Source organism: Malaya genurostris, chromosome 1 (genome assembly GCF_030247185.1).
Source record: "Malaya genurostris strain Urasoe2022 chromosome 1, Malgen_1.1, whole genome shotgun sequence".
NCBI lineage: Eukaryota > Metazoa > Arthropoda > Insecta > Diptera > Culicidae > Malaya > Malaya genurostris.
The window spans coordinates 159,347,574-159,491,752 of NC_080570.1; the positions used below are offsets into that span (position 1 = coordinate 159,347,574).

The window sequence follows — 144,179 nt, forward strand, 5'->3', positions numbered from 1 at the left end:
GAGGTTACTGGCGGGTGCGTTTGTTTCGCAAAAAGCCGCACAACATTTACCGCTCGTACGTTGCGACGGGGAAGCGTCTGGGTTGGGTGGCAGTGAATGCGAAAACCGGCTGAAATGGGGCGATGTCGAAAGCTTGGCAGGGAGAACTTATCCATTGGAGTCCTGGCACAAAGAATTCTTAATCGGTAGAAATTTGAAAAATCGGTAAAATATTCTACATTTGAGGGAATAATACGCACTAATAAACTACATTAGCTATTGGAAATTATTTAACGGAACATTGAATATAAAAATTTAGAAAAAAAAAAACAGGAAGCTTTTCGTTGCACCGCGGCACGTAGATTGCCAGAACGGTTCCATTGCAGGTATGCGAGCGCAAGACGAACCGGAAGGACGAGCCTAGAAGTATGCGGGTGCGGCAACGGTGGAGCAGACTCTGGAGTAGACAAAACACAGACCATGTACATAGCGCACACAATACACACCCAAAATAGCCGGGAACACCGGACGGTGCGCATGGCAACCCGCATGCGCGCCTACTCTGACAGTAATTGTTATCCTTGTTCCGTTTTGATACGGCCAAGCCGAGAACCGGTGTTTTCATATATTGGTGCCGCCAAAGTGTGCCATGCCATGCTTCGGAATGTGCGGTTCTGATTCTATATGCTGCCAGAGGAAGTGTTGGAGTTTGGTTGGTTTTGGAAATTCTTTGCGGTACTGGTCAAAATCGTAAAATGTAAGGTGTAAATCAAGTTGAAAAGCAGTGCTAATTAACACATAATTTTTGGGTTTATTGCGCAAATAATCGTTTTGTAGAGCTGAGTTTTATTTCGTCTCTTCAGTACAAATTTCTAAGATTTTTTTTCTCTTCGTAAAAATATAAAAGAAGAAACCGAAAAACCCGCAACACTTCTTTCCCCCAAAGTGATAAGAGTATCCAACAACGACATGCACTGCTTCGGGGCGTTCGGATAAACAGTGAAGTGGGTCCTTTTTGCTTCGCATTACTACTGCGGCTTCGGTGGTATTGGTGCGATCGTGATCCCGACTGCTGACGGATTTAGGTTTTGGTGTGTCGGAGTGGCGGTTCCAGTCCACTATCGTAACTTCAGCGACCGAACAAACAGAACAAAAGCACACCGCTCTTTCGCAATAAAACACCAAATTTTTTCCTCTCTGTATATCAACTTTTCAGTTCTTCATATTGTTACAGTGCAGACGAGAAAGAAAGGAAATAGGAAATACACGGTCGATTCCGGTCGTTGTGTCAAGTGTCGAAAGCCGTAGTGAGTGAGTAAAAAAAAACGTACGGAATCCTCTTCCGACTTGGAACGAAGCAATAGGAGCAAATCAAATTTTACCGTTTCGCAAGTAACAACCTTTGTAGTGCTCTGCTTAACCGGAAGTTGAATCAAACCGCTAAATTTTCGATTGCTCGGTGTGTTCTAAGTGCTTTGATATCGGAACTCCTCAGTTTTCGCCCGTTCAACAACAACTTCCGAACCTTGGCTAGACAATCTAACCATTTTGAAAACGAAACAGTGATTCGACAGCTCTGAATTGCTGTGAAAAATAGTCGCAGGCCGAAGAACTTCCAAACCCTGACAAGCCCAACCCTGTTTCGCTGCGTAGCATCGTCATCATCGCAGCAACCCAGGTAAGAGCTTTTCCACCCAGTCGAGAAAATAATAGCCTTGATCGCAGCTTAAAACCTTAAAATAATACATTTGTGGACCACTGTTGGAGTCCCAGGGCGGACCGAAAACCCTACAGTAGGTCAGGTACTGTGCTATGACGTAACAGCGACCGCCGCCATCCACCGACCGATGGAGGAAAAATGTTTATACCGGGGTTTCACCCGGAACTGAAAAGCTCACATTGCTGCGCTCATTTTCTTCCCGTTTTCGTCGGTAGTCGTTCTCGGTGGATGAAATCTACCTCGCTCCACTGTCCCCGTCCGTAATCCACCCTATTCTCCAAACCAGCGTGAAAACTCGAACGTCGCTGTCGTCTCGAAATATCGATTTTCCACCTCTACCACCACAACTGTGACGAGTTCCGCCTAGTACAGAAGTTTTGGTTCTGCTAGCTGGGCTGGGAGTATCCAGCAACGGCAGTGGAAACAACCCTCCGAAAGCGGTACGGTTCTAGTGTTTTGATGGTGGCGCGGCTACTGCTGCTGCTCCCCCGTATATAATTATATACGGCATATATATTCTGTGTTCGTCTGGGCTCGGGATGTTCAAAATGTAGTAGATGGAGTGAAATTTTGTCTAGCATGCCCCCGATTTGGGTTTTGTTAGGTACAAGCTTGATTTTACTGTATGTAATGCGTATAATTTTTCCAAGATATCTCATTTATTTTCGTTTGAAATTATTGAAAACCCCCAGCGCACTTCTTTCTCAGAAGTAATTAGGTTTTTCATAAAATTGACACCCTCACCAAATAAGCTGGATTATTATTGTTTGACACCTGTCAGTGATTTGTTTGAACCAATTTTCATAACATTTTTCAACTCTTCTCGAGGTACTTCCAAAACATGGGTTTTTAACGTTTCAATAGCTCCTTCAGGAGTATTGAATCGCTCTACACGCAGTTTATTCTTTACGGAAGGAAATGAAGAGAAGTCGTTAGGTGCCAAGTCGGGACTATACGGCGGGTGGCCCATCAATTTGACGTTTTGGGTGTTCGCAAATATTCGTTTGTTAGAGCCGATGTGTGATAGCTTGCATTATCGTGAGAAAGAATGATTTGCGTCTTCCGTTTGTTTTCCTTATTTGACGAAAAATTTCTGCCAAACAAATGGTGGTAAACCAATCAGAATTGACGGCGATATGTCCGTTTATACCGAAAAAACAAGCTACTATTTTCTTGGAATTATTGTTGGATTTGGTTCTTCTTAAAATACCTTACAATCGACTGCTGATTAGTTTCGAGCTCATATCAGTAAATCCATGTTTCGTCACCTGTGTAGATGTTATACACCAAATTTGAAGCACCACGATTGATTTTTCCAGCTTTTCTTTGCACCAATCGTCACGAGATGATTTCCTGAGCGATTGACAAAATATGTGGGATCCAACGTGAACAAATTTTTTTCACGACTGAATGTTCATACAAAATAATATATAAGCTTTTCTTACTAATGCCCTATTCCATTATCAGATTTTTCACAGCATCGATGTTTTCTGGCAGAACAGCTGATTTCAAACGACCTTCTTTGAATTCATCGGCAAGCGAACTACGACCACGATTGAATTCGTTATAGCAGTTTTTTTTACAGTCGCACAGGATGCTGCTACACTGCCAAAAGTCGAACTAAGTTGATTGAAGCACTCTTGTCTGGATAGTCTACGACGAAAATCATAATAAATCATTGCACGAAAATGTTCACGATTCAATTCAATTTTTTGCTGAGGTAAAATTTTCAACTCACTGTAAACAAAACAAATAACGCTCAAACGACAGAATGCCCTGAAGATAATCAAACTTTATAACGGAAACGTCAAATCCACCGGCTAAATACATAAATATCAACCTACGTACCAGAGTCTACATTCTGAACCAGAATTGAAAACAAGAACTAAATCTTAGAATTCAGTTGCAAAATTTATGTTCGGAATCCAGATCAAGAACTCAAGACATGAATTTAGTTCTAGACTTATGGAATTGGACTCATTTTTCATGTTCCGGATTCTGGATCTAAATTCGGTTCTGAATTCTGAAAATTAACCCTGAAACTGAAGTTTAGAACTAAATTCTGAAACTGAATTCAGGAATTAAATTCTGGTTCGAAATCAGTTCTTAAATTCAGGCTCGAAGTTCAGATCTAACATTTAGGTTCAGAATCCAGATCTAAAATTCATATTCTGAATTTCGCTCATGAATGCTGAAGTTGAAATCCTAAATCTAGACTCGAAGTAGGATTCATTTCCAAAGTCACACTGCGATGTTTTGATACTTCTTGCGACTCTCAAATTGGGAAAATTACTTTTACCTGACGTCCCAAAACACTCACCCCTATTCTGTGTTTCGTTCGAATCGGATTGTTTCGATCGAATACGAAATTTTGCATTCTGTAACTCGATCGAGTACGAGTTTTCCATACAAAAGCATAACTCGGTCGAAATACAGAATGCAAATTTTTACATTCGTTCGAAAAAATCCGATTCGATCGAAATACAGAACAGGGGTGACTATCTGCTGTATTTTAGGTGAATCGACAAGTTATTATGAGATAATCGACCAAGAAATTTCTAATTTTCGTGCTATAAGGTAAACCATAAAACGATTCTATTACTGATTGTTCATTTACCGTTGCAATCCGCTGATTTTTGAAGTTCCGATTTGAATCTCACGCTTAGAAAAAGTTACTCAAAGTTTGAGTACTAGTTACTCATTTTCAAATGATACATGGAAACGTCAAAAATTGAGTAGTTATCATCAATGATATTGAGTAACTCCTACTCTAAATTTGAGTTTAACGCAATAACTCGTTTTTTTGTTACTATTCGCAAGATCAGTCTAAAAGTTGTAATAACCATTTGTAGCAACAGGTTGTATATTTTGTTAGTGAGATCGCGTATTTCGAGGGTGAGTCACTCAACACAAACGGTGTTGTGTCTGCAAAAACCGGAATGATAAACTCCGTGTTGTGCTTTAGAATGAAACCGAATATGCTCAAATGTCATTTATGAGGAATAAGTGTATGATTGGTGCCTGAGCAAATTTGCTTTCACCACTTGATATAGCATTGAGTTCAATTATCTAATATTTTAATACAATACACTCAGAAAATGAGCAATGTTTTGCAAATTTGGTATATGTGAAATAAAATTTCACTCAAAATTTGAGTGATAGTTACTCTATTTTTGGTACATGTACAAATAAAGTATTACTCAGTAAATGAGTAGATTTTACCCAAATATCGTTTCCAGTGGAGGAACTCAAATTTGAGTAACTTCGGAGTTACTCTAAATTAGAGTTGTTCCACTTTTTCTGTAGATGAGTGAGATCTTACTCATTTTTGAGTAACTATTTTTAAGCGTGCTCTTCTAGATGGTGTCGTGACAGAGGGGTGCTTCCGATAGGGATAGCTGTCATTCTGTTCATTCAACCAGAGATGCCAGGTCTGCAGATTCGTCTGCAAATCTGCAGATTTCTTATGAAGTTTTTTTGTTGCAGACTTTTGAAAATCGCAGTTTCTCGCAGATGTTTGTCAAAATTTACAGACTTTTCATTTTGTTGTGTTGTTTTTTTTTTGCTTGCCAAGTCTGTCTCGTGTGTCATATTTTATAGAGAAATGAAAGTTCGTAGACTTTTTTAGGTATCACAGACTTTTGCAACTCCGTCTGAAGGTATTTGAAATTTTTACCTTGCATATCTGCGTTCAACTGTCAAAGTCACTTCTGAAATTTTTACACCTAAAATAGTGCACTGATTTTCTGGAATTCACGCTGGTTGCATCATCGGTACTTATTTATCTAGAAATCAGGATGGAGCCAACGTCAATGGGTCTCCGTAACTGGGCCATGCTCAACGATAATTTCTTCTAAAACACCGAAGGCATCAATCCTGCATCTCCCATTTTCACCCCGTCAGTTGACCGTCTAGATCGTGTGATCTTACTCTTCCTGATTATTTTGGTGTGGGATTAAGTCAAGTCGCTGGTCTACACAAACAAGCCCCATACTTACCACTGAAAAAGCGATTAAGTCTTGTTGTGCGTTTGTTGAACGACATACTGAACGAAATGCTCGTTCAATTTGTTAGAACGGTTTGTTGTTGTTTTCTTTCCTTCAAAAATAGTGTGACGATCCAAACTAGGTTAAAGCCGGGTATTACCTTTTTTATATGTATGAAAAAAGGTATAGAATTCGCTCAAACTTTAGAAATTTTTTTCGAGGCCGGGCGGCCGAGTGTCACATACCAATCGATTCAGGTCGATGAACTGAGCAAATGTCCGTGTGTCTGTAAGTGTGTTGTCAACGAAGAGGTCAAGATCTCAGAGTTGGCTGGACCGATTTTGATCAAACTGAAAGGTCTTCCCGTCACCCTGAACGTTATTGAGTGGTTTTGAGATCGGATGTTTACTTTTTGAGTTATACGAAAAAAATTTCAGTGTTTTTTAAAAAAATCTGTTACAATTGACATCGAAAATATAATATGTTTTTAGACTCAAATTCCGCACGATAATAGCTGTCCAACAAACCACAGATTGTCAAAATCCGTCCATTTTTAACGGAGATATCGATATTTTTGTTTAAGCGACTTTTCCACTTGTTCCAGTAGTAGGAGTTTTACGTACTTGATGATAAAGCGATGTTTCGGAGCAAAGTGAAACACGATTTTCAATGCTGTTTTTTGCAATTGCTTCTTAGCACCTAAAAGACTTTGCACAGCACCCTTCTTCATGACGTATCGATTTTAGCACGGTTCATTTTTGGCAACATAACATGATACAAGTATTAGAAAGATGGTAGTATTTTCAAATTCAAAACAATTTTATATTTAAATTTATTTATACTGCATACAGCAATAATTGGTGGAAGAACACAACTTATTACCATTCGAAGAAGTTCGTCGAGATAAGCAAATTTATGTGTGAAAAACAATTTCAATATTTTTTCCCGGAGATGGCCTAACTGATATCTACAAACTTAGACTCATATGAACAGTCCAATACTCCCATATAAGGTTTCTGAATTTCATTAGGATCTGACTACTGGCTCCGGAACTACAGGATGATATTTGTAATGGAATTAAAATAACAGTCACTATTTTGCTAGTAGAAGGCTGAACCGGTTTCGTCCATTTAATACTCAAATGAAAGATATTAATATTCAAAAAAAAAACTTCTTGATTTTTAATCAGATCCGACTTCCGGTTCAGGAGATACAGGGTGATTAGTGTAAAAATTTCACTTAAATTTATCGGATTTGACAGGCTCACAAATTTTGAGAGCAGGCGACCAAATAAACTTATTTCAGTTTTACCGGTACTCGGTTTTTGGATCCCGGAAGGTACTCAAAATTTTTATGTGGAACGCATTACGATTTCTCTATGATGGCTACTCTGATTTTCAAAACTTTCGAATGGTTTACAACTTATTAGGCGAGTTTAACTGATACGGCTACACCGATTTTCGAATTCCGTTTCCAAATGTATCGGGAATAGAGAAGTTAAAAGAAGGCCAAAACGAAATTTCAAATTAAAATAGACTTATGGTACCATACAAAATTGGTGAATTTTATCCGATTCCGACTTGCAATTTTGAAATTAAAGGGTGATGAGTTTTTAAAATTCAAACCATAATGGAATATGACATAAGTTGGGCTCAAAACTATTTCATTTTATTCGTTATACTAGTTCATGGACATACGAACTATGTTTTGTTATGCTGGTCCCTGAATACCGTTTCTGGAAGTACCATAAATAAAGACAAAAACTTAACAGAGGAACTCACTTCTACATCTCATGGAATGCTTAAGCGATTGTCACACGTTTAGATTGAAAGGAATAAATTTAAGGTGTCATACAATTTCCATCTTTGATTCGTCTTGCAGTTCCCAAATTTTAACTACAATTCATTTAAAGCGACGGTCATTAGAATAATTTTGTGAAAGCTAAACATAATGAATATTTACGCGAAAAACACATATTGATTGGTAAAAAAAAGGTGGATTAAGCACGTTTTTTTTGAGGATTTGGATGCTATGGAGGACAACAGTGCACACTTAGAAAATTTCACAGAATTCGATAATTTTTTACCGAAATTCGGTAATCAGCTCGGTACTTGAATTGATTACCGAAAGCTCGGTAATAAACATTTTGTTGAATTGTCAAACAACTACCGTACATTGTAAACCATATGGATCTAACGAATGGTTCGGTATTTTGGGTTTGTTTTCTTTAGGTTAAAATTCTGGATTTGAATGGATTTTCGGATTTCAATAAAACAATACAAATTTTCAACTTACTATTAGGTTTTTCGGATTTGGATATTTTTCACAGAAACTAACGAAGAAAATTCAAACCGAAGAAAATTGTACCGAAATATCGGTTATTTCTATTGATTACCGAAAATTTTCGTCAAATGGAATCAAATCCTAGTGTGTAAAACACATCCCGATTTCTGCGAAATTTAATCGACCGTATGGCGTTCGTACAGAAGACCCAAAGTGGTCATATGCTCGAGATCATCATCAAAGGTAATTGTCATTATACGATCTTTCAAATAAAATCCATTTTGGGTCAAAATTTACACATTTGTGCACACTGAGTTCAGTAGTTCTGCTATTCTAAAATGGACAAAAGATGAAAAAATTACCGAATGAAGTTTAGTCTGAATGCATTTCAATTCGATTGTTTTGGGATGGGTCTTTGTTCATTTATTTTATTCCGGAACTGGCTACTCAAATTTAGTACCAATGGAAAAACTATTGAGTCTGGTGGAGAGCAGAATAACCTTGTTAATGATTTTATATAATTGCTAGCAATGTTACAATGATAGTTCCTAAAGTCGTTCACAATTTCGGTTGGTCGAATGCGTCGTTATTAAGTTTGACCCCATCCTTTCAATATTTCATTACGAAAAGTGTGTGAAGGATTGTAGTACTTGACCTAGTAGTAAAAAGAATTCAAAACTTTACTGTATATATATAAAGAACAAATGTCGAGCCTCCTTTCTGAGTCCTAGTTCCGCAGCACGTAGCAAATTATGGATAACAATCAATTTCGGTTTCGGTCTTGGACGATTGTAAAGATACACTCTAAACATCAATCACATCACTTCAATCCAGATAATTGAATCAGGTTCATGTTCATGATGGTCTGGGACACGGATAAATATTGTTTAAATAAAAAAAAAGAGTTTAAAAACAATACACGTAGAAAAACAAATATGAGTGTAGCGTCGGTAGCCCTTTTCCGTTCATATACAGTACTAAGTCTAATCGTATACATAAATATAAATAATTACACAACAAAAGTGCGCACAGCAGCCGAGGGTCACTGGCACTTTGACCGGGCTGCCGAGTGGGGGAAAACGTGTATGCCTATCCGTTCGGCGCACGCTGTAAAGGCTTCTCTGATAAAGGGGGGCATCCTGAGTCCTTTGGCAGCCTGAAGCAGAACGAAACCTGCCCCGGTCGGGGAAGGAGCCTTTCCCGTGCCGCGCTATTTTCTACACACATTTCCGCCGTGACTGGCACAACGGAGCGGGAAAACCAGGCCAAAGTGAAATAGTGATGATCCGTCATTCGTTTGTTTTGTTTGCGGCCGTTTGGGATGATCAAATCGTTAGGAAGGTTGGCTCGAGGAAAATTAGGTTGGCCGGTTCTCGCAGCTCTGATGGTACCTTACATTCTTGAAATGTTTACTCTGAACGATAATTTTTCAATGTTTACCTTTTGGATAAAAACTCAAACGTCACTAATGGAGTCGAAAACGGCCATGGCCTCCTCTGAATAGCACGAAATGATGGAAACATTTGAACAATGTATCGATGCGATTGCACTACTTTAATCGATTTTTCGGTGGGCGCAAAAATCGATTTTCATTATGACCATAAATGAAGAAAATCTAGATACTGTTCATCTTAGACAGTACAGTAGAACTGATAAATTGGCAAGGATTTGCTTTATGGTGAAAGGCAACCGTCTTACCGATCCTACAAAAGTACCATGTTAAGTTTGTTTACTCAAAATAATGTATTCAAACAATATGCAATAATAATACACGATTAAACTATTCTAAAGTCGCATATTTTAGTTTGAATCTATGAGAATGCACGATTCCTAACCCGCACGTTTCAAAGAGCGACCAATTTATCAAGATGCGCATTTGTAATTTATGACACATCATTTATCGTTGAAAGCTTCGGTATTAAACATGGGAAGTTGAATATTTATCCCCCTCAAAGCACTGGACGGTCGTTATTTTCCATTGCTGATTCATTATACCAGGTCAAAGAACTGGTACTAGTGTTATTAGTGGCTCACCCATTCTAGTAGAGAAGTCAAAGATGACAGCTTTTCTATTTTAAGAAAAAAAATCCTGAAAATAATATTATTTTTTAGAACTTGAAATAGAACTGTTTGAATTCCAACAGAGAACTGAGTACAAGAGTCTGAGTGGATTTATTTTGGAAACCCGAAGCAAAAAAAAATTGTTTTCATCTGGTAAGGGGGGCACATCAACTACAAGTCCAAATCACTTTGACCGTAAGATAATGCGCTTTGTTTTGTGGGACCAGTGTGATGTGGTCTGCTAAGTATTGCTGAATCCTGACGAAATGTTCAATGAGGTTCGTTACATGCAACAATCTATCAATTTGATAATGATAATTTGCAACACGACAACGCGTCGTCTCATGATCATATCCACCGTACTTTCGAGATTTCGCCCTATTTGACTATGACCATCTTGCACAGCAGTGCTACGCCAACTATGAAGAAGTTGAAGAATGATTCGTCGAATAGGTTGATTCAAAAAAATGTATTTTTTGGTAATATGAATGATTGGGATACATTGAAACTATCTAAAGATAGTTGAATCTGCTGTTTAGAATGCCTTGTCAGATAGTAGATAGTATTTTAAATGTTCCTAACGAGAGAACAGACTGGAAAGAACTGAAGAACATAATGTAAAAATCATTACAACAAAACATTAAATTCAAATTGTATAGCGATTTGGAAGAATATCAACAAACCGAAAGCCGTCAATTTCGATTTAACAGTGGCGTCTCGTCCTCATGTGCACCTCGTGCACTGCACAACCGGTCGAATGGAAGGAATGAACTGCGTCCTCAACCCCATCCAAATTCAAATATTTTTTTGGAATCTTTATGAAAGCAGGTTGGATCACACCGAAACTGCGTGTATTTACACCCTTCTCATATACATCAGACAAACAATTTCAAGTATCTGTTGTCGCTGTGTTAGTGTCTTTTCCGTGCACATGAGTTACTGCACAGATTCAAGAAGAGAAAGAGTTACTCATCTCAGTTCTGAGATTTGTTTGTTTAATAAAAAATCTCATCCGAAAGTATATCGTTATCTCATTGTATTGAAAAACACAAGCGAATCTTCATTCCTCAATCTTTGGTTTTCACTACAACAACGAACTGTCACATCTGCTATCATACCACATAAGCAGTGCACAACTAGTCAATTTTGTCACGAGACGCCACTGCGATTTAACGAATTTAAAAACTGTAGATTATTGATATTTACTTGCCAAGCGTGGATGAAAAGTATCAAAAATTTCATTTAAAAATTCAGGAGAAATTCTTTTACATTTATATTAGTCAATTAAAAATACTCACAGATTATAACCTTACAGAATTAATGCATGTTTTACTAGCGAAGAAAACGTGTCGTAAACCCACTGCACAGTGGAACGACTCCAGAAAAATGCTGGCGAAGCGAAATTTCTTTTTTAAATTAACTTTAAAACTGAAATACATGAACCTAGAGTAATTTAGCGTTTCTGTGTCCAAATCTTCGATTAGTTTTGCATTGAAATGAGTATTTTTATGTTATGCCTGAGAAAGAACTGAGAAAGTGTGTGTGTGATACAATTCATAACTACTGAACTTCTCAAATGCCACATTATTCCATTCGTACAGAAATTTACTGACTCCGAGTGTAATTTGCACTCGGCTAGCAAGTGAGACTTTAAGAATTTATATGCACGATTTACCAGCCAAGCAGATATGTGCTTCTGTGGCTCAGTCGACTAACTGGTGTGCTTTGTGATCTAATGTTTTTTCGGTTCAAGTCGCGTTGTTGATGTCGATCTTTTGATTTTTATTCCTTCCGTTTTAAAGCAATGTAATTTTCAAATCACACAATTTTACATGTTCTTGAATATAAATTTGTGTGAAATAAGACGCTCCATTTATGTGCATCTGACAAGATGTTAAATCACAGAAATTTTTCGAACTGTACATAGTCTGCAACTGAATTTCATTTGAATCCGACTACCGGTTCTAGAGTTATAGGGAAATATGTGAAAATTAGGGAAAAAATGTGCACTTAATTTTCTCGGGATTGGCTTAACCGATTTTCACAAACATTCATTCACAAACTTCCGGTTTCGGAACTAGAGTGCGATAAGCGGTTAACTTTCAATTTCATGACCATTTTTGCACAAACGATGGCGTAAACGGGTGCAAATCCCATAAAACTGACTGAGCATTTCTTCAGCGATGCTTGAATCGATTTCCACAAATCTTGATTTAAATTAAAGCTTAAATTTGTTTCAAAAGCTGCTGCAAAATTTCATCCGGATCCGACTTCTGGCTCCGCAATTGCAGGGGAATGAGTGTCAAAGCTTCCAAATCGCCATATAAATTGACGACACAAAACCTGTACGCACCGATACGTGATGACACGGTAGAAGAAAACACAACACGCCTTTACAAACGATGCACACAACGTGTTTTGTTCAATTTCGATATATAATTCACGATATAAAGAACACGTATACCAACACAGGAGCTGATTACTAACTCACTTTTCTATGATAACCGATTTTCACAAACTTAGGTTCGAATCTTATGATCCCATACCAGAAAAAAAAATTCAGAATTTCACCCGGATCCGGCCTATCAAATTAATTCCGGCCATCCTGGTTTCCGATTTTCGATTCCGGAAGCACCGAAAATAGTGTTGAAACACTTCAAAATGAAACTCAAATTATTTCCCCAGTGATGGTTTGAACGATTTTCACGAAGTTAGGTTCAAGTAGAAGATCTTATGGTTCCATATGAAATTCCAACATTTCATCTGGATCCGACTTCCGGTACTGGAACTACTGGGTTAAGCGTTCACAAATTGATACCGCCACCTAAGGCGACGAAGTGATTTTCACAAAATTATAGATTTAAAGGAAAAGTCTCACGGTTACATACAGAATCCCTGAAATTTTTTGTGGATGCGGAACTATTGGATGTTTTGATTCGTAGATGTTGCAGGATTAGGTTCTAACAAACTTTCCTATTTTGATTCAAAGATCATTTGTTTTTAGGGATCCACAGTAATATTTTTGATGGCATGAGTAATATAAGAAAGGCATCATTACACCACTAGGTGGATTAACACAGGATTTTTATAATTCACATTTAATATACTTTAACCTAACTTTTGTCACATCCGTGGCGTGCCCTGGCTTTATAGTTTTGAAGCTTCATTTTTTTGGGAAAATCAAAATCTTCAAATCAAACTGAAATCTAAGCCTACTTTGAAAATATTTTACCCATTTCAATGAAATCGATATGTTCCACACTGCATTCAGAATAATTTTTTCTTCGAGTGCCATTAAAATTCAAGTGACTATCTCGGCTCCAGAGAGACGAGTATCGGTGCCGCTTTTGTTCGAAAAAATACAAAAAAGTGTTAAATATGATTAACTTTCAAAAATCCATACAAAACTCAAATTTAGTCGTGTTGAGTCCTAATTTCAAATTAGAACGCGTGAATAGTATAGAATGATACTAAACATAAAAAGGAAGTTTTTAAGCAAACTACCCGGGATGGCGTATGTTCGAGTTGTCGTATGTTCGAGCCTCGACCTAGAAGGATTCTGCACTCAATCAATTCTTTGTGTCGATTTTGCATGATACGCTTTGTTCGATGATTCGCTCAATTCATGTGGGTAAAATTTTACGAGTCCTAAGTCGACACTGAATTTCTCCTTGATGTTCGCTCATACCAAACATTTTAGGAAACTTCAATTTTACATTCCTGCTCGACATTTGCTAGTCACGCTCTTTCGTTTATATCATGCTTGTAAGTCACTTTTCAAGCTCTTGTGCAAAATATTATGACTTTTGCTCGATTCGATTTTAAAAGCCCAGAGTAATGTGAGAACAAGGTTTTATACGAACCCAACTTAACCTCACAAAATGAACGGTATGAATGTCGTATGAAAGCTATCAGTGGTTTTTTAGTTGTTCATTTGAATTTAAATGTGTATAATCGAAAATGTGTAAAGCAACTGATAGCTGTGAAACATAAATTTTAGATTCTTTTTGTGATAAAAACAATTATATCAACTTTTCGTAAATTCATGTCGAGTGTATTGACTATTAATTGTAAATCTAATGTTCGATATTTTCTCTTCTTCTTTCGTCTGGTTGGTATCATCTCACTTGAGATGACACCGATTGATGGCACAGCAACTTAGGCTGTCATGATACACTGTCAGAGTGACAATGTACTTTAACGAGTTTTCTATAAAACTAGCAACACTGAAGGGTAAGAACCAGTTCACCATAGTTACTGTTTATTATAGTGACAAATAAATAAACAAACAGTTTTTATCTGATAATCAAGATTACAAGCGAAATTTAAGTTAAACAATAATTTAGAATGGTTAAGCCACCGTGAATATACTACTAGCGGATTGTATATTCGATTGTATTGATATTTGTAGATTCGTGGGTGTTTGTGTTCATTTTTCATCTTTTGTGCTAGTGCCGGTGATATTTAGACTGATTGTTGCAGTTTAATACAGCAACGATAAACATAAACAAACAAGTTTGTTTTGCACCTTAGCAACTAGCATAAAGTGTTGCCAGAAACGATCTCCTTCCACATTTTCAAACTATCGCAATGAAAGGGAGATATTTGCTAGGCTTACTTGTTCATGCTGTGAACCAAACATTGGCGGTTCGTTTGTTTGGGACTTAGGGGAATTATTATTTGTATTTGTCTCAACATCGATTCGCCAAAGTACGGATAAAAATTTCTACGTTCTAACTTGACACTGACGCTGTACTCGCTCGTTGAGAGTTCCACCACAAACGAATTTCCAGACATGACATCCACGATCTTTTTTGACGCACATCTACGGTCCTCCATGAAACTGGCAACAGTAGTGATAAACTGGTTGCACTGTTGAGTTCCCATAAACACATTTATAACACAAATGTCAAACCGTGAGAACCTTTCGATTCGTTAGCTCATTTGTATATATTGAGATTTTATGGTACACTTAATATTTTGTTTGTTTTGATGCAATCAGCTAACACCATGATCTCTCGTGTATTTAAATTAATAGCGAGAGGGCAGTTTACAGCAGATATGAATTATAGCAGTTAAATGGGAGTTACAATGTATACTTTTCGCGTTGGAAGTAAAGGTAGCTCGGAATTCCAAGTGCTAACACAGTACATTTCCGACGTTCCATTATGTACTATACGAAAAAGTCAGAGTAGATTGAATAAATGTTAAAAAATCAAAATCTACGGTTGACGAGTATATGGAAGAAATGAGCATGATGACCTGGCTTTGGATGCCCATTTTTCGTGCTTTTCCGTTTTTTCGTTTTGCTTATCTTGTTGGTTATTTTTAACAATTGTCTTTTTATATTATGGTATCGAAATGAGTGACAATGTTGACATTTTTTTTTAAATAACTATTTAATGGAATATGAGTTAAAATTAAATTATTAGGATTTAAATTGGGTGTTCAGCCACAAGTAGTGACTTTTCAGCCCTATTATATATATATATATATATATATATATATATATATATATATATATATATATATATATATATATATATATATATATATATATATATATATGTATATATATATATATATATATATATATATATATATATATATATATATATATATATATATATATATATATATATATATATATATATATATATATATATATATATATATATATATATATATATATATATATATATATATATATATATATATATGATTTGGTTATTACCATGAGGACATCATTTGCTTCCGCAATTCTTTGTGTAGGGAAAATTCTAAACCTACTTGTATTGTGTAATGGGGAAAAGGAACTTATATACTAACTTACTAACTAATACAAAGAGCGAATCGATTCAATTGAAGATTGCATCGATTTTTGTCGGAATTTGCTTATAATATTATGTGACATTACATCTAATGGTTCTATATTTGTGAGTCTGTGTAACTCATTTGTACTAAACCAGGGAGGATATGTATGTATGTATGTATGTGTGAAGCCACCATCAGTTCAAGGCATTACCAGTGGATGCAGGTAGACTTACAGTAGATCCGAATTGGATTATCAGATAACTTTCATATTACTGCTGTTAAGAAGGCCAAAATGGGCTTTGAGGACCCGGCGCCTTCCAGCAATAACATCCGGCCATATAATAAAAGAATTCGCTGTACCAGCTTAAACCTGCCTGATGGTTTGTTTGTTAGAAGGGTGCGTCTTACTCATTTCAGACCTTCTGGGGAAAACACACAGCTTTCCCCTGTGAATCGGGTTGACATTTCACTCCTTCATCCAGTCATTCACTTGTAAGATACCCTGATGCACTCCCATCCCTCTTCCCCTACAATGTACTTGAGCATAGTATTATATAATGTAACATAATACACTTTAATATAATTTCCGGCAGTATAATACAATAAAATACAATATAGTATAAAACGGTGCAAAATCGTATGGTACAGTGTATTATAGTCTACTATAATATTTAATGATGAATATAATAGTATCATAATGTTATGTGACATAATATAGTAAAATAAACCATACAATACTATATAAAACAATACCAAACATTGTACCATAATATAGTATAATATAGTACAATGTAATATAATATAATACCACAAAATATGACGTAATATAATATGATACAATTTAATAATATATGTGTAAAGTGAAATGTTTAGTATGGAAATGAAAATTTAGCTGATAATGATAAAGATTATAATAATGGTAACAATAGTAATAATAATAATAATAATCATAAAAATAATACTAATAGAAACAATAGAAATACTAATTAATTAATTTATTATTATTATTAATAATAATAGTAATAAAAATAATAATAATAATAATAATAATAATAATAATAATAATGATAATAATAATAATAATAATAATACTTAAATACTACAAAATAATATAATATAACATAATATAGAATAATATATTTTAATTTAATATAATATAATACAATGTCATACAATATAATATATTATAAATCAATATATGAAATAACAGTTAATGTAGAGTGTCAGTTATGCTCTTCTATCTTCGCAATGCTGCAGGAAGTAGAATATTTCTCTTCTAATAACAATAATAATATCCACAACTATAAAAATAATATATGTTATTATTATTGATGACGAATTAATAATAATAACAATAAATATAATAATGAAAATAATAATAAAAAACAACATAATACAGTACAATGAATTATATAATAAATAATAGAATGAATAAAATGATATGTTGCGATATGCTATGATATCATATGACTTCAATTTATATGTCATTTCTCATCCTCTCATTCTGCCATCAACGCATTCCATCGACCATTTGTCACCACAGACACACGTGTAGGCATGAAACAGGAACCAGTGAGAACCAAGCTCACCTTGTGACGACCTTGATATTTAGTAAAAATTTACTTTAAAAATGATAACTTATAAGGAAAACAAATTTATATTTTGCGCAGAGGTACGTAGTACTACTCATAATAAACCCTATAATATAATATAATATAATATAATATAATACAACATAATGCAATACAATATAACATAATATAATAGAATACAATATAATATAATATAATATAATATAATACCATATAATATGATATAATGCAATGCAGTATAATACCATACAACATAGTATGAAATAACATAAAATAGTGTAAGACGATAATATGTGAAATAATATGCTATGATACAATATAACAGTTAATGTCGCAGTGTAAGTTACGCTCTTCTAATAACAATAATAATAATAATAATAATAATAATAATAATAATAATAATAATAATAATAATAATAATAATAATAATAATAATAATAATAATAATAATAATAATAATAATAATAATAATAATAATAATAATAATAATAATAATAATAATAATAATAATAATAATAATAATAATAATAATAATACATGATGTAATAAACAACAGAATTATATGTTGTAATATACTATGATAAACACTGCACTTTAGGATGGGCTTCAACCTACAAGCCATTTCGCACCCTCTCATTCTGCTACTAACGCAGAAGGCGATAGCACCCAGTCGACGCCGTTCTATTGACCAAATGTCATCATAGACGCTCGGGGAGGCATGAGATAGAGACTTGTGAGGACTTAGTTATCTCACCATTTGACGACCATATTTTACTAAACCAGGGAGGACGCTTCAAAATCATTTTCAGAATTTTATTCTGAATCCTTTGAAGCGTTTTCTTAGCTTAGAATTTATGTTTATAAGAGTATATAAGCATTTAATATATTTATTACACTTTGCCTGGATTCCTTCAATGTGATCCTTGAAAGTGAGTTTTTTGTCATAGGTTAAACCTAAGTATTTAGCTTGATCAGACCATGTCAATTCCAAGTCATTTAATTTGAGAATGTGATTATTGTTCTGTTTAAGAAAAGAAGCTCTTGGCTTTTGTTGACATTTGATTCTGCCCTACGCATGGCGTATAAGTTTTAACCATTTCTTTTGTGGAATGATTGTGTCATATCTTCTGTCAACTGAAGAAGCATTACTTAAATTTCCGAATATTAAAGATGTTCGGTGATTATTTTATTTCTACCTGGAAGCTTTATTCACAAATGAAATTTGACAAAATCCGAATTCAGAAAATTTTTTATTTTCATAAACCGAAAACAGTTCCATCTCCTCTAGTTACTACCGGCTAGTGCAAACCGTAGCCAGCTGCATTAGCGTACTCGTACTCTGCATCGCTCAGACGGTTTACGGGGAGGAAGCTGCAGTTCTTATCACACATCCCGGCTCCATCTGAGCAACAGACAGGAGCTCTCAGGCAAAACTCGTACGGATTTACCAAATAATGAGAAGAGAGAGGACTGACTGAGTTACGAGTATTTGTGAGTTGAGTTCCTATGGGAGCTGTCAGCATACACACATAGCCTACTGCAAGCTGGCTGAGCGTTCATGCAGCATGCGGTAATGTTTTTTTTGTCTTCTGTAGTCCCGGCCGGAGGATGCACACAAAGCGCATGTATTCTTGCTCGCTCGGTATGTAAGTTGTTCGTCTGGATACAGCATGCCGTTTTTTTGTCTCGGTCCCAGAACATTTTCAGTCTGCTCGGTTCTGGAAAGTTCCTTTGGAATATGGGCGGATTTCGAACTGATAACTGAGATTACACGTTTCTACCAATTCCAGACAATTGTAGTCAATTCCAATCTAGCGCTCCGCAATTTTGATCCTTCAACTGGAATGACGGTTGAAAACCGCAACCAAACCCCCTGGACGCCAATTTATACATTTAGAAAGGGTCCTTAGCCCAGCGGGCCAAAACTGCGTTCCATATTGGCCCGGTCGGGTGATCATGGGGAACAGTGGAACGGACACGGTTGCACACTATTGGAACAAATAGGACCAACCCCTCGATTCGATTCAACGGAGTCGTCGGTTAGTTAGTTTTCTTTTCCAAGCATTATTCCGGTCCTTTTTGTCACACGGTGCTCGACGGTCGTAATTATTGTCGCACATTTGAATTTTAACGGAACCTGCCTTATGGCGGGATAATTTTTCCATTTTCAGGGACCTCCAGTTGTAGCCAGAAGAAGTAGGCACTTCTTTCTCTTATCGTTGAATCGGTCCTCCGTCAAAATTTGGCAGCTGAACTTTTTCGGATCGTCTGTCTATACCTACCTACCTACCTACCTAACAGCAGCTATGAAGGTGAAGGAAGCAACAAAAAAAATCCCTCTTTGCGATTGAATGGAAGTTTACCTGAATTTTGATCACCCGTGCACAAGGAAACAAATCGACGAAGGATAAAAAGAATGCATCTCAATTCGCTGCAGACGGTCGTCTGCTGGGCATCTTGTGAATGCAGTTTTTTTCCTGCTTCACTTTTGCATTCATCTCAAAGGCGATGAAGCTCTGGCAAACAGGGGTTTGCGCAAAAAAAGTTGCAAAATTACTACTCTCCTTCGGAACTGACTGACGATAGGCTACAGTTGAGTTAGACCGAGATCGGAACTGCGCAAATGTATAGTTGATCATTTCTAAAGAAATACAGAATAGAGAAAAAAAACTAGTACGGGAGGTTTTATTGGAAAATTCTGAGATTTGTGTAATCAATTGGTCGAATTTTGAAAGTCTATAGCTTTTGGTTAAAAATATTTTGTCTAATGTTTCCAATACTAGTCTATGGTTTTGTTTAAAATTTGTTTTGTGTTAGTAACTGATGCTAACTTCAAAATTCATGATAATTTTGCATTCGAATTTTTACAGTACATTTTGGAAGTATTTTAGTATGTTCTATGTGATATTTAAAACAGCGAAATTTGTTCATCCTTATCAACGATCATTTCAATTATTTTAATTGGCGTTTCTCGAATTGACGTTAATTGCTCAAATTGCGATACCGCCAGAGGTCATTAGCACGAACAAATAAAATGGAACAATATTTCGGTACTAGGATCATTGTACCAGTAGTCATCTCATTAGTAGAGTCGCTACGTTATTTTGCTGATTAATCGACCATAAATCAACGAGAAAACCGAGTGCACTGTCTTCGATTCGGTTCAAAAAAGGAGCATCGCAGGAAAAAATAGTTAGAAAATTGTGCAGTTTACCCTTAGAGTCGATGGATGATCGAGCAGAGACAGCAGATCTCACTCTTACTTATGGTTTGAGCAAATACAAATAATAATACGCCTAAGTCCTATACAAACATATCGCCAATGTTTGGTTCACAAAACATTCTAGTCCATCCTTCTACTAACTCTCGACAAGGCCAAGTCACCATAAATATTCCTTTCTGGTAACTTCAATTAATGTTGCTATTTGCTTATTTATGATTCCATAATAAATAAAAAGATACCACCAAAGTTTCCTCGAATCCGAATTTTAATTCAAATAAATAAATTCTTTTCTGGATTCGGAAAATGGTTAAGTCTGCATTGTATAGGCGCATAATGAAACAAACATTTCTCCTTAAGGCTAGTGCACAATTTTACGATATCATCTAGATCGGTACCACGAATTGTTGGTATGGTTAAGTTGATAACCAAACATGTTTGCGAATTGATAAGTATGATAAGCTTAAAAATGTCCAGATGAGTCACGGTGTTATTTTAGAAATTTTCCTTGGGTGCCTCCACAAAAAAGTTTTGGTTGTATATTTCTTATTGCATACAAATTTTTAGAGAATCATTTGTTGATCACGGCTAGGTATCAAACCAGATTTAAAAAATTTAGGAGCGTCATAAACTGGTGAATATTACGATAATGATAAGACCATCTAGAGATTAGATGATTACCCCTCAGGTCGTGCGAATTATCTTACGATTCCACAATGATCACTTGAGTCCGGATGTTTGATACATGATTATTGGTATCTGTTATCTGTCTCTACGATCGTGATTTAATTGTTTGAAAGTTTTGTTTTGGTGTATACACTTTCATAATTCAATTTTGTAACTTAGCTAGACATGAGTAAAGGCATTTCTCCTTGACCGCAGATGAATTTTTAATTTCCTATATAAAACAGATACAGATTTGTATTTATTCCGCCGTGTCCTGTGAATCCTACAATAAAAAGATTTAAAATTAATATCGCAAACATACAAATATTTTCTTTTAGTCTTCAACCGTGATTCATTTTTTCGTCATAATAAACAGTATCCATGGTGAATCGATTTCCAGCCTTCAGCGTTGCTAGTTATTTAAAAATTTCATTCAAGTAGATTGTCACTCTGACATTGTACCAAATACAAATTATAATACGGAATACTTCGACCAAGGGGCAAATCACTCTAAACTTTGTCTGAACTCAAACAAGTTTTACCAGGAGTAAAAAAGTTAAGCAGGGATCTCGCTGGATTAGAATGGGATTAGAGAAGTTTAGCCGAGATCTGGAAAAGCATTATTTTGACATAAGAAGCTGTAAACGTGGGAGCAGAGATGCCAGATATTTTCATAGAAAATCTGTATTGCTTTGTATAAAAATCTGTATTTATCTCTATTTACTAATGAATGGAAATTTCGGAAATAAAATTATGTTTAAAGATGTTATTCCATTAGATTATTGTTATAGAATGGCAGATGCAAGGAGCATTCCTTTATATCGTAAGTCCTTGCCGCACTGACAAGAACATTCAACGACGAAATTTAATTGTTTTTGTTACTAACCACAATTGAATTGTAAATCCATATACTTTTTTCGTTTGAAAATGATGACTTGGAATTCAAACATGGAATTCAAACGCCCAATACGCAACGTCAAGTCAGGTCATACAACTTTTCAGTCTGACAATAAAGTTTCATGACGCCATGACTTCCTTGAACATCATTCAAATTGGTTTCAAATTATGATATAAATGTATTTCAGCGTTCATCATTAAACAGCTGCACGAAAAAATTTTCATTTTAATATGGGCAATCAAACACGCTCAGATGGAAAAGTTTCATTATTTCTTTCTTACTTTTTGTGGTATCTGTATAAATCTGTATTTAATTTGAAAAATATGTATAAAATCTGTACTCTGTATTAAATCTGTATGCGCATGTAAAAATCTGTATAAATGGCATCTCTGCGTGGGAGTTCGAATGACAGATACACTTCAAACAAGATTAGGCAAAATTAGGTTGGATTAGTTTTAAATTACCCAAACTTATCTAGACTAGTTGGGATTAAATGAAATTAGAGAAAATTATTTTGGAATGACATGAGTTTATTAGTATGAGATTGTCTAGAGTTTAGAGTGATTTGCCCCTTGACTTCGAACAATTTTCGAGGACACATTTTGCGCTATGCGGTGCACTGTCTGAGTGACAATGTACTTTATAAAATTTTCCATACAACTGGCAACGCTGAGGGGTACAATTTAATTCACCATAGTTACTGTTTATTATTCTTATGCCTGAGGTTATATCAAAAAATTTTTGCTATCAGGATTGTTTATTATTGTAAAGTAAGTTGAAAAGCGTATTATATTCTTAGTAATTATTAGTAATTTGGATTTCTCGTTATTGGTTTTGACATACTAAAACAGGAAGCACAAAAAAATTGCAACGGATCTCCAGGGAAATAATTAGACAATTCACAACAATCTCTGCTTATTTCAAATCACAACCCTTAATTGAATGATAACAAAAAATATTATAATGAGTATCGCTAGATAGGTACAATGCAGTTATACACCATGCTTAGAATTGTATCAAAAATGGTAGAATCCGTTTGCTTTTAATTTATGTTACAAAAAGTTGCTTCGGAACAGCAACATTTGAGTTTCTCTCGTGCAAAATTAGAACATTTGATTGGAAAACTGATCATGTGTAGTGTCACAAGGTATAAAAATCGGACATAGAAGTACTTCTCATTGGAGTTATGCCAAAGATGAGGAAACTGTACGATACGAAAATGTGAAGATATATATTAAAATGAATTTCGGTTTAAAAAAACTGTATATTTCTACAAAGCAAAATAAAAGCGTTGAAAAATCAGTGTATCTTTTTCTGATTTCATGCATCAATATTTACTTTAGTTCAAAGACAATCATGCATCACTGTTACATTTTAACTCTGTACAATCAATTTACGCATCGCATGTAAGCTAAATGATCACGAGTTAGCTGTCGCATGATAAAAACAGTTACTATAAATATTCTATTATCATGGACAAATATTTCTGTTGTGTGGACCACATCTTTTCCATAATAACTATTTTCGCTTCGATAAATCCTTTATCCTGTCTCGATGATTAGTCTGAAAACGAAGTGATTCAAAGATAATTTTCTGAACGTGCGTAATTCTCTCACAAAGGCTGCTTGCAATACAAAAACTTCGTTGGTCGATCAGTAGGAACAATGCTGAGCGCCATCTCTTTAACCACTTTGTCCTTAATTTCAAGCATTTGAAATGAAGTTTCCAGCAAGAAATATGTTAAACACGTGCTAGCCAGAAGCCCTATTCAAAATGTTTGAAATTCTGAGCAATGTGTTGAAACAAATGGTACTACGCATTTATTTCGAATATTAGCTGTTAGCTAAATCTGTACAATGACGATAGAGGTGATCTTTTGGCACATTCTTCATCATGTGGGATATTTATTGTCATAGATCATCGATCCGTTTTGGGAATATCGCTGTAAACTTCCTGATCCATCTCTTTTAGATCAATGTGGAACTGGGTCATAGTGGATATGAACAGAGTACAGATTCATGAATTGGTCCTCTATATATTCGTCTTCATCATTATTGTCCTTCCAGATAGCGCAGGAATAGTTTTGTGCCCGAAAAATGAGAGAATACAACATACAACATCATACATTTCTGGAGTTGAATTCGCAGATTGTTTGTATAAAAGTAACAAGACTAATATAACTATAGCAACATTGAATTATGTTGCCAGCTAGAAATATTTTCGGTAACACTTATTGTCAAAGCTGAATAGAATGTTGGGCTAGGCTAACTTGTTCTTTTTGATGAACCAAATAATAGCGACTCGTTTGTATAGGACCTATGGGTATTATTATTTGTATTTGATTGTACCTTTAGAGTGCACAGCGTAGTACAAAACGTGTCCACGAAAATTCATCAGAGCATTCCGTATTATAATTTGTATTGGGTTTGAGTATATGACATATCAGAACAAATTGGTTCAAATGGCACGTCCCCCTTGATATTTGGAGATTGGTACCTTAGGTTTATGTAAAACCGGGTCGCCAATGTTTGGTTCGCGGAATAAACAAGTTAGCTTAGCCTATTCCTACATTAATCCTTGTCAAGTGAAAATTCCCGAAAATGTTCTCAACTGGCAACATTATTGTTACTATGGCTATGCTAGCTTTGTTATTTTCATATAAACAATCGCCCAGATTCAAGCCAACGAAAGATGTCTCGTTTTGAAGGCCTCCAATAAAATGGTTTTTTTTTACTAAAATGTTAAGAAATTGTTAACCTTGTTTTTTTTTCATTTTTAAAACCCAAAAACATTGCTAGGTCGATAATACGCAGTTTGGACGAAATCTTGTTACCTGAAAATTCCACCGAGCTCTCTGTCCGCAGTATTAATAATTTATAAATCCTTCCGTTTTTTCAGACACCAGTTAACAGTTCTAGAAGAATCATAAATTGATGCATTCTATGATTCAATAAGTCAAGCCATTTCCATTTGTGTACAAGGACAATATGGAATCCAAAATGACATAAATTCTTAGAGTCTCTAATGAAATGACAAAATGACTCTGAGAATTGGATAAGAATCCTGATATCGTTTGATAATTTGGCACTCTCAAATGCGTTTCATATTAAATGCATTTGTGCCTGGAATCCAGTTTTGCAAAGTACCTAATACTTCTTTATCCTCTAGCTAACGCAAACGCTGTTTAAACATTTATTTTAATCAAAGTTTATAATTGAATCATAATTTCTACTGTTGAATCAAAAATCCTATGTTTGGAGACGAACCAGTGTATAGCCAATACATATCTATATTAAATACTGATAGATTTGTTTTGAAGTTTACCTCAACCTAAAAAGTCTATGTGATCATATTCAAAAAACTAGTACGAATCATATTTAATTTACTTAAATTACTTCATACAACTAGACTTTATCAAGGATTAATGTTTGTCTGAATCTTTACAATTTTACATCGGTCTTCTTGATGAAATCAAACGTGCATTTATCATGTTGATGTTAAGAATCAGCAAATTTTACTAGTCAATTCGGTATGTTCTGTGTCACTCTGAACGTAAACTGATACACACTGAAACCTAGAAATCATTGTTGGTTGTCAGTCACATGCACACACAAAGGCTGTGTGAGAATTTAACAAAAAAAAAAAAAAAAACAGGAAAGCAGGGACACATCCGTTCCTCCTAGTTTGAGGGTGTCTTTTTTTTTTGCTCCATTTTACCCTGCCATCAGTCTGGCAGTGATAAAGGGCAAGCGACCCTCTAATTAATTGAAACTATAATTTCAATGTCTGGCTGTCGACCGTACTGGAGGTACGTACATGTCTGTGTATGAGCCGGGCACATCACGCTTGCGGTATGAGTTCTTCAGCCACACTCTATCGGGTTGCTTTGTTTCCAATCGACTTAGGTTTTCGTCTAGCGAAGCGATGTCACAAAGCGCAGTGCCTGCTTCGTTTCGTTGGTTGGAAAATTTGACTGATTTGCTATCGACAACAAATAGAAATAAGAAGCTTACTCCTCATAATTCCTGGATTAATGAAGTTTCTTCAATATTCGAAGGCATGGTGAGTGATGAAGCTGAAATCCTACTCCACTGAACCCACTGCGATCGAGAATCGAACGGTGCAAATTCTACCACATTTTGTGCAACTGACTGAAGAGCGGCGGCAGCCTAGCGCTAACCCGCAGTCGACTGCCGTATCGGTGCATTTTCTTTGATGCATATCAACACACAAGTTGAAGGGGGAACAAGAAGAAAATAAAAACGGCACTCGCAAGCCGTAAGAAACCCGACAAAGAAGAAACACGACGAGACGACAACGACGATTTAGCGAACCGGCAGACGGCTTTCGAGTGAGGGTAACAAAAAACGAACTGCAAAACAGAGTAAAAACGAAAAAAATAATGTGGAAATATGTACTCCACGACAGACAGAAGCTGCACATATGCAGCCGGTATCGTCGAAGGCTGAGATGTCGAAGAGAAGGGTCTACCGGTTCCACGCGATGCAGTTTTGCAGTGCCGAACTGATTCCGATTCCGAAACCGAGAGCGAAACTCGCTCCTTGCTCCTGTTACTGCTGCCGGCGGTTGCCGTTGTAGTTGTGTAGTTGTCCCACTGCCGATCCCCTGGCTCCTTCCCCGATTACTCACCACTGAGTTCTGATTAGTTTTGGCCAGTGCAGTTAGAGGATCCTTCCTGTCTTTGTATGACTTTTTCTACGTCGTCGGTTGTCGCATGCCCTGAGCTGGATGGATGGATGCTACTTTTCTTTGTGTAACGTCTGGTTCTCTGGTGATACTGCAGACAAATTCCGTTTGGTATGGGAGCATCAATAAATTGCAAAATGTGATCCTTGATTGAAAGTTTTTTCAAATATAAGAAGCATGTTTGCTCATTTCGAGATTGAACAACATTAATAACCCAAGTTCAATCCGCCTAATGATGATTCGCTGAATTTTTGAGACGTCATATAGGGTAGCCTTTGTCGTAACCGCTATAATCATCAAAACTAATTCCATCCGACTTTCACTTGTTCCGATCGGTTGCTCATGATTTGATCAAACAGCATTTTACTTAATACAAAGAAATCGTAATTCGTTTCTTGCTCTTGACTAACTTTATAAGAAGATCCTATCAGATCGTATCAGTTATAACACATGGATCAATAAATGACCCGAGACTAACAATGGAAACAACATTTTTTTTGCAATTTTTTTTATTCATCAACATAATCACCTTTTAGGGTTCCAACGTTTTTCCAATTTTTCAAAACCATGTTTATAAAAAAATTTATCTTTCGCTTCAAAATAAACTTCAGTTTCAGCGATGACCTCCTCATTTGAGCCAAATCTTTTTCCCTGGAGCATTTTTTTAAGATCAGCAAAGAGCCAGTAGTCACTGGGAGCTAAATCTGGCAAGTATGGGGGGTGGGGAAGCAGATCAAAGCCCAATTCGTTCAATTTCGCAATTGTTTTCATCGACTTGTGGCAGGGTGCATTGCAGCAATCGCGGCACCCACTTGGACAAAACCTTTTTCAGGCTCAATTTTTCATGAAGGATAGTAAATACACTTCCATATGATATCTGTGTCATCTCAGCAATCTCACGGAGCTTCACTTTACGATCTTTCATTATAATTTTTATCACTTCACTTACATTTTCCGGTGTAACGGCTTCCACAGGTCTACCCGAGCGTTCCGCGTCATTTGTGCCGGTACTACCACGTTTAAACTTGGCGAACCACCGACAAAACGTTGCTTTTGATGGACAAGAGTCCGGATAACATTTTTCAATACATTATTTCGCTTGCACGGTGTTTTTACCCATTAAAAAACAATGTTTTATCAAAACACGAAACTCGACTTTTCCCATTTTTTAAACAAACTACAAAACGACTTTACTCCAACCTCGATAACTCAACTGTTTCTGGTCGTATCGACTTAAAATTTTGACCCGTTTCAAGCAAAGGTTAGTACTCCAGAAAGACGTGGTTACTGGTTTACTACTAGCGCCATCTCTGCTTTAGTCTCGGGACTTATTGATCCATGTGTTAGATAGTAATAAATTCAGTAGATTATATATCTTAGGTCAAGTGAGAAAGAATAGTTTCCCACTCTTTTCTCCCAAACTTGAAACACGTACAAAGTCTTCGTATTTCATTTCGTGTAATTATTATTATTATTATTATTAATATTATTATTACTATTATTATTACTATTATTATTATTATTATTATTATTATTATTATTATTATTATTATTATTATTATTATTAATATTATTATTATTATTACTATTATTATTATTATTATTATTATTATTATTATTTATTATTATTTTGCGTACAGTTTTTGAGTTACAACGTTTCGAAGAAACCTGATTTTTCAAAATTCAGACCGTTTTCAAAATTCAGTCGTTCTACATCCATTAACAAAATGGTTTGTCATACTGAAAACGTTTGGAAAATTTCATTTCGATCAGAGTACGTGAATTCCGATGATTTGCTACCCATTGTTGGAGTTGCTCATAATATCCAGACGATCATCTAAATTAAAATTAGGATACTCCACAGAATGATTGTATTCAAAACCCTGTAGTAACAATGAATTCTTTTTCGGATCATTTTCAGATTTGCCCTTTGCGAAGTTTGCCGCCTACTAAAGTTTTCCAAGGGTAAGTCGACAGGCAAATTTTCTCCAAAATAATCAAAAATTGATGTGATAAAACCGTACATTTAGATACGTACCTAATCTTCTGGCAACAGATGTTTCATTGAATGAAGTCTAATCTCTGAAGGTCATGCTTTTTTGTTATCAATAACAACGATTCCCTGGGTTCGATTCCCGGTAGACAGTTTCCTGATGCGAGCAGCGAATAAACACAAGGCTGAAAACAATTTTATAACAACGAAAGCTTCATTTTCTAGTTCGTGGCAGATTGCTATAAAATGCGGAATGATTTTTCATTTTTTTAAAATTGTTTCAAACCCCTTCTTGTTAGAATTATTTAAGAGCAATATAGCCTGTCTTGTTATATCTATTGAACAGATTAAACAATGTGATTAAACAGGATAATTTTTCTAAGTTTCATTGCATGGTGCTCCAAATTTTTAGTCGGATTTATTTTTCGGTTTATACTTGCTCTTGGAATGTTATTCTAGCTGCAATAGCAAATTCAAATTTATAACACTACATTCATACAAAAAAATATACAAAATATAACGTTGATGTTTGCCAAATGAAAGGTTTGGCCGTGCTTAGTCAGTTCATTATCTTTTATGATGGCAATTCTCTGTCAGCCGGTGGATAAAAAACACAATAAGTTTCTAATTATCAAATGACACATTCTGAAAATCAAGTATACATTTTAAGAAGTTGTTTTTCAATGTCGAACTTTTGAGTTTACTCTAGCCATGAGGGTCTGTGGAACCGATTTAGCTGCTTTTATCCAAGATTGTCGAAATTTTTCTATAGTTGTGGCTTGTTTATATTGAGATAGTTCTCTCTTCACGAGAGTTCAATACCGTTCGGTAGATCGCAAATCCGGTCTGTTGTCGTGGATTTGCCTCTGTCGGTTCGACATAGACACCATCCGCTTTATACCATTTCAAAACCTTTTTGGCGTAGTGACAAGATGCCAAATCGTACCAGCGTCATGGCTGCTTATTAACAACCGCTTCTTTAGGCGTGTTTGCTGTTTTGGTAGTGATGAAGCTCGACCACAGCTGCATATTGACTGTCAATTTTTTCTAGCTACAGTACCGAAAGATTTGGTCTCTTCTGCAATATTTTCTCCACCTTCGCGTACTTCCTATGCTTTTTTGCAAATTTTCCTGCGAACAGATCCGGATTTTCAATGCGATCCCATTCAGTTGCTTTTCACACTTGGACTTGGTTTTCGACGCCATCTTTGATCTTAAAGCTTGTAGTATACTAGGACAGGACTAGACAACTTTGTATCCGCCTTTAGAGCCAGTTTTGGACCAGCTCGCGATTGGTTGAAATTGGCACAAGGAAGTAGTCAACTATGAAATTAATATTGCTGCAGGCTGATATAATACTTAAATGAAATAAATATGAACTGCTAAGCATTTCTTTGCAACCGAAACAGCGCGAAAAAATCCAGAACTCAATTTCAACCGATTATAATTTTCATATGAATTATAGTGGAAACTACATTGAATACTTCACCTTTCCTTCTGTTCTGACAACGTTGGCCGAGAGGAACCACGTAAAATTTTAGCTCTAAAGGAGTGTAACAGTTCGGCTGAAAAGTTCGTGTCGTTTAATAGAAACACACATTTTTTTGCCAAAATTCGTTTTTATTATTCAACATAATTGCCATCAGAGACGATACAGCGATTATAGCGATCTTCCAACTTTTCGATACAATTTTTGTAGTACGATTTGTCCTTTGCCTAAAAATAGGCCTCTTTTTTAGCGATTACCTCTTCATTGATTCTAAATTTTTTACCAGCGAGCATTCTCTTGAGGTCTGAGAACAGGAAAAAGTCACTGGGGGCCAAATCTGGAGAATACGGTGGATGAGGGAGCAATTCGAAACCTAATTCGTTCAATTTCAGCATGGTTTTCAATCATCAATTCGTTGTTGTTTTTGATCGATTGTGAACTCACGCGGCACCCATTTTGCACAAAGCTTTCTCATATCCAAATATTCGTGAATAATATGTCCAACACGTTCCTTTGATATCTTTAGGGTGTCAGCTATCTCGATCAACTTCACTTTACGGTCATTGAAAATCATTTTGTGGATTTTTTTCACGTTTTCATCGGTAACAGCCTCTTTTGGACGTCCACTGCGTTCATCGTCTTCGGTGCTCATATGACCAGTACGAAATTTTACAAACCACTTACGAATTGTTGCTTCGCCCGGTGCAGAGTCTGGATAACACTCATCAAGCCATTTTTTGGTATCGGCGGCCCTTTTTTTCATCAAAAAGTAGTGTTTCATCAACACACGAAATTCCTTTTTTTCCATTTTTTCACAATAACAAAAGTAGCTTCACTCAAAACGCAATATCTCACAAACTAATAATCAGACAGCTGTCAAATTTATACACGTATCTTTTGAAGGTTGGTACTAACTGAAAATGGTATGGATTTAATTCTAGTGGCGCCCTCTCATAGAAACGATACAAACTTTTCAGCCGATCTGTTATCGATAAGTAGTTAGCAATATTCAAACAGTTATTACTCTGAAATGGCTTAATTTTTTGCAGCGTGTTTTGCGGTGACATGTTTGTTTACATGTCAATAACAGCTGCGCAATTGATTGGTTTCGGTACGGTTTATCGTTTCAATGATGAGGCGAATTGATCAGGAAACGCGAAAGAAAATTCTGCACACTTGGTGCTCAGAAAGTGGTGTCACGTACAACGAAATTGCAAAACGGGTGAAAGTGCACCACACCAGTGTCAAAAATATTATCGAGAAGCTCGGTAAGACCCTTTCCATGAAGGATTTGCCCCGATCCGATAGGAAAACGGGTCCCAGCCAGCCCGACCGGGACTTAAAAGTGGTAGAGTACATCAGGAAAAACTCATCGGCGTCGACGCGGGATTTGGCCAAGCAGTTCAACACCAGCATCGGGATGATTCAACGGATCAAAGCTCGGAACTCCCTGAAAACGTACAAGAAACAGAAGGTGCCGAAAAAGTCCCTGGTACAGCAAGTTCAGGCCAAAACAAGAGCGCGAAAACTGTATAACCGGATTCTACAGAATAAAGACGGATGCATCCTGACCGACGACGAAACCTACGCCAAGGAAAACTCTCGAGCGCTGCCCGGACCGCAGTATTATACGAAATCGGTGTACCAGGACCTGGACGACGCTGACACCACGGTGGCGATGGGAAAGTTTGGGCAGAAGGTGTTGGTCTGGCAAGCAATTTATACCTGTGGTTTGCGGTCGTCGATTTTCTTCACGAAGGGGACAATTAACGCCAAGGTGTACGAGGAAGAATGTTTGAAGAAGAGAATGCTGCCACTGTAAAGAAAGCATAAGGCTCCTCCTCTCTTCTGGCTGGATTTGGCTTCAGCCCACTACGCCAACTCCGTTCTACAGTGGTTCATAAATAATATACAATTCGTGGAAAAGGACATCAACCCACCGAACTGCCCGGATCTTCGGCCAATTGGCAGGTATTGGGCAATTGTCAAGCGGCACTTTCGGAAGGAAGGTACAGTGTCCCAAAACATGCAGGAGTTAAAAAAACTGGACAGCTGCCACCAGGAAAGTCACAAAAGTAACTGTGCAGAATTTAATGAAGAATGTCAAGTCTAAAGTGCGAGCGTTTCACAGAAACTAGGATTTTCTTCAATATAATCAGTGAAATGCATAAAAATGTAATTTTTCTACAATATATCGAAAACTGATGTCAAAATATGTTTTTTTTTCGCTTTTTTATTCAATAATCAATGTTGCTAGCTACTTTTCGATACACTCCTTAGCATCATCCATATCTTCTAAACTGTATGAGGTAGAGAGTCTTCTGTAAAGCTATTGGTGAATTTGACAATGTTTTAGATGAACTCAAATCTAAAACTGTCAAATTCACCAAAAAACTATTTCTTCAAATTAAAAAGTTAGACTTTTTTGATTCTTTACAGTGAGTTTTGGAACATGGCTTAACACTTTAAAAAATCTTTATACTAAGCTGAGTAACTATTGTGAAGACACCAATGAACTCAGATTAACCATTATAACATATAAATTAAAAAATGAGCCATTTTTCTATAAATGTCGGACTGTTTTGTAGTCTTCGAAAGTTTTCTTGTTCGTTAAATTTCCTACGAAAATAATACGTGCGCTGATTGTTAGAGTCTATAGGTTGATCTCCAACCCATTTTTTTTGTTGAAAAATAAACCATTTTCCCATACTAAATCTCACACAAACTTTAAACATCGGGCCCTATAATATAGATTCACCGATCTAGCTTGAATTTAGTATGGGACCCAGGAGGAGCCCGAAAAGTTTGGTGGAGCTTCAAAATAAACCTTTTCATCTTTTTCCCATACAACCTTGTGCCACCCTACTGATGTCCTTGGTGGTATCATCAAGAATTGATTTTATACAATTAACAGACATACGCTGTCCCGATTTAGTCGCGAACTAACCTTTGAAAAGCCATGTTGGCATGTTAGAATACTCCAAAAGTCACTTAGTTTGTTTTACACTTTTTATGTAGTCGTTCCCTAATAGTCAAATTACCTCGAATACAGTAAAAGTCCCAAATTCGTAATTGAACAACTGGGGATTTTCCATTGAAAATGTAGTTTGTAGTCTTTAGTTACAATTAGAATTGAAAAAAAAGTCAACGCATGCTTGGATTGGATTTTTCCTTCATCATCGTTTTTACCTGACAGGAAACGTCAATTTCGTTCCGGTTTATCACAGCTTTGTTAGAGCATAGTTTTTCCAACGGTTCCAGAAACTACGTTCATCCTGGTTGTATCTTTTATCACAGTTACTGCCACCAACCGTGCAGGACCCGACCGCTTACCACCCTCAAAATGTGACAAAACCCCGGCCAGGCGTACGTTCTCTCGCTCAGTTACTACGCCGTTGCTACCCTGCCCATCAGTTATGCTCCAAGCGAACGAAACATGCTCTCCTCTCGTGTGGTCTACTTCCTTTACCTAAGAGAAGCATACCGGCATTTTTTTTTATACTACAAAGTGCGTACTACACACGTAAACACAAACACACACACACACCGATGAAGTAAACTTTAAACACCTCATAAATCGTCACGGGTTCGTCTATGTATTCACAGCATAACTTCAGTGAGTACTGAGCTGAAACATAGACGACTCACTCTCCCAGAACAAACGAGAGAGTGTCGGTTTATGTGTGGCACTTAATTAGTAAACTGGTGAAGCAGCAGTTGTGACAACAATCCACAATCGTCACCCTTCCTGAACCCACTCTAAACTAGGGATGTACAGGAAGCCTTCGCCGGTAGCCGGTCCTAGAGAGAGAGTCGATAAGATAGCGAACAATGGTGTGTTGAAAGAGAGCGAGAGTTGGAGATTTTTATCACTGCCGTTCTCGCCTGCTACGATGAGTGCCCCAAAGTGGTGTGTTTCTTCGGTGCTTGTCAAAAACGGGGAACCATCGGAATAATGCGCGAATGATGTTGCGAGACAACAAAGAGAGTGAGAGAGTGAATTTAGCTGGTGCAGATTCAATCAGTGGGATCTCAGCGCACCCGGCACCGGCGGCAGTCTGATAGAGTACTGCTCGTATACCAACAGTGCAGCATACACATTACGAGAGTCAGTCAGCCAGCCGGGGGAGAATATAGCATACATAATTGTGCACGAGACATCAAGGCCCGAACCCACACAGCCATCCGCGCACCAACCCCTTCAGCGTCGGTCGGTCGGTCGGAGACGGTGAATCAGAAATACCGGCTCTAGTAGACTAGTCCCCATCTATATCAGCACCACCGGGCAGTTGATCAGTCACTCAAGGACCAACCAACCAACCAGCCAGCCGGCAGGGACTGTGAGTTCAGTTGAATTAGTATCCAGCACGTGTATGGAAGCGGCTTTCGTGACGGACCACTTCCAATACTGTCCTTCTTCTACGGAGCACACTACCGTCTAGCCTAGAAAAAATCGATAATTCTTACCATGGGTGGGTTACTTTCTAGTGAAATTTAAAACATTGACGGCCGTTGGTTGTTCTGACTGAGGAGGCTCCGGCTGAGAAGGTGTCCGAAGGTTCTCGTCGTGCTGCTTTTTTTTATTTGTTGTTTTGTCGTATCAGAAAACGAGAGCAAAAGTTGGTCGGACATGAAAGAAGCTATCGAACAGGGAAAAAAATAAAGAGTCTGGTGTTGTAATCCGGGTGGAAGCGAGGTCGTCGCGGTGGTAAATGTATAGTGCGGTAGTGTGTAGTAGTAGTAACTGGCCAGCCAGACATACCTCAACTACTACTGGTCCGATCCCGTGAAAAGGGGGCTTGTGTTGTTCCGCCGGGGCCAACAACCAAAAAGCAGACGAAGCAGACCGGACAGAAGAGAACAGACTGAGCGAGGTGTGCGTGGAAAACAGACCCGAACTGTGGCACTGGACCCGTGGAGAGAAGGATCGATTGGAGCGAGGTAAGCTTTCATCCGGTCTTTTTGGGGGGCTTCGTATGTTCCTCAATTAGATCGTCAGGGTTCTTTGTGGTGGCCAGCCCCAAGGTCTGACCGATCGGCAATGATGATAGTGATGATGATGATGACGATGATGACGATGATAATTATCGTTTCATACAGACGGCACGGAATTCTCCCTCTCGATGGACAATGCGCAGATATGTACGTGAAAGTTTTTTTTTTCTTTTTCGCTTTAGTGGCATGGCAGTTATGTTGTTGTTTTGGTTGTATCATCCCGTCTCCCTGCTGATTCATTGTTCTTCTTTTGTTCGCCAATTTTGCTTTCCGAACGTTTATTGCGCTCGGTCGTGTTTTCGATTTCGACGCAGATCGCCCCAACTACTCAGAATTGATAGTTTGAGTCCGTCGTTTGGCACGGCTCAGGGTTGAACCGGGCACGAACTGGGAGGGGTTCAATTTTTTTCATGAAGAGTTCCAATCTTATCATTTGAGGTCGACGAATTGCAATCTTGTATAAATTTCTTATAACAAAATCATGACGAAACGGCGTTTTAATAATTCTGTGTCAGAGTTAGACGGAGCAATACTTCAATATATTAACTATATATTAAAAACAAATAATTTTACAACATAAACGGTTTTTATAAAATCGATAAATATGAGATATTGAACTGAAACAAGAATTGATAAGATTCTTAACTTAGCTACAACATTGTCTTCAGCTTTCGGAAGGTGTAGTCACGTTTTCACGACGCAATATCGGATGAAATTTTCCACGTGGCTTACCCGAACCGGAACCCGACGACATTTTTTTCCTTCTAAACCTTTTTTTTATAAATATAAAAAAATGGGTATAGAACACGCTCACACTGTGGAAAATTTTTCCAAGCCTTAAAAGGCCGAGTGTCATATACCAATCGATTCATCGATACTTTTTCGCACCTCTCAGGCAATTTTCGAATTTCATCTCGTATCTTCAGCTGATACTAGTACAAAGAAGTAGACCGATGACCTGCCAGATCGTGCTGCATCCGTCGGAACAGAACAGTAATCAAAAGGAGCCATGTCAGAAGAATACGGCGGGTGCGGCAAAATGTTCCACTTGAGCATTGTCATACAGGAGAATTACTTTATCGGGGTCTTTGCTTGTATTCCGGTCGTTCTTCTCGTAATGCCCGGCTCAAACGAATTGATGCGTTTGAGCCGGGCATTACGAGAAGAACGAGCCGATACCGATTGTCCGTATTAGTGGTTGTAGCAGCTCACAACAGTAAGGAGTGTATCGATAAGTAGTTAGCAACATTCAAACAGTTATTACTCTGAAATGGCTTAATTTTTTGCAGCGTGTTTTGCGGTGACATGTTTGTTTACATGTCAATAACAGCTGCGCAATCAATTGGTTTCGGTACGGTTTATCGTTTAAATGATGAGTCGAATTGATCCGGAAACGCGAAAGGAAATTCTGCACACTTGGTGCTCAGAAAGTGGTGTCACGTACAACGAAATTGCAAAACGGGTGAAAGTGCACCACACCAGTGTCAAAAATATTAACGAGAAGTTCGGTAAGACCCTTTCCAGGAAGGATTTGCCCCGATCCGGTAGGAAAACGGGTCCCAGCCAGCCCGGCCGGGACTTAATTCTACAGAATAAAGACGGATGCATCCTGATCGAAACATAAGCCAAGGAAGACTCTCGAGCGCTGCTCAGACCGCAATATTATATGAAAGCGGTGTACCAGGACCTGGACGACGCTGATACCACGGTGACGATGGAAAAGTTTGAGCAGAAGGTGTTGGTCTGGCAAGCAATTTGTACCTGTGGTTTCCGGTCGTCGATTTTCTTCACGAAGGGCACAACCCAAGTAACATTTTTAATATTATTAAATACTTGTAGCTGTCTTCAATGCTACATAATAAATCTTGCAATAAAACTTTAAACTCCACGAAAACCTACTGAAAACCTCTATAAGAGCATGTTCCTGCAAAGTGGACCATTCTTCATAAGGTTTATAAATCAAAATGAAGAATCAGCATAAACCTGCTTTAAAACTCCAAATTCAAGAAAATTTTGAGACCAGCTTTACGATCAACATTAAATTTCTTTGGATGGAATGAATTCCGCTATGAATAAACTGTCGTTTTGATGATATTTTTCTTGACTATGTGTGTCATGTCTACTTTGAATGCAATCAGTAAGAATATATTATATTTTAATTACGAGTTTGAGACCTTTTCCGAACGGAAAAATTTTATGCGCTTTTATTTTTATCGTGAATGTAAGGATAAAAATAAGTATTATAACTAATCGCCTTGAAATAAATGCAGTTTTTGCGAAAGTCTACATGATTTATGAAAATTATTTTTTGTGGTTCATCGTCATTTTTGTATAAAACTATTTCGTGGCGTTAAAGCTGGTGCATAAGTTCTGAAAATGAATCAGGAAAGTCCAACATATTTCCTCGTTTTTGCATTTCGAAGTTTATTTGATGTCAATAAATGCTACGGTATAGAACATCATAATGGCGGCCATGAAATTCCTTTTAATGCAAATTACACTTAACCTAAGAAGCAATAAATCAAATAGCCTACAACTAATGTGTCATAAATGTACTTTAGAACCCTCAAATTTACTCTGAGTGAAATTGTCATAGAATGAACACGCACACACACAAAACTAGATTTATGAAAGAATTTAACTGACAATAATGTTTTAAAGAAAATGTTTGAAAGCCATATTAAGAGTGTTTGCATGGTTTTATTCTAGTGCAAATTGTTTTATTTTTATTTTATTTTTAGTGCAGGTAAAGGGTTTTATAGAAGCTTTGAAAACTATGATATTACTGGTTAAAAGAGACACTTATTATAGTTGGCATAAAACAGGTAGTGATTGAAAAATCAATTACAAAACTCCTATAAATTATAATCAAAACCATAAGGCATTCGAATTGTTACTTGGGAATTAACGCCAAGGTGTACGAGAAAGAATGTTTGAAGAAGAGAATGCTGCCACTGTACAGAAAGCATAAGGCTTCTCCTCTCTTCTTGCCGGATTTGGCTTTAGCCCACTACGTCAAATCCGTTCTACAGTGGTTGTCAAAAAATAATGTACAATTCGTGGAAAAGGACATCAACCCACCGAACTGCCCGGATCTTCGGCCAATTGAAAGGTATTGGGGAGTTGTCAAGCGGAACTTTCGGAAGGAAGGTACAGTGTCCCAAAACATGCAGGAGTTAAAAAAAACTGGACAGCTGCCACCAGGAAAGTCACAAAAGTAACTGTGCAGAATTTAATGAAGAATGTCAAGTACAAAGTGCGAGCGTTTCACAGAAACTAGGATTTTCTTCAATATAATCAGTGAAATGCATAAAAATGTAATTTTTATACAATATATCGAAAACTGATGTCAAAATATGTTTTTTTTATTCAATAATCAATGTTGCTAACTATTTTTCGATACACTCCTTAGTACACAACACCCTTTTGGTCCCGAAAGATGCACAACATGACCTCACGGCCACAATTGACCGGGCATAGTGTAAGTTTTTTTTCTTCTTGGGGTTATCGATGTAAAAAACCCTTTCTTTGTTGCCCTTGAATCAGCTGCTCACAAGTGAAAAATCACCTTTCAATGTCTCTCGGTTTCAGTTCACCCAAACTGCATTGCCTTTGGAACACTTCCATGGATTTTAATCATACAGAAACTGCTTGTTGAATCAAGTCCAATGATTCGGCAAGCCCCTCATGCGATTGATTCGGATCTTCATCGAGTAATTCCTTTAACTGTTTGTCTTCGATTTTTTTTTTTTTGTTGTTCAGAGCTAGGCCTGACTTCAACACTGAAATCTCCATTCTTGAAACGTTGAAACCATTCCCTACATGATTTATCATTTGGAGCGTCATCACCATAAACATCCACAAGCTTTTGATGCACTTCATTTGCACTTGTCTTCCAATTAAAAAAGAAAACTGAAACTTCCCACGAATGCTACTTAGTGAACACAAAATTTTTCATAATGAATACGGTAAAAAACAAGTTTTTTTTAAACTGAATATTAATGACAGAACTATTGACATCAGATGTTACAGTTTAATACTCATAACAGCCATAGCCATCTTTTGAAACCGGGCCGAATTGATTTGTACTCCCAATATGCGTGTGCTAAATAAAGAGATGTGGATCTCAGAGATGGCTGGACCGATTTTTATTAATTTAGGTGAAAGGTATTCCAGAAATTATGTACACTACTATTTTTGTCTTTTTTTACCTGATGATTACTTATCAAGTTGTACTTTTATGTCTAAATTTGCAGTTTTGACGTGAATTCGTCTTACTTTACTATGAGGCGTCTTTTCAAAATGCATTCTGTACCAGAATGGGTAGAACTTAGAGTCGTGAATATCTCTTATTGTATTTAGGGCAGCAACATAATTGATTCTCCATATCATCGAAAATATGGTCAGCAATTTATGATACAATTTTCAGTAGTAGAAGACAACCACAAATAACCCAAAGTTGAAGGTTTCTAAAATGTTTGGTATGAACGAGCATTATGGTGAAATTCAATGCCAAAATAAGGCGCGTAAATTTTCAACAGCATAAATTGAACGAATCATCGCACAAATCGTATCATGCAAAACCGACACATAGAAATACGGAATGTTTTCAGTGATAGCACGGAACGACCGAAATTAGCTCTGCGCCTAATTCGTATTACTGGTTTTGAATAAGTTTGTTTTAACAACAAAATTTCCAAAATAACTATTAAATTAGTTAATTGAAAATTTACTTTGCTGAAAAAAACTCTTATTTTTAGAGAATGTGTTTAGTTTGCGAATATCCTGGACACAAACCAGCAATATTTCAATCCAACGCGAAATTCTCATTGACAACTAATTTTTTGATAAAAATCAGAAAATTTGTCTCTATCTTTTCTATCACCATCATTTCTGAAGGACAGCACAAAGAAAACAAAAATGAAATTGGTTTAATTAACAAATTTATTAGCCAAAAACTCATGAGAAGTGTCAAAGCAAAACAATCCATCAAAAAGCTAAAAAGGACTGTCTTGTTGAAACTGCTTGCAAATTGTTTTGATGTTTTTCGCATTTGGTACAATATATCCATATTTAAATTTCTAAACCGATATGTAAGAATGCCGTAAACTCTTAGTGGAAAGTGTAATAATGTTTTTACGTGGAACAGTGAAGTGAGCTTCGAATGTTGCACTCTAATTGTATATGTCAAATGAAGTTTTTTGTATCTTCCAACCTTCCGGGCTACGGCATCCGGTGTAATACTTGTATTCGGTTTTTGTTTTCGGAGTCCTCAAAGTTTACAGTGTTAGAGTCGATTTCGCGAAGTCGAATGAAGAAAACAGCGATTTAGAAGAAATATTTGCAAAAAGAAGTCTATGTTTTTTTCTCCAATACAACATCGCCAATATAGGAGAGACAACCGCGACTGAAAAATTCTTTAACGTTTTTTCGGTGAGAGTGCGTCATATAGCTGCAAATTGCAAAAGCCAATTCAACCATTTATGTTGGTTGAAAACAACGTTTTATTTCTCTAATTCAACTAAAAAATTAGTTGAATGGAAATTAAGTGTGCCTTAGCTAAGAAATGACAGCACGTTTAATTGGTGAATTCAACTAAAAATCTCGTGAAATTTTTATGCAATTTTAAGACATTTGGCAGCACAAAAAAATTTCGATTCTGGAAATCTAAAATTTTTTCGAAGTCCCAGAGTCGAGATTTGAAACAAACAGTTTTTAAGCAATAAAAAATTTTACGATTTTGGAAATCCTAAAATTTGTTTTGAAGTCACAGAAAGTCGATTTGAAAAAAAAATCGAAATGACACTAAATCTTGACGTTTTATGCAATTTCAAGTTTTTTGGCATAAGGAGAACGGGTATAGCGTGATGGGTGGTAAGTCGATGCCTTTCACGCAGCCCACCTGGGTTCGTTTCCCAACCCCGCACACGAGATCAGAAGGTTTTTCTAGTCCGAAGAGGTGAATGACCTTAAGGTTAAAACCTCTATATAAAAAGTGTCTTGGCATAAAAAAAAACATTTTCGATTTCGGAAATCTCAAAGTCGATTTTTTAAACCAATTTTTTCCTGAGATGACACTAAATCTTTTGACATAACACAATTTTTGATTCCCGAAATGGGGATTTTTTAGGGTCGAAAATTTTTAAATTTTGACCGCCTTTACCCATATTCGATTTAGCTCAAACTTTGCATGCTTAAACTTTTGAGCACAACCGCTTAACGAAATTAGAGATGACCCTAAAATATTGGCATCCCAATGGTTATAAACCATTATTATTGTTAATTCACTTATATGAGGGAGACACATTTATGCATGTTGTTTAAGACGGTCAATTTAGTCATTGAATTTATAACCAAACTGTTCTTATAATTGCATGGCTGGTGCTACTGGTGCTAAAAATCCTTCCCGGTGTCAAACTTAACACTTGAAATCTTTTTGTACTGAGGTATTTGCAGTCCTTCCCCAAGAGCACAGATTTGCTCATCGTTTCTTATTTATTTTTCATTCGATCTCCCATACGTTTCATTACCATCTAGTGAAGATGGAAGCGTTTTCCGACATGTACAACCTTAACAATAGCGAAAATCACACGTTGATGTGATTGAGATATTTTCCTATTGAATCTATACTGCCACGGTTCCATTTAAGGTTATCTCGACTGTAGTGACAGCTAGCCAAATCTGCCCAAATTTTACAGGTGCTTTTTGTGTCCTTAAGTGAACAATATAATGGAATTTTCTTTTTAATTTTATTAATGGCGCCTCAAGTACATACTCATGTAAATTTGAGTTTTTTGTTCACAACTGCAAATCACTTGCTGATTTAAAAATTTACCTGCTAACATTACGTCATGGGTAGAGTCATCGTCTTCCGTGCAGTCTTCCCATTTCCGTTATCAATCCGTAGGAGGCGAAGAAATTTCGTCCGGAATCAGTTGTTTCACTGCACTCCGCATTAATACGGAATTCATATATCTAAATTTCACATGGAATTCTGGATGAAAACATTTTCCTGCTTATTTTACTGACCAGGTTGACTAGTTCGAAGTTCCATTGAATAGATTATCTCGTAATCCTAGTAGTTTGTCAATTTGCTATTATCCGAACAAAAAAAAACATGTTATAAAATCATGCTCCCATTCCGTACCATGCAAACAAACGCACTGGAGACCACCAACCTTCGGAGCAGGGGTGGCAGTTGGCCATGATTTCGTCGGCACCGCACGCTGTCAGACGGCGGTCGTAGCGTTTTCCATCCATGAAATGCTCTGACCAATCAATGATAATGATGGTAGATGTCTGCCGGTGCTTTGGGTTGTCCTTGGTTTCTTGAAAGCCTTTTTCACAATTCCGATCATGATGTTGATGATGATCATCACGGACGATGGGGTATAATTCGGAATTCGAACCATCAACAATGAGTTTGTGGTTGTTCGAGAAGGCAGGGGGGCCGGTGGGGACGATTGAAAACAAAAGCTTCCACATCAAGTAGCACCGGCAGCAGTAGTAGTGCTGTTGTGTGCTCATGGGGCAGTGATTGCTTGAAACACCAAAATAAGCATAAGTAAAATGGTAACGCAAATGTGGAGAACCTCTTCTCGCTCGGGCTGGTTGGCTGGCCAATTCTCGTATTTGCCGGTCGGTGTGATTCTTCGTCTAGAGGCAATTCGTCTTGCGAGAAGATGGACCGCGGAATGGTCGGTTTTGGGGCTCATGCGTCTTTCTAATTGGGGGGCTCTCGTTTTATGCGCAATTTCTGGTGTTTTTTCGCTTTAATTTCGTGCGGAGAACAGATTAAATCTTCACCAACAGAAACACCAACGGTGACGGGCAGACAGGGGCGCAAAGCCACGTTGCTAATAGTGACGCTTGACGACGACTAACTCGTACAAATTACGCTACCTTATTAGCACTATTATTTAGTTATTCATAGAATCATTATTCTGTCATAATTACACGCGTTTTGGTTATGGAAGGTGGCAGAAATTTGAAAATTTTCAAATGATTCCAGGTATCTTTGATTGGTTGGAACAATTCAGATTTCAACAGCCCTCTTGATAGTGTGAGTGGCCGTTAGAATTCAAGTGGGATTGACGCATTGATGCCAGTTTGATAATACTGGTTGCTCATAGTATAATTGACGAACGTGTAAAGATCGCAGTTTCGACTTCAAACAGGTGACTTATCGAGCAATTGTTCGGTCGCTTGACCATTTCAGTTCATCGTTCACGAAATCTCATACCGAACCTGTACCGAACCAAAATTGAAAGACTTTTAAATCGCTTCTGATGCACTTTCCCATTAAGAAGTACAGGAATTCAATGAATGAGGAAGTGATTTTATTTTTTTGTTTTTTTTTCCCGATGGACAGATCGATTTTACTCAAGACTGTTTTTTTAAAAGGCAAATGAATTTAATGTACGTACTTTCGTCAAATCGATGCAACTCGGAAACAGACTATTGTAAGAAAATTGTATTTTAGAAAAAAATGCAGGCAATCAATTGGATACTCTAAAAATATACACCGAAAAAAATTGAATGTATTTTCAAGAGTTAGAAAATAAACCGAAAAAAATTCAATTTAAAAAACGTATCAACACTTAAAAGTACCATTTGACGTTAATTCGATAACTGTATATATACACTGACGTATTTTTTATGCGAGTTTACGTACCGCATAAAAAACCGCATGAAAAACCCGCATAACTCTGAAAATTCGCATAAAAAAGACCGCATAAAAAGACCTTAGTGTATAGTATTACTTTTTTTGTAATTTCAGGTGTTAAGAAGCGTTAAGTTACATTTTTGTAATAACTTTAGATGTTACGAGGCGTTACATGCGTTACTGTTTTTGCAAGATATTGGTGTTACGTGAAATTTTTTTGAAATTTTAGGCATTACGAAGCGTTACTTTTTGTAGTTTTAGACGTTACGAAGCGTCACATGCGTTATTTTTTAGTAGTTTTAGCCGTTACGAAGTGTTACATGCGTTACTTTTTTGTAATTTTAGGCGTTACGAAGCGTTAAACGAGTTACTTTTCCGTAATTTTACAAAGCGTTACATGCTTTACTTTTTTTGTAATTTCAGGCGTTGCGAAGCGTTACAAGCGTTCCTTTTTTTGTAATTTCAGGCGCTGCGAAGCGTTACTTTATTGTAAGATAGTGGTATTACATGCGTTACTTTTTTTGTAATTTTAGGTGTTACGAAGTTTTACATGCGTTTTTTTAGTAATTTTGGGCTTTACGAAGTGTTACAGGCGTTACTTTATAGTAATTTTAGGCGTTACGAAGCGTTACATGCGTTATTTTTTAGTAGTATTAGCCGTTACGAAGTGTTAGATGCGTTACTTTTCCGTAATTTTACAAAGCGTTACATGCTTTACTTTTTTGTAATTTCAGGCGTTGCGAAGCGTTACTAGCGTTCCTTTTTTGTAATTTCAGGCGTTGCGAAGCGTTACTTTATTGTAAGATAGTGGTATTACATGCGTTATTTTTTGTAATTTTAGGTGTTACGAAGCGCTAAACGCGTTACTTTTTCGTAATTTTACAAAGCGTTACATGCTTTACTTTTTTTGTAATTTCAGGCGTTGCGAAGCGTTACAAGCTTTACTTTTTTGTAATTTCAGGCGTTGCGAAGCGTTAGTTTATTGTAAGATAGTGGTATTATATGCGTTATTTTTTGTAATTTTAGGTGTTACGAAGTTTTACATGCGTTTTTTTTAGTAATTTTGGGCTTCACGAAGTGTTACAGGCGTTACTTTATAGTAATTTTAGACGTTACAAAGCGTTACATGCGTTGCTTTTCTGTAATTTTTGGGTGTTAGCCATTACGAAGCATTACATGCGTTACATTTTTGTAATTTTTACGTTACGATGCGTTACATACGTTAATTTATTTGTGATTTATGCGTTACATGCGTTATTGTTTTTATAATTTTTGGCATTACGAAGCGTCACATGTGTTGTTTTGTAGTAATTTAAGGCGTTACGAAGCGTTAAATGCGTTACTTTTTTGTAGTTTTAGGTGTTACGAAGAGTTACATGCGTTACTTTTTTGTAGTTTTAGGCGTGACGAAGTGTTACAAACGTTACTTTTTTGGGTGTTGCGAAGCGTTACAAGCGTTACTTTTTTGTTATTTTTACGTTACGAAACGTACATGCGTTACTTTTTTTAAAATTTTATGCATTACAAGCGTTACTTTTTTGTAATTTTAAGCGTTACGAAGCATTACTTTTTCGTAATTTTACAAAGCGTTACATGCTTCACTTTTTCTGAAATTACAAAAAATGATGCGAAGCGTTACAAGCGTTACTTTTCTGTAATTTTAGGCGTTACGAAACATTACATGCAATACTTTTTTTGTAATTTTAGTTGTTACAAAGCGTTACATGCGTAACTATTTGTAACGAGGCGTTACTTTTTTTGTATTTTTAGGTGTTAAAGTTTTATATACGTTATTTTTTAGTAATTTTAGGCGTTACGAAGCGTAACATGTGTTGCTTTTTTGTAATTTTTGGATGTTACGAAGCGTTACATGTGTTACTTTTTTTCAGTTTTAGGCGTTACGAAGCGTTAAAAGCGTTATTTTTCCGTAATTTTACAAAGCGTTACAAGCTTTACTTTTTTTGTAATTTCAGGCTTTGCAAAACGTTACAAGCGTTACTTTTTTGTAATTTTACAAAGCGTTACATGCGTTATTTTTTGTGTAATTTCAGGCGTTGCGAAGCGTTACTTTTTTGTAATTTTAGGCGTTACGAAGCATGCGTTACTTTTTTGTAACGAGGCGTTACTTTTTTGTAACGAGGCCTTACTTTTTTTGTAACTTAAGGCGTTACGAAGTGTTACATGCGTTACTTTGTCGTAATTTTAGGCGCTACGAAGTGTTACATGCGTCGCTTTTTTCAGTTTTAGGCGTGACGAAGCGTTACAAGCGTTACTTTTTTAGATGTTACGAAGCGTTACAAGCGTTACTTTTTTTTTAATTTTTACGTTACGAAGCGTACATGCGTTAGTTTTTTATAATTTTAGGCGTTACAAGCGTTACTTTTTTGTAATTTTTAGCGTTACGAAGCATTACATGCGTTACTATTTTTTTAGTCTTAGATGTTATGAAGCGACTTAGGAAAAAATCTCAAGTCTCAGAAAGTCGATATTTAAAAAAAAAAAACATTTTTTTAAGATGACTCCTAAATCTCGACGTTTCATGCAATTCTAAGACTTTTGGCATCACAAATTTTTTTTTTTCGATTTCGGAAAATTCCATGAACTTTTACGAAGTGTTACATGCGTTATTTTTGTTTTTTAGTTTAAGATGTTACGAAGCGTTACATATGTTATTATTTTGTAGTTTTAGGCGTTACAATATCAGTAAAACAGTCATTGTTGAAAAACGCATAAGCAGCTTTCTCCACTATAGCTTGATGAATCTTCAAGAAAAAATAACAACAAGTTTATCTATAAAATTGTACCAAACAACCTGATATTTCTTTTATGAATTTCCGCTCACCAACGGCGAAGAAAACTGTTTTTGCATTTTCCAACGATGGCAGTTTTACTAAGATTTCCGATTGCCCCTTAAAGGTACCAGTCATTACGTCCGGCTTACTGAATGTACTGCACTCACAGATCGCTGGCCACACCAAGTACTTCTTGGCAAATTTTGTCGACCTTCTTCTTCTTCTGCGGGAACTACTCAGGATCATCTAAGCGGGACTTGCCGTTGAAAAATGTTTTAGAATTGCATGAAACTTCCAGATCAAGTGTCATTTCGAAAATACCTACAAAAATTATGAGATTTCCGAAATCGAAATTTTTTGACGCCAAAACTCTTAGAATTACATGAAACTTCTGCCCAAGTCCCAGAGAGTCGATAATGCAATTCTAAGACAATCGGAATGAAAAAAAATTAATATTGGAAATTTCAAGATCGAAAATTTTCAAACTTTGCCGGGCGATTACCCATAAGGTACCAAAACCCCTGAATGACAATAAGACAGTAGTTTTTCATCACGACAACGCTCCGTCACATGTAACTTTTTCGGCCAAGGGCTATTTCAATAATAGTAAATGAGAAATTTTCTCACACCCACCCTATAAACACGATTTGGTCCCATCCGATTACCGCGTTCTTTCGAAACTATGTAGACTCGATAGTCCTGATCTTGCTTGAATGGAAAAAGCTGTTTTAAATGCCGAAACTGGACCTGTAATGTTTTTAAATGACAGTAGCCTCGAAATGATCACCGGATTTGTAAGAATACTAGCAAAAATAGATCGAAAGCTTTGGGTTTTATGGAGTTTTTCTTGAATGGAAATTTCCACCAGATAAGATAAGAAATTTTGTCAAGTCAGGAATTCATAAATTTTCGAAAATATGTGAAAAGTTGTAGTTTCTGAGTAAGGGAATATGGAATCTGATGAAGCACTTAAATTTGTAAAGAAACGATATTCAAAGGTCTTCAAAGAGCAAACATTTATTCCTTTGACCACGTGATTAAAAAGTTCAAAAGTTGATTATTTTTATGTTTCACAATTAACCTTGTTTCCCGATCTCTAGCTTCTTTGGACCTCCATTTCGGTCCTTTGGATCGAGCGACCAAACCACAAAGATTTGAAACACAAAAAAACTCCCCGAACACGACTCATGCCACACCGAGGCGGCTACCGCGTTTCTTCGATTTGATCCGGACATCGATCGGTGATTATCGCAATAACCTCCGTTCAAGATCGCACATACGCTCCCAAGGCCTTTGATCCCGGCGCAATTACACGAAGAACGATCTTGAACATTTCGATCATTTCGTCTTCTCAACCAAGCCGCCCCGACCCCATTGCCGAAGTGGTGGTGGTTGCGGCGCGCGAAGGAGGCACCGGTCAGTGAACAGGTAAAAATAGCAAAACAGCCCCACCGCAGCAAAATGACCGAAACATTAAAGTCTATATAAATCGAGGCAAATTTCAACGAAAGACCTCGGGTGTGCGTCATGGCCAGTAGTTCTTTTTTGCACGAGCGATGAGAGAATTTTCTCACACGTCGTCGTCGTTGTTGTCGTCGCCGTTGTCCGCCGATCGAAAGGGGTTTTGGGTAACTTCGCCGGGTTGATCTCACGAGAGCCACCGATCCAAGTTGACTGTGACTATGATCGAGCAGAGCAGCAACAGCAGTAACAACAATAAAAAAAACAGGTATAGATCTCTCGCCGTCGCGAATACCCATCAAAGCCTACTATGCCCAGCGAAGCGGAGTTGAGTTCTCGAACGGTGGAGTTTATATTTTGCACCACACTTACCGAGTCTGAACACTCGAGTGGCCTTGAACATGTGTACCTGCTGGCTGGGCTGGCTGGCTGCCTTTTTGCCTTGCTTCGGATCGTCGTCGTCGTCGTCATAGTCGTAGTCGTCGCTGTTGCCACCGCCGCCGCCGTCATCATCATCCCAAGGCGAGTTCTTCGAGACTCTCTGGGCCGCCTGCCGATGGCTGAGCAAGCGTGCAGAGTTGATTGTACGAGCTGAGGTGATCAAACTTACGTCTTCATTTCGTTTCGTAACATTATTCTTTCTGTGCATGTTTTTTTCTTCCTCTGAACTTCTCGGATAGGCTCTTGGAAACAGTCGGTTGGGTTTTTTTCTACTACTATTCTACCGGAAGGCATAATAATTTTTGCCCAACAGCTCCCCATGAAGCACGCTAGGTAAGCATCATAGACACCAGTTTGTACGGTGTCGAGACTCGATAGGGGTTGATGCCTGCTCGTTTAGCACCCCTCACGTCTAACGTCCATTATCTCCCCCCGTCCCCTCAGAGAGGGAGCCTTCAAACCCGTGATGATGATTGTGGTTGCGTTTCCATGGTGATCATTCCTTCGATGAATAGATCAACGATCGACACCAATCCAAGCAACCAATGGAATTTGGGCTGTAATCTTGGTTCGACAGGAAAATGTTTTAATTTAAACTTCACTGTAACAGAACCTATCAATTACATGGCGGTTGGGTAATAAGCAAATAGGACACACAGTGACAGTACCGCTTGAATGTTCAAAAAAAAGGAACACATAATAATATTGATAACTATTTTCATAATCAACCATCTGCAATGAAATCTTTCACCAGCCAGAAAAGAATGATGACAATACGGAACTTATGACAAGTAATTTGACACCCCAAACAGCCGGTACAGTTTGTATGGATTTTATCCTTCATGAGGAACTACCAGCAGCAGGCTATGGAATTTACATTGTTTAAAACACTGAAGCTACAGAGTATTTCAATCGAACTGGTGTACTCGAACAGAACCGCAACCTAACATTGCTTTTCTTAATTCATCTAGCAGTTTGATGATACCTTGTTTTTTATCAATCCACATGGTTTTTTTTGTCCTAACAATCGTCGGTGTTGTTAGTTTCCTAAATAATTTAAATCATTCTAAAAACATTTTTGGAAAATTTCGTCTCTCAAAAATTGTGGTTACTTCACAGTCGAGCAATTATCAGGTGTACAACTTTGCTTCCGCCGTTGTCCGATAGGTGGCTGTACCGGCTGAGGCTGGTCAAAATAAATAGATGATAATGCCTTTAAAGTGAGTGTGTATAGTGCCAAACGAATTGCCATCGCCGTTCCAGTGACAGTTGTTCTTGATTTCGTATTATTCACGCTCGAAAATGTCTGTTTATTGCCCAATGCTCTCAGAAACTTTCGGTGATGCTGCTCTGAGTAAAAGAACGTGTCAGGAGTGGTTTTAACGTTTTAAAAATGGTGATTTCGATGTCGAAGACAAACATGGTGGTGGAAGAGAAAAAACCTTCAAAGATGAACAACTAGAAGCATTGCTTGATGAGGATTCGTGAAAAACCCAAGAAGATCTTGCCGAATCGTTGGAAGTGAGTCAGCAAGCCATTTCAAAACGTCTCAAGGCCCTGGGCATGATTCAGAAAGAAGGAAACTGGGTGCCGTACGAGTTGAAACCGAGGGACATCGAGCGCCGTCTATTTGTATGTGAGCAACTGGTTCAAAGACAAAATCATAAGGGTTTTTACATCGAATCGTAACCGGTGGTTCGATACGATAATCCTAAACGCAGAAAATCATGGGGAAAGCCCGGGCATGCTACTTCGTCGAAGGCAAAACCGAATATTCACGGCGCTAAGGTGTTGATTTGTATTTTGGTGGAATCAGTTCGGTGTGATTTACTACGAGCTCTTAAAACAGGATGAAACCATCACAGGAGATCGCTACCGAACGCAACTGATGCGTCTTAGTCGCGCGCTAAAAGAAAAGCCACAATATCAAGAGCGACATGACAAAGTGTTATTGAAGTAGCAATCAGCTATTCTGATCTCTATTGGCAACAATAGTTTCTAATAGCAACGACCTAGTTGTTAGGAAAATTTAATATTCATTCCAAACTTGTAAGCCGTATGAACCAGATGTTATTTGATAAACCTTAGTCAAGTTCTACAAGTTTTTCTTTCTCGTTCCGGATATCGAATCCCAATAGGTTATGGGCACCACACAGAAGGAGCTGACACATGGAATTCCGCAGTTCCGAGGAAATGGAAATGAGTTCCAGAACTGGAGTTATCGCGTGAAGCTATACCTTGAAGCCGCTGGTGTATCAGAAGTGCTCACCGAGAATGTTCCGGAAGTAGCAGCTGAGCGAACCAAATTTATTGAACTAGACCGGAAGGAAAAATCGATTCTGGTGAGTTGCATATCAGACGAGTGCTTGGAAGTCGTACGTGAGAAGGCAACTACCAAGGAGATGTGGGAAAGTTTAGAAGTAACGTACGCAAAAAAGTCCGTTGCGAGTCAGACGTTGATAAGGAAACAATTGGCACGTCTTCGAATGAAAGAAGGAAGCAGTATGCGTAATCATTTGATCGAGTTCGACATCTTAGTCAGGAAGCTCAAGACAGCTGGTGCCACACTAACTCAGAGTGATTTGGTGTCTCAGCTGTTTCTGACGTTACCGGATTCATTTGACCCTTTGGTGACAGCACTGGAGAATGTGAATGAAGAGGATTTGACCCTAGATCTGGTAAAACAAAGACTACTTGCTGAAGAATCGAAACGATCGGATCGTGAAGAGAATATTGGTGAAGAAAGTCCGGCCGCGTTTTCTGGAAAAAGTCAGAGGCAATTTAACGGAAAGTGCCACACATGTGGAGTTCGTGGACATATGATAAAGGACTGTCCGCAGCATAATAAGGAAAATCATAACAGTAATTATAATAAACCAGGATACAATAATACTAATGGTCGTTATAATGAGCGAAGTTACCAACGTAGAAATCGCGTGGCAAACTGTGTGAAGAAGGATGCAGTGACCTTCATGGCAGACACAAATGAAATTAAACGTGGAAATCCTAACAAGGTGGTGTTTAAGTTAGATTCTGGTTGCAGCGACCACCTGGTGAGTGATGTATCAGTTTTTTCATACGTTAAAGCCTTGTTGAATCCAATTGAGATAAAGGTGGCAAAGGAAGGTCAATCAATGATAGCTGAAACGATTGGGAACATCAATGCTATCAGTAATAAAGATGTTATGTTTTACATGAAGGATGTTCTTCTAGTCCCAAACTTAAGGGAGAACTTAATGTCAGTTAAAAAAATGGCGCTTGCGGGAATCAATGTTATTTTTTCTGGAAATTCTGTAGTCTTGAAGAGAGATAAAAATGTTATTGCAACCGGAAAAATGATTGGCAGTTTATATGAAATCGAACTGACGTTGGACAAAGCTTGTGCCAACAGTTGTGAGAAGAAATCTGTAAAATTATGGCATAAAAGGTTGGGACATATTAGCCAACATGGTATGGACATTATGATTCGTGAAGGAATGATAGCGGGTATCAAGAAATCGTCTGTAATTGGTTTTTGTGAACCTTGCGTTCAAGGAAAACAGTGCCGTGAGCCGTTCAAAGGAACGCGTCATCGTGCTAGTCGACTTCTGGAACGTGTTCATTCTGATGTATGTGGGCCAATACATCCTCCTGCCTGGAATGGTTCAAAATACATAGTTTCGTTTATAGATGACTACAGCCATTTTGCCATGATTTATTTACTGAAAAAGAAATCTGAAGTTTTCGAGAAGTTCTGTGAATATGATGCGTCAGTATCGGCAGCCTTCGGCTTGTCAATTTCCAAGGTAACTGTTGATCAAGGAACAGAATACTGTTCAAACGCACAAAAAAAATTTTATAAGAAGAAAGGGATCCAATTAGAAGTGACTGTTGCATATACTCCGCAACAAAACGGTGTTGCAGAAAGATTCAACAGAACTCTGCAAGAAAGAATTTGAGCTATGCTGATTGACTCTAACGTACCAAAGAATCTCTGGTGTGAAGCAGCTTTGCCATGTGTTTATGTGCTGAACCGAAGCCCCACAGTTACGTTATCTGATGGTGAGACGCCTGCAGAGAAATGGTATGGAAGCAAGCCCGATCTAGATAAACTACGAGTGTTCGGTTGTAGATGTTTTGAATGGATACCGAATCAACGACGGAAAAAGCTAGATCCAAAAAGCCGTGAGATGGTCATGGTTGGCTACGCACCGAATGGTTACCGACTTTGGGATCTTCAAACGCATAAAGTAACAATTGCTCGAGACGTAAAATTTGATGAATGCTCATTCCCGTATGCACAAAAAAGATTACTGAAAGACGTTACGTACGTAGATTTTTCGTTCGAGCAAGAGGGGGAAAATAAGACAGAAATTGGTCCTGTTTTTCTCGGAAACGATTCTGACAATAGTATAATGATGGATGAAGATGTTACTTTAACAGAAGCTGATAATGAAAACCACGGAAATCCGTTTGTGGAGGCAGCAGATGCGCTCCCTTTGCAAATGGAAGGACAAATGAACTTTGCAAATGGAAGGACAAAAAGTCTTTGTCTAGGCGTAGCGAACGGGAGCGCAGACTTCCCGGTAAGTTGTTCGATTATTTTGTAAATTATGGAGCAACTACTGGGCTCTCTACTTTCTCAGATGTCCCGATGAACTATCACGACATTTTAAGACGTGAAGACCAACAGAATTGGCTGAGTGCAGTACAAGAAGAACTAGAATCGATAAGATCTAATAATGTTTGGTGCTTCGTAAAGTGTCCAAATGATGTCAAACCCCTCAAGGCCAAGTGGGTATTCCAAATAAAGGATGGTGGCAATAGAAAGACGATGAGATATAAGGCGCGATTAGTGGCAAAAGGGTTCCTCCAAAAAGCCGGTCTGGACTATGAAGAAACATTTGCTCCAGTGGCAAAGCTAGCCACAATAAGGATTATTCTCGCTGTAGGTGTTCACCAAAGTTTTCTGTTTCACAATATGGATGTGAAGACAGCGTTCCTGTACGGTGAACTTAAACAACAAATTTACATGGAGGTACCTGATGGAGTTCAAGCACCACCGAATACTGTATGTAAACTACTGAAATCACTCTATGGATTGAAACAGTCACCAAGATGCTGGAATGAAAAGCTAAATGAGAAACTATTGAATTTGGGTTTCAAACGTTCCAGACATGATTATTGTCTTTACACACGACTACAGTCTGGAGATGAAATATACTTAGTCCTATATGTGGACGATCTATTGATATGCGAAGGAAATTGAAAAGCATCCTGGAACTAAAACAAAAGTTGACGACTATTTTCGCGATGTCAGACTGTGGAGCAGTTGCCCATTTCTTGGGTATTGATGTAGATTACAATACTAAACAAGGATACATGCGGCTATCGCAGACGGCGAATATAGATAAAATTCTGAAGCGCTTCGAGATGGTAGATTGTAATCCAGTAAAGTGCCCAATGGAAAAAGGAATACAGCTTACAAAAGAAGGAGAACCAACAACTGATCCATTCAGAGAACTTCTTGGGTGTTTGATGTACTTGATGCTGTCTACTAGACCGGATATATGTTACCCGATTGGATTTCTAGGACGTTTTCAACAAAATCCAACAGCTCAACACTGGCAATGCCTAAAGCGTGTGGTTCGTTATATCAAGGGCACAAGATCGAAATACTTAGAATACAAGAGAAATGTTTCAGCAGAACCATTGATAGGTTATGTTGATGCAGATTGGGCATCTGATACAGAGGATCGCAAGTCTGTAAGTGGATACGTATTCTTCGTATTCGGCAATCTTGTCAGCTGGTCGAGCAAGAAACAAAGTACAGTTGCGACATCGTCTAATGAGGCTGAATACATTGCTCTTAGCTCAGCCGTTTCAGAAACCATTTGGTTGTCTGGAATCCTTGATGATTTAAACCTGAGCTCCAGTAACCCAGTTACTATCTACGAAGATAATCAGGGTTGTATTGGAATGGCCAAAAATTGCGAATCCAAACGGTCAAAGCACATCGATGTGAAGCATCATTTTGTTCGAGAACATGTTACAAGTGGAAAGGTGAAAATTGAGTACGTGAAGACTGAGGAACAGCTGGCTGATCTTTTCACCAAACCAATGAAGATATGTCGCTTGCAAAAACTGGCAGAACGTCTTGGAATATCAGATTGAGAGGGGGTGTTATTGAAGTAGCAATCGGCTATTCTGATCTCTATTGGCAACAATAGTTTCTAATAGCAACGACCTAGTTGTTAGGAAAATTTAATATTCATTCCAAACTTGTAAGCCGTATGAACCAGATGTTATTTAATAAACCTTAGTCAAGTTCTACAAGTTTTTCTTTCTCGTTCCGGATATCGAATCCCAATACAAAGTCATCCTTCAACACGACAACGCTCGGCCTCACGTCGCAAAAGTGGTCAAAAAGTACCTGGAACCGCTGAAATGGGAAGTCTTGCCCCACCCGCCGTATTCTCCAGATGTCGCCCCTTCGGACTTCCACCTATACCGTTCGATGGCACACGGCCTGGCAGATCAACATTTTCGATCTTTCGAAGAGTTGGAAAAATGGATTGCTTCAAGGATAGCGTCAAAAGAGGACTCCTTTTTTCGAGCCGGGATCCGAAAATTGCCGGAAAGATGGGAGAAAGTTGTCGCTAGCGACGGACAATACTTTGAATAATACATCTGTAAGCACTTTTTCGCAATGAAGCTTTTAACTTTGGAAAAAAACGGCGGATACGTTGCCAAAAAACGAACCCTGCTGGAAACTATACTTGCAAAAAATATGCTTCTCAAGTAAAGACTGCCCCTGAAAGTATGGACGCACTTTGATTTCGCTGGAAATAATTCACAAGTGTTAGATATTCAATTTTTATTCGATATACTGATAATATTAGACTACAACAACAGAATATTATTCTCAACATTTGCTACTTAGCCATTGTAGACTGACTGGCGCACCTTCTTGCGAACGTTCCTCATTAAATTCCGTACAGACTTCTTGGCGACAAGTTTTGACACTTTTTCCAATCTTTTTCGAACTGTTGAATGGTTTCGGCGGCCGAGACATGTTTCCTTAAATGTGCCTTTGTTAATGCCTAAAATTCCTCAATTGGTCGAAGTTGTGGGCAATTTGGTGGATTCGTGTCTTTTGGGACGAAAGTGACATTTTTGTTACCATTGTACCGTTGATTTCGAGTAGTGGCAAGAAGCAAGATCTGGTCAGAAGACAACTGGATCCTTGTGGCTTCGAATCATGGGTAGAAGTCGTTTTTGTAAACATTCCTTGATGTATATTTCACTGTTCATTGAAGCAGTGGTGATGAAGGGTTTGGAAATCTTACCGCAGCTACAATTTGCTTGCCAGACCATAGCTTTCATACCAAATTTTTCGACTTCAATCGATGTCTCGGACTGGTTTAACACTTGCCCTTTTCGCACCGAATAATATTATGGTCCCGGCAAGGATTTGTAATCGAGTTTCACGTAGGTTTCGTCGTCCATGATTATGCAGTTCAAATTTCCAGCAAGAATCGTATTGTATAGCTTTCGAACCCCCGGCCTGATCGATGCTTCTTATTTCGGACTACGTTTTTGTTGTTTCTGCTTCTTATAGGTTCGAAGATTCAAACGTTCTTTAGCACGAAGAACATTTGACTTCGAAGTTTCCACTTTTTTGGCCACATCCCGAATTGAAACCTCCTTCTTTTGCTCGAACGCCTTCAGTATACGTTTATCCAACTGAGGGTAAGCAGGAACTTTTTTCCGACCCGTTTTCGGTTTATCCTCATTTCGCACAGCTTTCTCAGTGACTGTCCGCGTTCTGTGCACCATTTGTACAAAATTTTTCGACGTTGTTCTGCTGAAAGTCCACGCATTTCGAAGAAAAATAATGAAAACGAATAAACAACTGCACAAGTGGTTAGAGAAGAGTGTAAACAACAGGACGCAGCCATAAAAATTGACATGAAAAATCCGACTCACCCCATCATCCCTCTAAGAAAAAAAAACGCCCTACTGATGCCCTTCGTTGGTCCGATGAATGTCCAATAAATCGCCTAACGGGAATTTTGAAAGTTTCTACCATTTTTTGCATTTCTCCGACTTTACAACCGAGGGCCGAGTGTCATATACCATTCGACTCAGTTCGTCGAGATCACAAAATGTATGTATGTATATATGTGTGTGTATGTGTGTATGTGCGTGTGTGTCACTCAATTTTCTCAGAGATGGTTTAATCGATTTTCACAAACTTAGATTCAAATGAAAGGTCTTATGGCCACATACAAATTTCTTGAATTTCATTTGGATCCTACTTCCGGTTCCGGAATTACAAGGAAATATGTGCAAATTTGACTAAACAATGTGCACTCAATGTTCTCGGAAATTCCTAACATGCACATTATTATTAAACTGACTGCTAAATTTATCTAGTTGGCAGATCTTGTTGGCTAGTTAGTAATCTCATAAAACGGAACTCACTTTGATTGCTCAGCAACGGTTAAACCGATTTTCACATATCATGATTCAAATTAAAGCTCTCATTGTTTCTAAATATACTGTGCAATTTCATCCAGAACCGACTTCTGGTTCCAAAATTATTTGACGTGCAACTTTGTTCCGTTCGCAGCGTGCTTTGTTCGATTTCGTTGCCACATTGAAATCTATATTTTTCTGATGGAAAAAATGTAAATTACTAATTCTTTTATTCAATGTGTGTTAGTGTTATTACATGATCATGCTAACGATGCTTTTCTATAAAAGTACACTTATTACCTTTATCATATAGAAAGTTTATGCAATCACTTGAAAAACTGACTAGTGAAAATTGGCCCAGAGGGCTAAGTGTTCTATCTCATTCGACACAGTTCATCGAGCTGAGCAATGTATGTGTCTGTGTGTGTGTATGTGAGTGAGTATGTATCAAATAATGTTACTAATAAAATGAAAAATCTCCTAGTCCCATAGCCGTCTTTTAGAGTCTTCTAGATTTGGCTTAAAACTGATTCACTTACTGAAACGAACCGACTTCGGCTGTACTGGTTCCAAGTTCCCGGTTCCAGAAGTATCGGAAATAGTGGCCAAAAAGTTTAGAACGAGACTCACTCAATTCTCTCATAGATGATTTGATCGATTTTCACAAACAGGCTCAAACAAAGTTCCTATAGTCTCGTAGGCTGCTGTTTAATTTCATCCGGGTCCCACTTCCTGTACTATAGGGTAAAGTGTGTTTAATCATTTAGATGGACGATGCAAAATAAAGAAAAGTTTCTTATTTTATTCAAGATCGAAAAAAAAATTTCATCTCATAATCTTTTATTCATATTTTTGGAAATATAAGTACTATGAGAAAGGCATCATTACACCACTAGGTGGATTAAAACATGATTTTAAATAACTACTAATTACTAGGTACTTCAAGTCTAGAATTTTTCACAAGCTAATTCGAACTTGATCATATGCGACTGAACTCAAGGACAATTTTAATTTTTATATTCGATGAACCCTTCGTCAAAATTTTGAGAAATCGGAAGAAGAGATCCATTGAAACAGTTGGGAAAATTATAACCCTAATGTTGTACTATATCTTCGGCAACGTGTAACAAAATTTCATTTTCAGCAAAAACTGTGACATCTGCATTCACACTCTTGGAATTTAATGGAATATCCAAAACATTTTATCGCATGTTGATAGAAAAATGTCGCCATACCTTTATCTAACAAGTTTTCCCTTCCCGCTTCTTTCTGATTACAGAGTTCCGCACTCTTCGAACTCATCCTCCCAAGGTTTCATCGAACATAAGAATCGGACAGCACTGGTTTGGTGAATGCAGGCCGCTATTCGTTAAGCAATAGAGAGTGAAACTAGTAGGTGTATTCGTAACAAAAAAGAACAAAAACAAAACAAAGCAAAACCGTTTTACAGCAAGAGTTGGAAGTGCGGTTGGTTGGAATCGTTTGACAGTCGCGGAAACAGAAAAACTAAACGAATCCAAACCAAACAACAAAAAAAAAACGCATTGAGCAGGAAGGAGTTTCGAGCTAGTTAATTTCGGTGTAGATCTTAAGGTAAGTGATGGAAGTGAAATTTTACTTGGAATTGGGTTTAAAAAGATAAGACTGTAAACTTTTTTGTGAAGGATTATTTTAATAACTACGGCGTTTATATGATTTAATGAAGTATTTTATGATTCAATGGGCTTGAGCGCATTGAAACGATAAACACATTCATCAAACACAATACAGTTTCACAGCTCCTTGGAGTGTTGCCAGAATGCAGGCCTTTCCTGAAAGTTGAGACAATCTGCAATGTCAAACTAAGTTATCTCATCTACTTTGAAACAACCTTTACTGTAATTCCGTTCATTTGAAAGTTGAATTTTGTGTGATTCTATTTTTTCTTTACTTTTTGAAAATTTATGTGCCACTCTGCGCCTAAGATTTTTTGTGCAAGGCAAACTATTTGTGAAGTGACAATTTTGTTACACACTCCACTGAACTGTTTAAGTTTGCACTAAGCAGTTAAATTTGAGCTGCTTTGACGACTGACGACTCGAAGACGAAACGTAAAAAAATGAAAACGATAATGTGCCAAATGCACAGAAACGGCTTTTTGCCAAACCTCTAAATAACGAAATAATATGCCAATCGATAGATACCATTCTATGCTACATTACTTTACCAAGAATATTTTGGGTCGCTCTACCCTAAAGATGATCAAATAAGCTTTCGAAACGTTGACCACCAGGGGTGTTTCCCTTGGAACCACATGGATACCAGCACCATGGACACGATAGGTCACCTGGAATTTACAACCAAACCACCAACTGGTGGCTGATTCCTTCAAGAACTAAACAGACATTACAATTAGTAAAATTAACTAGTATTAAGTAAATTAATAAAATGCCCTCGGCATCTTAGAGTTAACGCAGTGTGCCCAAATTCTTCAAATCTGTATAAAATGTTCAAAACGACGAATGTAAAAATGAGAGATTCTCTTTGTTTACTTTCTCTTTCGATTATTACGGTACTCTTAGCAATCCTTCTCTCCAATTATTTACCGATAATAATAACTAAAGCTATCATCTTTTAATCTGCACTGAAGAAATTACCGAAAAAAGCAGGAATGTTTCGCAATAATCGAAAGAGAAAGTAAACAAAGAGAATCTCTCATTGTTACATTCGTCGTTTTGAACATTTTATACAGAAATGCCATTTCGCGGTTTTTGAATTCAGATTAGGTTTCCAATAACTTTTCAAATATCATTTTGCAGAGTGGGTGAATTTTTAAAATGTATAACCGATAGGACATTTTTTTCGAATTTCGTTTCGTTGGTATTAGAATCTTCTGAATGGAGTATCCTTTTGTCGATTGACCTAAATACTTCAATGTAAGTTTTCCAGCCGGTAATTTAATTTCAAACGTTTTGCTGATTGGACAAATTCTTCGAATATCATTTTACCGATTAGCTGATTTTTCCAAATTTCGCCATTGTCAAAAGTTGCCGAATGTCATTTTACCGGTTGTTAAAATTTGCCGAAAACAATATCATTTTGTGGATTGACTTCATCACGTTAATATAATGTTTCCTACCGGTAATTTCATTCCGAATGTGATGCTGATTGTTCCAATTCTTCGAATGTCATTTTACCGATTAGTAGATTTTTCCGAATGTCATTTTGCCAGTGGCAAAATTTTTCGATTTTCTTTTTGGCGGTTGTTAACATTTGCCGAAAGGAATGTTATTTTGCCGATCGACTTAGTTATTTTAATGTAATTTTTCCGACTGGCAGTTTAATTTCAAATGTGCTGCTGATTGGGTTAAAATTTGCCGAATTGAATGTCAGTTTATCGATTGACCTAATTATTTCATTTTATGTCATTTATCGATTGACTTAATTACATCAATGTAATTTTTTCGACCGGTAATTCTTCGATTAGCAGAATATCTCGAATGTCATTTTTCTAGTTATTAAAAATAGTCATTTTTCTAGTTTTTAAAAATTGCCGAATGGTATGTCATTTTGTCGATTGACTCCATTACTTTAATGTAATTTCTCTGACTAACAATTTCATTTGAATTGTGATGCTAACTGGGAAAATTTCATCGAATGTTATTTCATCGATTAACAGGAATTTCCAAATGTCATTTTGCCTGCTGGTAAAATTTGCCGAATAGAATGTCACTATGACGGTTGACTACATTACTTTAATGTAATTTTACCGACCGCTAATTCCATTTCAAATGTGATGCTGATTGGAAAATTCTTCGAATGTCATTTTCACTGATTAGCAGATTTTTCGAAATTCATTTTGCCGGTTGTCAAAATTTGGCCGAATGGAGTGTCATTTTGTCGATTGACTTAATTACTTTAATGTAATTTTTTCGGCCAGCAATTTAATTTCAAACGTTTTGCTGATTGAGCTAATTCTTCGAATGTCATTTTACCGATTAGCGTATTTTTCCGAATGTGATTTCGCCAGTGGCAAAATTTTTCGATTTTCTTTTTGGCCGTTGTTAACATTTGCCGAAAGGAATGTAATTTTGCCGATCGACTTAGTTATTTTAATGTAATTTTTCCGACTGGCAGTTTAATTTCAAATGTGCTGCTGATTGGGTAAATTTTTCGAATTTCTTTTCATCTATTACAGATTTTTCCGAATATCATTTTCGCGGTTGTTAAAATTTGCCGAATTGAATGTCAGTTTATCGATTGACCTAATTGTTTTAATATAATTTTTCCGACCGGTAATTTCATTACAAATGTGATGCTGATTTACTTGAATGTCATTTCACCAGTAACTAAATTTTTCGAATATAATTTTACCGATTGTTTAAATTTGCCAAATGAAATGTCATTTTATCGATTGACTTAATTACATCAATGTAATTTTTTCGACCGGTAATTCATCGATTAGCAGAATATCCCGAATGTCATTTTGCCTGTTGTTAAAATTTGCCGAATAGAATGTCACTCTGACGGTTGACTTCATTACTTCGGTGTAATTTTACCGACCGCTAATTCCATTTCAAATGTGATGCTGATTAGAAAATTATTCGAATGTCATTTTCACCGATTAGCAGATTTTTCCGAATGTCATTTCGCCAGCGGCAAAATTTTTCGAAATTCTTTTTGACGTTTGTTAAAATTTTCCGAAAGGAATATCATTTTGCCGATTGACTTATTTTCTTTAATGTAATTTTTCCGACTGGCAACTTAATTTCAAATGTGATACTGATAGGGCAACATTGTCGAATGTCATCTATTACAGATTTTTCCGAATGTAATTTCATCGGTTGTTAAAATTTTCCGAATGGAGTGTCATTTTGTCGATTGACTTAATTACTTTAATGTAATTTTTCCGGCCGGCAATTTAATTTCAAACGTTGCGCTGATTGAACTAATTCTTCGAATGTCATTTTACCGATTTGCAGAATTTTCCGTATGTCATTTCGCCAGTGGCAAAATTGTTCGATTGCCATTTTGACGGTTGTCAAAATTTGCCGAAAGGAATGCTGATTGGGAAAATTTTTCGAACCGATTGGCAAAGAAATTTGTGTCATTTTGCCGATTAAAATTTACCGAATGGAGTGACATTTTGCGGATTGTAATTTTTCTTGCCGGTAATTTCATTTCAAGGGTGATGCTGATTGTGCCAATCATTCGAATGTCATTTCACCGATAAGCAGATTATTTCGAATGTCATTTTGCCAGTCGTTCAACTTCGCAAAATGGAATATCATTTTGACGATTGACGCATTTACTTTAATACAATTTTCCTGACCGGCAATTCCGTTTCAAATGTTATGCTGACTGGGAAAAATCTTTGAATGTCATTTAATCGATTAGCATGATTTCCCGAATGTCATTTTGCCATCGGCAATTTTTTTCCGAATATCATTTTACCGATTGTTTAAATTTGGTAAATGGAATGTCATTTTATTGATTGACGCAATTACTTTAATGTAACTTTGCCGACCGCTAATTTTATTCCCAAATGTGATGGTGCACTCAAAAAAAAATTTGAATTTTACAGGTGACTTAATCCCTCATACGATGTAATTCATAAAGACCTAGTTTTTCAAATAACGGAAAATCTCATTTGTAATGACTTAATGTTAGATGAACTTCATTTTTACTGGTAATTCTTCCGACTGATAATTTGATTTCAAATGTGATACAGACTGGACCAATTCTTTAAATGTCATTTTACCAGTGGTAAATTTCGAATTTCATTTGGCCATTTATTAAAATTTGCCGAATGGAATGTCATTTTGTCGGTTAACCTAATAACTTTAATGTAATTTTTCCGATCAGTAAATTTATTTTAAATGTGATGCTGATTAGCCCAATTATGTTTCGAATGCCATTTCATCGATTAGCAGTTTTTTTTCGAATGTCATTTCGCCAGCGGCAAAATTTTTCGAAATTCATTCAGCCGAATGGAACATCATGTTGACGATTGACTCAATAACTTTAATGTATTTTTTCATTTCAAATGTGATGCTGATAGGGCAACATTTTCGAATGTCATCTATTACACATTTTTCCGAATGTAAATTTGTCGGTTGTTAAAATTTGCCGAATGGAGTGCCATTTTGTCGATTGACTTAATTACTTTAATGTAATTTTTTTGGCCGGCAATTTAAACGATTTGCTGATTGAACTAATTCTTCGAATGTCGTTTTACCGATTAGCAGAATTTTACGTATGTCGTTTCGACAATGGCAAAAATTTGCGAATGTCATTTTGCCGGTTGTTAAAAATAATCCAACTTTTAAAATGTCATTTCATTGAATAGCCGATCTTTCCGAATGTCATTTCGTTAGAGGCAAAATTTTCCGAATAACCGATTGTTCAAATTTGGCGAATGGAATGTCATTTTATCGATTAACTTAATTACTTGAATGTAACTTTTCCGACCGGTTATTTCATTTCAAATGTGATGCTGATTGGGAAAATTTTTCGGATGTCATTTAATTGATTAGCGAATTTTCTTGAATATCATTTCGCCAGTGGAAAAAATTTTCGAATGTCTTTTTGAAGGTTGTTAAAATTTGCCGAATGATCTGTCATTTTGTTGATTCACTTTGAATTGTTTTGCTGATTCAAATGTTTTGCTAATTGGACAAATTCTTCGAATGTCATTTTACCGATTAGCAGAATTTTCCGAATATCGTTTCGCCAATGGCAAAAATGTTCGAATGATTGAGTAATTTTTCCGATAGTCTTTTCGTCGATCGAGTGAATTCTTAGACTGAAATGTTGCAAATCGGGAAAATTTTGCGATTATTATTTTACCGATCAGGTAAATTATTCGAAAGCGGGCGTTATATCATTTAACTAACCGATCGATATTTTTTTTCGAATGATAATTCACCGATTAATTAAATACTTCGAATGTCATTCTTTCGATAATGTTAGTTTGAAGAAAGACAACGGTTAGGGAAATTAATAAAATGACATTTCACCGATCGCTGAAAAGTTTTGAATGACATTTCATCAGTTGGGTAAACTATTTCAGTTTCAACAATTTCGTTGATTGGTTAAATGTTTCGAATGTCATTCCGCTGAATAGGAAAATTCCTAAAATATCATCTCAGTGGTTGGTATATAGCTTCGAGTTTCTTGTTTCCTATCGATGGAATACTTCAAGTGTCATTTCGCTTATTGGTTGAACTTTTCGAATATCATTTTGCGGATCGTGTAATTTGTTTGAACATCATTAAGCCACTGATAAGCTGAATTTTTCGAATGCCATCTCGATGATTGGGTGAATTCTGCGAAGGTCATTTCATGGAAAATATTGAATCAATTGAATAAAGCAAGGCGACCGCAGGCTTGGCTGGGGGCTTTGCCACATCTGACAGATATGTTTGCGTGTATTTAAACATTTTTACTAGAGGGCCTATAACCTAAGTGACATCTCATCCGTAATACTGGCAACAATTCAAAACGAATTGTATTTGACAGGTCGTTTGCTCGTTTGGAACAAAGCTGTCATTCCAAACGCTCCAAGCATTCATCACTCTGGTTTAGGGCACTCTAATTTTGACCAATTAAAATACATTTGAATTAGAATTTTATCTCCGATTTATTGATAATCGATTCGGTAACAGAATCAACATACACACTAAAAGCCAAAAACCCCAAAAGTTGTCAAAATTTTCGGCATTGTAATTTTCCGTTTTTTTATCTTTTCTCTATCAACAGCGCATCTCATCATCTTTCGTGAAATAATTAGGCATTTTTCCTTGAATAATATAAATAGACACATCAAACTCGTCGCATCACCTAGAACCCATGACTGCGCAACATTTTTTGTAACGAATAAATCAAAATAATAATTAAAAAAAAAGAACTCAATCTTTAGACAAAATATTCATACCGAACTTAGTCAAATTTAAAACAAAAACCAAAATTTCTTCATGGAGGAAGCAAAAAAACCCTACCGCTAAGCAGTAAACTACCAAGTTAGATATCGTTTTATTTCGTGTAAAGTAAATAACAAAAAAAAAACAAAGGAACAACGCACATAAACAAGCCGGTGGAACGTGAGTGACGGAAGCGCTTCCGAACAACAAGACATACCTTTTCAAACTATATAGCAGGAGTACGGATGAAAACAGGAAACAACTTCACCTTCTAAATCTAGCGGAATTTTCGAGTGTCAACGCACGAAGCAGCCGGACAAAGTGACCGGAGTTTGTAACACGAATCTAATAATCAACGGGAAAACGGTGAGTGAAAATCAATTCCATCTTGCGCTCTGTGTTCTGTTTCTGCATGTTGCTAAGTTTTTAATAAACCCATCAAATTATTGACTATTCAGTCAACTGTCACCGTCTGACAGTTGATACAAGAAAAAAAAACGAGCAGTTGATCATAAAATCCCAACGTCGTCTAGAAGATCCAAAATGCCTGCATCGAGCAGCAGCAGCAGCAGTGCAATCGGATGACATTTGCTTGCGGATTTAGACAAAAATTTAAATTTAGCACATTTCTAGGCAAAAACGAAAATTGCAATAGCGGTTAGGGTTTCGGTGCGATCCGTACACTCTACACGCACCGCACCGCGTCAGGCAAGGCGCGGAGAGAGAACAAAACAACAAACCAACTGCTTCGAAAACGAAAACAACGTTTTCCTCATAGTTACCGGGTTGCATAAAGGTGGTACCTTTGTAGAAAACGCAGCCTGCTTTGGGTTTTGTTTCTGCGTTTGACTTTTCAAGGGGAGACAGAAAAACGGCCGAACGGCAAACCAGTGCCAGTGCCAGGTTTATCAAAACATATGCGCGCATATCGCGAAAATGAGTTTCAGAAGAATTCTGTCAGGCGGCTCTCGACGACGACGACGACGACGACGACGATGACGTCCAAGGAAAGGGTGGTGGAGCTGAATGCTAACTGCCGTAATAAATGTAGACCACGAGTCAATGACATTTGGTCGCGTTCTAGGTGGGTATTAGATAAGCCTGCCGGGTGTCATTCACTTGTGATTTTCGCTCTACGGAAAATGAGTTTTTATTGAATTCGGCTGTTTTGATCAGATGCTTGTAATAATCAAGCTCAGATTTAATGTTTGGTTCAGAAAAATTAATTATTCGTCACGGAAGTTAGTTGTTCTATCCAAAGCAACACTCCACTGTCGGTAGGCTTAGAAAAAAAAACACATAAAAGAAACGAGTAATTTCCCCCTTATTCACACCAACTTTACGATTCCAGACGAGGCTTGTCACGAGCAGCTGTTCATCACAGGCTTGTCAGACGGGGTAAGCAAGGTGCCAAAGTTGTACGACCGAATATGTAAAAAAAATATTACGATCGTACATTTTTATTTTCATTTCCTTACAAATTTGACCATTTCGTTTAGTTGGGAAGTGTTTTATTGTAGTTTAATGGTATTTTATTGACTGTTTGAATTCAAACTGAAACGATTTACCAATGGTTTTTTTTCTTGTCACGGAACAGTAGGCTGTGACATATTCACTGTTGCGTTTCCGAACGTGGATACTAGATTAGTGTCAGAATGGTACTTTTGACTGATATGAAAAATCTATCAAATTCGCAAGCTCCCGCTGTCTGAAAAATGAAGCCTTAAAGATTTTTGTTTTTCGTTTCGGTCTTCCAAAGTTTGAATTTCTCGTTTCATTACATGATTGACAGATAATCATCAAAACTCAAAGAAGCGCATCAATTCACAAATAGAATCAGAAATATGAACTGAAGGAGAAGATATGACTCAGTAAATTTTGAGCGGATTTTTTGTTTCACCAAAACGACAATTTGGTTGAATGGGCCTCGTAGGCCGTTTTTGCGAATTTACCTCACTAGTCATTCATCTGAGCAACCGCTTTTATGGCTGTACTTTCTACCTTCAGCTTCGGATCCTTATATAACTTGAAAGAGAGTTCATTTGGTTTAGCAAGCTTCAGAGTTCATCGTTTTCTCAGCGGCATCTCAAAACATCTGTCTTTTGGCCCCAGTAGTATGGTTTCTGCCAGTTCATAGTGTACGTGAGAATTTATTAACCAAACAATAATTCAATCTGGAAGGAAAGTATTTTCCATTAATGAGTGAGACATACTTTATCAATGACGAAATGACCTTGACATATTTCCATCAGCTTCCAACGTTTGAATGAGTTGCTTAGAACAGGGGAGACCGAGGCACGATGATCAGCCATCCTGAAAATGACAGACTTCCCAAGGCGAGTGAGCGAACTGGTTCGAACGAGCGTCACATCACGGGCGTAAATCGTGAATTGATCCAAAATTTAACCGATTTTCCAATAAAAAAAAGCATTGGAGGAGGGAAAAATGAAACCAAACATAAGTGCGTACGCTGGGGAAGGAAAAGGTAGAAGTGAAGCTGAAAAAGTTTATCAATGCTGCCAAAACTAGGTCCAGAATAGTTAAAAAGACTAAAAATTAAGGGGATTTGATGTGTTTTACATATACATATTTTCTCAAACTCGGCTGACCGACAATGACATGCAGACGGCGCTTCGATCGGTTAACAGGTTAACATCGTTGAATTTTGGGGCGGTAAATTCTCAGTTCTCGCCGCTTGATCATCTTTAGATTCGCGGAACAATATTATTCAATAAATAGCACTCTCACTACTAAACACACACTTGCCACACCTGCTCTATCACTCAAAATAACTATTTCAACCGAATTTTTAACTATACATATCAAACAACACATTGAAATTATACTTTTTCGAGAGCAGCACCACGACACCGCATCGCACTCCCAGTGATGCTAACTCTCCTATCAAAAAGTCTAACCAGAAAGAGTACAGAAATTCCGAAAGCAAAACTCGGCCAACTAGCCCCGGTTTCCCCTATCAGCAACAGAGTTTTATAGAACTTTCGCGTTGGCATGTTTTGCAGTGCTAATTTATTAGTTGTAAACTAACTCCACCATGATGGCTGGCTGTTGATTATTTATCAGCGTGCAGCTCGAAAAATAAATAGAAAGTTCATCGGCTGTATTCTCAGCTCGCATTTGTGCGTATGTCAGTTCTGCGTTGGTAAACATGGAATTTAATTTGTCGAGAGTTCTCCCAAAGGTTCAAGTTCGTCTAACTCATCGTTAATTGAATTACTGCGCTCGACCTATCGTCGACGATGTGACAAAATATTAGACACTCGTTAAAGCATGTTGACGTAGGACTATGTCAATATACTGTTTTGGATATCACTTGGAATCCTTCAAGAATTAAACAGTGGTTGTAAGTTTTAATCACCAGTCATTCAACATTAAACACGATCTCTAGTTTTTCACTGAATATGGTAAGCTGGTTTTTTTTTCTAGGTCAAAGTACAACAACAGAAATTCAGTTTATTGATTATCATTTTAAGTTGTGGCGGCACGCCGCTCGAATCAGCTGTCGATATGACAGTTTGTTTTTCGGTGCTGTTACGCAGTCGAGGCAGCCTTCGTGTGCTGTTACCTGCGTGGCGGCAAGGACCCCGAAGACGAATAACAAAAAAAAAACGTAATAATAACAATCTTCAGGACAGCAGCAGCACAGCTGCTGTTCAATTACGCCATACGAGGAGCTGTGAAATTGTTGTAAATTCGACTTACATGCGATGATGTTCGACGGCTGAACACTTTTTTTTCCTTCACTTACACATACCCATTTCCCACCCGGTCGCGGTGAAGGAAGTGCACATGGTTTCTAGGGACCCATCTGAGAACAGCTGCTGCCGTTGGAACCGATGTTGAGCTTGAAGGGACGAAACAGAAACGAAACGTAGGCAAACGACAACAATGACCCCGAAGAAAGGAAATGCACTGCATACACCTTTCGCTCATCTGTCGTTCGTTTTTTTCTTGTGTGGTGGAACGGCTGCAGATCGGAAGTCAATCGACCGCGCAAAGGATGATGAGTCCTTTTTTTTTTTCTTCAGAGGTCTCTCGTTTTCAGTATTCGTCTTATCGGATCCTCGTAATTGGGTTATATATGCAACCGCCTCAGCAACGGCCATGTGCTTTGGCGGTTGGTCTGATCGTTTTACTTTCATACAGAAAGGTTATGAAGTCACTTTCAAATTTCACTCGTTTCAGCTCGTTGTAATCAGAGCATATTAAACACTTCGATTCGTTTAGGAAAAAGCAAACAAAACGTGGTCATGAAAATAACACAAACTGATATCCATGGTGATACAACGTTTGTTTTAAATAACTGACTGAGTGACTCTCAGCCTACTTCGTCCTTTTTCTGCAATCAGTAATTCAGCAGGGTTGGACCGAGGATGATGAGACTTCCGAGTTTACAACAGATTTGGCATATTTCGCATAGTTTTTAATTTTTTTAAGGAAATTTGCGGAATCAATCAAACCCAAAATTTTTGATTCACGCTTACTCGATTTTTTACAATTCCGAGCGATCTGACAACCATTTACCTGTCAATCTCCAGCACTCTTATAGACTTTTCTCTGAGGTCAAATCTGTAGATTTGGTTTCAAGTGTACTTATACTCGTATATGTACATAAAATTACCAGCTTGGAGTACTAAGCTATAATTGCTGACTCACAACGCGAAGCGAACGGTGGCGAATAGATGTATGATTGCCCTTCTGATTGGCTATCCTAAAAATTTTGCAGGATAATGTAACAATATTTAATTATTTTCCATTGATACATAAAGAACTATTTATAAATCTGTAGATTTCTGGAGAAATAATGTCTGTAGATCCGTAGAAAAGGCAGTAATTAAATCCGTAGGGCTGGCACCGCACAGAAAAAAAGGATGAAACTTACACGACCTGTAAACCGATAGTACTATGAAATAGACATCAGTTGAAACGAAAATCTGATTTGAAACTATGATTGATGTAAAATTACATTAAGATTCATTTAGTTTTTCATTGAACAAGACTGTATATTTACAAACCGCTTAGTTTTGTAATGTAACTTTCCATTTAATTGCTTGCTCCAAATATGTGCATGAAAATAAATGTAAATTCACAAAATATTTTTATCTGTGCGCTGCTTATAGATCGTGCCTAAACTTCAAGTGCTATAAAATGTAAGATAATTTCGGCTTCAAGTGAAAACGATTCACAGAATAAAAAATATCATGAATTTTACAGGTGACATAATTCCACAAACGACACGCTAAAATATAAATTCCTGGGGATGTTTTGACCATTCTATTTTTAGCCTTTTATCGCGGTGTATTTGTTTTCAGTAATGTCAGCGCAAATCAATAATTGATTATGCGTTTCAATTTTGTTCTCGTTATTTGGCAGTAACATCAAACTGAGAAAAAGTTTCGTTATCAATTTCTGTATTCTATATCTCTTTCTGATTTCAGTATACTGTTCTATATCATAGGAATATTCACCTGTTTCCGATTTTGAATTTTCAACTGGCAAGACGACCAATACTAAGCAAATTGAGTAATCGATAAATACGAATATCACATCAAATGCAGAAGAAAATAATTATTTTAGCAAGAAAGTGGATCGTTTTCTTTATATTTTGGTAGTAAATTATATACTCCTATTTCTAAACTTTCAGCTACGTTTAGTTTCCATGGGTGAGAAATTTAACTGAAAACTTTTATGTGATTCGTTGGAAGTTCATAATCTTCTAACAAAGCTTGTTCACATGCTTTTAACTTTGAATGGCATCCTTAATGAACTCTATAGAGGCTATCGAAATTTCTCCGAGATGCGCTTTGAAACTTTATTTATATGTTCCGGATTTTTTCAAATTATCTTGATGGTCTTTTGTAGATCCTACTAAATCCAGACCAAAACTTTTATAGTTTTGTTTGAGCGGATGTGCAATATCATGGCAGGTTCCTATGGAAATTCTTTTTAAATTTTCTGATGGTTGAGTTAAAGTAGTAAGTGATTGTTCTTGCCTTGCTCTTCAATGTGAAAATTGACTTTTGAACGGAGGCCTAATGTCATATACCATTCGATACAGTTCGTCGAGATCACATAATGTCACTCAATTTTCTCAAAGATGGCTGAACCGATTTTCACAAACTTAGATTCAAATGAAAGGTCTTATGGTCCCATAGACTTATGTTAAATTTTATCCCGATCCGGCTTTCGGCTCCGGAATTACAGGGTGATATGCACCAAAAAAAAAAAGGAAAATATTGTCACTTACTTTCTTCTTAACACAAACAATGCGTGCTTTGTTCTATTTCATACACGCTATAAAGAAATCGAAACGGATACGAATGTCTGCTACTGGTGTGTGGTTTCGGTAAAAGATGGTGCTGCGGTTGATAAAAATCTTAGTTATTTTATGATAAGTTCCTGAATTTGTTGTGGATACTACTTCCGGCTCCCGAACCACATGGTAAGTAGGATTTTTTTTTAGAACTTTCCTGTTTCCGTCAAAGCGAATTCCATAGTCATATTGTTATATTGAGTAATATGAGAAAGGCATAATTACACCACTAGGTGGATTAAAGCAGGTTTTTTCAACAGTAAACCTATTTTTCCAATATCAAAGATTGTCGTTAAGGTTAAGGTTAATTAATTATATGATGAAAAGCTGTCATGTTAGCCTGATGGGAATGATTAGAGGTATAACCTAAAATACTTTTCGTATGGATTGGCTTCCTATATATGAGATTTTCTAAGAATTTCTTAGTAAGAAAGGTAAGCTGCTATTATTTTCTTCTTCACAAATGAATTCAATGCTTTTGTGAATGTTGTCGAAATATTGTATCTCACTCAGTGCAGTAAAAATTCATTCAATTCAATCGAAACTGAATGAATGTGGAACACATTGACGATCACCCTACTGCAGTAAACTTCACCTTCTGGCACACACACAACGTTCGCTAACGTACCTAACGGGCAGCATTCCGTTCTTCACTCGTTTCTCTTCCAATCGAAGCTCAGTTTTACCACCGTCAGTTGATATCTCTTTCAATAGTGTGAGAGCGGCCTTCAAATGAGGTTCATGTAAACATTCGAATTGGTTCAAGATAATAGGTGAAGACAAATTAGATAGCTGAAATATCATTCACAGAATATACATAAACTAATAGTTTCCTTCTTCAGTTTTCATTTTTAATACTTTAATTCTATTCATTCGTACTTGCTCACTACCAACAGTGAAGACAATGAAGCAGCTAGACTATTTGGCACTTGAAACTGAGCCAATTCAAATGACTAGGTACGATTACTCAACTGACGCCGAGTTCTGGGAGCTTTACTTGAAAATGGCAGCAAAAGTCAAATGAATTAGTAGGAACATGCTGACGGTCAGTGGCCATAAATTTCATTTTCATCTGATATTATTTGATTGAAAATGAAATTTTACCGCACTGATCTCACTATGTATCGAGTCGGTATTTAATAGAAATGATAAAATCTCATAAAGTCCCATCTCAGATCCATAGAGGAAATTGGGAAATACCTATGAAATTGCCATTATTTGAATGCTTGTGACAATTATCTCTACTATATCGACCTTCCACTAAACGAGGCCAAATTTTAAGAAAAGATGCAAGTAATCATAAAAACGTTCCTCATTAAATTCCGTACAGACTTCTTGGCGACAAATTTTGACCCTTTTTTCCAATTTTTTTCGAACTGTTGAATGGTTTCGGCTGCCGAGACATGTTTCCTAAAATGTGCCTTCGTTAATGCCCAAAATTTCTCAATTGGTCAAAGTTGTGGGCAATTTAGTGGATTCATGTCTTTTGGGACGGAAGTAACATTTTTGGTAGTATACCATTCTACCGTTGATTTCGAGTAGTGGCAAGAAGCAAAATCTGGCCAGAAGACAATAGGATCCTTGTGGCTTCGAATCATGGGTAGAAGTCGTTTTTGTAAACATTCCTTGATGTATATTTCGCTGTTCATTGAAGCAGTGGTGATGAAGAATTTCGAAATCTTACCGCAGCTACAAATTGCTTGCCAGACAATAGCTTTCTTGCTAAATTTTTCGACTTCAATCGATGTCTCGGACAGGTTTAACACTTGCCCTTCTCGCACCGTACAATATTGTGGTCACGGCAAGGATTTGTAATCTAATTTGCTTCTTATAGGTTCGAAGAACATTTGACTTCGAAGTGCCCACTTTTTTGGCCACATTTCGAACTGAAGCCTGCTTCTTTTGCTCGAACGCCTTCAGTATACGTTTATCCAACCGAGGGTTAGCAGGACCTTTTTTTCGACCCGTTTTCGGTTTATCCTCAAAGGTGTTATCCCCACCGAACTTCCTGATTGTATTTCGCACGGCTTTTTCACTTACTCCTTCCATTTTTGCTATCTTTCTCAGTGACAGTCCGCGTTCTGTGCACCATTTGTACACAATTTTTCGACGTTGTGTTGCTGAAATTGCACGCATTTCGAAACAAACTAATGAAAACGAATAAACAACTGCACACGTGGTTAGAGAAGAGTGTAAACAACAGGACGCAGCCATAAAAATTGACAGATTCTGAACCATTGCGAAATGGCAGCGGGTTTTGGTTGCGTCCATACTTTCTGGACAGTCTTTAGATATCGTGAAAAAGTACGTATCATTGAAGAGACTGGTTCGTGATATTCATAACATGTCCGATGAAACCTCGTTGATAATAACGATACATCGCGAGTTCTTCTAGTGGCTCAAAGATCCAAACGGGATAGCAGTTCAAGTGCATTAATTTCACCATTCAGAATTTTCGCGACTGTTTAAGCTTGTTGAACGTTGAAAGTTGACGACCACGTTCCATTGATTCAAGATTTAGTAGCTGAAAACGATCTTGACATGGCGGTAGATTCTGCGGGTCACGTCATGGTAGATTCCTGAGAATTAATCTCTTTCCAGTTTCAGGCACCAAACTAACTGATACGGATTCCAAACTGGCGATGCAAGCTCAAGAATGGGCCGAACTAAGGTGCAATAAAGAGATTTCAAGCAATATGGATCAGTAAAGTCTCGGAATATTTTAGATATGAATCCCAGCAGTCGATTCGCTTTTTTAGTTATAGGAGTCATGTGGGAACTAAAACTCTATTTGTAGTCCAATATAATGCCGAGATCACTGATTTCATTGACTCTACGTAATGGTATACCATAACTGCTGTAACTGAAGATGAACGGATCGCTCTTCCTGTGAAATGTCATCACGGCGCATTTAGCGATGCTGATGGTCAGCTGATTTGTTCGACACCAATCCACGTAGCTATTCAATAGAGTTTGTAATCGAACGCAGTCTTCGGTCGAATTCACTACCAACTAGTGTTTGAGATCGTCAGCAAATATCAGTTTACATCCAGTACCCAAAACGGAAGCTACATCATTAAAAAAGAGTATAAAAAGCAGGGGACTCAGATTACTACCCTGTGGTACTCCTGGTTTATTGGTAAATGCGGATGATTCGCAAGAAGCCAGTTCTACACGAATGATTCCACTTCCACCCTGCGCCCTGGAATCAATTATAAGGGCACCCTTTTCAATTCTCACACCGTGATTCTGTGCCCTGAAATCATTCTTATGGCGCCCTTTCAATTTTTTTCTACATGTTATTAATTTAGCTTGAAAATAAATAATGATTTGCGCCCTCAGTAGGTATACGATTGCCTTTTCACCCTTCTAGATAACTTGAATCAGTCATTATCAAAATTTTCGAAAAACCAATTTTCTCGGTTCCTGAGAATTTGTAGTTTCATGAACTGGTTAGTCACTGACTAACTGTGACTAACCGCAACTACAGTACTGCTCTGAACTCATGACTCTAGATTTTAGGCTCTTGGTACTAGATTCTAGTTTCTAAACTCCAGAATTTACTGTTCTTCCGACGTTAGACTCTGTACTCCTGTCTCTAAGCTATAGGTTGATAATCCAACTGTTGTTTCAGAGAACAAGGACAACAAAATTCAACGCGAATGAATAACTTTCCCTTTCGGTTTTGACAACTGATTTATAATCACTACACACTTATTGAACATAACTCAAAAACGAGTGACAAGAGTGTAAATTTCGAACATTGCGTCATTTCATTATTTCTTTAAAGTTTGAGTGAATTTAACACAAAATCGTATATTTTTGTGCTCAAAATAAAACATTGCTTTTTCACACATATTTGAGAACGCGAAATCCCTGTGTTCAATTATTTTCTTACTAATTGTAAGTACAACCGAAGCGATATAAAATCATTCTTGAGTCGAATTTTCAAACGTTGAACGAATTTGAAACACTCATATTGATATAATTGAGCTCTCATTATTGATAGATGGTCGATTCTAGCTAAAATGTCAACACGTTTCAGATACTATCGAAAATTATTGAAATATTCATTTTTAGAACTGCCAAACTTGAGCCAATAGTTGTTACTGTCGTAATTGTCAGTCTCAACCCGGGGCTGCCCTTCCAGACAAGGCCTACTGAGAAGTGCAGTGCATGTCGCTTATCAAGTACTCACTGCCTAATTGCGGATTGACAGATGTTTCGCCGAAAAAAAAAACGAAAATTCCCTTCGTTTCTGGTTCAACAACAATAGCTCAGCTGTTCCGTGTTTCCTCCGTGTTACACAGTTCACCTTTTTCTTCGTGTGCTCTCCTTTTCAGCACCACACACCACCGGTTCCATCGGTATATGCAGTGTGTAATCCACACACTCTCTCGTACAACAATGTCCTTTAGTTTATGCTGTTCATTAGGTTAATATATATTTTTTTCTTTTCTTGTTGCTTCACCGTTTTCCCTTCCGTCCTATCGGATTTGGGTTTTGGGCTTTTCTCAATCAAGGTGGCAGGCAACCCCCTACAACAACCAGACTGTGTGAAGAGGGAGAAACTGTTTGTATGTATGTGTTTGTGTTTGAGTGCATTCTTTCCAGCTCCGGTCCTTCATGCCCCGTTTACACTTCTGCTGGCTGCCAGCATGCTGGTGTCAGTGTACTGCCCTCTTAGGAAAAAACGTTCAACTGTGGTCCAATGATCCAAAGTATTAGACCAACGAAGGACCACCGTTGAACGTTTTGTTCCTAAGAGGGCAGTACACTGACACCAGCATGCTGGCAGCCAGCAGAAGTGTAAACGGGGCATCACTGAAGCAAATTCTGAAAAAAAAATCAAACCAGATCATTCAGGCTGACATTGCGTTCGATAATTGTTCGGCATGGTTTGTCCTTGTTCTGAGCGAGAAGCGAGGGTATTTTTTGCAGTTGAATGCAGGAATAATATTTTTTATAAATATTTCAGTGATTCATTTCTATCTGTAATAACTCTGTCATTGAAACAGCAACGTGTTCAATATTGATATCATCAAATCAAAATATTTACGAAACCGGCCTTGCCCTAATCGGTCTACAGTCTGGTAAATTTCCGTTTTCCCACCGTCTTAGAGTTCCGAAGAGTCTCGATCGAGCCGTTGGGCAGTGATGATCGTTCCGGGTTGGCAAGAGAAAAAAAGGCAAATTAGTAATGGTTCAGTGCGAACCCATGGCACGCTTCGATTGGGGGCAGAGCTCCAACCTATCGGCTGTTTGTTCCATTTAAAATATAATGCAGCAATTCTTTTAATTTTATCTGCGATTTTAGCACCGTTTTTTTAAGGTTTGTTTTCAAAACATGGTATTCTTTATTTTCCAAGCTTTATCTAATTGCACAAGCAACGTTTATGCGAAGGACGACGTCGTTTGCATTATTTACTGCACAGCAGCAGACGAAGCACGGCAGTACTTTCGGTCTCTTCTCGAACCATTAGCCGCGCATATCACAACGTTTGCTGAACATCGCAACGCTTCGCTGATTGACATGTGGTCTGCTATCGATGTTGGTGTTGTTGTTGGTGTTTTGTGCACAACATATTCTGATCGCAGATCTCTTTTGATCCGATGTTCATGCGGTTGTGGGTCTAGGGATCCTCCATGAAATTGGATATTTTTTGGATAGATTTGGTTAACAGGATTCCGAAACATAGCGCCCAATTTATTGAGAAATGTTAAACATAGAAGAAACACTTGCTAATTGAAAAATTTAATTTAAAAGTACGCAGATTTATATAACGTCAAACGAAGAAAGCCACCAGCTCACTGCTACGTGGATCCGATTGGGCTTTTGCCTCTCGAGGCCTCATCGGGTCGTTGCGCGCGCGTTTTTTCATCTGCCATCTCCGGTTGCGCATGTATGTGCGTACGGTAGCAGTGAAAGAGAGTGAGCGCCACGCAAGAGAAAGAGAGAGATTCAAAGCTTTTCTGTCAAAGCCGGATGCGACACAGAAAGAAAGAAGTGAGTTACTTTGGAACTCACTCGGTCATGGAATAAAAATTTGCCTGTCGGTTGTTGTTTTTTTTCGGTTGCTAATTAAACGTAATTGACAAACATAAAACCCAGAGTAACTATTTATTTTTACAAATATTTTGATTTTTTTTACTAGAGTTATTTAATCGGTAGAATCAATATGCATATAAGCTTTGTGGAATACAATTTCTTGTGTCAATGGATTTGTCTCAAAACCACGTTTGGAATCACGTTAAATTACCGAAACTCTAAAATAAACTAAAACACATCCTTTCCCAAACGTCTTCCAAACTTCTCGGGATCGCACACATCCTCTCCTTTTTTGTTCTTTCGGCGGACTCAGCATTTCTGAGATACCGCAGATGTTTCGCCGAGCGGTCTGCGCTCAATTCGATGCTCTCACACAAACAGCTGCCGGCGAGCGTCCGTCTCGCTCACTCTCGCCGTTGGGTGCTGACAGGCGGTCCTTTTCGCACTGCGCCGTGTTGCGTGCGCCATCGGGGTGACGAAAGGAGCCTTTCTGCGATTCTCGACCGACGAACCGGCAGCAGAAGTGAAATGTGTTTCATCGGGAACGGACGCGTTCTGGTTTTGGTTTTGATCCTGATCAGCAGTGTTTGATCTTCGGTTTCGTTGTTCAATCCGCGCGTCGAAACAGGAAGTGTTTGATTCGTTTCGTTTCCTTCCCAAGGAACCCGGCAAGCAGGTTGCGTTCCGTCCGTTGGTAATGCGCTCCTGATTCGAACCACACCCGGAATTAGATTACTGGCCGTATTTTACTTGTGTAGTTTATTTTTTCCACTTCAAATCATTACAACAAATTGTGAAGATCAGTGTCGATAGCACAAAGAAAAGCAATCGAATTGGCAGGCAAATCGAGCCTTTTGTGAGTGAGACAGAGAGAGAATGAGCGAGTAGTATCTCGGTTCAACTAGTCAGCAGTAGCTTCTTTAAGGAATATCTGTCAGCGATCAGCATCGCCGTTGGTGTTCGACGAGTTTGCACGGTGGATTAGCACGGCTTGTCAGAGCAGAGGAAAAGATTGAAAAAAAAACAGCCTTGGATAATTTGTTACAGAAAAAGGATAAAGATACCCAGGTAATTCTTCCAGCATATCATCCGTTCTCGGGAGGTCTTTGTACAGTTTGAGAGTTTGCCGGTAGAGGTTTTGCTTCGTATTTTTTAGTTTCACTGGTAACTAGAAAAATCTGAAAAATATAGATTGAATCTGTGCTTGATTGAAATGATGAAAATTTGATACCAACTTACGACTGAAAATTTGAACTGATTATGTTCAGAGTTTAGTGCGATCTCCGAATTTGTTATTGATATGCGTGACGTCCGAACAGACTGAGGCAAGCAACTGTCACAGCTAGCGAACGTTTCCAGCCTACTAATGTTGATAATGTTTTGCTGCAGCACGTGTATTCGCACACGATCTGAACGAACTGGCTGATTAAATTGTTGTGTTTTTTCTGGTTCCAAAGTGAGGAGAAACATTTTCTACGAAAAATGAAGTTACAGAATTTGAACGCAGAAATACGTGAGAAACAACCCGCAACATCTAATAAATACAAAAACTATATTTTGATGCTCGGTTTTGTCTTCAAGCCTACGAGAAATCAGTTCTGTGGTTTGATTTTCGACGAATAGATATTTGAAAAAATTACGTCGCAGAACATCTAGAAATGATTTTTGGTTGAATAGGTAACTCCGAAGTATTGCAAAATTTCCTTTCCGGAACCTGTTTTCGACTAATTCTGTAATCTTGCGTGAAACATGGAAAACTTATTGAACATTATAGTCAAAAACACTAGGTAATATCTTCTGCATTTGTAGTGCTGTTAAGCCTTTTGTCGGTAACTTCTAGGGTCATATGGACAGAATGAATATCTTAAAAATACATCAAACTTCGTGATTTTTAAACAAACACCTTCAATCAGTTAACCGAAGAGTCTCTTTTTCCGGAAGATTGAAATTACAATATTACTTCCGAACTAAAGTCTGATTGTAATTGAGCTGAATATGGGGATAAGTACACGAGATTCTTAACCATAGCGCACAATCCTTAATATTCTTTGGTTGAAGATTATGGTTTATTTGGTACGGTCATTTCTTTAATTGATTGAAGGACAGTCAAAAACTCATCGATTTCATCAACGGGCCCAAGTCAAACCCGTTGCTATCGTTACTGTAATTAAACGGCTTACCTTTCGGTCGGAAGTAAACAGTCCCGGGTCGTGGCTGGGCCACCATTGTTATGGCTTATGTGAGGGGAAAGCATCGTTGTAATGTTCACATGTCACTTGTACTATATTCGAGTCCCGATCTGGAAGGATTCTTAAGCTGTGGACCCTCTCGCAAGTTATTTTACCTTTGAGTTAAAATTTGACAATCGCAGTTATTTTTTGTCGAGTAGTTAAATGAACTGTCAAAAATAACCATGCTTTCGAGCAGGGTTATTTTTGACAACAAAAAAATAACTGCTCGACTGTCAAATTTTAACTGAAAGTTAAAATAATTCTCGAGATAGTTCACAGCCTTACGCCGTGGACCATCTCGCGAATTATTTCAACTTTTAGTTAAAATTTGACAGTCGAGCAGTTATTTCCTATCGAGTAGTTAAATTTAACTAAAACTGCGGCCCATTTCAAAGTTTGATGGATAGAAAATTGTTTTGGTTTATTATGCGCTGAAAAAAATGATATTAAGTAATTTATCAATTGCAGTACAGCGAACGCAAGAAAAACGTTGAGATAAACTTACTTCGTGTGAAAATGTATTGAGACTTTTTTGAGAGTCATTTTCTTTGACTGAAAGTATAAACAGAAAATACACACAAGAAATTTTTACTAAATGTCTGAAATTAGGATTTTTCTTCTAGATTTTTTTCAGTGTGGGAAAATAACCCTGCTCGAAAGCATGGTTATTTTTGACAGTTCGATAATTATTTTCTGACACTGAAAAAAATGTTGCAGAAAAAAAATCTAATTTCTGCTCTTTGTTAAAAATTTCTTCTATGTAATTTCGATAAAAAAAATACCACAAAAAAGTTTCAATATATTGTCGAACGAAGTAAATTTTTCTTGAAGTTATTATTGCAAATATTGTACCACTTAAAATCATTTAAATTCAACTACTCGATAAAAATGCTCGAATGTCAAATTTTAACTAAAAGTTTAAACAACTCGCGAGTCGACCTTAATGTCATCTCGTTGCCAGTTCGAAACTTCAAAGATCTTGTCCGGTATTTCTTCGATTTTCATGCCACTGTCGTTCTCCTTTGTTTACTTCTCCTTCAATTATTACGGCATGTTTCTGTATTTTCCAAACAACTTCGTAACTGCAAATCGAAAGTTGATGGTTTCAGTCATTATTCTATGTAAATAGTTAGAGAGAGGGATTTCCGATAGGACCGTAATAATCGAAAGAGAAAGTGAGCAAAGAGAAACTGTCATTTGTACCAAGGACATTTTCTAGTGTTTGTCTTCAATTCGAGATGTATTTTGCTCAGAGTTTTTGTGTATTAAATAGTTGTCTCGAAGAGACTTGGTTCTGCTGTTATTTCACACTGTTGTTTACAGTTTAGTACTTACCTATTTTTGGTTGGTTCTACTTGGTTAAACTTCACGTCTCTGTAAGGCTTTAGGTTACTTTACACGAGTTCCCAATGTACGACGTGTGCAAGTTTGAAATGTCGTTATTTAATAAAAAATCGCTTCCAACACAATTTGTTTCTGTTTTTTTTTTAAATTGATGGGTACATCCTCGAAAGTGAGGAAGTGTTGCTGATCAAATGCGTGCTCAATCGATGAATAGAAGTGATAATTAAACGTTACCATGTCTCGAAAGTATAGCGGGTACGATTGAAGTTCCCTATCAAGCGTATAAATGATTTGTTAGATCACTTTGACTGAATGCGGACGAGCGTTGTCATGTGGTAGAATGATTTACCGTGTCTTCGAGGACACTCAATTATTGCGTTGCGCAAACCAGCGATAGCGGGCGATATTAACTGTTTCCGTTGGGCTAAAGATGCACACATAGTATTCAAATTTTCTCAAAACAATTCGGTTTTGCACTCGATTCAGATTCCAAAAACATGTCCATTTTTTATCGTCGATTTCAATTCAATACAAAAACTGCGTAAAAATAGCATTGCGTACTGATTTCTTCGCTTTTCCGTATGACATTCGTTTACTTAGTGTGGACTTTTTTTGTAGCCGGTAGGATCGCCCATTTTAGCAAAATGTACCAATGAAATCACGTAAAAAGGAAAACCCTTCACAAAAATTGCTTCAGTATTGAATTAACCCACACTGTGAGCAGTTCTGCTGCAGGGCGGATGAAGAAAGTGAAGTCTTCTGCACCTGGAGAAACGAACGATTTTTACCTTTTGAGCTACTTAGTTCGGTTTTCATTTCAAACAAGTATGGAAAGTGAAGCATGAACATAACAGAAAGAGTATACAAATTAGCATTTCCAAGGGCCATAAATAAGAGTGCTACTATCCGCAGTCATGGTCAAATTATTTAGTTCCTGACCATTTTCAGTGTCTCCACATAGAATCAAGCTAAGAGTTAATTCGTTTTACTTATTCATTAATTTGATTTTATAGAATCGAATACCAATCAGAATAAGTATCGTCACTAATACATATAACGTACAAGTTCAGTATTTGCACTTGGTGATGTACGTTAGCGCTGTGAGGAAGCACACAAACAAGTGGCAGATTTACTATATGCACCGATTTTTTTAGAATTTTTCTCGTGGAAATAATTATGAACTGTGTTGAAAGTTGGAGAAATCGTAACCTTCAGTTCTTTCCAAAATCCAAAGCATTTTACAAGGAACTAATGAGATTTTATTTGAAATGGATGGTATATTAGTAAAACAATATACCAAAATAAATGTGCATTTTAAAAGTGATTTGCCTTTTTCGACAGCAGTCTTACGTCAATCACGTTGTTATGTCATAATTAGGTGTAAGCAATGTTTGTTGTGAATTATCCGCAATCTATGCCCAAACCTATTAATCTTTATGGTTTTAATCCTTAACGTCTACCTTCAACACGATAGGAATTCCGTTTGCCAAAATCGCACCCCATACCGAAAAAATCAATAAAAAGAAAAACGTTTCCCAAAATTCTATTTCGCCTATGCCTTTATCTGGCCCTGAACAAAATCCTAATACCGGGCTCAGGTAGGAGTGAGCTCAATCGAATTCTCCGATGGCTTATTCCGTATACAGAGAAAATCGTGTTCCGAAGTTACCGTTTCATCGACCAGCCTCGCCTCGAGGCAATGTTTGTATCAAATGGATTCACGCATTTCAGTTTCACTATTCACATTTCGAACAGATCGTACCAATAGTAGAGATGGGCAAAACAGTTCATTTCAAAGAACCGTACAGTGATTCAGAGTTTTATTGACAGAACTAGTTCTCCAAAACCGTTCGTTCGTTCTTTTCATAGTTGGTTTGTTTGTGCGAAGACTAATCGAGAACTTAGTTTTGATAGGTTAAGCGAGCCAAAATAAATTTAAATCGAGATTTTGTGATGAAGATGCAATGCCAAAACATACCTCCAATCCCTGCAATGGGATGTTCTACCTCACCCGCCATACAGCCCAGATATAGCACTTTCGGATTTCTATCTGTTCCGACATTTGACGCATGACCTTGTTGGAATCGGTTCATCTCATTTGAAGACATTAAAAATGGCCTCGATTCAAGGATTGACTCGAATCTACCAACTGGGATCAGGAAATCGTCCAAATATTGTAATATCGTGTTCAGTAGTAAACGGAAATTTGTCTTTTATCAAATTTATCCTGCCCATGCGTTAGCAGTGTCTCGTAAAGTGGATCTTAGCAATTCCAATGTTGATCTTATTCGTGACTTAGTGACTTCAAAATCGAGATTTTGTGATGAAGCTTTCTTGTTGGAGAGCTATCGTTCTCGAAAAAAGAACTATTGCTCATTCATTCTTTCACAAGAACTAGTTCTTTTGAACCGTTCGCGAACTAATTGCCCATCTCTAACCAATAGTCCAGGTTTCATCCGATGTTCTATTTCTAATCTATCGCATTTAAACCTTCAGTCTTCAAAATCTGCTAATTATAATTTCTGAACAAATAACACACCAATTAATTTTTACAGATGTAGATAAAATTGTCACTGAGTAGAGTAGGTAGAGTAGCACTGAACATACATCTGTCATAATTATACTGACTTGTTCATCATTCAATACTGACATTCCGTAAATTTTTCATGTAATTCATAATTATAAGCGGCCCTTACGCGAGAATTATTATTGTCATTTTTAATGACAACTAAAGTAATGCCATTCCAAATTTGTATAAAAAATTCCTCATTACTTACCTTTACACGCTCATTAAAAATGACATTACTTTTTAGTAATGACACTTTCAATGATCGTGTAAGGGCCGCTATACAGTCGTAAGCTGTAAAATAATACTGATTGTTCGGCAAATTCTACTGAAAACTAGTAAAAATTAAAATGAAAACTCATTTTCGTAAAAAAAATCTTATGACAAGTGCTGGAAGATGGCTTAGACATACTGTCCAGTAATGAATGATACTGAAAAAAATAGCTGCTACTTATATACTTTCTGCGATCATTGTCAGTATTCCGGTTCAAGGGAACTTGCAATTTTATTAGAGTGCTGAAATGAAAACTACGTAGAAAGAACGAAGAAAATGTTTTATACAAATATTTTCACTATATAAGAAATTTGTAGGAATCAATTCGAAATGAAATTACCTATTATTCACGTCGCCAGCTTCAATTTTCTTTATTTGTCTGTTTGACAGTTGTTTTTTACCGCCAAATCAGAAAAAAAGGTTTAAAAAATTAGGAGCCAAATCTGCTGGAAGATTGTATCCAGTAGCGGCCCTTACACGAAAATTATTTTTGTCCTTTTCAATGATGACTAAGTAATGTTATTCCAAATTAGCATGGAGAACTCGTCATTACTGTACCTTACGCTTTCATTAAAATGATATTATTTCTTATGTCGTTTTCGTTTTTAAAATTGCACTACACCGGTGTAGCGAAAGCTGCACTTAAACCGTTCGTTTTTACCAATTGCACTACACCAGTGCTACACTTTTTCTGCACCGATACCACTGGTGTAGCACTCATCAAAAGTTTGGTGTAGCTCTGTGCAATGGTATCGTTTATTGTAGTCAATGGTTACTGTTTATGTTTTCGTCATTTGTGTTCGTTTATTCATGCCTCAGTGCAGCACTGCACCGGTGTAGTGCAAATTAAAAACGAAAACGCCATTAGTAATGACACTTTTAATGATCGTGTAAGGTCCACTAGTTATTCAACACGACTTTTGAGGTTATTGTCAGGGACAAGCGTCATGCTTCTCTCAAATCAAAACAACAATTAGCATTAGCTAGGCCTACTATGCTTCTGCTCTTCGAGAAACCAAAACATTTCTTTGGGAAATTTTATATCAGCTGCTCGTATTTCGTAGTCAACCAATTTTATAGCATTTTTGTTTAGAGAAAAATATTACTTTTCAAACTGTAGCTTAGCACGCATGATTTTTACGGTTTTGCTTGCGACATCCCCACCTCCGATTATTTCACATTCACATAACCCCTAAAAAACCAATCACAAGCAATCAAAACTTTAATTTTTCTATTTTTTCTTTTCTTTCTTTTTTCCGTTAGTGTATATTCTAGTGAAATATCGTTATTGCTAAACTAATATAACAACCGAAAAAAAAACAAAAAATCGGATACAAAAAAAAAATCGGACCCCGATCGGATAATCAAAATTTGTTACACAAACCACGTACCGCAATTCGGAAACAAAAATTACACACACTTCCAACTAAACATTAGCAAAAAAAACAAAAAAAAACCTTCAAAAAATTACACACATCCCACAACAGCACAAAAATGTCCTCTGCCAGTATGGATGAATTCTCTCTTGCATTTGATGATAACCGACAGAGCGCAACGGCGACGCTGCTTCCCCCGGGGACGACCACTCTGGCTCAGCTGACGTCCCACTTCGAGGATCTGCATCTGGGCGTCGGTGTCGGTAGTGGCAGTCTCAGTCCCGGCGGTGGTGGTGGTGGTGGTGGAGGAGGCGTTGGTGGCGGCGGAGTAGGAGGTGGCGGTGGAGGTGGTGGTGGTGGTGGACCATTGAGTCTTGGTAGTGTGGATTCGAATTCGGCCGTAGTGGATGAACTGATTCAGCAGAACTCCAAGGTGTTCGATACGTTCGTAGCGATGATCAACGGGCTAACGCCGAAGGTCGAAGAACGACCGGTCAAATATAAGTCACACACGGAGTGTGTTCCGGTGCCGTCCTCGGAGCATGTAGCGGAAATTGTGGGTCGCCAAGGTTGCAAGATTAAGGCCCTCCGGGCAAAGACGAACACGTTCATCAAAACACCGATTCGCGGTGAGGAACCGATATTTGTTATTACCGGTACGAAGGAGGATGTGACCCGAGCGAAGCAGGAGATTCTGTCGGCAGCCGATCACTTCAGTACGTTGCGTTCGTCGAAGAAGCAGGCCATGGCACTGCTGGCGGAAAGTCGGAACATGTTGGGATACAGCACACCGGATGAGATTACGATTCAGATTCGGGTACCGCAGAAGGTGGTCGGACTGGTGGTGGGACCGAAAGGTGCTACCATCAAGAATATTCAGCTCAAAACCAATACCTATATTATAACTCCAAAGCGAAACCAAGAGTCGGTGTTCGAGATTACCGGTTTGCCGACAAATGTTCACACGGCCCGACAGCTGATCGAGGAACACATTGCGACACGGGCGGGAACGTCGGCCACCAGTTCCAGTGCTAGTTCAAGCAGCAGCAGTAGTTCCAGCTCGAGCAGTTCGAGTAGCAGCAGTTCCAGCAGTGGTGGAAGTAATCCTACCACATCGCCCCAAAGCACACTGACCAACGGACATCATGATCTTCTGCAGCACCACGGCGGTGGCGGTGGTGGAGGTGGTGGTGGTGGTGGTGGCGGAGGCGGTGGTCTACATGGTTTGCATGGACATCACATTGGACTGCCGGCAGATTTCGATACCAATCAGTTCATCATCGACAACCTTCTGGAATATTTCAACAACATGAGCTCGGCGTACAATTCGCCGACGACGCCACCATCTGGTGGCAACGGAATCAACCAACATCACCATCAGCAACATCAACACCATCATCAGCAGCCACAACAACCGCATCATCACTCGCATCTGTCAGGCCTGGGTGGAGGTCTCGGCAATTGCAACAACAGTAGCAACAGCAGCAACGGTGGACTCATCGAGAGCGTTCCGGACTTCCGGAATATCTGGGAAAATCTCAGTGAGAGCCAAGGCTCCGGCATCGGTACGGACACGGACAACTCGTCCCTCATCTGGACGCTACCGTCGTCGTCCCGAAATTCGGTGTCCTACTCGCCGGATGATTTCATCTTCCAGCGATAAAGTGCTGAGGGGTGTTTGCCTCAATCCTCCCCTCCCCCTCACCATGCTATTTACTATTACTATTATTGCTTATCTGATTATTTACTTAGTAGTGGACTTAATGTGTTTTTATTTTAGTTATATATATTTTTTTGATTATATTTTCTCTCGAATTTAATTAAGGCCAGGCAAGTAGTGCGTGAAAACTAAAAAAACAAAATCCTCTGATCGAATTTTATCAGTAGACGCTAGGAATGGAAGAAAAAAATCAATTACGGCGAAACGAGCGAGTAGAAACGCGCATTAAGAGAAGGACGGAATCGCTCAGTGACTCGGAAAGTGGTAACGGAAGTAAAAGAGAGAATTAGAGAACGAACATGTAAAGGTTCTAAAACAATCATAACAAAAACACACTAAACGAAAAAAAAAGAAAAGGTAAATGAAGATAATTTTTTTTTGTGTTCAAATTGCATTTGTTAAATAATCCTTGTTGAGTATTATGAAGGAAGGTGGTGGTTTTATTTTCTAACGGGACCGATCGAGTAATTATTGTTCAGGTGTCAGTCGGTTGACAGTCAGCGATAAATCCACAATCGGATGGTTCAATTCATAATTTATCAACTCTGTCATAAAAAAAATCACTCGTCACTGCCACAGTCTGCATAAATCCTATTCAACCATGAATTTTAAGAATTTTTAATTGAAAACACGTTTTCGAAATCGTAGAACGACAAATTAGAATCTCTCTCGCAGCCTACTTTTGTTACGTTAATAGCTATTTTGCTTCTACGTTTGTTGTCTCCTGATTCTCACGTGATGTTTGACAGCTATCGGCGATTTGTTTACATTTTCATTTTTCGATAAACTTTTCAAAAGGCCGTATAAGCATGTATTTTTTTTCTTATAATTATTAATAAGCCGTTCTTACGTCTTTGTATAAAGCGATGACTGAAATCATTGAATTTCGGTCAGAGCTGGAAAATGAATGTCAATATTCATAGTCGCTTCAGAAAAATCGGAGACGAGAGTAAGCAAAGCGAGTTTGCCACTTGCTTATAAGGCTTTTGGGAAAAAAATCCAAGAATTAGTTTTCAGCTGCCAAACGACATTCAACCATCTTATTTTTAATGTCGTTTTTGCTTGGTTTGAAACCAGTTTCAAACCTAGTTTGAACTGAAAAAACGGGTCAGTCACAGTTTCTTTAAAAGTGTTTGTTTGATGGAACTACCCTGGGTCAGTTTCAGCTTCCTCAAGCGAAAACGACATACGTGAGGTTATGTTATGTTCGTGTCAAACAGATGTCAGGTCTGCAGATTTCTAAAATAAGCAGGCCGACATTTTTTGTTTGCAGACTTTTGAAAATCACCGACCGATTGACTTTTGAAAATCACCGCGAGAACTTGAAGTCCGCAGACTTTTTTTTGAGTTTACAGACTTTTTCATACTTACCAGAAGATATTTGAAATTTTTACCTTTTTTTTATTATAGTTCATTCCAATTTTTTGAAAATTGGAATGAACTATAATTCAGAACACATAACTCTAACAGGTTCGAACATTTTGAGAAATTCATCGAAAATTAGGAGATATTAATAGTAGATTATTATTAATGATCTAGGGTATCTCATATACGAAAACCATTAGTTAGATTGATATATGTTGTCTCTGTTTGATAGTTTGACTTCAAGAGTAAGATGAAATTAGTTCCGCGAAGCTATAACAGCAGTATTGAACAATTTTCGAATTATTTTTACTGTGGTGTTGCTTTGTAAAGTCGAAGCAAACATGTAGTGTTCGATTTTATCACAATTAGTTGATTGAACGTCGAGTAATCTGTAAAATAACATGGTGACTCCACTAATGAGATGACTATGAATTATGTATTTCAAGCCAGTCTTCGTATGATCGAGCACAAATCTGGAAGGAAGTATATTTAGACTGTGTACAATTACACGCATTTTGAATCTCAGGTTCATGTAAAAGCTCGCATAAGAAAGTAATTCTTTTTGTTTACGCGGTGGGCAGATTTCCCCACCGACGACTGGCTATGTCTGCCCGAATTCTGCCTGCAATAGTCCGGGAACACTGCAACAACCGTTTCCAACTGCGAATTTCGTCTAGCGGTCGTTAACGGTTCTGTTCCAGCTAATTTTTGCCATACAAGACTATCAGAACGGTTTGAATCGGTTGGACATTTATGACTTGATTCAATTGCTGATGCTCACAAAGTTATTACAAAAAAAAAAAAAAAACAAAATCGTTCAACTAAACAAAAAACAAAATCGTTCAAAATCAACTAATATGTTGGAAGTTGTTTATAAGATAATAAAACCGGAAAAGAAGTAATCTTTAACTGGTAATTCAAATGTGAACGTAGGAACGTTTTAGACTGAGGTGATAGAAGACGAAACAGGTAAAGAGAAGTAGTTACTTCGAATTTGCGAAGCGGAATTTGGAAAGAATTATCGAGAATTACGGTATCAATCGTGAATAATGAATTGTAGTAAAGTGTTATGAATTATTATTTGAACATATAATTTTGAGTTATGAATTATAAATAATGAAGCTTGAACTATAGATTATTGTTCATAAGTCAAGAAACATCATTCATCAATCATCACTCGCTCATCAATCATCGTTCACTCAGCAATTATCATCAATAATTAATCGCTAGCCATTACTCATTCATCACTCATGCATCCATTTTCATAAAATCATTCATCTTGGCGATTGATTGTTCACAAGAAAAATCACTGTACATTTTATATTATTTTTGTCAATCTCATTAATTTCTGATTTTTTTTCTCGAGGATTTGCACTAACAATTCGACGTCAACATTTCATAAGGTCACATAAACCAATGAGAGTTTCTCTTTGTTTACTTTCTCTTTTGTTAATATCTCCTTAATTTTCACGTGTACTTAGAAAATATTCGTATAGAATGAAATTCCCATGCTTTTAACAGTACCAAATATGTAACGAACAATTGTATAATAACGCAGATATAGTCAAAAGAGAAAGTAAACAAAGAGAATCTGTCAATTGTTTTTATGCTCCCCCCTCTTTCTGGAGAGAGAATATTGGCGGATTGATGGACAATATCTTCGTCCATCCGATGAAATTTCTCTTACCCGATCAAAAGTATTGTCAATACTCCTTGTATTGACAATAATCTCGGATGATTTTTCAAACGGCCGCCTGAGCAAGTGACAGTTTCTCTTTGTTTACATTCTCTTTCGATTCTTGTGACGTGATTATAAAGGTTTTATTGGATTTTATCATTCTGTTTGGAAGTTGAAGATTATGGGTATCAAAGAGCTGAGTGATAAACGTGAAAACCGCTTGGTAATTAATAGAGGAAGAAGTAAACAAAGAGAAACTGTCACTTGCTCTTACGGCCTTTTGAAAAATCAACCGAGTAATATTGTTTCTCGTAAGGGCCGCTTAAAGCACTATTCAAACGGCCCGTCAACCTTCACCACCGTGGATAAACTATGAATTGAGCTTGAATGTCCAGTTTTATGCCGATGTTAGAATCAAAATCTCAGAAAATAAAAATGAATCGCTCCTTCGTCTTGTGTTCGAAAATGCCACCACCGACCATCCCAAAATCAAATTAAGACAAATAAAAGAATATCTATAAGCAGTTGACGATCAAAGGTGGATCCCTGCGCTGCATGACAAACAAACGCATAAAAAGCATTAAACCTATGTTTAACAGTCATCAACATTCGTTCCCCATTTTGTTACAGCCGAATGTGCACGACTAGACACACAGTTACACAGTTTTGTGGTTTTGTTTATCTATTGAAATTCTGATGAAATATTTTTTTTCTGTTTGTGAGAAGGACAAGAAGTTAAGGGAATATATGTATGAAGAAATTAAAAGAAAAAAAAAGTGAAACTTAAATCGATAATCAAGCGATTGACAGAAGCAATTTTAGCCCCCGGGGTATTGTTTTTCGCCCGCAGCAGCAGGCGAAAAAAATACTACTTAATTATTATTATTATTATTATCACTATTATGTGTGTAACTTTTGGGTAAAATGCCGACGGGCGAAAGCGGTGTACGTACGTGAAGAGAAGAATTTATCGTGAAAACAGAAAACGAAGAAAAAAAAACACGTGGCGCAAAATATAAACGCAGAGTAACAGAAAGTAATAAATATAATTATTGAAAAAAAAAACTATTGATATGAATAAAATTATTTATATGGGAGTATATATATATATTTATATATGATTATATTTAATTATTATCAATGGAATAAAACAGATGAGATGCAAAAAAAAATAATAAATTTAAATGTGAAGCGAAACAAGCAAAACAAAACTTGAAGAGACTACGAACTAGATGTGAGATAAAAACAAAAGAATATTAAAAGAAACGACTCGAAAACAGTAAGCAAAACAGAAGATTAATCCTTGACTTATAGAGAGATGGAAAGAGAAAGACAGACAGAGTAAGTTCATTATTAATATATTATATCGTATGAGATTGATTTTATTACTATGAATTAGAAATATATTTAACTCTAATTATTACAAAAGGAGATGCAAGACAGGGAGATAGATACGAGAGGCGGAGAAAGAGTGGGAAACCAGAGATTATGATGGCGGAGTGGACTTTTGTGTGCGCACTTCGCCTATTCCCTAAAGTATAGTAGTTCTTTGACAATTCAATTGGATTTTAGCATTACCCCTATTGATTATTAATTAGCAAGAGCATAACAACATTACTTATTGGATAACGATTAACTATAAATAATAATTGAAACAACAAAAAAAACGTGAAACAAAAAGACCCTTTGAAAACTGATTGATTATATTTTTGTTAGTGCTTTTATTTTTACCGTTTAAAAGTTTAATTTATTTTTATATAGTTTATTTTTATCTAAATATTTATATTCGAAAGAGCTAGAGCCCCGTTAGATGTGAAGATAGCAGTTAAGGAGCGAGCAAGGTGCCGTTTTGCAGCTGAACCAGATTCGGATCATGTGAAACGAGCGGAGAATGCAAAAAAAAAGCAGATGAAAATAAGCATAAATAAACAGAGGGAACCGTGAGCCCAATAATAAATGAATATTGAAAAGAAAAGAGTGAAAATATTATAGTAAACTAGACAGTAAAACTAATGATATTATGTTACATTAAAGAAAAATATTTAATAACAAAACAAAAAAAAACAATATCTAATGGAGAAAAGAATATGAAACCGAAGCAGAAGTAAACCCAGTATAGCATGACGTATAAGCCAGTGGCAGTTTGGTATACCGGAGCGAAGTGAAAGAAAGGAAAAAAGAAGAAAAAAAAAACAGAAATACAAAGAAGATTAAATTTAAAATTTGTTTATTGTTTTTTAGTTTATATTACATTCTAAACTGACGGGGGCGATAGGCCCCGAGATTAGAACACAAACGTGCTGGTTCCGTTTATATTTTCTACGGCTCAACACAGTGAAAAACGATCATTGAGATGCGGTCTAAGACGATATCATTCTGTCCTGAGCTAAGCTGGTAAAGTATCTTACGATCAGATAGTTCTTGATTCATCGTAGAAATTCGACTTGTACTTAAAACCGTTCCGCAGGTACAGACTCCGTACTACAGAGTTGGCAGGTTTACCAACAGAAGAAAGAAAACTTGTGACGATGTTCTGGCAGAGCTCTGACAAAAGTCCAGTAACAATGCAGGAATCGTTTCCTACCGAGTATTTTGTCTATCAGTTTTTAATGAACCGTTTTGAATCGGTTCGAAAAAATCGATGACCGGCGATTACATTGCTTTTACATCAAGGGTCAGATCAGCGGATTTCTAGCGGTTGCCGGAAATTCGACCCCCCGTGTACGCCCGCCTGTGAGAAATCCTGGCAAGATTACGGAAACTGTCAAAATTTTGCAGGCGAAATTGCGTCATTCTTTCGCCACGTGTCTTTAAAAGATCGCTCTTCCTTCTTTTTTTCTGTTCGACTTCATTTGAGTTTCGTCAATCCTGCACGTAAATGAAATGAAAATACTGGTATATTGAAAGAAGGAGCTTTGCATATCATGTTGGGTAGGGCATTTGTTCATTTAAACTTCTAATGAAAAAAAAATAAAACCAAAGGCTCTAAAAATGAAAAACCGATTCAAAACGGTCCTGTCAGTCTTGTATGGCTGAGATCTGGCAGGAACAGAGCCGCTAATAACCGCTAGTCGAAATTCTCTGCCGGGAGCGGTTGTTGCACTCTTGCCGGAACTCTGCCAGCACTCTTTTTGCGGACATTTGAAAATCAAGATCAAGAACTTTTATCCCGTCACTGCAATCAAATCCAAAAAGAAAAAAAGCTCGTACGGAAATGTTTGTCATCTTTCTTGTGAAATTTGTATTAAATTTAGAAACTGTATTCTGTAGTACATCTGCATGCGCATATAAAAGTCTGTACAATACAGATGAATCTGTATAGATGGCATCCCTGGTTACATTATCTGGTTAAATCTGTCTGCCGCCTGAGGAAAAAACTGCTGGCGAATAGATAGTTAGATCGTAGTTTCCAAATCGAATTACACCTTTCGTGTCCTTGCCGTTGCAATCTCGTAATAAATTTATCAATAAAATTTGTATTGAGCACTTATGTTACGGAGAAACAGCCGCTAAATGCAGTTCCGAAAGTTCCATTTTAGAAAATCAAATTGAAAATCGAACACGTGATGTATTTCATGGCTTGCTTGAACTAACGAACTGTTCAAATACGGCAAATACGCACACGGTTAAATGAAAGTGGTCGTAAATGAGTATTATACTACCCATATCGGACATAATTGGGGAAACTCATTTGATGGGTAAAAGGCTTTTATTCAAAAGTGGGTATTGTCTATATATGTCAAAATATGGGTAATATGGGTATGGGATTTCCACAAAAGAAACTGGATGACAAAGAAATCAGTGCTGGAAACTCGGAAAAAAAGGAAGCAATAATTTTGAATATTTACAACCAGTAGGTGGTATTAAACCGTTTATTATTGTGTAATAATAAAATAATACGAAAGCTGCACGTTACACTGATTTTTCTGCATTTTCACTTGAACAAAGAGCACGAGTTCTAAACGGTCAAACGATTACTGTTATGATTTTATTTTGTAGGCAAACACGTCCAGCAAATTTGCCATTTTTAATTAATTTATCTGAATTAGCAAATTAAACACTGCGAACAATTTAACGAACGTATCGATAGCGTTGACTCTTTTCCACAGGTTATAATCCTTGATGGATTGAGTGTCCGAAACCCATCTAATTAATGGAACTGCTAGCTCAGCTTGTATGCCAATATTAGGCTCCATATTTTCCTTAGTTTTCATCCCCATGCAGGTTAATTTCATCATACGAAGCAATTATCTTTTGTAATCTGGAATAATGATCAATGTTCCAAACAAGGTTTGAATCATTCTTTATTTTCAATTATATCTGTTTACCATTGGAAACTTGTTTGAAAGCATGCTGATTATGCATGAGACCTTTGGTGAATACTTTTTTAAGTCAACTTCCTGATCGAAGCTGGATTGAAGCTCATCCATTTTTTTAAACGTAAGATTAAATTCTGCTGTTGGAAGTTTTATATGGGAGATCTATAATAGAACTGAAATTGGAATGAACATATCCCCAGCAAACGGTTTTAGCTTTATTTATTCGAACAGTTCTTCTGAAAAATTTAATTCTGGCTTAAACTGCCGTTCTATTTTTTTCTTTGTTTGAAACACGAGTAAAACGCTACTGGGGCTTTCTTGTTATAATTTCAAGATTTAAATTTTAAATCTTATATAAATTATTCATCTAGAACTAGAACACTACTGAATATGCCCTAACCTTTGCTATTCAATCCTCTTAGCAAAAAACGTTCAACGGTGTTCCTTCGTTGGTCCAATACGTTGGAGCATTGGTCCAATGAACGTCCAATCAATCGTTCAACGGGAGGCCAACACGGGGCATTCGTTTGTCGATTGTGAAACAGACCGTTGTACCGAATGCCATTTTTTTTTCGTTCAATAAACCCGGCAGACAGAGGTCCATTGTTGAGTCAATTTTAATATGAGGAGTTGGAGCCCCATTGGACCACTTTTACTGGAGAATTTCTGAAGTTTTTTTCCATTTATTTTTTTAAAACTAACAATACATACCTGCACAATACTTCTACTTCACGTAGAATAACAACAAATTTTCTTTCTATATGGAGGTAACACCTAATTTTCACACTATTTTTGCAAGAGAAAAAAACAACAACAAACCGTTCCAGTAAACTGAACGAATATTTCGTGCAATATATCGTTCAACAAGCGCTCAACGATCAACAAAATAGAACCGCCTGCTGAGAGGGAACTATTAACAAATTGCAAACACCGTGACCATTAATGAGTTGAATTTTAACCATTTTATTTGCGGAACAGCAATACTGAGATGAATATTCTTTTACCCATTTCCTCAATTGGAAAAGTACTCATTTTGCGACAACTGGGTATTTTTGGTACTCATTAATGAGTAGTTTCATTTAACCGTGCATGAAGTGATCAACGCGCTTTTTCCGCTTGTGAGAAATTTTGACAGCAGACAGAAGTCTGGCAAGATTCCAGTAGCTGTCAAAATTTTGCAGGCGAAATTGCTTAATTTTTTCGCCACGTCACGTCTTGCAAGATCGCTTTTCCTGCATTTACATCCAAAAATGAAAACGTCTTGAGACCACGTAAATAAAATAAAACACTGGTATATTGAGAAAAGAATCTTTGCATACCATGTTTGGTAGTGTAAAACTCATTTGTACTTCTAATGAAAAACTTAAATCAAAGGCGTAGAACCGATTCAAAACGGTCTTACCCGCCTTGTATGGCAAGAAACCGAACCGTTTATAAGCGCTTGGCGAAGCTTTCTGCCGGAAGCGGTTGTTGCATTGTTGCCAGACTCTTGCCATTTTGGAAAAACCCTCTGGCAGGCGTTGCCAGTTTCTCAGTTTCTTTGGGGAGCGGGGGGTTCTGTAACTGCCAGGCACGTGCAAGCGGGTAATTGTTTGACTTCAAAAGACTGAAACTGACAGTGAATCAGAGATGCCAGGTAAATAGTTCAAACGTGGCTATTTCAAAAGTCTGTAAATTTGGACGAATGTCTGCGAAAAACTCGATTTTAAAAAGTCAGCACTTGAGAAGAAATCTGCACATTCTGCAGCGAACCGAGTTAATCGAGGGGTCCTGTTCAAATGATACATGAAAAATCACAGACCACTCTAACTTGAGTTAATTTTTGGCACAACTGACATTATCTGTTCGGAATGAGTTCCGAAGTAAATCCGAATGCTCAAAAAATTTCCATTTCATTCCACGTCGAATTCAGTTAGAAATGTGAATCAATGCGGAATCCACTGCAACAACCAATTTTTCGGATATACAATTCTAGTAAATGACCAATTGTTCCTTAAATTCCAGCATGAACTCTTGAAATTGATTAGAAACCAACAATCTTAGTCAGTATCGTACATTCCTCTAGCTGGAGTGTTTTGAAATGGCGTAAGTCGTCTGACTTTTACACTAATACATGCATTAAATGAGCGAAAATCCAATGACATTTGAAATGTCACTGCCAATCAGGTTGTTTGAGCACTCACAAAAACGAACAGTCGAGTAAGAATTCATTACTCAGTTCGTCTTTGAGACAAAGTGGGAATGTAAGCATCGAACTTAGTCTCTGTTGCAAACTACCAACCGGTTTAATAATTTAACAGTAGGAATTCCGCCATTTCACATTACCAAGCCGACGAAAAGTAGAATAAATAGTGTATAATTCGCTCGGAATTTTAAGAATCTCCATTTTCCGATTCGATTGTTTATACGTAACAACTGGAGCTTAATTTAACAGTAGTTAATGTCATAATAAATTCTGAAATAGTGGAATATTTACGTTCAGATGGTTTTTCATTTTGTTGAGTCGTTTATTCCTGCTTATATTTTTGTGAATTTCGCGCAGTCTGAATCTTCTATTCGAGAGTCGGGTTTTTTCTTTCCAGGCCATTAAATTAATCAAAGCTCAGCCAGTCTAGGATGGTAGATTCTACTTCGTAGAAGTGACCAACTTTCAAGGTCCAAAGTCGTTGTAATATAAACAAACAAAAAATACATGGAACTGCAACTTTCTGCTATACCAAACATCTCTCATTCAACAAAATTTAAAGCGTTCCAAATTGGACTTTCTAGCATTCATTTCACGTTAAATGTTGAGTAGGTGAATTACCCAGTGTAAACCATTTCAAGTACGAATTTTTGTCGCACACGAAGGCTCGTTTTTTAATTGGCCCATCTTCAACTTCTATCTATAGCACATTGAGTTTTGATACTGATAGCCAGATACATTTTATCCCACACGAGTAGGTGATTCCGAACCTTTCTTCTAAAACATACGAATCCTACTCCCATACTTATAAAAGTCCAAAAGTAGCACGCAATCACCAGAGCGCATATTTGAGAATATTAAAACTTACTATCGAAACGGATCACACTAACACTATCAAAACGTACGTTTAAGAGCTCAATTTTATACTAAAAAAAAATTTATATCTCCAAACCCAAAAAAAGGTTGATATATTTAAACTAGAAGTCATCCAACTCTACCGAAAAAAAATGGAAACAGTAACAACTGCAATGTAGAAAATCTGCGTGTAGAAACAAACAGGATTATACACCATTTCAGTAAAATTATCATTAAACAATTACAGTACTTATTGAAAATGATAAACTTATTCCAAATTACCAAGAAATACTCAGAAACTCACCTTCGCCGCGTTAGAGTAGAAGAAAGGAATAAAGAAACACTCATACACACAGATAGCAGCATCAGCAACGGAGACTGTAGCAGTGCACTTCACGTTTGCTCATTGTTCCCCTAAAACATCATCCAACGAAAGCGTAAGTAGGACAAGAAACGACTGCCATACTGCCCTCAGCAAATTCTCACAACAGATCACGAAGGTAAAGAAACGAAAAAATCATGCCATCACAGTAGGCCTGGCGTAATGACCATGGTAAGCTCACGTCAGATGGTGAGATGGCGCTAGTGTTTTGTTGGAAGAGAGTAAACGGATATCTCGAACTAGACTGAACTGCGTGATGTTTGACCGCAAGTTTTCACCGAGTGTTCGGCAACCCTTCCCAGTGCAACCAGCTTTTCGCAATGAATGCTAAATGCTATCCTATGACTGAAGCGTTCTCTGAGGACGTCGAAAGCAGTTCTAGTTTTTGGGTTGATATTAGAAAATGAAAATTACCGTGAGCAGTAACGGAAGTAACGCTGAGCCGCTAGAGTATATTTATCCCCCAAAACGAAATGTATGTGTGTGTGTATGCGCATATAAAATGTGATCCAGAGACTAAAACAAGCAAATAAATATACACGTAGGAATACACTAACACAGACATACACACACAGCCGGAGGTGCATAAAATTACACATACAGACATGGCAACGCAGCAGAGATATATTGAGAGATATTAAACTAAAAACAAAAGCATTTATAATAGATTTATATTTGGAAACAAATCAGATATGATATTAAATAAAATATTTAAACGAAAATATACTATATTATCAAAAGGATTATTTAATGAGGAAAAAAACCAAGAGAAGCAGAGAATTTTGATTCGAATCCGTGTTTTGAACCGCATGAATGCCCGATTTGGAAACGGATTTTAAAGTCAGATAGATCCGGTAGATTGAGCGAGTTTATCCAAAAAAATAGCACTCATGCGATCGGTAAATACTTGAAACATTTTCGTGTTATTTTTATTTTAAAGTAAAAGAATAAATAGAGAAAAAAATCAATTTAAGCAAAAACATAAAAACTGACTGGAAAATTAAGTAAAGAATTATATTGTTGCGAATAAAGCAAAATCATAACCTCATCCATTATAGTATTTCATGTCATCCCAGGAGTAAACCAAAAAAAACACGTACTTGCATACCTAAAAGAAGAAAGCATCCATTAAAGCATCGTCCCATTCACTAAAACACACTTTGTAGAGGAAAGATTTAAAAAAAGAAGAAGACAAGAACGCCCAATAAGATAATTATATTTAGATAACAAAAAGAAAATCGATGAATGAGAGAATGAAAAAAAAACAACAAAAAAAAAACATCAGTGAATAAATGAGTTGACGAAATCGAGCGGAACGAAAATAACTATTTCAACTCACACATGTCAAAAAAACAAGAGCATACAATAATGTCAACATAAAAACAGGAGATTTAAAAGCAAGTAGAGAACCAACGCTCAGTACTGTTAGAAGAAATCCGGTATTATCGATTTAAACCCCACAAAAAAAGAAAGAAGAAAAAAAACGAACACTAACACATACAACCATACACTTACATGCAGAGTAAACGAATCACTTATTTCTATGTAGAGTCAGCGGACAGAGAGAAAGAAAAAGGTAAAAACACAATAATAATTGAAAGGATAAAGAATGCATTTAAGACCGTAAAACTCCATTATCAAACATATACACATAAAAGAAACTGAGAGAAACCAAAACAAAACAAGACTATACTCCGGAGTCGGAGTTCAATACTCGCCACTAAGGAAACAAACACACACATACACACACGGTTACACATTAACAAAAAAATCCACACAAGTCTGGTTGCATTCTTCTTCGAGACGAGCACGAGGATGATCTCACCCCCACTGGGGGCCCTTTCCGGAATGGTCGGTACCGGTCGTAGTGGGTTTTGTTTTGAGCTACGAACATTGCGTATGTTGGTGTGTGCATGCGGGAGAAATACGAAGAACATAACCAAGAAGAAGCAAAAAAGAAAATGAACTCACACTCACTCACACATTGACATTCACTCCACTCTATGCAGAATTTAGTGACAGTTAGAACAACGGGATAAATTATGTATTTTCCTCGAGGAAAGAAATACAGAAAATACTTTCATACGAAATTATAGCAGAAAAAAAAATCTTGCATGGTGTTTTATTTTAATGGTATCACAATCATTGACTGAAATCTACTACCTTATCCAGTTCATCTGCTCGAAAGGATTGGTCTTCAACGTTACCCCGCTTGTCAGAAATTTTGGCTGGAATTTGACAGTTGTCAAAATAGCGCAGGCAAAATTGTGTCATTCTCTTGTTGGATATGCTTTGCAAACTCGTAAGTAAGGAGAAACTCTTAGACCAGGTAAATATACATCTCTAACAATCGTACTATGAAAAGAGTCAGGCGCGTATACAGGGGGGTGTTTTAGGGGTTCAAACCCCCTCCGAAACTCAAAAAAGTATGATATTATGTAAACTCTTTTTTTCAAATAAGTAAAAAATAAAATGAATAATTTTCAACAAACGACTCCACAATAAAAAAAATTTCAAATAATTAAATAAAAAGTTCCATTTGTATGGAAATTGATCAACATGTTCTGAAACACCCCCCGAAATTTTTTTCTGGGTACGCGCCTGAAAAGAGTAGTAGTTTACTAAATAGTTTCTGGATCAAGAAAATACTAGTTCGTTGCTGAACGTCATGCAGACTATTTTAAGCTCAAGTGAGCAATTTGTACTTATTTTTGTTTATTAAGTTCAAATTATAGACACTGTTATAATCAGAGATGCGCGGAGAGGAAACCAAACGGACCATCGAACGTTCAAACAAACGAGTTAAATAAATAAACATTGTTGCAGAAAAATGTAAAAGGAGTATTGTTCTCAAAGCTAAAAAAATTGACCAAGAAATTTATTATATATTATGCTGTTAAAGCTCATCGTATAAACACAAACCTCTAGTGGACGTTTTCTTTAACACCTAAATTCGGAACAGTTCCGTAAACACGTAGCTCCTGCGGAACCAACATTACTTTTTCTCCTTCGGAAGCAATATATAAATCACGTTCATGATTGAAGGGCAGCCGAAATTTTCCTGTGAAGCAATTCATTAATACACTATTGAAAACCCGGTTTTAATCGATCTATGTTTTCACGGGCCAATCACAGCATGCAATAATGTTGTCATTCTTTTGATTCCTCTAACACGCCCGACGTTTTTGTTCGTTGATTCACACCCAGAGTTGCCATGTTATTTGTTAAAAAATCTGTCTATGGCTCAAAAATTTATCTGGATTTGTCTGTTTTTAACTATGTACAAGGAAATTTTGACCGGGCTGCATTTTCACTGAGCCCAAAAAAAAAAAGGTGTCGTATAGAGGCCAATCCCGTAAAGATCTGTTGAGATCGGACAAAATCTGCGACAAATCTGGTTAAATTTGTAAAATCTGGCAAAAGATCCGTTTAGTTAGAGTGTCTGGCGAAGCAAGAAATCAGGCAACCTGACAACGCTGTTCACATCTCCCATTTCATTAAGTATCAGTTGGGCTTCGGTCTGTACAGGAAGGCTACGCATTATGCATGAAAAAAAAACCACACCGTTCTGCACAGTACTAACTTTCGCACAAAAACGGAATCTATAAATATGTCCTTTGTCACATTTTTCTGCTCAGTCAACGCCAGTCTTCATGCAGAGTGGGTGGATGAAATATTTGAATCGTCAAGTGCTCGGTAGGTAAAGTATGTCAAGCAGTTCTCTATTAATTTTGGTTCACCGATGGAGTTGCAGGTGATGTTGTACTGACGGGCTAAGCTCAGGATTACCATATTTTAGACGTTTGTAACAAGGTGATTTGTGCATTGATTTATACTATTTAAAAACCAATAGTATATAGCGAAGGTATGAATTATTTGTTATAAATACGTTTAATAACTTGACTGATGTTTGAATGTGTATACACGCTTAGAAAAAGTTACTCAGAGTTTGAGTACTAGTTACTCATTTTCAAATGATACATGGAAACGTCAAAAATTGAGTAGTTGCCATCAATAATAATGAGTAACTCTTACTCTAAATTTGAGTTTAACGCAAAAACTCGTTTTTATGTTACTATTCGCAAGATCAGTCTAAAAGTTGTAATAACCATTTGTAGCAACAGGTTCTATTTTTTGTTAGTAAGATCGCGTATTTCAAGAGTGAGTCGCTTAACACAAACGGTGTTGTGTCTGCAAAAACCACATTTTTTAGACTGTACTCTTGGTTGTGCCATCGACGCAGTTATTGTGTCCAGAAGGGATCCGTACTGTGCTTTAGAAAGGAAACAAATATGCTCAAGTGTGGCATTTATGAGGAACAAGTGTCTGATTGGTGTCTTAGAAGTACTGACATGTGTGTTAAGCTACGATTGACACACTACTTCAAGTGATCGTCACTAGATATGATATCTCGAAGTTAGAAATCAATTGTAAACGGAATAATAAATAAACACAGTATGATTATTTTATGTATTGCGTGTCAATTACTTAATATTTTAATACAATACAATTAAAAAAACGAGCAATTTTACGCAAATTTGGTATATGTGGAATAAAATTTCATTCAAAATTTAACTGATAACTCTATTTTTGGTACATGGGCAAATAAAGCATTACTCAGTAAATGAGTAGATCTTACCCAAAAATCGTTTCCAGTGGAAGAACTCAAATTTGAGTAACTAAGGAGTTACTCTAAATTAGAGTTGTTCCACTTTTTCTATAGATGAGTGGGATCTTACTCATTTTTGAGTAACTATTTTTATGCGTGTAAACCCGAGCACGTCGTTGAGCTTGTTGAGTCGATGTCAAAAATAACTTTAGTTTGTGTTCTTTGATTTTAAATGCCGCATGATGTCTACTATATCGATTTTGATTGATTCTTTTTGGCAAGCATTAACTGGAAGAAGCGAAAGAAATGAAATGAAAAGACGGTTGGGTATTCTAGATTTAATCAGTTATAAAATTCAAACGGAAAAGCTAGCCTAGGCTGGTTCATATAAGCATGATCAAAATCGAACACTAAATTCGAGGTCCCCAAGTAAGGTTGTGTAACAAGTGTAGTTCTTCACTACACTGTGCTACTGACACCGGCAAAACAGTATTCAAATCTTCCCGCCTAGATACGATCACGCGATAATTATTCTCTTACTACTCACACCGCGGCTGTGTCCCATGTTACGACTTAAAAAAACTGTTCATAACGATTAAGATGTTTCTTCTATACAGATATCGGGAGTATCATACACGAAGGCAGTCCAGATAACTTACGAGCAGTGATGTCCGAGCTCAGCACACGAGCTGCTCTATACCTGCAGTGTGTGCCTATTAAGCTCGTGTGCTGTGCTTTTCAAACCGTGTGACTCATGAGCGTGTGCTATTTGTGTAGTCCACCTACTGACAAGAGACAATACAAGAGCGGACACTGTGTGCTTAAAAATTATATTATATTATTAAATAAAGAAAAAAAAAAACGACACTCAAGTCAGCACATGAGCCAGCTCACGAGCTAGCTCCCCATTTCAGCTCATAAGCCAGCAAATGAGCCAGCATCGCGAGCTGGTTCTTCGAAGCATACGACTCCCGATCTAGTAGCAACACAGCACACGAGCGTGTGCTTCAGACTTCGTATGCGTGTTTTTGAAAAGGTACAGCACACGGACTGTATGAGAGCTGGCTCGTGTGCTGGTCCATCACTGCTTACGAGTCGTGATCCCTTTTTGGCTTTTAGTTTCATCAGCACCTTTTACTACAGATATTCGTGGGTGGCCAAAATAGTCCACGAAGACTCTGTCGGACGATGCTAAGAGTCTTTTGGCTGGTGAAGAACATTATCAGCTATACTAAATAAAATAAATACAAATAACTCAAAATTAGTTTAACATTATGTTTTCCTACCAGAAGATGACATAACGTAATTCGGTTTGATGATTACTTTTTCTAAAGTCGTCGCTTTCAAAAAAAGTCTGTCAAAACAGTTACAAAACCAGGGTGGTAAGTGTGCATTGCCGATTTCAATTTCCCGGTTTTTCCCCGGTTTTTTTTTAGATAAAAATTCCCGGTTTTTGGAATAGGCTAAAATCGCCCCTGTTTAGTTTTTTTTAACATTTTTTTATTCAAACTTTAAACAGATATCCCATGTCCAAAAAGGATCATTGTAATAGGCCCGTTAATTAAGGATTCAAATACTTTCCAGGCATTTCGATGTATAAATAGAAAATATTCATTATAACATGTGCATATAAGAAAAACATAAAGCCTTTTTCAAGTCATTCAGGGGTTTTCGTTACACGTAACCGATTTCTTCCGAGTGCACATGACTGTTTTTATTATGTTTTTGGTATACATATGATTGAAAATAAATCAATAAGGAGCAACAATCCCAAAAACGGACGCTTGCCACTCGGAAAAAACAACAATAATCTAAGCTTGCAACTTCAAATCATTTCGCACAGAGCTTTTTTCGCTCCTTCCGGAAGTGAAAGTGGTAATTTCAGTTCGGCGGGAAAATTATAAACGGCACGATGGCCAAGGATGGCTTTTATCGTATCGAAGAACGCTCTCTACCTACTCTTCACATGATTCAATCAGTGTCATCAAAGAGAGACGGACATCATCTCAGCAACAAAACACCGTCATGGTTCATATAACATACAATGGACACCAGTGCGAAAGCGAATTTCTCTCGATGCCTTTCTGAGCATCACGGGTTAGCACGCTGCTGGAAGGATTCTCTCTGAAGTAACAAACGGTCGCTTATTCTCGTTTTGTGATCCGATTCGATACGGGCAGTGGATAATTGCGATGTAATCATTTTACTATTGCGGCTTATTCTAACTATGTGTATATAACCTTTGTATAAGTTGTACTTGGTAAATTCCTCCTCCGATCATTTCCGGGCTGTATATGTTTTGTTAAGGGCTGTGAAATACTCAGAGTATGAACTGGAGCGAAGAAATGTAGAAAAATTTTCTCACGGTTCATGCATTGATAGCGAGTTCTTGTAGCATCTTCTACCAGATTGAAAATGTTGTACACAATGTAGAGAAATATCGAGCCGTTTTCTGCCAAAGTACCGGCAATCACCAGCACTGATGATGGTACAGCGAATCCAACATAATATCGTCATTGCCAGGGTTTCGGCCATGGTACAATAAATTGTTATATGGACCTATACTGTTTAAATTATGTCGCTAGGAAGCACATCTATTCAATGAACGATACCCTCAGATGAATTATCATGCTGTGATTGTGATGAAAACCTTAAAACCAATTATTAACAAAGTCCTGTCAGACCTAAAATTTGAAATTTTCATGTAATAGAATTGGATTTAAAATCATTAAATGTACGTATGCCTAAGATTTCGCAAAACCATTCGGCTGCCACGACTTGCTCTTTTAAAACACCAATTTTTTTCTAATGTATCTGTTAGTCAATAAACAATGTTTACGATTTCAATGCGTTGACGATAGTTGTTAAAATGCACAATATATCGATCTGTTTTTTTTTCCTAGTAGGATTCTAAATGCTCGTAGAGTCATCAGAAAAATAATCAGAAAGTACGAGTTCTCCATGATGAACACTCCGCTGGTTTTAAACCAGTTTTATTTCCAATAGCTTAACTAATTTATATTCTATGAGAAATCTTCCTACAATTGATCTGATTCTAGCAGATAAATCAATAACATTCAGGGTTTCAAATTAAGCAATGATTAGTTCAATTAGTTATATATTCTACCAGATTAGAACTAATCGACTAGAATACTATCGAATGTAAACCCTGAAATTGTTTTGAGAAATACAGATATAGCCTTATATAATTTGAATCATTACTTTATTTAAGTTCCAAAAGCTCAAACTAAATTCAATTCAACTTCATCTACATCAATATCAACGTTCTTGTGATCCTACTATGGAATAGTTGAGGACCTTTAAAAGAAAATTAAACATAGATTCACTGAACAAATCAATCCATTTTCTAAATCTTTCTAAGATTCTATACTGGTCCTCAGAAACCAGTTTCAATAATTTTATTAAAATTTTTCTCTATGCTACCTTGAGATTTTGCCATAAATTTTGCAGGTGTGTTGAATACTTATTCAAAAATTTAATAAAAATCCAACAGAAGCATTCACATTATCCTTATTTTTCAAAATGACCTTTTATTATGCTGTTATTGATAACAACTAATTAGAACTCTGATGAATCCTGTTTGATTTTAAACTGCCTGTAAGCCTATAAAAATCGTTGGACGAGACATGGGGTGTTGGCCCAATTTCCAATGGACAATAAGTTATTTCAACACTTGTACTGAACATTTCGCTCAAACGCAAAATTGGGTATTGTCTCCTACTTTTCAATTGTTGAAAAAAAATCATAATGCTAACAACTGTTACTCATAGGTGAGCTAGTAATTTTTTTCCCGGTTTTTCACTAAAATTCCCGACTTTTTCCCGTTTTTTTCCGGTGAAATCAAATTCCGACTTTTTCCCGGTTTTCCCGAACACTTGCCACCCTGCAAAACTTTTCTGTTTATAGGCTTCGATGCGCAAAAAAAAATCATCTGTGACAGTTACCATGGTAATGAATACACACTGAATCTAATCTGATATACAATGAACCTTTTATCATTGCGAGTGTTAAGGACAAGGATATTTGAAAGGAACAAATCTCTCCTGCAGACGAGTAATTCAACCACGGTATGACAGCTCTTTTAAATTAGTTTTACAATGTAAGTGTTCATGAAAAACTCATAGAAAATCAAAAACATAAAAGCTTTCTTACAAAGACCCTATGCTGAAAATACTTTATATCATAAATTCTGCTCAAGTTACGGGAATAGTATGTTTTGAAAATTTGTTTGAAATGACTTTCTGCACAACTTTGTCGAAGTTACTTAGCCCCTATGTTGACCCTGGGCTATAATAATATTTTAATCATCACACACTTTTAACTTTTTTTAAACCTCTAGGCTAGTTGGACTGGGTAGCTGATGGCAAATCTGTCACAGGTATTAAGCATCGAATATAAAGTTTAACGAAAAAAAAGTACGGGTGTGTAATGTCAGAGACATAACTGGATGTCGTGAATACGAATAAAACTGACACTCTTTCTTTATCCTTTCAAATTTCAATTAGTTGATCGATTGTGTGAATTGTGCTAGCTTTCCTCTTTTTCACTACTAGAATTTGAAACGATACTCCTAAACTAAAGTACAGATTAGTTACATTAAACATTCTAACACACGATTAAATATTACGAAATAACCAGTATAGTTCTTTATGATAAAATAATAGTGGTTCTGAAAGGAACCTTTCAATAATGGCTTCTAAGTCGACGTATGCATTTTATATAGCAAATCAGCAGAAAGTTCTACTACAAACTACAAGTGGTTAAAAATGGGCCGTATATAGTATAGTAAATAAAATTTCGCATAATTCTTTGGGTATACAATTATTGTTCTAAATAGAAATATAAAGAATTTTGATGTCAATTATTTCGTTTCGGATTTAAATATTTCAGTGAAAAAAGTTATCAAAATGCCGTACGACATAAATTTCTGGCATTCAGAAGTGCCAAATTGTGTAATTCTCTAAAATATTAAACACTGTTGCGAATTTTGCACTGCGAAAATTGCACAAAGCTAATCAAATTACCCTGAAAACTGGCTCTGTGACTTGAGCGTTTGAGGCTTTACACCACGCAAAAGGTCTACTTTTATTGCCGACTGCTCATCCTGACGACCGAAGTCCTAATGAGAGGACGACCTGACTGATGTTGGTGGGAGAACCTCACCTCGACATCCAGTTTCGTAGGTAGCAATAAGAGAAATGAACAGTTTTTATTCAAAGATTCCTAATCATATTAGCGATAGAGCTTGTGAAAAAAAATATGTTGTTGGGTTGAGTACATCAAAAAAAATTCGTGGTAAAGTTCTGCCCATTCTTGTACAGGGTAAATTTTGAAAAGGTGCCCCATAGTAAAGTAAGTCGTATTCACGACAAAAATTTAAAAATTTTAAAATTATTAATGCACAACAAAATTATACAAACTCCAACTTGACGAACTAAACGAATTTTGAATGAAACTTGTGCATGATCTCGACTATTTGGTAGATTTTTTTCTGGAAAAAAAAACTCTGGAAGCTTCACGCTGTGGACTGTGCCCAACAATAGTCTAGCTTTAATCTGTCAACCATTCATTAGTTGGATAATTGTCATTTTGTCACAAGCCAACATGACACTCAGACAAAATTATGCGCCTTTCTCACGCACGTTCAGGCTTTCGATCTGGTTGCAAAGCGGTTCTTTTTGTGGAATTGGATCCTTCTGGCGTCAACAAACTCTGCTGGCGCTGGTAAGCGAAGCAAAATCTGGATCCGATTTTCTGATCGAAGCAAAATCTGGACGGTCAAACCCCGGGAATATCATCACCCCCAAGAACAGAAGCAAACGACGTTGGATCAAAATTGGACTTGCTTTTTTATTTACGCATAATTACTTCCAACATTCGGGAGAGACCTTCTATATTAACTGTTTTTGGAAAGGCGACGATTGTGTTACTCATTTCAGCGGGAAGGGTTTGGGAGGGCTCTAAAAAAACGAACATCTCACTACTGACACTGCAAATTGTACGTTTCTCCTTCTTGTTTCGTAATGTACACCAATAAGAGTAATCATAATACAATACAGCAAATAACCTACCACTTAGTATATAGATATCGACAAATTAGCAGAGAAACCTAATGCAATTCCGGCCGAAGTCGTCTCCGTTCCGAAAAACAGAAACGGTAAGAACTAAAACATTTAAACAAGTAATGTTAAAAATGTACGATTATACCGTAAAAAAAAAATTGTGAAAAGTAGGATGATTCCTGTTTGTATCTACACACATACCTACGAGCATACGAACACACATACACAGAAACACACGAACACACAACGGACACTACCACCGCCTCAGACATCATCCGCGTGCAACCGATCGTCCAGCGGTCCATCGATGGTGATTAGATTCGCTCCACCAAGATCCAGCTGATCGCTGATGTCGATTCCGGTGCCGTCGCTCATCCCGGTCAGATCCATACTACTGCTGGCCGAACTGTGGTGGTCAACAACACCCCCGCCACTCCCGACAGCAGGCGTCATCGTCGTCGTCGTCGTTGTAGTGGGATTGAATAGTGAGTGCCCCAGAAGAGTAGTCGGCGTTCCCAGGTTCAGAGTGTTGAGGGACGTTTGCGTAAGCAGTGCATCCGGAGGCTTATGGGTCAGTAGACTGCTGAGGCCACTGTCCGTTCGAATCATGTTCGACAGGGTAGGACTGCAGCTGACATCTCCGAGATGAGTCGTGTAAACTCCGACCACTTTAGAGAATGGAAAAAACATCCAAGATGACGGAAATTGATTTAAAATTTGACAAACTTACCGTGAATGGTTCCACCATTGGTCAAACTACTACCCGGAACCGTATACTGTGTGGTTGATCCTCCACCGACAACCGATCCCGTTACCATCCCACTCGAATCCAGACTAGCTGCGGCCGGTGTTAGATAACTGAAACCATTGGAATCCAGCAGCCCACCGCTTGGTCCAAGTTCCATGCCATCGCCGCTACTGGTCAGCACATTCGCTATCGACGTCGGTGTGATCTTCAGTGTCGAACTACCCGCCGTACCGGAAATACCGTACTGGGCGAGACTTTTCGTTCCGACCAGAACCGACGACGATTGTTGCGATGGAGAATTGATGGAAGCGATCGTGGCAATGCCACCACCGACACCGACACCGCTGCTGCTCACCTGAGAAGTCAGCACAGTGGTGGTCGCTGTGCTGATACTTTCGCCGGCGTTTGCGTTGTGAAGGTTGATTTCGATGTTTTGCAGTTCTGGAATGTGTGGGCGAACCTGGAATCGGAAAACGAACAGCAGAATTAATAATCTTTTTTCTTTTTTATTTATTTTCTGTAAATAAAACCTACCTTCATACCATCGGCACGATGTGGATTCCGGCAGCCACGGCACTTACAGTCGATGCAGGATTTCGATTCCACGTAGCACGGACACCGTTGGCCACAGCACGTCAGTTTACCGGGGGTTGCCGTTGCATTGCCACATCGACAACCGCGTCTCTTCAGCAGTTGTTTTGCGGTTTGCTTGTTGACACTAGTATTGCTTGCGGTGACCACCGGAATCGGTGTTGCCGTTGCCGTCGGAGGCATCTTGAAGCTGGCAATGGTTGCCGAATTTTCCGCCAGTGTTTTGGCTAGTTTTATCTGACCGTCTTTGTCCAGAGTATGCAGCGTGGCCCGCCGTTGAACGTGCGGTGGATCCGTCTTTCGTTTGATGGTGATTTTGTTTCCGTTGCCGGCATACAGAACCGAATACATGGTCGATCCGTTCGAGACAGTTTTGATGGGCGCGGATCGGAATTTAATCTCTTTCTGTTGTTGTTGTTGCTGTTGCTGCTGCTGTTGCTGAATCTGCGTCTGATTTTGCAAATGTTGCTTATCGATGATAGTGATCGGGCAGGCACTAACCGTGTACGGTTGACTTTCAAGACCGGAGGTAGCTGGCAAGATTTTTGCTTGCATTTGTACACCTCCACTGTTGGAGGTGATGATCATCTGCTGTGGACCTGTTGCGGATGCGGGCTGCAAAAAAAAAAAAACAAAAATTTAATCTAATCTCATCCAAGTTAACCAGAACCCACTTACCGGTGTCGATGGGACGTTCAGTGTGACCGGCGGTGCCGGATAAATGCAGGGAAGAATGGAGTACGCCGATTTTGTAAGTCCCGAACTGCATCGATAGTTGTCCTGAAACAGAGCTCCCTCCTCAATCAGTTCCCAAAGATTGCTGGGAACCGAAATCGTGCCCTGCTGTTGCTGTCCACCCGCACTCATCCCTCCGATGCTACCACCTTGTCCAACTACCGTCACCGAAATGCCATTCACTCCGGTTGCTTGTCTCCGGATTTCGGCGAAAAATGGTTTTGTTTTGATGTACTCGCAGATGCTCTTGTAACATTGCAGTAGCATTCTCAGTTGGGTATTTTCCACGTATCTATTGTAGTCCTTACAGGAAACGCAGGACGGTTTGAGTTTCTTCCGTTCGCCGACGCAACTCCGGCAGACATGGTGCTGGCAGTTCAGTTCAGCCGGTGTGTGCGGTTCGATTAGTAACCGGCAGCAAACGGCACAGCTTAAACTCTTCCTCAGGTACGGCAGTAGTCGGTTCAGATCGGCAAAAGCACTACTGTTGCTGATGCTGTTACCTCCACCGGTGGCGACAGAATCCGCACCGTTGCCACCTTCGCCAATCCCATCGCAACCGCTTTGGAACACTAGCCGCGAGGTTGTGATATACAGCGAAACCGGATTCATCGCGTATGACCTGCTATTATTGTTTGGGGGCTGCTCCACTGCTGTAACATCTAGGCCACGGAACCGGCGCGCACGTTTGCCGGTACGGTAAACATCAACGGCACTTGTTTACGGGTGTAAATAGCAAATAACTTTTGTGATTTTCCGTCCCGAACGCGACCGACTACAAACAAAAAGAACGTAGTTTTTGTTGTGTTTGACAGCAGAACGAGATTGTTTGACAGCTGAAAAGTGTTTTCGCTTTATGTGCTCGGGTGGACGCTAGAGGGAGCACGGATGTCGGCTGACTGTGACGCTTGAGTGACGCATGAAGTAGTACTCGTCAATAGATGGCAGGCTATACAGGAAAAAAATGCAGCATTTCGAACTCTTTTGCGATCGCTGCGCTGCCCGAGTGGCGAGCTTTGAACTAAGCGATGGTGATAATTTTCAGATTTTGCTTGAAGATTCGAACAAAATGCAGGGTTTTTATTTTTTTTCCTATGAATCGAATACTAACATACAAAAACTTGTTAAAATTTGGTAAAAAAATCGATCATTAATGATTTAGTAACTTTCCGGGGTATGTTTGATTGATATTTATGGAGAAATCGTAACATGAAATACCAAATTCGAAGAAATGAGGTTGGGTACTATTTTTATATCTGGGATATTCTTTGTTTTGTGGGTTGGATTTTGAGATTGATTGATAAATTATGATCAAAAGATTTATAACTAGTCTATTTACTCATGTTTTATCATCTAAATCAAATCTGTATGTGAACTGAAAATTTCAAATTTCATCCGCGATTGTCAAGAGTATAGGACAGTTTGAAATCATATGTTTGATGACAACACGTGAACAATCGTTTTTCTTACTCAGATTCGTCAAATTTTTTTTCTAAATACATGGAATATGTCAAAACAATCACCATAACGCTATCTCGTGGTGACCACGCTGATTGGATTGTTCAATAGAGATGCAGGATTCCTCACACTTACCACGAGATTAGACTTAAAAATTGACTTAAAATTTTGACAAACAATCTTGTAATGTTTTGTTATAATAAAATACAAAGAAAAAAATATGATTTTTCAAAAGAATTCTTAGAGAAATAAATTGTTTCTTTCAATTTTCTAGACAATACACTTTGAACGCAATTTTTTCGTTTTAAAAAGCACATTTTAAAATTCCTTGTCCATCATAATTTAAAAACTACTTTACCAATGATGTTCAAATTTTGCACACTTTTTCTACATATAAAATACCCAACCCCAACGTTTTCTCTGTCGTTTTTTGTTACTTTGGTGAGGTTTTACAGCTACAACAGGCGGATTTTTTTTTGTGAAGAATCGCAGTTTTGACCGAAAACAACCACAAAAAACTCAAATTAAATCGTAGTAGTCTAGAAAAACATCCACTAAAACTACACTGAAAATAATTTGCACGCTAGCATCGTGTGCAAAGCATTTGATCTATCACTGCTTGTAGAACACATGAAATTCATGAAAATATACACTTAACTTATGAAATGAGTATAAAAAGTGTTGACATTTAGTGGAAATCATGCTACGTTTATTTGAAATGCACATAAAAACGATAAGATATGTCGTTACCTCTAGATTCTATATGCATTTCATGCGAATCTCACATTGTTTTCCACATAGATTTTAATTGAAACGGAGTTGACCGGTTCAAGTGTTTTGCACCTACATTTGTGCTGTACTGATTCCCACTAGAAAATGAAGTATTTAACACATGTAGTTCGATTGAATAGCAAAAAACATCACATCCAAAGGAAAAACACATCAAAGCTGAGTGAAAAATATTCCAATCTAGCATCTTAGTTAATTTGCACATGAAATCTTGAAACAAATCGCTTCCGCGGCTATGCATTGAAATGAAAAAGCATTATCAATTGAAGTGGTATTTACATATGAATCGATCGTGCAAATTTTTATCAGTGTACGTTGCTTTGATTTTTTTTGACTTCTGATAATGCGCTGAGATACAGTGGACAGGCAAATCATGATTTCTAAAACGCGTCCTCGGAAATACTTCTTCACCGACTTAGCCGACAATTTCAAAGAACGAATAGGAGTAGAGTTTTTTTTTTTTCATAAATACGTTTATTTCTTAAGGCAGTTTACATAAGTCTTTCTTTGCCGTAGCATCACTTTTACATAATATTCTTATCCTAATTTAATTCTAACATAGTCACAACGTTTTGAATTTATTAAAACATATTCTCTTATAGCTTAAATATCATCTTAGGTAACTCGTCATTAATTATGAAATCTACTCGGAAATATTATTTGAACCAAACGATTACCTTCTATAAATTATAAAATAAGCTGTTTTTTTTGACATTTTGTTGATAATTTCATAAACCGTTTCGAGTTTGTTTGTATCATTACATAATTTTTATTCTAATTTAGCTATTGGATGAACTCATGGACGCAGCTGGGATCAGAGCTAAGTCTTAAAAAGGCCCTTATTAAATTGAAACTCCAATTTTCTTTATGAAATGATAAATAAGTTTCATGTATGAAAGGTCACGACAAGCAAGAATGTCTCGAACTGGGATATTGGATAGTCTACCTTGGGTACGCAAAGAATTTATTAGTTGAGATCTGACATCACGATACTCCACGCATGTCCAAACGACATGATCAATATCCCGATAACCTTCTCCGCAAGCACAATGATTAGTCTCGGAGAGCCCAATTCGAAGGAGATGTGCATCTAACGTGTAGTGATTGGACATGAGTCTGGACATCACACGAATGAAATCCCTACTCACATCCAGTCCCCTGAACCATGCCTTTGTCGATATATTCGGAATAATTGAGTGCATCCACCGACCCAGATCATCTTTATCCCAAGAAGCTTGCCAGCTGGCAAGTGTTCTTTGGCGAGACGAGCTATAGAATTCGTTGAAAGCAATCGGTCGCTCATAAATTTCACCCTCAATAGCACCACGTTTGGCTAAAATATCGGCTCTTTCATTGCCAGGAATGGAGCAATGAGCCGGGACCAAGACTATAGTGATTAGATAATTATTGTTCAATATGTCGTTCAGGCACTGTTTTATTTTGCCCAGGAAAAACGGTTCAGTCTTGCCAGTCATGTTTGAGCGAATGGCTTCAATTGCACTCAGACTATCTGTGAAGAGGAAATAATGGTTTGGAGATAATGTGACGATTACACTCAAACTATAATGAACTGCTGCTAGCTCTGCTATATAAACAGATGCAGGTTCTTGAAGCCTAAATGAGGCCGAAACATTATTGTTGAACATACCAAACCCTGTCGCTTCTTCAATTCGCGATCCGTCCGTGTAAAACATTTTCTCAGAGTCAATATGCCTGAACTTACTTGAAAATATTTTTGGGATTTCCGTCGAGCGTAGATGATCCGGGATTCCACGCACTTCGCGCTGCATGGATGTGTCGAAAAATAAAGTTGAGTCAGGGACATTTAGGAGGCTGACATGGATAGGAATATATCTTGAAGGGTTGATTTCCTGTGACATATGGTTAAAATATACTGTCATGAATTTTGTTTGAGATCGAAGCTCGACTAGTCGTTCGAAATTATTAATTACCATGGGATTCAGCACCTCACATCTTATTAGCAGGCGTGATGAAAGCTCCCAAAATCGATCTTTTAATGGAAGAACTCCCGCCAGAACTTCAAGACTCATTGTATGTGTTGAATGCATGCAGCCTAAGGCAATTCGCAAACAACGGTACTGAATTCGCTCAAGTTTGATAATATGAGAGTTTGCAGCGGAACGAAAACAAACGCATCCATATTCCATCACTGAAAGTATCGTTGTTTGATACAATTTTATTAGATCTTGCGGATGAGCACCCCACCAAGATCCTGTTATTGTTCGAAGAAAATTTACTCTTTGTTGGCATTTCGTTATCAGATACCTAATGTGTCCTCCCCACTTGCATTTGGAATCGCACCACACCCCGAGGTATTTAAAAGTTAAAACCTGTTGGATCATTCTTCCTATCATATGGAGCTGAAGCTGCGCGGGATCATGCTCTCTTGAAAAGACGACTAACTCTGTTTTCTCCGCAGAGAATTCGATACCAAGATGAACAGCCCAAACGGACAAGTTATCTAAGGTATCTTGCAATGGTTTATGCAGATCAATAGCTTTGGGCCCAGTAACTGAAACCACGCCATCATCTGCCAATTGTCTTAGTGTACATGGGGTTACTAGACAGCTGTCAATGTCATTCACGTAAAAATTATAGAGGAGCGGACTGAGGCATGAGCCTTGCGGGAGACCCATGTAGCTAATTCTGAATGTTGCCAAATCGCCATATGAAAAATACATGCGTTTCTCTGACAAAAGGTTGTGCAAATAGTTATTTATAACCGCTGGAAGTCCATGTTGGTGGAGCTTGTCTGAAAGAACATCAATGGAAACTGAATCAAATGCTCCTTTAATGTCTAAAAGTACAGATGCCATTTGTTGCTTTTGAGCGAAGGCAATTTGAATGTCAGACGAAAGTAATGCAAGGCAATCATTCGTCCCTTTATTTCTACGGAAGCCAAACTGAGTATCTGACAACAAACCGTTCGTCTCGACCCAAGTGTCGAGACGTCGTAGAATAATTTTTTCGAACAATTTTCTGATGCAGGACAACATCGCAATGGGTCTATATGAGTTGTGATTTGAAGCTGGTTTCCCCGGCTTTTGAATGGCGATAACTTTCACTTGTCTCCAGTCAGGTGGAACAATATTTTGCTCAAGAAACTTGTTGAACAATTCCAACAAACGTCTTTTTGCGAGGTCGGGCAGATTCTTCACCAAGTTGAATTTAATTCTGTCCAACCCAGGAGCGTTATTGTTACAAGACAAGAGTGCTATAGAAAATTCCATCATTGAAAATGGGTTATTAATAAAACCATTATTTGGAGGAGATTCCCTTATAATGCTCTGCGTAGGAACAGAATCCGGGCAAACTTTCCTAGCAAAGTCAAATATCCATCGGTTCGAGTATTCATCACTCTCATTGCCCACGTTACGATTCCTCATTCGTCTGGCCGTGTTCCAAAGAGTGCTCATTGAGGTTTCTTTTGACAAACCTTCGACAAAATGTCTCCAATAGCTACATTTTTTGGCTCGAAGTATGCTCTTGTACTTGGTTTCTAAAGCCATAAGTTTTTCAAAATTCTGAGGAGTTCCTCCTCCCCGTTTTAGAAACGTCTTGCAAGCATTTTGTTTTGCGAGTTTAGCCTCTGAGCACTCTTTGTCCCACCAGGGGTTGGGAGGCCTTCTGTTAGTCGTTGGCCCAGGAAAGCGTTTAGTTTGGGATTGTTCTGCTGCCTCCAGAATCGAACAAATGAGGAAGTCATATTCTTCAAGTGGAGGGAGCTCTTCCATTGAATTCAAAATACTAGAGATACTACTTTGGTATTTAACCCAGTCGATATTTTTTGTCAAATCATATGGAATACTAGCTGAAGTAGCAATGCAATTGCTATTGCTAATTGAGATGATGATTGGTAAATGATCGCTACCGTGTAAATCAGGCAATATTTTCCAGGTGCAATCTAGTCGAATTGATGTTGAGCAAAGAGATAGATCTAATGCACTTGGGCGTGCAGGAGGTCTTGGGATCCGTGTCATGCTACCCATATTTAATACCGTCATGCTAAAATTGTCACAAATGTTTTGTATTAAAGATGATCTGCTATCATTGTAAACGGAACCCCACATCATTCCGTGCGAATTTAAATCCCCCAGAATCAATCGTGGAGCAGGAAGGGCTTCAACCATTTCATTAAGCTGTCGCTGTCCAACTTGTGCTTTTGGAGGAATATAAACCGAAGCTATGCAAATATCTTTGCCTTTAATGTTTATTTGGCAAGCAATAACTTCTATACTAGAAGTTGAAGGGATGTTTAATCTATAAAAGGAATAGCATTTCTTAATTCCCAAAAGCACTCCACCATACGGAGAGTCTCTATCGAGACGTATAATGTTAAAATCATTAAAATTTAAAGCTATGTTTGAAGTAAGCCATGTTTCGCATAAAGCAAATACATCACATTTTTGGCTATGCAATAAAATTTTAAATGAATCAAGTTTTGGCATGATACTTCGACAATTCCACTGCAGGACAGTGATTGTATCATTTGCGGCGGGTGATAAATTATCCATCAAAAGATACAAAACCTGAGACAATTGGCCATTGAGCTGATAACTGCTTCAAAAAATTTCTAGCTATTGGAAGGAATGCCATTATGAGGGTCTTTAAGGGTTCAGATATATTGAATGCTGAGAAAATCCATTCAACAATTTCCGAAAACTTCAGTAATCCTGTTGGTGACTGTGAAATAGAGCCCACAGGATTATTACCTTTTTCTGTGCTAGATCCTGGATTGGTTTGTAAATTTGACAAACCAGGAGGCACAGTCTTTGGTTTTGACTTTTTTTGTTTAACACGGGGATCTTTTTTTGAAGATGAAATTTTAGGTGTCTTTTTTGGTAATTTGGAAGAAGACTTCTTTCTCTTAACTGACCCTTGGGTAGTGATAAACGAATTACCTTCACTATTTTCGTCAGAGTCAGAGTCCTCTGGTTCCTCTAGATTTGAAAACCCGTTTTCGGTTTCCAAAGGGGGGACATCAATGACCGTTTTAAGCATTTCTGCATATGTGCGCTTAGACCGTGCTTTTAAAGAAAGCTTAATTTTGTCTTTGTGTACTTTAAATGCAGTGCATACTGAAATATCCTCATGAGGACTTTCTCCACAATAAATACATTTTTCAATATCCTTGTTGCAATCATTATCTTTATGAACCCCTTCACACTTAATACATTTTGGTTTATTACTACAGTAAGTAGCTGTGTGGCCGAATTTTTTGCAGTTCGTACAATTCATTACATTTGGAACAAAAAGCCGAACAGGGAGGCGAATTTTATCGACATAGACATGGGACGGCAACGCAGACCCGGCAAATGTCACTCGAAACGAGTCTGATGGGCGATAAACTTTCTTTCCCTCTTCATGAACTACTGAGTACAGTTGTTTGCACTCCAGTATTTTCACACCCTCAAGCATAGAGTTCTTGAAACGACCAACACCATGCTTGAATAAATCATCTACCGAAAGACTCGCTTCGGTAACAACACCGTCAATTTCGACATCTTTGGAGGGTATGTAAACTTTATACTCTTTATTGAAATGTTCCGAAGAGACAATATCATTCGCGTGTTTCAAATTATTTACCACAACACGAATTTTATCGTTATTCACTTTTATGATCTCTTTGATTGAAGAGTATCGTGATGTCAAACCTTTATTAATTTGTAAAATGTTTAATGGCTTTGATATACGTCTAAAAAAGACTATCCAAGGCCCAGAAGAGCTCTCCTGATATTTTTTCGTTCGTGGGGGTATCGGATTCATGCTAGGATTTACGTCCATGGATTCATCCATCACATTAAATTTTTTAATCAAACTTTAAATAAAAAATGAAACCAACACTACACAGTACTCAATCAAAAGGAAAAGAAAAAACTTCTACCTTGAAATTGTTGTCTATCTCCGTTGCACTGCCGTGTAGATTCTCGTTGCTCTAGATGTTCTTGTTGTCTGCTGATTGTTGGATGTGATGCTACTGCTACCTGACATCAAGCATCACTCGATTTCCGATTTACTTTTGTCTTCGCCAGCTGTAACCGGCGCAGGTCACCGGTGTATACCTGCGTGTTGTATGGCAGTGGAAAGACCGAGTTGTCTTGTCTCCTTCTTCCTTGTGCTCCGCACCGATATGCTTCTGCACCGAAGTGCCTTCGCACCGGTGTGCCTTTGCACTCTCCTTCTACGATGTGCCTTTGCACTCTCCTGCTCAGCACTTGTGGCTGTATATTGAGGCCTGGGTAGAGTTTGGGAAACGCCCTTTGTTGTTTCCTTCACCAGCTTGGCCCAGCACTAGGGCTCTCTTATGCAGCACGACTATACGTTTTAACGGCTGCTGCCAACAGGTCTCTACCTGTAGTTCAACCGTTGTCGTATTTAACGCGTGTAAACTAACCAGCGTTGTTAAACTGTACGCTTCTATACACAACCTTCTCGGTTGAACGGCTATTACTGAATGAGGAGTAGAGTTACCTTAGAATTAGATTTAGTATGTGCGCAGTGGCGTATCTAAGGGGGCATTCGCCCCGGGCGCAACGTTTCAGGGGCGGTAAACCAATTCTTGGTACCTTTTTTTTGCAAGACATCTTTCCGAAGATGATATTCAGTATTTTTATTTGCTCACTAAACCAACGATGTGGGCGGTAAATCTCATTTTGCCCCGGGCGCCAAATTTTCTCGGTACGCCACTGTCTGTGCGGTATATGTTTTTGTTCAATCGAAGACGATAAACAAATCAATTTAGAAAAATCAAATATATTGGTTCTCTATATTTTTCTACGAAAAATTTACAAAATGTTATTCGAATAATGCTTTGTATTATGAAAAACATTTGAATTTATTTTTAAAAGCGGTAGTACAACAAAATTCTCAAAAATTTTGTTTTAAATTTGACAGTAGAACCGATGACTAGAACTGTACGAATATATAAAACTAAAACGGCTAGCTAGAGATACGTTTTTTTATTTCAGTTCTATTTACTGAATTTGCTCTAAATATTTATAATTTATCAATTAATCTCAGTCATAAAAACTTAATTTTCTCGATTTAAAATTTCAGTCAAGAAAAATAAAAAATTTACCCATTGAGTGCTGAATTTGACATTTCATTTTACGAACTATGATGTGATGTGAAGTGAAGCCACCATCAGTTCAAGGACTTGCCAGTGGATGCGGGTAGACTTACAGTAGCCCCGATATGACTCATCCATTCACTTTCTTACTATAGCTGTTACCGAAAAGCGAACAAAAAGGGTTGGGCGGATATGTAAGTAGAGTTACTTACTCGTATTCCGCGGGAATAAAAGATGCTCTTCCAACCATAATATCCAGTGCATGGATGAAGCATTTCGCTATACATGCTTGAACCCGCCTGATGGTTTGTTTGAGAAGGGCGCGTCAGACTCATTTCAAACCTTCAGAAGGAAACAAGTTTCCTTCAAGTGACTTGGGCTGGCTATCCACAATCCCTCGTCCAGTCGTCAATTCGTCCGATGCCCTGATGCTCCCTCCTCTTTACGCCCCCGTGCAAAATGTTTTATATTGAAAAATACAATGAAACATAGTGTAATGAAATTAATATAACATAAAATGATATAATAGATTACAAAATAATACAATATAACATAATATAATATAATATGTTTTAATTTAATATAATATAATACAATGTCATACAATATAATATAATATATCATAAAACAATATATAAAATAATATTTAGTGTAGAGTGTCAGTTATGCTCTTCTATCTTCGCAATACTGCAGGAAGTAGAATATTTCTCTTCTAATAACAATAATAATATCCACATCTATAAAAATAATATATGTTATTATTATTGATGACAAATTAATAATAATAACAGTAAATATAATAATGAAAATAATAATAAAAAACGAATCTAATATAGTACAATGAATCATATAATAAATAATAGAATGAATAAAATGATATGTTGCGATATGCTATGATATTATATTACTTGAATTTATATGTCATTTCTCATCCTCTCATTCTGCCATCAACGCATTCCATCGACCAATTGTCACCACAGACACACGTGTAGGCATGAAACAGCAACCAGTGAGGACCAAGCTCACCTTGTGACGACCTTGATAGTTAGTTAAAAGATTACTTTAAAAATGATAACTTATAAGGAAAACAAATTTATATTTTGCGCAGAGGTACGTAGTACTACTCATAATAAACCCTATAATATAATATAATATAATATAATATAATACAACATAATGCAATACAATATAACATAATATAGTAGAATACAATATAATATAATATAATTATATAATATAATATGCTATGATGCAATGCAGTATAATACCATAATAACATAAAATAGTGTAGGACGATAATATATGAAACAATATGCTATGATATAATATAACAGTAATGTCGCAGTGTAAGTTACGCTCTTCTCATAATAAAAATAATACTAATAATACATGATGTAATAAACGACAGAATTATATGTTACAATATACTATGATAAACATTGCACTTTAGGATGGGCTTCAACCTACAAGCCATTTCGCACCCTCTCATTCTGCTACTAACGCAGCAGGCGATAGCACCCAGTCGACGCCGTTCTATTGACCAAATGTCATCATAGACGCTCGGGGAGGCATGAGATAGGGACTTGTGAGGACTTAGTTATCTCACCATTTGACGACCTTGACATTTCATTTTACGAACTCTCCATAAATAATAGTCAAACATATCGCACACGCAGAGAAATGTATCATGTTTAAAATAACAAAACAACAGCTTCAGTCGAAATAGGTCGGTTGATATCTTGAGACACTTCCGCCGTCAATTTCGGTTCACTTATTTTCGGCTTATTTCGTATTTTGCGAACTGTAAATCATTCAACTTCCGATAGAATCCGTTTTCTTCCTATTTCTGCCTTCTTCTTCAGAGTTCCCTTGTTTTTCCAGTTCAATACACTTTGTAGCTATCATTGAAAGTGATAATAATGAAAAATCATTAGAATATCATATAATGTGAAAATGAAAATTTAGCTCAGTGTACAGGAAAAAAATTGCAGCATTGTGAATAGAGATGCAGGATTCCTCACACTTAGCACGAGTAGGGATGTCGGAGATTTCGAATTACTCGATTATTCTATAATCGAGTATAATTTTGAAACTAATCGATTGAAATTTATTCGATTATCTGGGTTATTAATCGATTACTCGATTATTCATTCGATTATTACTATGGGATTTTTTTTATTATTCGATTAGGTCAATATGCCTTCTTGTTCAGAGTTCCTTCGTTTTTCCAGTTGTCAATGATATTCTGTACGGTGGAATGTAATCGTCCAACGATTTCTCCTATTTCGCGTAAGGATTTTCCTTTACAGCGCAAGGAAATGATCAATTTTCTTGTAGAAATGTCGTTTTGCTTTCTTTTGCCTTCCATTACAAAAAAAATAACGGTTTTCTCTTTATTTCAATTTATAACTCTCAAACCAAAGCTAAAACGAAATATTAATGTTGTTTACTCTAACCAGAGTTGCCACGTTTTTTTTTTTCAAATATCTGTCTAAACTTATAAATTTATTTGGATTTGTCTGGGTCTACTATATGCAAGGAAATTTTTGCCGGGTTTCATTTTCAGTGAGCAAAAAAATAGAAAAAAAGGTCTCCCCACCTAGAGTAGTATAGAGGCCAAAACCGTATAGATCTAGCAAGATCTATCAAAATCTAGGAACATTTGAAAAATCTGGGAAAACTTGGAAAATCTTTCAAAAGATCTGGTTAGTTTGAGTGTCTGGCGAGACGAGAAAAATCTGGCATTTGCCAGACAAATCTGGCAACCTGGTAACGCTGACTCTAACACTGACAGCTTACACACAAAACGAGTTCATAGTAAATTGTGTCGATATTGGTGTACGATCAATTTTGTGAGATTAAAAAAGGCATACATTTCCTTATAAATCGATTATTTCTAACAACAAAATAATTTTAATCCAAGTTTTCGTTCAATTATGTTTCAAAACACTTTTCATTGCAAAATCACTTCAAAATAAATTTAAAACTAGGTAGCAACAGTAAGAAACTGCAATAAAATGTAGCATCATACGTGTGTACGATCAATTTTGTGAGTAACTGTATGTCAGAATGCAATTACACCTTCTTTGAAACCCAAAACTACTACTAGATACGAGCACCGAAAGGTAAAAATCATTGTGAATCGTGGCCTGTCATTATAGATTCTCGAAGCTTATGTTGGATATCGACACTGCACAGTATACGGTTTTCACTGAAAACCGAAAATGATTGAGAGTACAATTTTGAAACTACTGCTGCGATTACGTCGTTGACTGGACTTTTATTAGCTCTTGTGTTGACACACAATTTTGCTCGAGAAAACTGTTGATTTTTTTATTGATTGATCTTTACTTAGAAGTACTGCAAAAAGGAAACAAATACACGATGCATGCATAAATTTATTCTTTATTATTGATAGGAATTTTCAGATCCGTTCGTATATTGATATGGCACTTGAGGCACGTAGATTCACGTATTAAATTCCAACTTCCCTTTAGAAATATTTCTCCAAATTCTTACGCAACTCAAGAGGGCTCGTTTGCGGTCCATGTCTCTCAACCGGATGTCCCTGTTTGTCCACAATGAACTTGGTGAAGTTCCACTTGATGGCATCGATCAGAGTGCCCCCTTGCTGCTGCTTCAAAAACTTCCACAACGGATGGGTCTCATCACCATTTACGTAGATTTTCGAGAACAGATCAAACTTCGCACCTTTCTTTTCCCGAGCGAAGCGCTTGATTTCCGCATTGCTGCCCGGTTCCTGATGAAATTGATCGCTTGGGAATGCCAGAATACGGAGACCTGCCGATAGGAAAGTTTTGTGCAGTCGTTTTGAGTTATGCCTTCGGTCCAACCAATCAGACACTCATTATTGCTACTATTAGATAAAATGTATCACATTTCAGAGCCTTCCTTAATCAAATAATCATAACGGGAGATTGTAATCACATACCGTACAAACAGACACACTGGTAGTGGGGAAAGTTTTTTTGTCACGTCATAAATATGATTAATGATAATCGAGTCCGTACCGCATTGGGGCATTGGCTATGTCCGGAAGATACTCACCCTTGGATTCACCGTACTCCTCCAACAGTTGGTTCAGTTCGGCGTAATGACCGTCCGTGTAGCCACATTTGCTGGCCACGTTGACAATGATTAGCACGTGGCCCCGGTATCGGTCCCCGTTCAGATCGACCACGTTTCCATCGATGTCCATAGGGCTGAAATCGTACACCGAGTTTGTTTTGCCAGCAGCACCAGTCAAGTGGTTCGAAGCTGGCTGTGATGAAGGGCAGGCCATGACACTGGAGAGAAATAAGTTTTTTTTGCGAGTGTAGGAGTGTATAAATATTTATGTTTGAATAATATGATTAATTAGTTGTCAGAAGTTTTGCAGCCGTTTTTTTTTGCGAGGAAATAATTGGATGTAGCAGCAGTCACTATTGCATGATATTACCATGTTCAAACTTTACAGGGATTTGCAACTAGTAAAAAAAAGGAATAGACAGGAAAAGGTTGATTTTTGACATCTAATGAGTGCAGAATACGTTTTCACGTTCACACAATTCTGACTGTAGGAAACTCAGGCAGCCAAAAAAAAAACTGAATCGATTCTGCTGCTCGCTCATAGTGCGAGGAAAAAAAGGAGCACTTGACCCGGTCCTAATTGAAACGTGCCCAAAAACTGCATCACGTTTTACAGCTCGCCCGGGGCTCTAATGGTTCTGTGATTCGTCCGCTCCACTGACCTGGACGTCGACAGGAGGTTGATAGCAACGACGGCAGCGGTGCCGAACAGTCCGAGTGCAGCCGTTCCGGTTCGCAGTGCAGAAGTAGGACGGCCACCGCGGCCAAGCAGCCGAAGCAGAAGCATGTTTTTATCCTAAAAATAAATGCGAAAAAAACGAAAATAGAGATGAGACATTATGGCCGATCGTGATTGAGGGCTAGTAGGGTGATTTTTCTGGAGAAACACGAACAACCATCATCATAGTGGAGCTTTCAGCTTTATGATAGCCAATTCAAAAAATTATATACATTTCTTTCAGTTTAGAGATTTTATCTTCTGTTAAAGGTTTACCTCTTAGAAGGGGCTGGGGTTAAATGGAAGATTGATAGTACCCATTGTCTTTCTCCGGGCAGGATCAGCCTAGAGGCCGCGTGGAATCCGGCGGCAAAAAAAATGTAGCTAAGAGTGGATCCACTGGGTTCCTGTTACCATGCATCCCTCCCGAAATAAAAAAACAAAAAAAAGGTTATATGATTTAATATTCTTCTTGCAGATTCCACTGCAAGATAGAGATTTCAAAAGTTTCGTGATAGTCGAGACTCCAACGCCACTGACAGTGTCAAAACTAAGTCAAATTCATAAAATTGTACTGGATTGCTAGAAAGATTCTGCAGATGAGAAAGATACCCTACTACTGGATCTCGCACATATGTATTTAGGACTAAAAAGACGAACGCAAGCACACTTCGAATGCATGTTTGGCTGGATCCATTATTATATACCATAGAAAAGAATGATTATCCAACAATGGACTGAAGTCGCAACGAGTGCTTCCCAAGCCGCTCGAATGTCTCAGAGGAAGCTCAGTGGATCCAAACGATCCACCTTGGTCACCAGCTTCTTCGAGCTTGATGTGAGTTTCGTGTTGGAATTTTATACCACTACTTCCGGAACCTTAAACCGAAACCAGTATAGCCGCTGTAAGTTCGTATGGTCATCAATTAATATGAGCTACAAATTTAGAAGATGTTTTCTGTTCTCCACGAATCGGAGTAACGCAGCTAGCTCGGAATCTATCGCATCATCATCAAGTCTTGTGTATTGTTGTGCTCTATAAATGGACGTTTAAATTTAATGCCTGCTCTGCGCAAATTTTTACCATGTTTATTCTCTCAATATTACATTGCACTATTACGCAGTAAAATTGAAACAGTCTTGAAACAAGTAAAGAAGATTTTTACGTTTTTGTATCATCGTTACCTCTAATGACGATTTGAAATTTATTCCCTGTATTTCTTGGAATCTAGAAATTGGATTTCAATTGAATGAATTGTCATACGGGATAATAACATCTTCCATTTGAATATAAGTTCGTGAAATAAGCTAAGCAATATTAGAAAAATCAGTGTGAGTTCCATTGCGATGTTTTTGGCCGGAAACTAATGAAATCAACTGGCCCCACCCAAAACGAAATCCTGAGTACGGGCCTGGCTTGCGTCCTGAGAGTTTCAACTTTATCCGATGCATATCACTTCTAAATGGAAATATTACAGTCGTTTTACATGAAAAAAATACTGAAAGTTTTTATTCGACTCATAACTTTTGAACTTTTATTTCTTGGTGCATCCATTTTACCTTGTACTCATTTAAGTAGAAACATACATCAAGTAGAAACCGTATCATTCGTTAACATGGCTCAAAATTTAACAATGAGGCAATCAGATCACGCGTAAATCGTGTCTTGTGACATGGACAAACTTGTTCAGTTTCGTCTATTATTTAACATGAATGGGGACTGGCGAATTCGGAGGAAGATCCATTTTTTTTATCGAAAAACTGTGTTCAGCAACGAAGCTCATTCTTGATGGAATGGAAACGTTAACAAGCAGAATGGCCGCTTCTGGAGTGCAGACCACCCAGAAGCATTGAAATAGCTCCCAACGCATCCCGAAAAAGTCACTGTTTGGTGTGGATTATGGGCCGGTGGCATTATTCGTGAAATCCCGGCCAATATGTTGGAGAGAGTGTGTTAAAATTGGATCTTGTGAATGGACCATCTAAAACGGAGCTGCGGCCAACATTTGCATGAAATCATATTCGAACAATAAATTATATCGTTCTATCGACTCCAATAAAAATTTCATCAATTCTCAAAATTGTGCATTTTTTTTAAATCGAATCCTATACTTCTTAAAAAATCACCCTTTATAAGGAAAAGAACGAGTATTAAATGTATTAAAATCATTGGTCGGAGTGAAATACGTTGAATTTTCAATTAATAAAACTGTGATTTGATAGCAACCCTTATTATTACTTAAAACTTACATAGAAACAATAAAACCTCAATCAATTTAAAGAAATGTCAATCATTTAAATTTAAATTTTATCATCACGCCGTAAACTGCTAAAAGCTTAGTACAGAATTTAAATTTATACTTCCAAAACCAGGTATTTTTGTACATGTAGATTCATATTCACACGGGCAACGACAATAGGTTCTATTTGGTTACCATTCCACTACGATTGTGTCGTATTGTAAACCTACCGTATTCGTTCCAACAGTGCTATCAGTCCGATTACAATAAATGAATAACAATGCGATATCTAGCAGCTTTCTAATGTCGTTTTCGCTTGAGAAAACTGAGACTGACCCAGGGTAGTTTCATCAAACAAACACTTTTCACGAAACTGTGTTGATTTCGCACTTAGCAACGGGGGTTTGAGTAAAACTGATTTAAAAACCAGGTTGGAAACTGACTCGATTTTCAGTTCAACAACGTTGAAACTAGGTTCGAAACTGACTTCAAACAAACGGTTTGACAGCAGTTAGGGTGGAAACTGGGTTAGGTTTGGCATCAAGCGAAAACAACATAAGAAAGCTAAAAAAAGACATTTGATTTTGAAACACCATCGTTTGACAACATCTCACCGAAAACCGAGGAAAAGCATTTTCGTTTACATAAATTTAATTCGGTGGCAGCTTGCTGTGATAACAAAACAATTTCCGGTCTCCCTCCACTGCAACAGTCCATAAGCAGCTCAAAAGTCATTTCGATCGTAAATCAATTCAAACATCAACGTAGGCGGTGGCAGCGGCAGCGAAGGTGTGAATAGGAAATATTTTTGACTTTTTAGCACAACACCGGGGTAGCACATCAGAGCAGAACGCACCGGGTACGCCTGCGGAGGGGATTTTGTAAGCCCGGTTTATGAGGCTGTTACCGATTCCCAAAATCCCCGTGGTAATCTATGTAATGCACTGTTTTTTACGGTAACCATTAAAAGCAACGCTTGATGGGTTGCGGTGTTTTCCGGCTGGTCAAGGCAAAAAATGAAAATAAAAACAAAGCGGCGCTGACTAGGCAGAAGTGTACGGGTACCGGTACCAGAGTGAGGTCCTATTTTGGTTTGATGTTTATTTTTATGGCACATCCGGTGGCTTTGAAATTGGCAGGGGGCCTCAGACAAACTTGTTTGGACACTGGAAATTGCGGTGACTAAACGACTGGTTTAGATTTTTATTAGCGTTGTTTTGGCTAGATTGGTGTTTCCGGAATCAGGTCCATTTTTTGTTATAGTGATTTTGCTACAAACCATTCCGTTTTGAGTTTTTAAAATTATTTTTTACGAACGATGTAGTCAAATTCTGTGACAAAAACCTTCCAAAATATTGTTCCTAGCCAAGGGTGGCAAAAACTCGCTCATAAGATTCGATTTTTTCTATTCATCAGCTCACCTCATGATTTACAATGCAATCCGTAAAATGATGGTAAAGATGAAACTCATCGGTGATCTAAACAAACACACTCACCTATACAGAGCACCGCTAACATCAATTTATGATGGTATTGATGGTTCTCAGTTTTGATTTCATAGCATTTAACTCTCATTCCTAGTTTAAAAAAGTGAGTACTGAGTTTGGGATCACCGTACCGAGCTTCACCGGTGAGTGTTTGCTTAAACTACAGAGCTGCCAACACAACCCAGATTTTCGGTTTTGTTTTTGCTGGTACTCAAAACGAGAACGTGCATTAATGTACGACAACAAAAGTCGAATCGTAGCGTAATGTTCCGTAGCGATTGAATTTCATGTCTCGAGCTAAACACAACTGGCTACTAAAACCGAATGCTTTTTCCAGCATACGAAAACACGTCTTGAGAATTGGATTGAAATGGCATCGATTCGAACGTTGGCTGCCCATGGCAACTCTGGTGGATGGGGAATACAAGCGAGACAGTGTCATAAGAATCTGATTCAATGTGTTGATGTACAAAAACATCAAATCCCAACTCACAAATCGTCTCTCAGTGGGTTCTAATATTTAATGTGCACTCAGCGCTCATCTGCTTATTGTTTGACACTACGATATTAAGACGATGTTTTCTCTACACAAATGGTTACCCCGTTACCCAGTTACTCAACTCGCTCAGCGATGCTTCTGAAACCGATTTGCAGGTGAGCTGAACTCAGTGATGATGAAGTACGGAGTTGATTATTGCCAGCCCTGTTCCTAGCACGTAATTGTGGGTTTGAGCTTGTGTTTAGTATAACCAATTAAGAATCAGTATCTATAAAACTTCAAACAATGCTCAAAGTTTTGATTCTAGTAGTGAAAAATTACAACTGAAAAAAGGAAGTAACACAGGCAATTTTTTCTTTTGAAATTTCAATTATAAGAACTTCGATGCTAAACATTTTTTTATTTATACACACAAAATTGTTCGTCCGTCTTAATGTTTCTTTATGCGCCGTATTAAATAAGGATGATATGCAAAATGCTAATTTATGAATTGTAAGGCATGCTGCAAACAAGTTGACAATTCAAAATCACATGAGGGGTTAAATACACTTCAGCAATAGGATGTCAAGGCGAAATACTAATAATTTTCGCGTTTCAAATTAATAATTACATTCGTAACCAATTCGCACCCTCTCATTCTGTTACTAACACAGAAGACGATAGCACTCAGTCGATGCCGCTGTATTGATCAAATGTTATTGTCTACACGGGGAGGCATGAGATAGGAACTTTCGAACACACAGTTATCTCACTTTTTGACGACCACAGTATTCGACAATTGAAGAGAGATCAGTGTGACGACCACAGTATATAACGTGTAGTGGAATTAGAAGGAAAAAAATAAATGAAATTTTAATAAATAATGCGCCCACGTTATCATTTCTTCAACTTCCAATGGAAGTAAAATGCACAGATTTGTTACTGTAATATAGTATTTGGTTATTGTATAATGTGCTGTGGTACGAGAAAATTGTAGGTGTTCCCAACTATAATAATTATAATTTTGCTGAACCATCAGACATGAATTCACCACAGTTATGATCATTGTAGTAAAATACCACATATTGTACACATTTTGAAAATATCGCAGGATTCGGTGATTTTTTACCGAATTTTCAACACCTGAACGATCGGAATTAACACAAATTTCCAACTTATGATTGTGTTTTTCATAGGAACGAGCAGATTAGAACCAGTCGTAGATATGGTTATATTGACCTATAGAACCATATAAATTGTTCATTAGTTGCAGCCGGCAGTAATTCAGAAAAACAAAAGGCAATTTCTTCTCCCGGTTGACCGGAATTGTGAGCGCTTTCCAGAACACTGCACAATTCGTCGAGTCCATCAGAAATTACCCTCGAACGATATGTGTTGGCAGCAAGTGAAATTATTTTATGCTTTATTTATTATTAAAAAGTTTTGAGTAGTTCTAATGTTTTAAAACCATGTTCCCCTTTACCTCAATCCATTCGACGAACCCCTCACGATTTTTGAGCTATTTGACAGTCAGTTTTCACGACAATCAGTATGTTCGGCAATTGGAGGACAATTTTACCATATGGACGCTATGATTTTTTATCGTACTTGGCGACTATTCTGATTTGTAATTATTTACGGGATTCTGTAGAACTTGCGTATAACTGATCGCTCGGTTCTCTTTCTAAAATTAATTTTATGTACTGGAAGTAATGTTTGCCTAAAATTAACAAACAACGGAATCAAATCTTAGTGTTTATGAAATGAAAACCGCGATAAAGCTATCACAGAGACAGGATTCGAACCCGAAACCCGAAACACTGTTCACAAATTTATAACTGGCCTTCGTCCTGCTGGCGGTTTGGGGTCCGTTGCTGCTCTTTCCCAAAGTACTCAAACAAGCGGCTTCGCGCCACCTCGTGAGAGGACCGCTTGTCACGTTTGATTGCCCGGCACGAGTTTAACCCCAGGGAGGATTCAGTAAATAAATTTCGATATTTAATGAACGATTTGGTAGACCCAAACAACCAGCGGAGACTTCGAGCCAGATTTAAAAGGAGTGAAACGACACTAAACAAAACTCTGTCGTTCGACCGATCCAGAAAATATTCTACTTACGTGTATCATCATAGGCGCAACTCCCGACTTGCGATTTCCCTGCCACGCTTCGGAATAACAGAGGAGAAAATGGGGGTTGAGATTCCCAAGCAACCCTATACTCGGAGTAGATACAAAAATGAATACTGAAAAAAAAGGAAACAGCGAAGCAAGGACGCGCGGGAAAAAGTTTTTCTAGAACCAAGTTGTCATATTTAAGGGGAGGTTGCTTTAACCGAAAATCATAAAAGTCTCGTTACAATTTCCCTCCATCTTACAAACCAATAATGAACATTTATTCACTAACATTAACTCATTAACATTTTTATGTTCCCCTGATGCTTAATTATCTAAGGCGTGCGATTTCCGTTCTAGCGACATTTATCGCCCAAGAACGCTACAATTGTGTGCTAAAATGTACATCTACCAAATGATCATGCGCATGTCAAAGGTTTTTACTCACTCCGTTTTGTGGCTTACAAAGGTGGCGTCGTTATGATGGCTGTCGATACGGCAGTTTCGACGTGAAGACGGTGAACGTGGTTGATGCTGCCAATTCTACGCCATGACGGGCGTCGCATGACGACGAAGACGAATGTCGGGTCTTCTGCGGGATCGTGAAGTAGACGACGAGATATGCCAAACAACGGGTTTTGCGTCGCTAGGTTCGTTTTGCAGAATTGTATCGGCGTGGGTGGCGAGCCGACGAAGAGGACTGTCAAGCGGAAAAATTCGCCGGACGGCTGCTCGAAACTATTAGCTTCCGTAACATTTAGCACATCATACTACAGTAAATTTACCTTCAATATAACTTTTTAGCACTCGCACCTATTTTCCGCACGAACCTAACTAGCACTGACTATAACCAATCTTAGGGGAATAGAAATATTAACTACTTGGACTAGAAACCCTTTAAACGCGTTTTACCTGACTATACAATACGCGACACGCACTAGACACTTTCACTTCTGTCTTCCTCCACGATCCAGGTCGATTTGAAGTCGGTGTTGCTAAGAACCCTCAGATTTATCGCAAGTGTCAATGGTTTTGTAATTTCTCAACCGGAAGGACGTCATCTAGCCGAAACAGGACAACGACCTCTTATCAAACCGAGTTCTTCAAGGGTCAATCACCCACCGATCAACCCAGCATCTCCCTCTCTCACCAACTATCCAGATCAAACCATTTCGTTCTTTGCGCGTTCATATATACACATACATGTCGTTTGTAAGGAATCCCCCCTCGCTGGTTAAACCCCACCAGGAAGAACAAACCGTGGGAAAGCAAACACTCGTTTCTCCAAGCCGCCCGCTTATACCGCGCACTTGCGCAATGTGAAGGAGACGAAGAGGGTGGGAAAGTTCATCTGCGAGAACTAAGTACATTGGTTGGATACCGTAACTGCCTGTCTTGTGTTCATTTTCTCTCTGAGTGATCGGTCAGTTAGATGCAGTTAGTTTCATCCGGAACGGTTCAATGCCGCGTAAGTGAATTTGAATTCTAAGAAATATATGGCTCCGATAGGCAACGCCAGTGAAATATTGAATCGCGTAGGGAGAAACGGTTTGCACAATAATAATCATAACTTTAAATTACCATGGCTCAAAGTGATTTCTTTAATGCTACATTTATTTACATTTAATGCTAGTGTAATCCAAAATATATCACCTTGTACTTGTTACAAATTCAACTGAAGAATCCAGCCAACGCTTCTGCGACCGCTGCGCTGCTCAAGTGGCGAGCTTTGAACTAAGCAATGGTGATAATTTTCAGATTTTGCTCAACGATTAGGTTTTTTACCGTCACTACTAACCTCAATCAAATGAACACATTTTGACAATTCAGCTGTAATGTTTGTAAACATAGATTCTTTTGTTTGTCTGTTGACAAATTGGATGAGACCATATCGCCTAAATAGAGTTTTAAAACAATTGTTCACGATTGGATACGGGTTGTTTTTGAGATTTATTAAATGAAAGTCACTAGTTGCAAAATGTAAAGATGATTGTTTGAGATGTGTTTTTCTATTTTTGTTTAAGCTTGTTTGTAAACAGTACCGCTGAACTGTCAAGGATGAATACTTGTTCATTTGTGTCGTCACGATAAAAAACCTAATAGGAAAAAATTGCTGGTTTTTTATATTCTTTTTTTTTTCACGAATCGAATACTAACAAACAAAAACATGTAAAAATTGGGTAAAAAACTCGATCATTATTATTCCAGTAATTTTCCGTGGTATGTTTGATTGATATTTATCGAGAAATCGGAAAATGGAATATCAATTTCGAAGTGGTGATGTTGGGTGCTGTTTTCATATTTGTGAAATTCTTAGTTTTTATGGATGGATTTAGAGATTCGTTGATTAATTATGATCAAAATTTATTTTGTTTGTCTGAACTGATAATTTCATCCGAAATTCTCAAGTATGTATAGGACGGTTCTTGATGGCGGATCAACATCAACAAAAATCAAAATTTTGAATCCTGAGATCGCTAACCAACCTAGTGGAAAGCAATACGAAGTTCCTACTGCGAGGAAAGTCAAATGTATGATCCTTGCATCTGGGAAGTTGGACATCAATTAAACATGGAAAAAAAGATTTTCTTTCTAATAAAATAAATGACAAATTCTAATGAAATAAATGACATTGCGTTAGACGGATTACTGATGAGCGAGTAACCCAAGATGACGTCATTGAAACGTAAATACGTCAGTCCGAAGTCGATTTGTGAAACATTCATCATGTCAAATTCCAAAAGACCTCACTACCAGAACATAATCTATTCCAGATGTGATGATGGCGTTCTGACACATGAATTTCTCAGGAAACAAATCGTTCACATTGCAAATATGTTGGCAATTGAAAACTGAAGTTATGGGCAATGGAAGAGAGGGATGGAAGGGAATGCGAAATTTCAAACGTCAACTGTTGCTATATATACAACAAACATACCGATCCGTTTCATCAGCCTGCTCTGTTTTTCAACGAGGAACAGCGTGTTGAAATTTCACGGGTTGATTTCGCATTCTTCCACCAACATCAAGTTGACATTGGCAAGGGGGGGCAAGCCAGAACAATAACAATAACAACAGCCGAGGAAGGCTGCGTGAGATTCGGAGGAGCACAAGCAAAACACATTTCCCGAACATGTGACTGGAGGAAGTTAACTGCGGGAGAGTTCCGACCGCTGGAACGGGGATCCATCGCCGACGAGTGTGGCAGAAAACGGTTTGGCAGAAATTAAAAGAAGAAGAGAAAAGCAATGGTGACGTGCTTACCGCGTGGGGGAAAATCGATTTCCCATAATTTTTGAATGGCTGTGTGGCACACGGTTGGCAAGTATTGACGGTTCAGTTACGGTCTTCATGGCAGGAAAATAGAACAGATTGAATGAGACGTCCCACACCTCATCTCACTGCGGCGGTTGCTGCGTTCAAGATGTGTGCATTGAAGCTGAAAACGAACTTATGCAAGGCGATAAAATGGGAACGACTTTCGCTTCGCTACTCGGCTGCTGATTGATGGATGGGTCGAAATTTTCCGATGGAAGGCAGCAGTAGCTGGCTGGCATACGATTTACGATGAGCTTTCGGGTCATAAATTTATAGTTCACTTTGCACGGTTTTCAAACCAAGCATCACGTGTTGCCTTCAGGTCGAATGGATCGGATGGAGACGCTTGGTTGTTTTTATGATCCTGGCCAAAATCACAGCATAAATTTCTGGTCCACCATGTCACGACAGAATCCATGCATGACTGAATAATGCACATGTTTCAACCATGGAAAACAGAATCATTTCACCCGTTTGCGTTCTGCTATTTGCACATCTGCGAATGCAAATATCACTATAACCTAAGGATGTTGGTCCGACCCACCACCATTCGTAGGGATTGTTTTCTCGCCTCCGGCTCGAGGCAGCAACAATAACAAATATGCGGGAGTAAAATACATGGGAAATATTTTTTATCCGTTCGGAAACCCCGGGCCGAGGGAAGGCAGTTCCAGCCGCAACTAGTGGACCGACCGACCGGACGAGGGGTTGTGAACGTGGCTGAATCTAGGAATCTACCCGTGCACAAAATGTGAAACAATTCCATCAGTGTACGGTGATTCGTTGGAACTTCCAACGGTGTGTGTGTGTCTGTGTATGTAAGGGATGCCGCCGTAGGGGCTGATGGCGTGGTGTTGCACTAAACGGACAAAATGAGAATAGCATTAGCAGAAGGGCTAGAGAATTGGCAACATAAAAGTTTATTTCCCAAGAATTGCGCAGGCGGAAAGTGAACTAATTTTACTGCGATCCAAAAGCAATTGACAGAGGGCAATAAAAGGAAGAAAAAAAACAAGAAACAACGCACATATTTTATTGTGATTTAACGGCGGAAATGGTCGCAGTTACGTGATGAAACTCCATTCTGGTGGTTCCAGCTCAGCTCATGGCTGAGAAGGCAATGTTGAAACTAAAATTATGTTCGGTGGTGGCGAAAACGTGGTAAAACCAAGGTAAAACGGACTAGTAGTTGTTAGTCAGTAAATGCATCAACTTGCGTGATTGTATTTATTGCTATTTTCGATGACCGACAACTTGAACAGCATTCCAGTTGTCGGCCACAGTAGCGGAAATAATGATAATAAAAACCTAGTAATTAATACTGATTTCATTAACATCAATTATTACGAAAGTAAGATAGCTGTAAGGAATTCAGCATTTCTTCCCATTCCCATTTTCTGACTGAGTACCTTGAAGTTGGTTTCTGTGGTTTTACAAAAGATGGCGCCACTAGTAGATTTCAAGCTTGAATGTCAAATTTAAAAGACACTTTATATCAGTGCATCGTCAGTTTGAAAAATCTGGACCTTCTTTTTCTCCTGGAAACCTATATTACGGAATACATTGGTGAAACGACGTAGTTGAAGACAAGGATCAGCTCGGAAAGCCACAATTTTTCAAAGACGAGAGTGCAGAAAGACAGTTCCGTGCCCAACGTAAGAGAATTTTGCAACTCCGTTAAGCGTGACATGAAATGTCTTTTACTGTTTTTTTTACTAGGCGCCATACAACGTTCCACTTCAGTTATGAGATCACCAATCGATGTGAATGTTTCAAATGGGCCAAGAAGCCAATGACAGATTCTCCTTGTTTACTTTCTCTTCTGTTAATTACTCATCAATTTTTATGTTTGCCTCCAATTCATTTGTGTAGAATGAAACCCAAAGTACTTCATCAGTACTAGATAGTCTTAAACAAATAAACAAAGAGAATCTGTCATTGGTTTTTATTAATTTGATTGAACCACATCGATCCGATTATCGATATTAGCAGTTTGATTATTGATTATATAGATTAAAGAGATTTAATATTTTTTATTATTGTTATCGTTTTTATTGTTTCTATCGTTTTTATCGTCTTAATTGTTTTTTCGTTTTTAGAGCAGTTATTCGAACAGTTTTTGCAACACGTCAGTAATTATTTCGAGCAGTTATTTCTCCCTACCATGAACAGTTTTTTCGACCAGTTTTTCGAGCAATTTTTTAAACCATCTTTTCACCGTTCCTCAAACAGTTTTTCGAGCAGATTTTCAACGTTTCTTTCACCTTCCTCGAGCAGTTAACCGAGAAGTGTTTCATTAGTTTATTTTGCCGATCTACGAGCAGTTTGTATCGTTCGTTTCGTTTTTATCTTTTTTTTATACGTTTTAATCGTTTCATCGTTTTATTTTTTAAGTCACTTTGGTCCTTTTTATTCGTTTTTGAGCAGGTCGTCGGTGAAAAAACGACGAAAAAAGCCTGCTCAAAAACGAATAAATAGGATCAAAGTGCGTTGAAAGATAAAACGATAAAAAGACAAAAAAAAATAAAAACGATACAAACGATGGAAACGATAAAAACTGCTCGTAGATCGTCCAGAAAACTAATGAGGAATTTTACTCGTTTTTTCACCATTCCACGAGCAGTTTAACATTCGTTTTCTATCCTTCTTCAAGCAGTTTTTTGAGAAATTTTTCGAACAGTTCTCAATTGTATTTTCCCGTTCCTAGCGCTGTTTTTGATCGTTTTCGGGAAGTTGAAAAAAGTCGAGTAGTGTTTTAATCGTTCTCGAACTTCATTTTTTCGAGCAGTACTTTGATCAGTTTTTCGAACCGTTCTCTGGTCTTTGCCGAACAGTTTCAAAGAAGTTTTTTATCGTTTTTAACCAGTTTCTCTCAAGCAGTTATTCGAGTAGTTTTTTAATCGTTTTTTATCCATCTTCGATCAGTTTTTGGAGCATTTTTTCGAGTAGCTTTTAAATTGCTTTATCACCGTCCCTCGAGAAGTTTTGTTCGATGTTTACGGACAGTTTTTTTTTCTATTTCTTTTCTTGCTGTCTTTTATCGTTTTCGAGCAAAGTCACGATATCGGCCCGATCGAAGCGGTTCTGAAATTCATCAAATAGTTGCGAATGTAACGCCCATGACCTCATCGATCCGATTATAGTTCTGATTATCGATATCTGCAGATTATATCGACTAGATTGATTTGATCGTTTTCGTCGATTTCAGAGTTTGTATCACTTATATCGTTTTCATCAATGTTCATCGTTTATCATTTTATTGTTGTTATTATTTCTGTTTGTATAATTCTTATTCGAGCAGTTTTTTCACTCTTGGAGCATTTTTTCTAGCAGTTTTTATCACCAGCTATTCATCGGTGATCTATCGCTTTATACTTTTTTATTTTTCATTTCATCGCTTTTACAGTTTTGCTTTTGCTTTTTTCGAGTAGTTTTTTCCAACTGTTTTTCGAACAGTATTGAGCGCTTTTATCGATTTTATCGTTTGAATCATTTAATTGTTTTTAACATATGGTTTTGATCGCTTTTATTGTTTTTATTATTTCTATCTATCGTATTTTCTTGTTTTTCGGACAGTTTTTTCCCATTCCTCGATCATTGCTTTGAGCAGGTTTTTATTGTCTTCGAGCAGTTTTTATCGTTCTCGAGCAGATTTTTATCGTTTTTAAGCAATTTTTTATCGTTTTCGAATTTTTTTATCGTTTATGACCAGTTTTCTATTGTTTTTGAGCAGTACGTTGAACAGGTTTTTATCGTTTTCGAGATGCTTTATTATTGTTTTTGAACAGTTTGTTACATATAATGCAATATCTTTAGTGTTGAATAAGAAGTGTAAACTTGAAGTCTGCTTAGTGTTTTACATTAAACTGCCAGGCGGAGATGCTAACTGCTTTAAGTACGGTTGAGTCGAAAGCGAATCGTGAAGAAATGGAAGTTTAATACGCACTTAAAAAAATGATTTGGCAAGGTATTTTCAGAAGAGGACAAAAAATGGTGACAAACTAAACTATGGATTATCAAATGTACAAGTAGGAGTGCCTGAAATAGCGTATTCTTACGTCATTACAGCGGAGAAGTGCTACCGTGGTATCTAGACAACAGGTAGGATTTCGTAGAAAGGACATCAATCTTTCCAACTTCTTTGAATGCCGTCCAGCTATTTGGCAATTGTCAAACAAAAATTAAAGAAGATGTAAACAGATGGTGAAGCAAAGTGACAACTCAGTTTAGTCAATATGATAAGTAGTTTTTTTTATCTACTTCACCTCTGAAGTGCAGTGAGTGACTTTCATTTTTATGTTTCAACATTGTTATAGCATTAATCAGTTTCTTTCCGTCTAGATACTAAATGACTGAAGCTTTTTTAACGGTTATAGAAGTAAAAACTAAAGAGTAATTCAAGAACGGATTACAATTCATCAAAAAGTTATGAATGTAACGTCCAGAAGGTAATACGTGGAAGACGTCATAACGCATGTACCTTTTTAGATTTGATTTGTTATGGCATTTTCTATCAGTATCAGCTTTTCTTAAAATAGTAGAAATGAAAATTTGCGAAAAAATACTCAAAGGCCGAGCTCAAACTGGTAATTTTTTCCTATTTGTGGAAATTGTTTTGCAAACTACTCTGGTTGTAATCGTTCAGAACTCCGCACTCCGTTCAAACATTGGACGTGAAATAATTTTCTCGGAGAAAATTTCGATTCCTACAGATATAATCCGTTTTGTCTTAAGAAGACTTCCGAAGGAATAGGATTTCCAAATGAAAAGCATGAATAAAAAAAGTTTTATTCATAAGTCCAAATTAGCACTGCGAAAACCTATTTCCACCGGATGTTTTTCCAGTAAACCGGAAGTGCAAATGAGCGGCCAAATAAATGAGCAACAATTAATGGGAATCAATTGCTGTATCTTAATTGTATACAACTTTTTAGCTTGCTTTTATTGAAACCAATAACCGCAATGATCTGGGTAAGGTTGGTAGATTTCAACGAAGAGGAGTGAGGGTAATAACAGTAATAACAATAATAATTACACGCAACCAAAATGCTTCCAATGTCGAATCTCAGTCAAACTGCGGACAGGTGGAAAAGTTATTTCGATACCAGAAACAAAAAGGGAAATTAGCTCACGCGATTGAAACAAAATGTAGCGCTATGAACGATGACACGAGCCTGTTAAAAGGAAAGCATTTTTATCGTGTTTAGTGTATGATGATGAAACGAAGAAACTAAACATTATTTTATGTTGTGTTGGGATTTTCTGACGACAGGTGCGAAGCTTCCATATAAAAAAAATAGGTCAAAGCAATCAGTGTCAAAAGCCAATGAAAGTTACAGCGTAGTTACAGACACACCATAATTTACATTCTGTTGTTTGAAAAAAATGGCTGACCCCAACACGACCCCATCAAATCGTGGCTTGAAACTGTCGATACCGACGGCCAGCGAGCAGCTGAATCGAACTCCGGGTTTCGGATGCTGCCGACGAGCAACGGAATCATTGTCGCTCAGAGATCCTATCGACAACGGTGAGATAAGGTAGAAATGCGAGTGTATGTGTGTGTGTGTGTGAGAGAGAGAGAGAGAAAAAGCGAAGAAACCAGTGCACGTAACGTAAATTAAAGTCAATGCAATTTGAGTTGTGATGCTGCGCACTTTTTGTGCCCTTGGTGATCCCCCTCCCCTTTGACTGGTAGTGTCTGTTGCTTTGAATCGCTCTGTTTTTCCACACTCGCCTAACGGAGAAAATGGAAACATTTAACGGTGAGAGATTTGCTCACCGACGGTGAGAGGAACCTGTTAAAATTCTCACGAGGAAAAATTGAAAAGGGATCGATAACTTTTCACCGAAAAACCGGAGGGTCCAGAGCTGATTTAATTAAGTTTTAAGTTTACTACTTTGTCATAACTGAATACATCCAGAATAAAATTTAGTATTGTCCTATTCATCAGGAATCAGAACAAATTGGCTAAAGTGACTGATTCTACTGGTTATTTGGAGAATTGAGACCTAGGTTTATTTGAACAAAAAGAGCCCTTTTCTAAAATTGATATGTTTTCGACAAACTTCCATCGGAAGACCCTTCGAATGTTTATGTTTTGACGTTTCAAAAGCATACCCGATTATTATATACGTTTGCTTGCGAAGGTAGAGAATAGCTTCGCTGGTAAGGGCATTCGAAGATTCTACAGGACGGGTAACAGATTAAGGACAGCAGGACAAGGACAGTAGGTTCTGATCAACGACATTGAAATCAAGTTAGTTACTAAATTACCGAATTAAAATTCTCAGTAGTGTTCTAGTTCTAGATGCATAATTTATGTCAGTTTTCAAATTTAAGTCTGGATTTTATAACAAGAAAAACTGGCAGCACCAGAAGTGTTTTACTCGTGTTTCAAGTATAGAAGAACGGCTTGCTGGGGATTCGTTTGTTCCAGTTTCAGTTCTATTATAGATCTTCCATGTAGAACTTCTAGCTGCTGAATTTGCTCTAACGGGCAAATATTCGGACAGTTTTTGAGGAAAAAAAATCGCAGTAGGCGTTGCGAGTCGGAAGAGAAATATTTTCGCTCACTTCAAAATTTTTTACGTGGAAAATAGTTTCCGTCAGTTATAGAGATCTCGAAAAAAAGGGAAATCCAAAGGGTCAAATTTCCACGTTGTTAGGTTTTCGGTTTGGTGTTCAGTCCGGACTGTTGACAGAATGTCGTTCTGCGTGTTTATACCGATACCGATGCGTGTTTAGATTAATTCTGTCGTTATATATCCGCTTGGAATCACAGCCAAATGAAAAATTCCCCAACACTTCATAGTAAAAAAACTGTTGTAAAGTGTGATGGTGTTGTAAATACAAAGTAAACAGAATGAAATGCAGTATTGATTTGAATAGCAACAAATTAGAACATATGACAAATGCTACTATCTTATATGAAATGAGAAAATTTTACTAGTCATCTCTGCCCAGGAGTTAGACAGTTGTTTTAACCCTTTCGCTGCCTGTTTTACAGAAGTTTACAACATTTTTATATCAAGAATTAAAGCGAATAGAGAAATAAATCGTCTGGCAATTGCAGATTTTAAAATTAATATTCTCTAGAAACAAGAACTAATTGTTTATTCAATAAAAGCATTGAGCAAATATGTATCTGTCAGAAATGACTGAATTTCGAAAGTAGACGATTTACAATATTTTTATGGTAGTTTATTTTTATAGTTGTTTCCAGTGAAGCACGAGGTTTGGAGAACAAGGCGTCGATTAATACAGGATATCATTCTGGTTAAAAAAAACGATTGTCAATTAACGGTCAATTCAAACAATATATTTTCCTGGTTTTTGGTCTCGAAGAGGTTGAATCAATGCGAATGACAGTTTTGTTATCTTTGCGGCATTTTGTCGCTATCTTGTCGCATCGCAATCTTTGTTAACCAGCGAAATCACTATATTTGGAACAACGTGTATTCTGGTGAGGTAAACAAAGTACTTTGCTGATAGAATATACGCCCTTATTCTGAATAACGTCGTATCGTTTTTTCACTCGTATTTTATTTGCAAAACGCTAGCAAAATCAAAGGTAGCTATGATTCGATCGAACCGCATTCGATCGAAAAATCAATACGTCGTTATTCAGAATAATGGCGATAATAATCTGAGTTTTCAGCGTTTGTAAGTTTTTGGTTGTCGTGCTGATAGAATATGCTCAGTTATGTTATACCGTTTTCGTTTTTGAACCTAGACGCGGGCTACTCTGACTCCGAGTAAAACGAACACGTTTTACGCGCCCTAAACAACAACTCATGAAAAAAAGATAAAATAAACAAACTCGGCTGGATGCGTGGTGCGACCCGAGAAAATTTTCAGAGCGAAACTACGCGGTTGGAGTCCGCTCTAGAGCGACCTCAGGTTGCTAAAACAAACATATCAAACGTTGTTTGGGCGACTCTGGGTCAGCTTTCGGGCTGCTCTGATCAATAAACGAAAACGGTATTAGTTGGTTCGATCGAATCATAGCTACCTTTGATTTTGCTAGCGTTATGGGGAATGCAAATGAAATACGAGCGAAAAAACGATACGACGTTATTCAGAATAAGGCCAATAATTTCATTATTAGAATAAGGCCAATAATTTCATTATTTAGTTGCTCTAATAAACCAAGCTCCCTTTTTATTGGAATCACCATCAACCACGACAACCCATGAAACTATCGCGAGATGAAACCGAAATCTTTAAAACAACAAACAAGCATCATGTAATTAAAAAGTATAAACATAATTTTGTTATTTAAAGGTTGTATTTTCCATTTAATTTCAATGTACTCGTAGAATTGTTTCTTGAAGGTATGCTGCAGTGTATTCGAGATTAACTTTTTCTTAATAAGGAAGACCGGGGCTAGACCGGGCATGGGGTTAAACTGGACAGTATAAATATGTTACAAACTAGCAATATAGACGTCAGTTTATTATTTTTCGAAATTTTCAGTTATTTTTTTTTAAATTTTCTGATTTTATTTTGTTATATTAGATTTTTGAGCATTATAATAACGGTCTAGTTTGTGCTTTCGAAAGCTCGTTTCATTCTGAATCCAGTAAATCCAATGCATTCGATTACGTGGAAAATAAAATTATTTAAGGCTCAAATGTAAAAAAAAATTACTTGTGTTGGTAATTTTTGTATTACGTACATTTCATTTGGTACGTATGTCATAGATCTATGTATTTACATATGCAGTGCCACCAGTTTACCAAGTGGCTTTAACAATTGAGTTTCAAACAATCCTTTTTAGCAATAATTTATTCTAAAAACAAATGTTAAGCCCGACTTTTTGGGTCAAATATCAGTTTTGATCAATTTCTCATATGAATGTAGATTTTAATTCCCTATTTTTTATTTAAAAGATATTTTTATTCAGGCCTATTGCGTACAAGCTTTACGTGGCTGACTGAGTCGAATTTTTAAATAAATATTTTTTTGTACTGGATCTCGTTGTCACCCCTTTTTCTAGGGAGAGAGAAGCTTCCATTTCCCTCCTGCGAGGGTTGAGGGGCACTTGATTCGTGGCTCGTCTCGTCATCCATTGCCTCTTTTTTTCGTTTTCCTTGTTATTCGCAGTCTTGAGCTCGTTGCTAGTTGCAGTTGATGCGCCTTGTTGTACATCGGTTGCAGTTGCTGGTTGGTTTGATGGTGAAACAGGAGTACTGCGCTCACCAGTTTCCGTTGTTGAGCGGTTGACCTTGTCTTTGGTTGAAGATGTCCTTTTCACAGTTTCAGTGCAAGGTTTGCCGTAGTGTGCAGGTTGTTCACAAAACTGACATTTGATCCGCTGATTTTCATAGGTAATCAGCGTTTTACACGGATGTATTCCATCTTGACCACAAACGATGTAGGATGGAAATGCCTTACGTAGTTGCATACGTATCACTCGCACGCCATTCCTGATGCCGGGGAAAAATTCCGTACCCATAATGTACACACAGTTGAATTGAATCTCACTTACATTATTAGCGTCTAGATGCATTCGTCCTTTAAGTTTTTCAATTTCATTTGCTGCTGGTTTAACTTTGCAACGCTTGAACTCTATACAAATTGAATTTGTCTATTTCGTACACTGTATTGTCTTTGTTTCTGTTGTCTCGACAGTAAACGATTTTCGACTGTGTCCGATGAGATGCGAGCACGAACTGGATTTTAATTACCTAATAAAAAAAAAGTTAGCAACACTGCTTCAATGCGCCACACAAAATAAACAGAACCTAATATTTTCTGTTACAATAGCAGTTTTCCGGAAAAATAAATAGTTTTACGACAACCTTCCACATCCATTGCCATTTGCGTG

The 144,179-nt window shown here is 37.5% G+C and overlaps 3 protein-coding genes and 1 long non-coding RNA gene across 7 annotated transcripts in view; 1 reads left to right on the forward strand and 3 right to left on the reverse strand.

Annotated features, from left to right (window-relative positions):
* Positions 1 to 1,086: 1,086 nt before the first annotated feature.
* Positions 1,087 to 99,551, forward strand: LOC131426476 (RNA-binding protein MEX3B-like). Of its 4 annotated transcripts, XM_058589236.1 has the most exons (5): positions 1,087 to 1,657; positions 28,848 to 28,891; positions 58,502 to 58,815; positions 64,963 to 65,489; positions 85,185 to 99,551. In XM_058589236.1, exon 5 carries the CDS (start codon positions 85,416 to 85,418, stop codon positions 86,958 to 86,960), a length of 1,545 nt encoding a protein of 514 aa, XP_058445219.1. In that variant the 5' UTR covers positions 1,087 to 1,657; positions 28,848 to 28,891; positions 58,502 to 58,815; positions 64,963 to 65,489; positions 85,185 to 85,415; the 3' UTR covers positions 86,961 to 99,551. The 4 variants fall into 4 exon arrangements, with proteins under 4 accessions (XP_058445219.1, XP_058445221.1, XP_058445220.1 ...); XM_058589238.1 differs by lacking the exon at positions 28,848 to 28,891; XM_058589237.1 differs by lacking the exons at positions 1,087 to 1,657; positions 28,848 to 28,891 and adding an exon at positions 34,523 to 35,349.
* Positions 78,358 to 78,906, reverse strand: LOC131426479 (uncharacterized). The gene is made up of 3 exons (XR_009229099.1): positions 78,746 to 78,906; positions 78,571 to 78,684; positions 78,358 to 78,496 (listed from the first exon to the last, which is right to left on the reverse strand). It is a non-coding gene; the product is annotated as an uncharacterized LOC131426479 (long non-coding RNA).
* Positions 99,552 to 108,261: 8,710 nt separating the features above from the next.
* On the reverse strand, positions 108,262 to 111,389 carry LOC131426475 (E3 ubiquitin-protein ligase MSL2). The gene is made up of 4 exons (XM_058589235.1): positions 110,511 to 111,389; positions 109,776 to 110,447; positions 109,224 to 109,701; positions 108,262 to 109,161 (listed from the first exon to the last, which is right to left on the reverse strand). The coding sequence occupies exons 1-4, from the start codon at positions 111,177 to 111,179 to the stop codon at positions 108,758 to 108,760; spliced, it is 2,223 nt and encodes a 740-aa protein (XP_058445218.1). The 5' UTR covers positions 111,180 to 111,389; the 3' UTR covers positions 108,262 to 108,757.
* An 11,900-nt stretch (positions 111,390 to 123,289) lies between these two features.
* The window catches only part of LOC131426477 (uncharacterized), a 125,014-nt gene continuing 104,124 nt past the window's right edge, over positions 123,290 to 144,179 (reverse strand). The window contains exons 3-5 of the mRNA XM_058589241.1: positions 124,656 to 124,789; positions 123,973 to 124,211; positions 123,290 to 123,705 (exon numbers count right to left, since the gene is read on the reverse strand). Coding sequence (XP_058445224.1) covers positions 123,398 to 123,705; positions 123,973 to 124,211; positions 124,656 to 124,780 — 672 coding nt within the window. The 5' untranslated portion in view covers positions 124,781 to 124,789 and the 3' untranslated portion in view covers positions 123,290 to 123,397. The remainder of the gene's footprint in view (positions 123,706 to 123,972; positions 124,212 to 124,655; positions 124,790 to 144,179) is intronic.

What these genes read in the sequence shown, in the direction of transcription:
- LOC131426475 (XM_058589235.1), bottom strand. Translation starts at nt 111,179, where the DNA reads ATGAATCCGGTTTCGCTGTATATCACAACCTCGCGGCTAGTGTTCCAA. An exon ending in TGAACGTCCCATCGACACCG is followed by an intron (nt 110,448 to 110,510) that starts GTAAGTGGGTTC and finishes TTTTTTTTGCAG; the next exon opens with CCCGCATCCGCAACAGGTCC. An exon ending in ATCGTGCCGATGGTATGAAG is followed by an intron (nt 109,702 to 109,775) that starts GTAGGTTTTATT and finishes TTCCGATTCCAG; the next exon opens with GTTCGCCCACACATTCCAGA.
- LOC131426476 (XM_058589236.1), top strand. Translation starts at nt 85,416, where the DNA reads ATGTCCTCTGCCAGTATGGATGAATTCTCTCTTGCATTTGATGATAAC.